This window comes from Brienomyrus brachyistius, unplaced genomic scaffold (assembly GCF_023856365.1).
Source record: "Brienomyrus brachyistius isolate T26 unplaced genomic scaffold, BBRACH_0.4 scaffold72, whole genome shotgun sequence".
Classification (NCBI taxonomy): Eukaryota; Metazoa; Chordata; class Actinopteri; order Osteoglossiformes; family Mormyridae; genus Brienomyrus; species Brienomyrus brachyistius.
Window position 1 is genome coordinate 1,206,425 of NW_026042347.1, and position 121,076 is coordinate 1,327,500.

Below are 121,076 nucleotides of genomic sequence, written 5' to 3' on the forward strand. Positions count from 1 at the left end.
CTGAATGCCAGGCATTCGTCCAGCAGTGAGATCGTAGAGATAATGAATAAAGATAGAAAGTGTGAATAAAGATAAAACATTTTGATTGTATTTGCGAAGCGATGCTGGATGCGCTGAGCTCGCCGGGAAGGTCATGTGGTCCGCATTCCCTCCCCATGCACACGTGATCAGCTCAATCACACCGAAATTGTCGGTTTGCTGCCCTTCAGGGAAACAATCTAAAGGGTGTTACGGGAAAAGTAATCGATGCAAGAGCCAATCGTTACTGACACAAACAATGATGAACGATAATAAGCATTTATAAGCCATGATGACCGCACCATTAACGTGGAGTTGCACTAACGTCTGTTTTTATAGCTAACCAACAAGTCAACGTCTCACCCTGGTAATGCAACAGCGCCGTTTAAACAATACGTTTACACCGATCAGTGGCCTGTACTACGAATCAGGGTTATCGGGGTAACTTGACGGATTTAAGGTACCACAGTTTAAATGAATTTCATATTTGTTCATCGGGATGCCTGAATCGGTGCTAATCAGTACTACGATGCCAGTTATGCAATGTAGTTTTGATAAAAACTTTTCTGTCATTTAACATAAGAGGAAAAAAATAATTATACTGTAGTCAAATTGGCTAATATAAAATGGTTTAAAACTGTGACAAATTTTGCCTTTTTTTTACAGTGTATACTTCCAGTCACAAGGTAGCAGATACGGATTTCTGAAATAGCAAAGATAAAGGTCAATAATACTGACACTGAACAAATAACCCGGTGCAAAAGACTTTGGGAGTGACCACAACTATCAAGTGCGACCCACAGCTAATCTCACCTAAGTGCAAAAGAAAAGGAAACCAAAAGACAAACACTCCACCTCACTCCCTGACCAAATAAACAGAGTCCAACACACACTTGCAAAACAAAATAGCAGTCACTCCCTATGCAGCAATACAATCACACATACATAACTTACACACAAGTCAAAGCAACAAGGGGGCTAGTGAAGACGTAAACCAAAGGAAACCAAGGGGGGAGACAGCAAGCCAAACTGAGGTCGCGGGGGGGACCGGAGCCTGTCCTTGGAACAACAGGCGTAGGCAGGAACCAACCCTGGGCAGGAGTCAACACTCTGCAGGGCGCAAACACTCTCAACTCAGATTTGCCAATTAACCTACCCTGCACACTTTTGGACTGTGGGAGGAAACCGGAGCCCCTGCTGGAAGTCTTTCCCCATTCACCAGATTATATTGCCAGAAGACTGAAAATTAGATATCAAATACTAGAGTGACATAAAAACAAAAAACAAGTTTGCTTGTAATGAGACGCAAAACAGAAGATTATCTCTTTTTATATTTTGAGAAAACATTTTAACATTTATCCAACCGGTCAAATGGTTTAATACTTCATACAGCAGCATTTCTAAACTCATTCCTCAGCCCACCAGACAGCTCCACGTTTTTGCTCTGTCCCAGATCCCTGCATGCATGAACCAAACAGTCACCTTTTACTGCTGTGCTGAGAGCTTGGACAGAGCAAAACTGTGGATCTTTGCAGTGGGGTCCAAGGACTGGGTTGAGAAACCCTGGCATAGAGGAGACTGCAGTGAGAGCCAAGAAAAAAAGAGATTAGAGAGGAAGGTAAAATGCTTCTATTAGCATGGCAAATAAGCTGCAAGTACAGACCCTGTGCTTCCATTACAAACAAAAAGCCTGTATGACCCTCCTAAACACACAAGTCAGATTAACTTAACCAGGGGAAATAAGCATAAAACTTGGCAAAGACTAGACTATGAAAAGGGAAGGTGAACATCATACTTACACAAACTTCTGCTAAAGAAAATGGACAAACCCCTTTTAACTGAATCAAGTTACTTAAGAAAATTAATAATTAAAAAATGAATAATACAAAAATAAATCAATAAAAATTAAGAAAAACACAATCATGCTTTGAACTAATACTGCAGTCAGTCCTAAATATTCCCATGACATTCTTTTCGTCACGATGCACACTCGGTACATACTGGTTGAAAACCATTTATAATCCTTCATGTACCAGTCTATGATGGAGCACCCCAACCTGGGCCGCCCATCCAACATGGCAGATTTCTGCCTCCTGGCCCCGGAGACTAACAGACCAACCTCTGGAAACAGGGAACCAGGGGGACATGGGCCGCTGACTGGATGGGCGACCAGAATCAGGTGAAGCAGAAGGTAGACTCCACAGTAGAGGACCGAGGAATGTAGACCAAAACCAGGGAACCTGAAGTGGCAAGAACACAAACCAGGACAGACATATAAAACCCAAGCAAAGGCATCAGTGGCACAGCCCACCAGCTTGTGAAAGATGGCTACCTGGCATCATGAATCCCTTAATCAAAAACCTTTGTGATGGCAACTTTGCCACCCAGGACTGATCCCTTCTAAAGACCTCAAGTTTCAATGCAAGGTTTCCGAAATGTTTTGAAACATTAGTCCATGTGACTGCTGTGGTATTGTTCCAGGCAGGGAAAACAACTTAGGAGAACATTTCCGTGCATGTTGGGTGTTTGTGGTACTGTTGGGCTGAGGGGGTAATTGAGTGACTATTAACCTTTGAAATCCAATTATATTATTTAAACAGATTAGTAGTTAGACAGTGTGATTTAGATGAGGATAAGGATGTTTTATTGTCATTACAAAACGTGTTCTATATGAAGGGAACAAAATGAGGCACTCAGATCCGGTGTATTAGCAATAATAAAATAGAAATAAAATTGAAAGAACAATACAATGAATAATATGGTATAATAAATAAAATAAAATAGAATAAAGACATTAAGATAGATTCCATTAGGAGAATTTAACCATGGATGTAAAGTAAGCAGGTGTGAGTGTAGCAGAGATTACTGAGGTCTGTGTGTAATAAAGTATATGTGACACTGGCTGAGGAAGCAGCAACGTGTGTGTGTGCAAAGTCACAGTAATAACCTGCAGCACTGAGGGATCTATTGCAGCGAAGCCCTGACATGTAACACTGGTGATGAATAGCAGTGTTAGATATAGGTATAGTGAGGTACTTATAATTATAGTAGGTGTAGGATCAAGGTCTGGATTAGATTTACATACTGGGCAAATCTAGGTTACACATACACACACAGGTTACATATAAATTTAAATTTAGGGGCAGTGTGTAGCTCGGTGGGCTTTAAGGAAACACAGACTACACATGGAACAGCAATGACTGAGCTGGGGAACGCAGTGAGGGCAGGCATATTTATACACAGCACACTAATCAGCAACAAAACAGGGGTACAGGGTTAGGATGGAGAACTATAATGGGATACAGGAGAATTAGGAGGGTTACAAAGGGCCAGCAGCGACCTCTGCTGGCATGAGTTGGAGGAGACATGAAAAAATAAGAGATTACAGATCATGACAGGAGCAGCAAGCACAGCAACAGTGGGGTCATGCTCAATTATCACACCACATATATAAGAACATAACATAAGAACATAAGAACTATACAAACGAGAGGAGGCCATTCGGCCCATCAAGCTCGCTTGGGGAGAACTAAACTAATAGCTCAGAGTCGTTAAAATCTTATCTAGCTCTGATTTAAAGGAACCCAAGGATTCAGCTTGCACTACATTATCAGGAAGGGTATTCCATACTCTGACTACACGCTGTGTAAAGAAGTGCTTCCTTAAATCCAGCTTGAAGTGTTCTCCCGCTAATTTCCACCTATGGCCACGAGTTCGTGTATTTAAACTAATGCTGAAGTAACTATTTGCTTGAATAGCATCCAAACCTGTTAGAATCTTATATACCTGGATCATGTCCCCCCTCAGTCTCCTTTGCTTGAGACTGAACAGATTTAGCTCAAGTAACCGTTCCTCGTATGACATTCCTCTAAGACCAGGAATCATTTTTGTGGCCCTACGCTGCACCTTTTCTAAGGCCACAATGTCCTTTTTAAGATATGGTGACCAAACCTGCACACAATATTCTAGGTGAGGTCTCACCAAGGAATTGTATAATCTTAGCATTACCTCCCTTGACTTAAACTCCACACACCTGCCCCAACATCCTATTGGCCTTTTTTATTGCTTCCCCACACTGGCGAGAATGGGACATGGAAGCATCAACATACACACCAAGGTCTTTCTCATGATCAGCTACCTTTATTTCAGTGACACCCATGAAATACCTGTACTTTATATTTCTGCTCCCTAGATGGAGTACCTTACATTTATCGATGTTAAATTTCATCTGCCAGGTATCGGCCCAGTCACTAATTAAATCAAGATCCCGCTGTAGCTGCTGAGCCACTAATTCAGTATCTGCTACACCACCCACCTTGGTGTCATCTGCAAATTTCACCAGTTTACTGTATATATTGGTATCCATATCATTTATGTAAATTAGGAACAATAGTGGTCCTAAAATCGAACCCTGCGGTACCCCACTATGAACGCAAGCCCACTTTGACATTGTGCCTCTTATAACTACTCGCTGTTTCCTATCTGTTAACCAGTTATCAATCCAGGTCGCTACGGTACCTAAAATACCTGTCGCTTTGAGTTTAAGTAGGAGCCTCTTGTGGGGGACAACATCAAAAGCCTTTTGGAAATCTAAGTAGATGACATCATAGGCCTTCTTATCATCAACTTCCTGAGTAGCTTCCTCAAAAAACTCCAACAGATTTGTTAAACAGGATCTACCTCTCCTAAATCCATGCTGGCTATCCCGCAAAATGTTATTAGAGTCCAGGTAATCTACCATTTTCTCTTTGATTATAGCCTCCATAACTTTACCAGTTATACAAGTTAGACTGATTGGCCTATAGTTAGACAAATTACTTCTATCCCCTTTTTTAAAAATAGGCGTTATGAAGGCGTGCTTCCAATCAGAAGGTACCACACCTTCAGATAAGGATTTTTGAAACAGTAAAGTTAAGGGTCGGCAAATAATATCCCTCATCTCTTTTAACACTATAGGTAAGATGCCATCAGGACCCTGTGATTTATTTATTTTGAGCTTAGCTAGGCTTTGCAAAACATCTGCTTCAGTTATATATATATTAGCTATAGACAATGCTGGATAGGTAATAACTGGTAAATTACTAAGGTCCTCAACAGTGAATACCCGTGCAAAACTATCATTGAACTCATTTACTATATCAATGTCGTTTACTATTATAAGACCCTTACTATCCTGCAGATTAGTAATTTCAGGTTTTAGAGCTCTTTTAGAGTTAAAATACTGGAAGAAACTTTTAACATCATCCTTAGCTTCCAATGCAACCATCCTTTCGACATTTCTTTTAGCTCGTCTAATATCATTTTTTAACTCAGCCTGTAGACTTAGATATTCCTGCTTAATTCTGTCAACGTCAGTTATTTTCCATTGCTGGAACAAAGCCCTTTTCCTCCTTACTTTATGCTTTATTTCCCTAGTAAACCACCTAGGTTTCAATTTCCTAGATTTATTCTTGCTGGAAACAGGTATGAAGTCCTCTTGCACTTGCAATAATGTGCTTTTAAAAAATTCCCAGGCCTCTTCAACAGTTTTGTTATTTAACTCCATCCAGTTCACAGTTTCTAGTTTTAGTCTCATACACTTAAAGTCAGCCTTCCTAACATTATATATTTTTGATTTGGACTTAGCTCTTCGAACACTAAACTTAACCTCAAATTTGACCATGTTATGATCGCTACTGTCAAGTGGTTCTAAAACGTCTAATTTACCAATCCTGTCCTGGTTATTAGAGAGAACAAGATCAAGAATGGCATCTCCCCTGGTAGGGGTGTTAACAAACTGAGTAAAAAAACAATCCTGTACTAATTCCACCATCTCCAGTTCATTTTCTGAAGAGCCAGTGACAATGTCCCACTGCATTCCTGGTAGATTAAAATCACCCATAACTACCACATCATTTTTATTGCTCATAGTCCTAATATCACTGTATAACAATCTGCTTTCCTCAGCAGCTATATTAGGTGTTCTGTAACAAACACCGACAATTAGGCTATTTGAGTTTTTAGCATCTAATTTTACCCATATTGCTTCCGTAGTTTTATTTATATCAGTAAGTTCCCTTGCCTGCAAGTTTTCCTTTACATATACTGCAACACCACCTCCCTTTTTTCCTATACGATCCTTACGGAACAACGTGTAACCATCCATATTATATTCTTGTCCATCCTTTTCACTCAACCACGTTTCAGTTACTCCTATAATATCATAAGAGTCCGATGAGATAAAAGCCTCTAAATCATGAATTTTATTCCTAATACTTCTGGCGTTTAAATACAGACAACAAAGGGTAGGCCTATTACGGTGCCCACTTACAATATGATTATTTGGGGCTTTCCGTTTCCCCCCACTGACATAGTTAACTAACCTCCCTGCCCCCCCAGTCCCTAGTTTAAACATTCCTCAACTACTCTACACATACGCCTCCCCAATACACTGGTTCCCCTCTGGTTCAGGTGCAACCCATCCGGCTTGAACAGGTCCCACCTGTTCCAGAAGGTCCTCCAATGCCCCATAAACCTAAACCCCTCTTTCCTACACCATCCTTTTAGCCACGCATTTAATTTCCTTATCTCAGCTAACTTAGCCTGACTTGCACGTGGCACGGGGAGTATTTCGGAGAATACCACCGTGGACGTTCTGCTTCTAAGCTTATTGGCAACTTCTATAAATTTATCCTGCAGAACAGCCCTTCTACCCTTGCCTATGTCGTTGGTGCCAACATGCACCACGACAACTGGATCCACCCCAGCTGGGGCCAAAAACTTATCCACACGATCTGGAAGGTCTCCTACCTGGGCACCAGGCAGGCAAGACACCGTACGGGACCCTCTATCACGCGTGCACACATAACTGTCTACTCCCCTAATAATGGAATCCCCCACTACCACAACCTCCCTCTTCCTGGGGGGAGGGGGCTCCTCAGTGCCCAAGGGCCCACCTGCCTCCCCAGTCCGTTCCGGCTCTAAAGCTGGAAGAACCTGAAACCTGTTCGACACAGTCACCTCAGGTGATGCCGCCTCTGCAACGTGTGTACGCCCCTTCCTGCGTCTACGACCTACGGTCACCCAGCTCTCTCGACCTCTCTGCTCTTCATTCTCCCCCCTCCCGGCTAGTGGCGTACACACCTTCTCCCTAAAAGGCGTATTAACTTGCTCCTCTAACTCACTGTTGCATTGGATGAGAGCCAGTTGCTCCTCAAGGCCGCGAACCTTGACCATGAGCGAGTCCACTAGCTTACATCGCTCGCAGATGAAGTCCGACTGGACACTAACGTCCAGAAGGGCAAACATGTTGCAAACGCAACACTGAGCCGGCCCCATAATTAACTAACTCACTATGACCCCGTACTCCCAGCCCAGTAAATTTATATAGCGTATTTAACTTTAAAGATTAATTCGCGTACCGTTAAATGCAATAAAGTGCCGAGTACGCTAAAATAAGTTACTTGGGTTGAAACGGAACTTAATTCTTATTTTTATTTAAAATTTTAAATCCGATAAATTTACTACTACTTACCAAAAGAACTTCTGCCTGAACCAAGTATGAACTAAAAACAAAACGAAATCGAAGTTGCTCTTGGGAGGTCGAAAAACCACAAAAACCCCCTCACAGCAGGCTACTGCCGGAGCGGGGAAAAAAGTGGAAAATGTCCTCCCGGCCCCGACTGGCGACCGGGCAAAGCTCAGGAGCAACTGTCCTTTTCTGGCGCTGAGTAACGTTACCGACGTTAGATATTATTAGCTATTTCGCCCCGCCGGTGTTTTTTACGGAGTTAAACGCGAACAGAAAACGCAGCTCACTGCCCGTAACAATCGCGCTGTTAATAAACAGACAGGACAGACAAGCACTCACGCCGACCAAAATAAGAACAATAAATAGAAATAACACAGCCACCCACTAAACAATTAAAGCACACAAACACTCAGAAAATACGTTCCAAACACCCCAAAAACAATCACAAACAATCCCAAAACAATCGCTGCAGCTCAACACCACTCTCTCACAGTATCCCAGCAATCTCTCGCAGCAATCCCAGGATGCCCAGGGTCAGCCTCCTATGAGAAAACATTATGAAAATCTGTTCCCAAAAATTGTTCAAACATCAGCTTGACTGAAACATATGACTGGTTGTATCTAGGCTACACTGGCACTGACAGCAGAGTGTAACAAATTACCAGCTACGACATATATCTGATGATTCAGAAGAAAGACAAATTGAAGAAACAAAGTGGTTAATTGTATAATAATCAAATCATTTCATAATCATGTAATACATAATATGTCACGATGGGAAGAGGGACAATCAAAGAGCAGCCTTGTGGGTTTTATTGCTGAACCAAAAGACATGAATAGAACCCAAGAGGAGGAGGAGAGCACAAATAGGAGGGAGGGAGGAAGGAATAAGCAGGAGGAGTTGGGGAGAATCTACTAACACGGGGAGCAGAGAGGGGTCCTCCTCCTTTTTGGGTGAAACTAATTGCTTGTGACATGGTAAGAGGCAACTTCTTTCTTGAGAGAATTTCTTTAAAGGGCAAGACAACCAAAGCTGTAAATCTAACAGGAAAAAATACCCTTTGTAGAATTCTAGAAGACCCTCTGGGCCAGGTGCCCTGCCGCTCTGCATTGTTTTCTTTGTATGTACAACTTTGTACTCCATAATTTTAATATTTTATCACGAAGCCTGAAGAGCAATATGAACTATATCATGCTTTAAGTAAATTGTCTCATCCTTTATTAGATTTAAACACAAACACAATCCACAGCAAACTGTACTTACAGCCTTCATCCTGCTCTTCAGTCTCTGACGTGCTGCATCTAAATGGGGACTCGTCAAAAAGCCAAGTGGAGCTGTCATGAATGAAGGCCTTATTGAAGCTTCCCCTGCCTGACAGCAGGTTAGTCTCTCATTTGACTAAAGTATATTTAACTTCTACAGAACTTTGCAGGCTCATCTAGGATGGAGAATTTCTGCTGCTGAGCGCATTTTGACCTTGAGGAGCAACTGGCTCTCATCCAATGCAACAGTGAGTTAGAGGAGCAAGTTAATACGCCTTTTAGGGAGAAGGTGTGTACGCCACACCTAGAGACGGCTAGGAGCACTGTGAGAGTCATGTTCTTTGACTTCTCAAGTGCCTTCAATACAATCCGGCCCTCAGTGCTGAGGGGGAAGTTAGAGGGAGCGGGAGTGGACCATCAGTTGTCTGCGTGGATTACGGACTACCTCACCAGGAGACCCCAGTATGTGAGACTCCGGGACTGTGTGTCTGAGGTGGTAGTCTGTAGCACGGGGGCCCCACAAGGAACAGTACTCGCCCCTTTTCTCTTCACCCTATACACTGCGGACTTCAATTACAACACGGACACTTGCCATCTACAGAAGTTTTCAGACGACACTGCCATTGTTGGTCGGGTGTCAGAGGGGAACGAGCTGGAATACAGGGGGGTCATCGATCGCTTTGTCAGCTGGTGTGAACTGAACCATCTTCATATTAATGCCAGCAAGACGAAGGAACTGGTGATTGACTTCAGCAAGAAGTCTTCTCCTACTACACCGGTGAACATGCAGGGTCTGGACATTGAAACGGTGAAGGAGTACAAATTCCTGGGTGTTCACCTAAACAACAAACTGGACTGGTCTACAAACACTGAGGCAGTTTACAAAAAGGGTCTAAGTCGTCTTCACCTGCTTAGGCGGCTAAGATCCTTTGGGGTGAACAGGACTCTCTTAAGGTCCTTCTATGACACTGTGGTAGCATCTGCTATCTTTTATGCTGTGGTCTGCTGGTGTGGTGGAATTGCAGAGAGGAACAGGGGGAAATTGGACAAACTGGTGAAGAGGGCCAGCTCTGTCCTGGGCTGCCCACTGAAATCCATTGAGCAGGTTGGGGATGAGAGGATGCGGTCTAAGCTAACATCCATTATGGACAACACCTCCCACCCCCTGCATGAGACTGTACGAGCTCTGAGCAGCTCATTCAGCAATAGACTTCTACACCCACAGTGTAGGAAGGAGCGCTACCGCAGGTCATTCTTACCAGCGGCTGTCAGACATTATAACAGTTTAGCGTGAGTATTTTTTACTCATATATGTTTAACTGACATATCACATGCTGTAACCAGGATCATTCACACCCCACCCCACCCCCGCACTTGTGTACATATCTCTGTACATTTTGTACATATCTCTGTACATCTTTATTTATTTCCAAAACTTTTGTACATTTGTATTTATATCTTTGTGTATCTACCTGCTCCTATTGTGCTATATTACGTTTTTGTGCAAGAGCTCTGTAACACCTAAATTTCTCATTCGTGGGATAATAAAGGTTTATTCTATTCTATTCTATTCTATAGATTGTACTTGCTCCCTGAGTGGTGTGCTGATTAGTGCACCATGAGGGGAATCCATCGTTTTGCTGGGGGACTTCAACGCTCATGTGGGCAACGACAGTGTGGCCTGAAGGGGAGGGTGATTGGGAGGAACGGACTCCCTGATCGGAACCTTGTTGGTGTTCAGTTGTTGGACTTCTGTGTAATGCATGGTTTTTCCATAACGGACACCATGTTCAAGCATAAGGGTGTCCATAAGTGGACATGGTATGAACATGCGCGGGGCTACAGGTCGATGATCGATTTTATAATCGTTTCATCTGAACTTAGGACTTCTGTATTGGACACTCAGGTGAAGAGAGGGGCAGAGCTGTCAACTGATCACCATCTGGTAGTGAGTTGGCTCAAGTTGTAGGGGAGGACAGTCAGACCTGGTAGGCCCAAGCATACAGAAAGAGTCTGCTGGGAACGTATGGCTCCTGTACGCCAGATCTTTAGCTCGCATCTCCGGCAGAACTCCAACTGGATGCTGGGGGAGGTTGGGAACATTGAGTCTGAATGGACACTGTTCTGCACCTCCATTGTGAAAGCAGCCATATGGAGCTGTGGCTAGCAGGGTTGTCGATGCCAGTCGTGGCGGAAACCTCGTACCCGATGCTGGATACCAGAGGTGAGGGGGACTGTCAAGCTGAAGAAGGCCTACTGGGAATTAATAGCCTGGGGGTCTCCGGAGGCAGCTGACAGGTTCTGGCAAACCATCCGGAATATCAGAAAGGGGAGGCAGCTCCTGGTTCCTACTGTTTACATTGGAGAGGGGGTGCTGTTGACCTCACCTGGGGACATCACCCACAGGTGGAAGGAATACTCTGAGGACCTCATGAACCCTGCCTCGGATACATCTATGAGCACTGCCTTTGAGACATCTGAGGACACGAGGCCCGAGGGGGCTGGAGTGGACTTGCCCATCACTGGGGCTGGGGTGGGCAGGGTGGTTGAAGAGCTCTGTGGTGGCCGGACCCCAGGGGTGGAAGAGATTTGCCCAGAGTTCCTAAAGGCTCTGGATGTTGTGGGGTTGTCATGGCTGACATGCCTTCTCAACAGCGCGTGGAGGTCAGAGACAGTGCCGCTGGATTAGCAGACCAGCATGGTGGTCCCCTTATTTAAGAATGGAAACCTGATTGTACGTTCCAACTATAAGGGTATTACACTTTTCAGTCTTCCTGGGAAAGCTTGGCAGGCCGAGGCATCACAGCAGCAGAGAAAAGATGAGATGAGATGATTTTACACACAGCTGCTCTTATATATAGCAGCAGCAACAACATTCTGACAAACATGGCAGGGAAACCTGGGGTAGTTACGCAATAGATGATAAAGCACACGCGGTTAAAATAAAACAATTCACATAAATCAACACAGTAAAGTTGGTTTTATGTTGTTTATGTTGGCTGGATATTTGCTTTTGCCATCTCTATACTTTAGAAACAACATGTGATGCCACCAGTCCCTTAGATACAGATGCTACTATGCAGCATTTTCCACGGAACCGGCAAACCAGCATTACAAGTACAGCCTTTTGCTAGGGACCGTCTACAAAGTGCATTCATTACAAATGAGGGAACCAAGCATCGATACTGGAGCACATCTGCTATGATTTTCTAACAGTCAAATCTGCTCATCAGAAGAAATCATAAAAACGATGCAATAATTTCACATATATAATATGTAATAAGATATAATTGCACTTTTTATTCATCAGAATTTAATCCATTGCATGTTATAAACCCTATAATTGTCTCTTTTTTACATTTCAAACTGATATTCTGATGGGTGGGTGAAGTAACAATGACATTACTTTAACAGTATGCAAACCATTACAGGTGTGTTGTGCATCTCATCAAAATGCATTGTGTAAGCCACTGACTTTGTGTCACTCCAAAATTATAACACTTTAGTAATCAAACCACCTGAGATTTCTGAATTTTTCAGTCACCTATGTGAAGCCAACCCCTATGTCTATAAGCTCCAGAGCTCAAAGTCTTGGCTAGAAACATTTTTAATGTGTTGATTTCCATTTTCTCAGCAGCTCTGAGAATAGGTTTTTGAAACGTGTATTTTTAAAGTTGATTTAAATAAAAATAGAAGAATGCCATACTGAATTGTCTCAGATTATTTGTTCTGAGTTTGTGTTGGATGAAAACATTTGCAGCACTTTGGGGTAAATGTTTTTTAGATAGGTGAAATACTTTAAAAGGCATTTCAGACTTGATATGAAAAATGGCTGAGAGGCCTTAGACTCCAGAGGGTTAACGAGCAATGCCTGGTGCTCATTTAGTCTTACCTCTCATTCCTGCCCCGTGTTAATCGCTCCCATCGCTCTGCAGTGTTCCGCAGGTCTGTCATTGATGTTGGTGGCTGCTTCAGTTAGTCTGTTTGAGACTCATTGCAGTCCTCTTTGTTTTATGCTTTTGTATTTATCCTTTATAAAGCCCCTTTTGTTTGGGACCTTGGCTGCTCCCACTTGCTCCATTTCTGCCCATATGACACATTTTGTGCTTGAGAGTTCAACAGCTAATGATGAAGTCACTGTGTGATATTACTTAGAATTCAGTTTATTTGGTGGTAAATCAATTACTGCAGGAAGGAAGAGTGAATTAACGTTGCATAACTGATGGTCTAGTGAGTGTGAAGTAATCACATGAAGTCCTGGTGGTTTCATCATTGGTTCATGTTGAGCAACAGGAATTCGTGTATTAAATAATGAGTAACTAGTTTTAGCATTACTTAAATAAGCAGTATTCATCTAGCTATCCAATTAGATATTGATACACATGGACATTTGCTTTGCAGGGACTGCCATGTTATTCAGTGTAAAAATAATCACCATCAGTCATTTTTATATGTCTGGGGTTGATCCTAATTAACTTCTCCCTGCTCACAAATCCAGTTTCTTCAGCTAGTGCAAGGCAGGTCATTCCAGTTCCTCAGTATGTCTTGTACTATGCATATCTCAATGCAGTCCTCATTTCCTCCAGCATCACTGGTCTGCCCAGTCATCCATTAACTATCGAACAAGAGACTGAAAGACGGGAGGCACTAAATACTCATTTACATGCGCATTTACTTGTAACTGCTTATCACTTCTCCCCAAAACAGTTGGTGCTTATTGTGCATCTACATTTGGTAGTGTCCATTCAAAGTTTTCTAAATATTGCGATCAGCATGTGCCTGAGTGTGTCGTTACTGGATTGTAATTGTCCGTTGACTATTGACATGACCTGCAATGTGTCTCTGACCACAGAGTATGTGATGGGGAGGCATCCATGTCCTTCTGGAGACTGCATTTTACGCTTTCCGGAAAGCCTGCTTGGACTGTGCTGCCCATCTAGAGGAGCAGCAGCAGTGGTCCAGAGCCTCAAGACTGAATTAGGAAATCTACTACGGCCTCAGACTGTGTCAGTGAAGGACTTGGAGATTCTGAGAGTGCTGCTGGACATTATCCCGGTGTTTTATAGTTCTGAAAGACTCTCGGTAAATGAAGGACATGGGACTTTTGTATCCTCAAGATGCCTTCTTTCTTCCAATAAAAATGCTTTTCATTGCTGCAGCGTCTGCCAGTGTCTGACAGAGGGAAGGGGGAAGTGTGCAAGCTGGCCTCTTTCTCTAATCACTGTGTCTGAAACTTTTCTTGAAGTGGATGAGCAGCTTCCCTCCAAAAAATTAAGCTGTCTGACATCCAGACTGAAATCAACAGTTTGCAGGTGGTACTGGCCGTTGGTTCGGGGTCATCCAGGCTAACTCTGAAGTATGCGGTAACGCCATACAATTTTTTAAATTGACATGTCTTTGCATAAAACTTCTGGAGGGGGGGGGGACCTTACCATACATCAAATTGACATTATGTCTCTGCATAAATAAGAAAAGTTACACATACAAGAAATCGGTGGAAAACTACACGTGTGTGTGCATGTGTATGTGAGCTGAAAATTGCTCTCCTGGTATACTTTTCCCTGCTCTTTCAGAATCTGGCAAGACTTGAAAATGTCATATTTGACCCTGGGATTTTATATTGAAGGAGTTGAGTCATATTTTCAGCATTTATAGTTCAGATATGCTTCTTTCAACTGGTATAACGGGTTTCATTCCCGTCACTAACTATCTACAGTCAACCATGACCCCGAAGTAGGGGGTCCTGTGGGGGATTTCTCACCTGCGACCATTTTCAGATGGCAATATGTCAAAGAATAAATGGTTATTTTAGAATGAATTTGCATCTGCTTACAGTATCTTCCTCAAATAACAAAACTATAGAAGAATATTGGATGTAGGTGTGGTGGTGACCCCACAGCAAGTGAACCAAAAACTGATGTTTGCAGGTCCATAATTTTGAAGTGCTTCCCCAGAGCTGAAAGAGCAGGGAAAACTATACCAGGAGAGCAATTTTCAGCTCTCTAGCATGCTTAGAAGCGAAGGTATGGTCTCCTGAAAACCCTTACAAATTATATGCATGATTCATAAGTGCAAAAAAGGGGCGTGGCACCCAACTTTGAAAGGGCCGTAACTTTGGACTGCATCAGAATTTTTCAATAAAACTTGGGGAATTTTCATTGTTCTCTATAAGGATCAACATATCAAGTTATCAAAATCAGGAATGATGCCCATGGAGCCCCTGCTTGATTTGGCATGGACTGACCCTCCTGTCAGGTGCCTGTCATGGTAATCACAGACTTACCTCTTCCAGCGACAAACTTCCTCGTCTTCCCTTCAATGCCCATACATACAAGAAAATCGCGCATAGGAGAAAATGGGGGGGGGGAAATTCAGCAGCGGTCTTCCTTGGATGTGGTAGCCGTTTCTCAGGCTCCCTGTCCAGAATTGAGCCCTGATTCCCCATGTACAGTGCATGTTTGTGTAATGTTGCTGCTATTTTCCCTGATGGCATTGCTTTGACCTCTGTGATGCTTTTTTTTTTTGTTCATTTCTATAGAATGAAAGCACAGTTCTTTGAGCACAAGTTGTTTTGTGATTAAGCTAAAATAAAGGGAAATGCAGATCTGCTCAAGGTGTGACGTCTGGCTTTCGCAGCGTGTTGTGGGATGGGTAGCTGTCTGTGTACCACAGAGGTGTGAAACTGCCATCAAACAAAAGCCCTGGCAGCAACAGGAGGACAGAAACGACCTATAATGATCATAATATTTTGTTGCATTACTCATAATCATAATCAGTTATTTTAAAGGTTATTTTTCCCAGCACCTGGCCGTTGCTTAACAAAATGTTACTTTGCTGCAGTTTCCTCAACTGCTTTTTTATGACCCTGAGTAGGACTAAATTGTATGTGGCCCGATGTCTCTAGGAATATTATTGTACGTTTCCTACCTTCACCGGGCATAAACCGTTGGAAAGGCAAAGTGATTCAAAGATATTACAAGGCATTAAACACTACTAAAAAATGAGCATACCTGTGTTTTTATAGAAAGGTGTAACTTTATTGCACATTCATAAACATAAAACAGGGCAAACTGGGGTGCAGGGTTTCACAGGCAGGAGAGCTCCAACCCCTCTCCCCTGAATGATGTCCTCTGCACCCCATAATCAAAGTTCCTCCCCAACATTTATTTTTCTTGTTTTATTTTTATCATGTCCTGTCCCTCTGGTGTGCTGTACAACCTTGGCCGGAGGTTAGCTTTTTTTCCGGAAGTGGTTAACCAGCCGGCCAAAGGTCTGTATGCCTGGGTGACAGGCACACTCAGGGGAATGAGCATCCACACACATGTGGATGCCCTGGCTGTTCCTGAAAAAAAACATGTAGCCGGATTCTTCTTCCTTTGTGCTCTCATGAATCCGCTGGCCCTCAGTGGCTGTGACTACCGGCCCGTGGTGGTCACATACCACCTCACCAGCCTGGAACTGCCAGGTGGCGCAGACTCCCTTCCCCGCAATGTCCACCGCAAGTCCCTTCCACTTCTGCTTGTGGATGAGCTCCTGGATGTGGCTGGAATCAATGGCGGTGTCCACCGAACCCACTGGTCTCCAGTCCTTGAGGACGCTGGCTGCGCTTTGGAATGTTGCTTCTCCAGCCTTGGTTCCTGATCCAAGCGTCGACCCGGGACTCGGTGGGCTGCTGTCTGCCAAAGTGTACTGTCAAGAACAAAGCAAATTGTTGTTAGGAAGACTATGTAGATAGGATTGCTTATCAGTAAAGTGCTTTAAAAATTAGTGCTACAAACAATACTCACAGAGGACATGCTGGACACGCATCCTCATCTTCAGCCAGCACTCAGAGCTGTCGCTGAAACTGGCCCGACCTGTGTCCCTACAGTCTTGTCTGGGATGTCGCCATCCAGGGTCACGGGGTGGATTCGAAGGAGCTGATGGAATGCTGCCTGGACATCATCTGCTGGTTGGACGCCAGGGCAGCATCCCATGCGGCGCCATGGGCAGAACAGCTGGATCCTTCCTCTGTGGAGTCGGCGCTGGGATTAAAAAAAACACACAAAGTTTTACGGTTATTGTTCAGTGGTGAGGGCTTTGGTTTTGTGTCTTGATGTTGGTAAGTGTGTTGACAAACGGAAAACATGCCTACCTTGAGTCACCTGCCAGCTTCTTCAGCAGCTTATTGGCCAGCACCACATTCCATGACTTTTATCCGGTAGTGCTTGTCAGCCGTTGCAGTGGAATGCGTGAGGTAATCGGCTACCAAGGACGACTTCTGGTCACTCAAGTCCTTGGTGGCCGTCTCAAAGATGCGCCGGGCCGTTTGGCTGGTGACTGGATCCAGCTTGTATCTAAAATACAAAACGAATAAGATTTATTAATACATCTCGCACAACACATGACAACATGTATCTAGAACAAATTATAGGGGAATGAATCATGATTAGCTCACTTTTGGTGCAGCCGGTTCAGGTCTCCTCCCAGGTCATCAGTCGTCGTCCCGGTTCTCTTGGAGCTCAGAAGCTGTAGCCCTTCCCATGTGAAGATGTCAAACTACTGTTGACAGAGGAAGAGATTTAATTTCTGCTTTTGAAATAAATGACAATAAATCTTTTCAAGCTTGATATGCTTACTGCCTCCTCCTCAGAGGACAATGCAAATGTGGCCACTCGCCGTGCCGACATCTTGTTCCTTCACCTCAATCACCGCATGGTCGGATTCGGTCCTGCTCCTGGACCTGCACAAGACAATGATGTCCCACTGATTAATAAGCGAATTGGCAAAAAGGAAAAGTGAAGACAAAAAGAATACAATACTTGCGGTCATGTGCTCCATCATGCCTGGTCGCTGTAGATGCTTCAGAATGACCGTGACCTCCAGGTAGTAGAGGACAAGAGAGATGTTGGGTGATACATTGGGCGGAGCTTAATTTGGTTCTGCTTCTGATGTCATAAGCGGGAGGGGGCGTATCCCTTATTCTGATTGGTCGAGGGGTTATGTCCATATATGGTATACATGCTTATGCCACGTGTTGCGCCATATGGTTTGGGAGGTAAGGGTTGCCATTAAACTTTAATAGAATAAAAATACATTAGATGTGTTTTAATTATAGTTTTTAAGGAATAATGAAACGTATAGCAGGATTAATGCAAGCTAAGATGCACGTCTAGCAGGGGGGGTCCGTCTGGCCATAGCCACGTGTTAGTAGGCACAAGCGCCACGGTGTATTTTTTGAAAGAAAAGCAGGCGGGATTTAAACAAGTACAAACATGCCCAAAAGAATCAGAAGAGCAAATGCTGAATTTAAACAAGCACAAGAGCGATATTATGTGGTACCTTGGGCGGAGCTTAATTTTGCTCCGCTTCTGACGTCATAAGTGGGAGGGGGGCGTATCCTTTATTCTGATTGGTCGATGGCTTATCTCTATACACCATACATGCTTATGCCACGTGTTGCCGATAGGGGGCCATTTGGATTGGGATATTGCCGTTAAACTTGTAATGTATTTTTATTCTATTAATGTATTTTATTGTGTTTTTTTAAATTACGTTTTTAAAGAATAATAAAACATCGAGCAGGATGATGGCAAGTTAGCGCATACACGTTAAGCGGGGGGTCCGTCCACCTCGTAGCCGCGTGTTGGTAAGCGCCACGGCGTATTTTAAGAAGAAAGCACCAAAAGAAGAAAAACTTTAGTGTTATTTTAAAATAAAAGCAGGGTGATTTTAAACAAACATGCCCGAAAGAAGCAGAAGAACAAATTTAAACAAGCGCAAGCGAAGTCAATAAACATACCGCACGTCGTTTTAAAAGAAGAGAGCACACGTTACATTTAACCACCACGAAAGACTTTAGTGATATTTACCAGGTTGGAGAAAGCATGTAAGCGGCAAAATTTTAGAAATATGACGAAACGAACCCGGAGCTCCGTCACATGCGGCTTGTCTGTTTGAACAACGCAGGGCGGAATGGCCGATCGCTAGTCCGGCGCATGCGCACCCACGCCAACACCCCTTTCAAAATGGCGACGCCGGCGGAGCGCCTGTTTTAGCAAATAAAACCCCTATAACCGTAATGTTTTTAAGGAATGAAGCACTTTTCTGCCAATGTGAATAATAAAGTAAAGCGCTCTGAGCATTTTCGACAACAATAATCAAAGAACGCGGTTAATTCTTGTTTAAACGAGCGCATGCGCATAGATCCACACAGCATTTCCTTTATTGAGCCAGCTCCTTGCGTCAAGCAACTGTCAAATGGCGAACAATTGTCGCTGGACCAAGAATTCATGCATCTACCTTTGCAATGCAACTACCTTTTTTTTCGGGTCGACAGGCAATACTTGGCAATGCCGTTAGGCAGGGGTTAGCTCATCAGAACAGCAGGATGTTGTGTAGGAACGGCTGAAATTTAGGCAGCAACAAATTCTTTCGTTATAGCGTTATTTTAAATTTGTATGGGTGTGATATGCCATTTATGCAATGAGGTGGAATTAAACAACAGGGTATCCGACTGGTTCCACAAACAGCCGTATCACTAATGTGTTAAACAAAGAATAAAAAACCATTAATTACACATGCTTACGTATAAAATATATAAAAGTTTAAGGACTAAAGCACTCGACAAACAGCCGCAACACTAAACAAGGTGTAAAAACCGATCATTACCACAAATTATAATATTTAAGTATAAAAATAAATAAGTTGAGGACTAAAGCACTCGACAAACTACCCCGTAATAAATTAATGAATAAAATTATTTCAATGTGGCTAAAGTAGACGTACGCGATTATTTAATAGGGGTGCAAAAGCGCATTTTAAAACTGGTAATAACTCGAACGGCGGTAAAGACGGGTCGCTAGCGCCACCCTGTGTCCACAGCATGTGGCCCCCACAGCGAGGAAGGGGGCGGTCCAGCCCCAACCCCTCCCCCCAAAAAAAAAAAAAAAAAAAAAAAAGTTTCCCCTATATTAAGGGCGACGTTGTCGACCAAAAATACAGAAGAACTTGAAACGCTATCGATGATCAGCTCACTACGACAAAGATGGAAATGACAAACTGGAGGTATGTTAAATTTCTTTCGTCCATACTTTAAAATTGTTTGAATTGTCACTATTGTGAAAACATTTGCGATTACTTTTGACCAAGAATTTTCCACGGTGTCAAGCCCGAGTAAGCCCCGTGAAGTAGAGGATTGGAATAGCGGTAAGTTAATATCAATGATAAGCAAATCAATGGATTTACTGTTTTTAAAATTGTGGAAAGACTGAAAGTTTATGTTCACTGTCGCAGATAAGGACGCCGACCTGTTAAGCACGCCGACGGTTATTTTCAGAGATAATCGGGAAGGGAATGTCCACGGACAACATAAGCGGAAAAGAACGGATAGTTTTAACGGTACGTGGAACAATACCTGCATCGTGGATTTTTCTGTATGAAATGCTTAAAGACTGATTTTGTCCTTCTCCCCCCAAGACACTGCCGATGATGAATTGTTGATCGCTGAGGCTGAAAAAATTGAAGCGGGTCTAGCGACGGCCGAAACCTCAACCGACGGCGCACAGAGCGAACCTGAAGAACAGTTGGAATCTACGCCGCCGGGTACTCCTACTACAGGGGTCGTGACACCGGACCAAGGGGGCCCAGCAAGCGGTGATCCAGCGACCACATCCCGGGCCTTATCGGGACCCCTGCAGAGGACGCAAGATTGGGATATTGACCAATTAACACCTTGGCAGTGGCCGGTTGCGAGCGCCCTGGACGGCGCTGTATCCCGGGCCGAGAGGCTGAAGGGGCTCAAGGTAGCTTTTTTCCTTTTTCAGGATCAAATGAGAACGTGTGCAAATTAAGAGTAACACAATAAAAACTAGTAATAATTTCTTCTGTGTTCTAAAAAGTTACTGATATCTAGTTGGATGGCTAGATGAACACCACATCAGTTCCCAAACTTCTCCTCAGGGGCACCTCAGCCGTTCCATGATTTTGCTAAATTTCCACCAACAGCTCAATTAAATTATTAAATATATTGGTTAAAAAAGTCAGTGCGAGATTGACTAGCTGTATGAGGTCTGCTAGTGGCCAAGTCAAAAAATACATGGCTGCACTGGACGGTCGCTGCAAATACTAGGATGATTTTAGCAGAGGTTCTGAAATGGCGAAGATGACACACTTTCAGAGTGAAAAGGATTATAAAGGTTAAAAAGCAGAGATTTCACCTTTTTGCCAGGAGAACCAGCAACATGTCACAGTGACACTGAGGAGTCACTATAAACCCAAAACCCTGGATAGAGGGACTGAGTGAATGAGGAGGTGAATCTGTGCAGGGGGGTCAGTCCATCAGAGAAGACTCTGTAGAAGGACAGAGCACCAGCCCCCCAGTCCAGATACACTCCTACTCTGCGGGAGCCTGAGGGCCGTATGGGTATGAGAGTCTCTTTATTATTGTGCCAGACAGAGTAACTGTCAGTATAACAGCACAGAATCCATGACTTGTCATTGTATCCAAGGAGACAGTCCCTCCCTCCTTTCCTCCTGATGACTCCTTTATAAGTCACTCCTATCCAGGCTTCATATCCATCCCACTCAGCCTCCCAGTAACAGCGGCCAGTCAGACTCTCTCTGCACAGAACTTGGGGGCGGCTGTCAAATCTCTCTGGATGATCAGGATATGGCTGCCGCTCTGCCCCCTCTGTCACCTTCCTGTTCCCCCCTGACAGAGACAGGCGTCTGTTTGCTGTGTTGGGGTCCAGTCTGTAGGCAGGAGGAAGAATTATTAATCCCATCAGGCCGCCTGTTTCTGTACGATATAAAAACAGCACAGCTTCCCCTAACGAAGCGGGAACTGAAGCTTATGAAACAGCTCAGGAAATGTCGGAGGGAAGCGAGCTAAACTAACAGCTTAATTAGTGAAATTACGGGGAAGTAAAATTACAAAGCAGCGATATTCATCAGACATATTCATCACAAGCATATTTACCACAAAACGGCACCAGAGATCAATACTAAAGTCAGTGTCTTTCCTTCTAACTGCTAATTCCGGCGCGTGCGGCATGAAAATGGCCATCAATAACAGAATATTTAAGTAATATTATTACATATTTAAAGTGACATTTAATAAAAGTTTGGACCTGGATTCTGATACAAAAGCTGTTTCCGGCGCCGGAGTTGCGCTCCATGAGGATTCAGTATTTACAGCGATTGCTAAAGATGGTCTTTAGTCACAGCAAAGCCGGTCTGAATGCATTTCAAATGCATCGGCTTATTTCCATGAAGCATATGTCATACTGTATCTACTGATCCGGGAGAAACGCTGCAGTGTGGAGCGGGGCGGAATAGGTGCCGCGCAAAGCCGGCAAACTAATGATAATACCGTCTACAAACCATCAAAAAAAGCGGATTAAACTACACAGTGAGACGTGCATCATGAAAAACAGAAAGGTTCTCATTACCTCATTAAACAGAAAAATATTGCTCAGAAAAACGGGATTATTATTTTATTAATTCGAAAAAACAGACTTGATTTTTTTCCCAGATGAATGCAATACGCTTCCATAGCGAACCGCTTACCACGCGCGTGACTCTAGATACGGCGCCGCTACCGCGAGGCGTGAGCCCCGCATCTCGCGCACGTGGCCGCTCTAATCTGTTAACATGGGCGCCGAAATGAAATTTGATATTTTCCGCCGCACATGATGCACATCCAGTGTGTCCTGGGCGCTAATTTCTTTTAGCACCGTGGATCAGGAGAACTTTTTAATATTCATGAGTGAAGCCCTACACGATTGGCTGGCTGATTAATATTTATGAGAGGGGCACTACCTCATTGGCCAGTTAACATCGACTTGTGCTGCCTGTTTCTTCTACCTAAGCAGGGGTGTCCAAATCCAGTCCTGGGGGGCCGGTGCCCTGTGTAGCTCAGCTCTTTCCCTGTTCCACCATAAATAATTCAGCACAAGGAGATGAATCAGGTGTGTTAAATGAGGGGAAACCCAAAAATGTGCAGGACTCTGGCCCTCCAGGACTGGATTTGGGCTCCCCTGGTTTAAGGCATTCAGTGACCAATCAGTAATATTCTCTCATGAATATTAATGAGTGTTACAGAACCACCCTGTAAAAATGCAAATTCACATTTCGCACATTTGCACGGAAAAGATGGCGGCAGGTGCAGTATTTATCAGAACAGTTTTGGTCACGTTGGAAAAAGGAGTATCTGTCTAACATCGCAACAAGACAGAAATGGCACTCTCCAAGGAGAAACTTGAAGGTTGGAGATGTTGTGATGGAGAAAATGGATGACTTGCCACGCAATGAATGGAGATTAGCACGTGTAATGGACACAACAACTGACAAAGATGGACTTGTAAGAAAGGTAAAGCTTCGTTTTGGAGAAAGGAAGATGGACAAAGGACAATGTTACAGTAAACCTTCTGTAGTGGAACGCCCAGTGCAGAAACTGGTTTTGCTATTGGAGACTGTTTAATTACATTCTGAAGTTTAAGGTTTATTCTGTCATGTAAACTGTGTTTTCATACAATGTAATGTTTACAGGTCAACGGTTACAGGTCATTTCTTCATTAGGAAATCATTATCACTCCGTTTGGTTCCCATTTGAGCTCTAATGATTTGGTGGGAGTTTAAATGACCGTATTAATATTTCGTTTATTCCATTTATTAGTTACAAATGTTATTCCTTGTTTAACTGTATAAGACGAGTGATGCCTTTTATTGTGAAAGAACGGCTTTTATTTTGAAGGAACATAGAACAACAAGCTGCCGTAAACCAGTGTTGCAAACCGCACAGTAGCGGGAAAACTTCATGGAAGTCGAAGCAAGGTGTGTTCCGTGAAAAAGGAATAGTTATATTACGATTCTTTTTTGGTTAATTTCTTAAATACCAGTGATGGTTTTAGCTCCTGGTTGATGAGGAACAAGGTGGGTTTTGAAGGTTGATTTGTAAATGTATATATGTTTAATATTTCTGTTGTAAGGTGTTTTGCCGAGTAAAATGGACTACGTTTTTGCTCACTACAAGGTGCTAAAGAGCACGGATAAATTAAGCGTGTTAAAGGGTTATAATTTACAAGCTGCTTTGTTTTATTTGTCATGTAAGGTCACGGACAATTTGATAATGATTTACTTTAGTTTATTTCGTGATTCAAAGGTGTTTAAAAGCAAGTGTGACGGTGCGTCACGACGTAACGTGGCTGCGTATAGCAGGGCAGTGGAGTTGGCGGGAGAGAGAGGGGGAAAGGAGGTTTTTTTTTGGTTCGTTCGGGTGATGTAGAGTAAGTAGGGAGAATTCCTTAATGTAGTCACACAGGACCAGATTAGTCTGAAGGCAGGTTCGAGCCACGTTGGTGCTCCGGAGAAGGGAAATTGCTGTGTGTTACCAGAACGACAGAGGAGAGCTGCTCCCGGTGCCGCGCAGTGGGAACCGGAGCTTGGAGGAATCGCGGTAGCTTCCCTGCTATACAGAGACGACTCATCAGCTCCAGTACCAAGGACGACGCAGGTGATATTTAATAAAGTTTATTTCGGCGAATGTACATCAGGGTGATCAGCAACTTGGCCAAGAAGTAGAAGACTTCTGCTAACGTGACGGACACTAAGCGGAGTTTTAAAAGATCGCTGCTGCACACCCCATTTTCTGCGCACGCTACCACCTGGCAGGGCAGGCCCGCTATGTTCTAACTGCATGCCCGGATGCCTGATTTCTCTGGCGGTCATTTTTGGAAGTAAATGTACTGAACAGACTTTCGCATGGGAGTGTTGATGTTATCGGACGGATTATTACAATGTGCCGGTGGTATAAAGTGCTAAATGAATAAGGTTCATTTCTGTTATGAGGTTGTTGTGCATGTTTAATATGAATGTGTCCTGTTGTAAGGTTACTACGAACGTGTTATATGAAGGGTAAAAAATATCCCGTCGGAGGTAAACGGGAGTTCTTGCTTGAAGCCTCCACCGTTAGACACTGAGCGCTCAGTAGGGTGACTGGGGCTGGGGTTTCATTAATAGAGGGGAGTCAGGTGGTTGGTGAAACTCAATTTGGTAATTGCAGTCCTTTGTTTTATGTGAGCTTTGGTTCTTTCCATCTAATAATTTAGTAATCTTACAGAGAATAAACTGCCTATGTGTTCAATTTACCCTATCCTGGTGTACAGTGGTTACCCTGCTTCTATTATTTAGGCTCTCTCCAGAGTAGGGGCGTCTCACCTGCTACTGCTGGGTACTTCGGTCGGGGGGTGGGGGTACGGTGTGGGTACTTAAACATCACGCTATCCCCAACAGTACTACACTCCAGGTTGGCACCGTGACGCTGATAGGGAAGTGCTGGAGCCTTAGCCGATCTGCTCACGTAGTGCATGTAGCAGACTAGGGAGGCGATTGGTGAGGGTACAGGGACCTGAGGATCTTTGTTTCTAATCTCTAGGGCATTCCTAGGCTGGTGAGATGCCGACTTCTGGTTGTGATGCTAATATGTTAACATGATTGTAGTTTTTTGTACATTTTGATGCTAGTTTTATGTCTTTTCTCATCATGTCTAATCTGAGGAACTTTGTTTCTAGTCTCTACGAGATTCCTAGGCGGAGATACGCCCACACATCTGGTTTTGATGCTAATATGCTAACATGCTAAGTTTTGAGATTACTCCATATTCTGAATCTGGGTGTTGCTATACGCCTAGATCAAACCTTTCAGCCTGATCTGAGCATGCCAAGGCATTTTACATGCTAACAGGCTAGCATGCTAACTTTTGAAATAATTAAAATGCTTGTAGCTTTTTTATACAGTGCCTATTTTGACGCTAGTTTCATCACCTGATTCTACTCAACTCTGATCTGAGGAACTTTGTTTCTAGTGTCGACGACATTAAACAGCCATAAACGCTTTTCCTTTAATGATCTGAATGTGGGTGTTGCAGTCATAACAGAGATGTGTAAGGAGTAGATTATTCAGATGCCACCTCTGCACTTGACAGGTTCCCCAGCGAACCCAGTTAGCACCTTTTAATGACAATTAAACACAGCATGTTATTTGTAATAAGCTTGTTCAGGGATTCGTCAGGCATGTTCGTAATAATAGGAAAGCAGTTCACATTAATTACAGACTTTTGCATCACTGGTAAAAGGCTCAGGGCTCCGGCTGTTGATTTAATTACTCCAGTAATTAAATGAGTCACAGCTCACAAGTGACATTGCAGGCTGTGTTCGACGGGAGCTAGATTATGAAACATTTTGTACGTTAATGGTGGTTTCTTGGTGGGAACCCCCCCTCCCCCCCCCACAGTTTTCAGGTCGTTCAGCTTGAAGCTCATATTCCCCTCGCCATTTTTCTACCTTGCAGGTGTGCAGGTCAGGAACGTTCTGGCCTCATCCCAGCTCATTCAGACTCAGCTAGCCACTGTTTGGTGAGTGTCCACTGAATTCTTCACGGCCGCAGTGGTGCGCTTGGTTTATTTGCCCCTCTTAAATTACGTAGCTCAATCCTTTCAGCATCCACTCTATGCGGGCAGTGTGTGGCTCCACAGGTGAGGACCATATGTCTGTAACCTCAAGGTCGACAGTTCAAGTCCCCGGATTGGCAGTGATTTCTCTGCTGGTCCCCTGAACAACCTCTAATTGCTCCAATTGACCCTGCGCTGATTTCAGAAGCCATCATGATATTTCCAGGGCTGGTTGCTTTTCTTAAGTGGTCTGTTCCTGTTAGCACGCGTCAGGCAGCTGGTGCGACGGCTCGAGGCAGGAGGTCTGTACTTCTGAGTTGTGACTCATGGGATCCTACTGATAGGAAGCGTGTCGCAGGTTTTTAATGTGCTGCAATAATCACTGCTTTAAAAAAAAATAAAAAAATTTAAAGGCATTTTGTTTTTTATATGTCTGTCTCTCAAAATACTGCTAAAAAATATATTGTTAGGTGAGAATACATTTTATTATTACAGCTCACCTAACAAACTTCATAGCCTAGCCTAGCATACCTTAAACATGCTTGGAACACTTGCATTAGCCTACAGTTGGACAAAACTCAGGGTAAGTTGTCATTTTTTTGTAGGTTAGTTTGGTTTTTAAATTGGACCCCTCATGGTCTGGGTGAAGTTATGCTGGTCTTCGCCATCTGTGCACCCGGTTCGATTACTGACCTTCCCACATGTTCTCCCAAGGAACCTGGCAGATGTGGACAAGGACGGCCAGCTGACAGGGGAGGAGTTCATCCTGGCTATGCACCTGGTGGACATGGCGAAGGCCGGACAGCCGCTGCCCCTCACGCTTCCCGGGGACCTGGTGCCCCCCTCCGTCAGGTAGACAGCCGCCGCCGGTGGCCAATCGGTGAACCCGGCAGAGCAGTAAATAGAGCTCTGGAAAAAAATTGAGACCACTCTATACTGGAAAAAAAATCTGCTTGTTTAAAGCTGGTTTTGCTGGCAGAAAGGTACGCTGAGCGTCAGGTTGCTTCCAGGTTCTAAGTACGCAAGTGTACAAGAATATGGTGAAACGGGAGACACTGAGAAAGGCCAGAAAGCAGCCAGGTAAAGGGTGGAAACGACTTCCCAATGCTTGAGATGCCCGTTCACTTATCCGACAGTGCCTCATGAATCATGACCTCAAGTGACCTGTACTTGGTGGAAACGTTAAGTGCAGGTGTGAGGTGCACTGCTAGGACAGTTCATAACAGGCTCATAGAAGCAGGGCTGAAGTCCCATAAAGCAAGGAAGAAGCCCTTCATTAATGAGAAGCAGGAAAGAACCAGGCTGCAGTTTGCAAAAGAAAAAAAAACATTATTCACAGATCCATACCCATAAAGGAGAACTGAGTGAAACAAAAATTGGTGCTATGGTCTCTAACTTTTTTCCATAGTTATATGTAATGAATGGGGAAAGGCGGGGGGGTTGAATATGCTGTGTCAGGCTGGACATTGACCCATCTGGAATCACAGGCTAGGAGGCTTTGTTACAGAAAGGGAGAGTGTCCCCATACACTGAGATACTTCGACTGAGCCCAGCTAAGGGACTCCTGATGAGTGAGCACGGGAAGCTGTATGGTGGTTGTTCCTGTGTAGCCTGACTCAGAGTCTCAGGTTCTAGCACCTTCTACCTACACGGAGGCATGTTGTATTTTGCAGAACGGGGAAGCAGGGGGAATTGCTTCCTTTGAATCGCACCATCGTCCCTGAAGAAATTCAAGTTGAACCACCCCAGAAGACAAAGAGTAATGGTAGCATTAGTAGAACGGACAGACGGATTTACACACACACACACACACACACACACACACACAAAGACAGGCACCTTCAGCTAGTGAATGTTTTTGGTGACACAAGTGTTAGTGATGTGCCGTTCTTAGTATCTTTACAAAGAATCACCTGATTCACATTGAATTGCAGGAGGTCAAAGGTCACTGCCCCTATTGCCATGGTTACCACGTGTGCGTGTGCATGGCCCTCCTTGCAGTTTCGTTCGAGGACAAGCTAAAGGAGAACTTCCAGCGGGGAAACGCTGAGCTGGAGAGGCGGCGGCAGGTCTTACAGGAGCAGGAGCGGCGCGAGCAAGAGAGGCGGGCCCAGAAGGCCCGAGAGGAGCAGGAGCGGCGTGAGCAGGAGGCGCGGGAGCAGGAGAGGAGGCGGCAACAGGAGCAGGAGCGGCGGCTGGAGAGGCAACGCGAGCTGGAATGGCAGAAGGAGGAAGAGCGCTTAAAGGAGCTGGAACGCAAGGAGGTCAGTCTTTCTAGTATGGAATGCTAGCATTGTACTTGGGGTTAGGCAGTCGCTCTTTGGTCATTGGTCCAGTCCCAGCCAATCACATTTGGGTTTAGCAAATTAATGTTGTTGGCGATTCACCAGCACTGTTGCCTCATACCTTTCAGAGCTGGGGGTTGGAATCCCACCTCCACTCTTTGAGAGTTTCCATGTTCTCCCAGTGTTGTGTGGCCTTCCTCCAAAAACATGCCCTTAGGTGGTCTGGTGCCTTTAAATTCTCTGCAGTGCGAGGTTCTAGTGTAAGTGCATGTTTTGTGCCCTGCGATGGGCTGACATCCCGTCCAGGGTGTACCCCCCCAGCCTGGTGCCCTGTGCTGTCCTGGATAGACTCCAGGCCCCCCTGTGATAATTGGCTGGAAGTTAATAAAACTTCATTATTGTAACCCTGTGTTGGGCAAATACAGCATTATAACTAATTAAACTAGTTTACTGGTGAAACTCCGTTTATGTACATCTCTGAATGGCTGGGAAGGTTTGACAGCATGTATTTGGTTATTGGTTTAGCTTGTGTGTGAACGTGTGCGACCTGTGATTAGCGCGTGTGTGTGTGTGTGTGTGTGTGTGTGTGTGTGTGTTTGGTCGTGATCATGTGTGTGTCCCTGCAGGCTGCTAAGCAGGAGCTGGAGCGTCAGAGGAAGATGGAGTGGGAGCGGAGGAGGCGACAGGAGCTGCTGAATCAGAGGAACCAAGAACAAGAGGACATCATCAAGCTTAAGGCCAAGAAGAGGAGCTTGGAGGCTGTGGTGAGGACCAGGCCGTCCTGCACCTGTTTGCCCCGACCGACTGCATTCCCCTTCAGGAACGAGGAACAGCCAGCTGTTGAAATCGCACTATCAGAGACGCACGTTTTCCTTTCAGATGTCAATGGTACACATGCTTGTGTCCACAGCGACAATATTCCCGCCCTCAGGACTCATAAGACCACTGTTTAATTTCAGAGAGACAAGCACAAGCAGATCTCTGACCGACTCAGGGACGTCCAGAGCAAGAGGAGCATCCAGAAGGGAGAGCTGGAACTGATCAGTCAGAAGCAGGACAGCTGCCTGCTGGAGGTCAACGCCCTGCAGCGGCAGCTTGAGGTCTGCGGCCTTCCTCCGCTGCCGTCCAAGATCCCAGCAGCTATGGGACGAGCACCAGCTGCAACACTGATAAATAGATTCAACACGGTTCTTTTTCCATGTGATCTGGCGTTATGTCTGCTGTGCCACTCCTGTCTGATTAGCAGTCTTCAGATTTTGGCAACCAAGGGAGAGACTGTTCTTCACACCTTTCCTGGAGAATGTGCAGTTTTTTTGGGGGGGAATTTACTATAAAAGCAATAGATAGATAGGGTGAAGTTTCCAGGGAGGGTTTATTTCAGGATTCTCCAGCTTTCTGAGGGAGTTTGGCCTGTTTTTGTGCAGGAGGGGCAGAGGAAACATTCTCAGCTGATTGTGGAGCAGCAGAGATGCAAGGAGATCCTATGCAACATGGGGCTGAACAGTAGGTCTGGTGAGTCTGATCTCCCTGCTTCTCCCTGCGTTACCTGGCGCCCCCCCCCCCCCCCTGCAGTCATTCTTGAAGTACTTAAATGTCATGGTGGCACATGGGTGGTACATGCTTCTTGTGCTTCTAAAATGTAGGTGTACACTACCAGACAAAAGTTTGGATGCACCCACTTGTAATACATCTTTATATTTTAGCTACATTATTCACCTTAGAGTAAAAGGCTTGGAGGCAGTCGACAGTTTTGCTTCGATGACAGCAATGCAGAATCTTGGCGTTCTTTCAGCCAGCTTTCAGATGTAACCCCCCCTGGAAGGCTTTTCCAGCAGTACAGGAGTTTCCAGAAGTTCTGGGCACAAGTCGGCTACCAACTCATCTCGGCTCTGTAGGGTTTGGGTGGAGTGGGGGATTGTGGGGGCCAGGTTATCTGTCACAGCCCTCCCTCTCACATGTCAACAAGAAAATACTTACCATATAACCTCGAGGTGCACTTAGGGTTGTTAATGTAAGGGCCCCCTGCTGATACAGCGCGTTGCTGCACCCTCCACACGAACCACCTCAGGGATGAGAACCTGAGTGTAGTCGTGCAGCGGGTGACACCTCAGCATCACACTAGTCCGAATGGAATGGAACAGTGTACATTTTTTTCCGGTGGCTGGAGTGCCAACCCTGCCACCAACCCCCTTGCAGTTTTCCCTGCAAGTTGGAGGACTTCCTTGCCGGGCTTAGATGTAGATTGTCAGTCCCAGGATGAAGCAATTGCAGGTGAAGGGTCTTGCTTAGAGGTAGTGTTTCTGTATACAGGTCCGACACTTTCCTCCGTAAAGAGGGGCGTGACTGAGAAGGACATCGTCTGTCGGAAACTCAAGGAGCAGCTGGATGTGCTGGAGAAGGATACCGTGGCAAAACTGTCGGAGATGGACCAGTACAACGTGGACATCAAGGTGAGGAGGCATTACTGGTGGTAGAAAGGCATCAATGTTGTGGCTTGCCTCTAGTTAGCCCAGTGTGCTGTACAGGGGCCAGTAGCATTTGTAAATAGAATAAAGTGGAGAAGTGAAGCCTCAAAACATCCATAATCTATGGCCCAGAATCCCGTGTGTTCTGAATTGGATCTGGTGTCTGTACCTTGTATAGCGAGTGGTGGTTGGCGGTGTGGCTTGGTGCTCTGCGCTAATGGTGGTGCGGGCCCGGTCCCTTCCCACAGGAGCTCCGGGAAAGCCAGACCAAGCAGCAGCAGGTCCTGGACAGACTGCGGCAGGTCAAGGCCGACAAGCTATGTGACCTGCAGCGGAGGCGAGAACTGGAGTTGGAGAGGAGGAAGAGAGAGGAGGAGGAGGCGGTCAGGTGAGCTAGGCCTCCTGCAAGGCCTGCATGCTCTGTTGTCGTTTTTGCATTTCTGTTGGCTGTCATGGTGCCAGGTTTGGTTTCCCTGCAATGGTGACTGACCTGTCCTAAATCGCTTTTTAATATCACTTTAACACTGTGCTTCCCAAGCTGGTCCTTGGGGATCCAGAGCTCCCTTTTACTTATTTTTTGTTTGTTTTTCTATTTTTAAGTGGGTCAACACATCACCTACATAATGTCAGAACATGTCAGATGGCTAAGAGCAATTTTAATGTCAATTACAGACCCAGTGTGACAAAGTTCAGTTAAAGCATTAAATTTGAATGGATGACGTGACCTTGATGGTTTGTTTAAAGAAAATATAGCTGCATCACGTGATTGAAGGGCCATGATGTGGTGCTGGGCCAAATTCAGCTTCAATGTGATGCATCATGTCATTCACAGGCAAGCCAAGCTGGAGAAAGAGCGGCAGTGGCGTGTGAAGTTGGAGCGGGAGGAGGAGGAGCGGCGGAGGAGGATCCAGGAGGAGCGGGAGGCCAAGCTGAAGGAGGAGGAAGAACGTGAGCGTGAACTCCGGGCCAAACTGCGCGCCGCTCAGGAGCAGGCTGAGCGGAACCGCCGGGCCGCTGGAGAGGAGGAGGCAGGAGGAAGCCCAGAAGAGGGAGGAGGAGAAGAGGATAGAGGAGGAGAGGCGGCGAGAGGAACATAAAAGGGCGGAGGAGGAGAGGAGGCAGAAGGAAGAGGAGAGGAGGCGGCAAGAGGAGGAGCGGAGAAAGGTGGAGGCAGAGAGAAGGAAGCTAGAGCTGGAGAGGAAAAGACTGGAAGAAGAGAAAAAGAGATTTGAGGAAGAGAGGAGGAGGCAGGAGGAAGAGAGAAGGAGGCAAGAGGAAGAGAACAGAAGGAAGAAGGAGGAGGAGCAGGAGCTGGAGAGGGAGGAGGAGGAGAGAAGACGTCAGCGGGCTCAGATAGCTGCTGTCAGGGATGCAGAGGAGCGGAGGAGACAGGAAGAGGAGCGGAGGAGACAGGAAGAGGAGCGGAGGAGACAGGAGGAGGAGCGGAGGAGGCTGGAGGAGGAGAAGAAGAGACAGGAAGAGGAGAGACGGCGAGAGGAGGACAGGAGGAGAAAGCAACAGGAGGAGGAGGCCGTGGCCAGACAGCGGGAGGAAGAGGCCCGGCAGCAAAAGCAGCAGCAGCAGCACAATTTAGGCAAGACAGACATTCATGAGAAGCTGTCGGCCCTGATCAGGGGCCTAGAGGAGCGAAAAGGTAAGGATTATGGCCTCGATGCAGCCCCCTTCGGGAGGTGTGGAAACGCAGTGACAAATCACAATCTCAGACACGTAAAGCTACCATTAGCGGTGGGGTTTGTACAGTTTCTTCATCAGCCTCCAAATGCAAGTGTCCCATCAGCAGACCCGAGGTGTCGTGTGCTGGTTCAATAGCTGCAGTGCGTCATTAGTGACACAGCGTTCTGAAGAACAGTCACACAAGGAGGTGACTGACTCACTGTCGTTGCAGGGAATTTGAGACCCGTCAAGTCAACACACAGGAAATCGGCCTCCCTGACAACCTACAGAGCCCTGTACCCCTTCACAGCACGGAACGCGGACGAGCTCACCTTTGACACGGACAGCTTGATTGAGGTATACAGAGTGCACCCCCATATGTTAATCTGTTTGTACCATAAATTAAATGTGCTGAATCATTGCCCTGGTGCCTGATTAGCTCTTTTTTTCTGAATCCTTTTCGGGTGTTTTACAGTTAGATCTAGAATCCTTTTGTTCACCATAAAGTGCAACAAGGAGCAGTTTTTTGGGGGGGGGAGGACAGAGGGGTACAAGTGCCCCTGTGACAAAATAAATAAACATGTAGACATATTTAATTTATTAATGGCACATTTCTCCTTTCATATGTTTTAGGGTGTTTTCTGGCCAGTCGTGACCTGGTTTTGGATAGTACGCCCATGTGTGTCATGTGGTAGCCCTTAACCAATCGCCTTGAGTCCGCAGGTGGACGAGAAGACGGAAGGCGAGCAGGGCTGGCTGTATGGCAGCTACCAGGGCAAGATGGGCTGGTTCCCTGAGAGCTACGTCGAGAAGCACAGCCAACCGGAATCTGCGGCCAGCACCAAGCAGGCTCTGATGCCCACAACTGCATCTACCTCAGTCTCTGCAAGGTAATGTTGCCCCTTGGTGTCCAGCATCTAAACTGGTCCTGTGTCATATCTGAATGCTTATGTGGGTCTCACTGACCGTTTTCTCCTGGTCTGTCCCTACTTCAGCAAGGCGGAGGCTAATTCCAGTACCTTCCCAGCAGGACAGAGCACTCCTGGGGGGGCAGGGCAGAACTCTGCCTTCACTCCCACCCACCCTCCAGGCTCTGCCTCTATGGAGTATGGACAGGTAGTTATCCTGGGAGCGCCCCCTACCTGAAGAATACCGTAACTGTCTCGAGTGAGAATTCAGAACTGGCCCCACCCGATCGGTCGTGTTCTTTTTCTGTATTTCCACTGCATGCCTATGCGTATTTATGTGCCAGTGAGTCTGTGGCCTGTTTGCATGGCTGCATCTGAACCATGTCTGTTCAGAAGCCTTCAACTGCTTCTGCGACTGTCTTGCACGTTACTGCAGTATTTTGTTCTGTACTATGCTTTTTCTTTATTTATATATAACAATCAGAAGCAGGTTTGCTGTTTCTGGGGACCCATTTAAAAAGCCACTTTGGGGCCCCTCCACAAGGTGGTGACTTTGTGGCCAGCAAGGGGCCCCCAACACAAATGCATGATTTTATCGCCATAAACAAGTCAACTATGTTTGCTAATAGTGTAGTTTGTATATATGTTGTTTTTTTGGTCATATTTGTGCATGTGTTTGCACATATATAACAATACACTGAGATGTACCATGTATGCACGAGAGTGTTAACTTTCTAGGTATATTCATAAGTTGGTAAACTTTCATGTTAACATTTATCAAAATGTCCATTTTTGGGGGGATTTTTAAGGTAGTTTCAAGTACGTCTAGATCAGATCTTGTTTCCTGAGTGGTGTCCCGGCTGACAGACATGTTTTCTGCGTTGTCAGGTGGCAAGTGGCCTCCAGGTGCAAGCGCTGTGCTCCTGGACGGCCAAGACGGACAACCACCTGAACTTCTCCAAGGATGACATCATCACGGTGCTGGAGCAGCAGGAAAACTGGTGGCTGGGGGAGCTGAATGGGGTGCAGGGCTGAGCCGGAATGAGTAAGTGACACTCTTGGCGGTTCCTCGGGAGGTTGCAGAAGGGTTCTGGTTCTGCTCAGACCAAAGCCTGTCAGCTGGTGGTCATTTACTGAGCCATTTCCTTATTCTAATTCCATATTTCTACGTATTTATTACTGAAGTGGTATTTGATTTGCATTTTTCGGGGCAGGCATCTAGGAGTGATTTTAAATAATCCCTGCCTTTTCTTTGTGACATGTTTGAGAAAATGTGCTAGATTTAGTATGGTAAATTTGGTTTGACTGATTGACTCAACACTTATGAATGCTATTGTGATGTTTTTGTGCTTATATTATTGGTTGAGATAAGCGAGATCAATTTGTAAGGGATTTTTTTCTTTTTCTATTGAAAAATGCGTATGAGCAGAATCGCCGATCCATTTTTTTTCACTTTATTTTGCCAGACCCCTATATTCTTCTGTGGATGAGTTCAATAACCCTGACAATACTCTACAAGAAGGTAAGTTTCTTTTCCAGGGAAGAATTTGAATGAAAAGAAGTTAAATTAAGCTAAGCAGAAGCGCATTTTGCATACATTGTGTCTTTCTTTGATACCCAACATTCCATTTTAGCCAGTCACTACTCTTCACTTTGTTTGGCCATCTGTAATCTAGCATATTGTCATCTTGACTTCTCTTGCGTACCTTTTAATCATCTTGATATTAATGGTATTGCTGCTAGCATGTCAGAAGTAACCTTGAAACAGGGTCTGGTGTGAGAGGCCATTGTCGAAAAGGAGAAAGCCGGATTTTGTCACTGGCTGTTGACCGTTGATTTTCTGTCTAATCAGAAGGCAGGTTTTGTGGCAGTTAAAAATCATTTGGCCATTCTGTCTCTCATCCAATCAGAGTATGTAGCCTTATATACCTATGAAAGCCCAGAGTCAGGAGACCTCACTTTCAACGAAGGAGACACCGTCGTTGTGACGGAAAGAGAAGGGGACTGGTGGAAAGGGTACATCGGAGACAGGAGTGGAGTCTTCCCCTCCAACTACGTAACGCCAAAGGAATCTGAAGTAAATTGTCATGAACGACTTTTCTCAGAGATACTTAAACTGCAGAGTTTATTGTCTATAAATAATAAATCATGACAGGCTAACTTTTGCTACTCTGACCTCTACCAATATGTGTGTCTGTCTACAGACATATAGCACCACTGGAAAGTCAGGTGGAGTCGGCAAAAAGCCAGGTAAGGATGCGGGATCCCACAGTCACCACTCAGTAAAGAGCCAAGAAATTCACTGGCAGCCACCACACACCTTTATCTTTGCCTTTCCGTTGATGCTGGTGCATCTGCAGCTAGGCTGTGTCCTGTATACAGATGAAACACAGCTGTGTTCAATAGTCTTTGCGAGTGCCGACTGTTGCGAAGCTCTATCTACCTTGAACACGTGTGCTTGTTTGCGTTCGCATTCATTTGTGAATGTGTATGACAGAGGTTGCCCAAGTGACGACTGCGTACACGGCCACCGGAGCGGAGCAGCTGAGCCTGGCCCCGGGACAGCTTATCCTCATCCAGGGCAAGAACCCATCTGGGTGGTGGCAAGGGGTTCTGCAGGTCTGTGGACCCGTGTTGTCATGATAGTGACGTTAATCAAATGTGGAGGCCGCCCATAATGAGGTCTAATCCTGGGCTGTTTTTGGGAGGAGGCATTGAAGTTGAGTTGCGGGTCTCTCTCAGGTCAGATGCATTTGTCCTAAATTAGGTTGGCATGTATGTCCTGATGAGGAACCTCTTGTCTTGTATCTGTCCAGGCTAGGGGTAAAAAACGCCAGAACGGATGGTTCCCCGCCTCCCACGTCAAGCTCTTGGGCCCCACCAGTGGGAAGTCCACACCAGCTCCAGTTCCAAGTAAGATCAACAGCATCACATGCCAAGATCTGCGATGATCTCCGTCTGCATCTTCCGTAACAGCCTTTCCTACATGTTGGCTGTTCCTTCAGTTTGCCAGGTCATCACCATGTACGACTACAAGGCGGGCAACGAGGATGAGATGAGCTTCTCCAAAAGTCAACTGATCAATGTGCTGAACAAGGACGATGCTGATTGGTGGAAAGGGGAGCTGAATGGCGTCGTCGGCTTGTTCCCCACCAATTACGTCAAGATGACCACGGAGTCCGATCCCAGTCAACAATGTAAGTTTAATTTTTTTCCCCCCCCAAGTAATATTTGTTTGTCTTGTTGATAGTTGCAAATGTCTTAAGATACAAAGTTTGCAGCCTAGTGTTTCATGCTGTTGGCAATAAATGAGAGAGCGGTAGTTCCAAAATCTAAGGTGGAAAGTGACCTTCGGGTAAAAGTTGACCCACGTTACAGTGCCCACCTGCATTGTATGGGTCTCTCAAAGGGCTGTTCTCCTGCTGACTGCAGCTCTACCAAGGCTACGGTTTGGCTTCCTGCTTGGGTCTGACTTTCTGAACAGAAATGGTTTGTGTCCAAAGATGAATCGAGAGAGTTTGCAGTAGCTGTGTGCTGCAGGGGAAACCTAAACACAGATAAGAAATGATTCATTGGTGACCTCATGGGAGGCCTGGTGATGTGAAGTAGGGCAGTTTGAAAGATACTACCTGGTATTGGCAAATGTCTTCATAAAAAACCATGATGAGAGGGTCGATGAGTTTCCACATCATGGCGTGCATACTCTCTCTTCTGCCATCCGCCTATTAGGACTGGGTTTCTTCTCAGAGTTGTGCTTCAGAGAAGCACTCCTCTCCTTCCATCCATCCGTCCACCCTCCTTACACTCTTCTCCTGCCATCTTTCCCTTCTTTCCCCCCCACCTTTCCCTCCATCTTTCCCTCTATCTGTGTTGTTCTTGTAGGACGGCATCGTTGCCTCTTCCTCCACAGCTTCTCAGAGCTGTTCAGATACCCTTTAGGTGCTCCATATCAGTCAATGCTTCCTCGCTGGATAGGGCCTGCCTTCTCATCAAATTCACTTTCTTTTACTTCTGCTTTAATATTATTATTATTATTATTATTTAAATTTTTTTCCTCATGTGTTGAAGCAGGTCCCACACACCTACCAGTCCAACAGCAAGTGCCCCCCTCTGTAATTTTTATATTCATGTTTTTAGTCTTTAAAATTGTTCTTGCTTATGATGCAAAGCAATTACAATGCCAGTGATAGATGCTGATGCCATATTTAAAGTATAAAGCATATCATTTAAACAGCTTTTTGGGAGAGCGTGAAGGTATGTAGAGTCATAGTCATTAACTATTTAAAACATATTTTTCTTTCAAAAATGGCTTTTTACCCTAAGTGCAATTGAGTATCCTAACTTTTTTTTGTTTGTTTGTTAAAACGTCTCTCACTGACAGTTATATCTGAATGTTACTGCGCAGATGGAAAATCTGGGATAATCTGTGCAGGCAACGGTGCGTTTACGCTTAGCTTGTAGTTCAGTTATGGGCTACGTACCGTTGGGTAATTGCATAAGTGTGTGTGCGTGTGTTCACAGTATGAATTCACATGTACACAGACACATGCTTTCCATTGGTAGGTTTTTTTTGCCAACCCCATGAGTGCAAACCTAACCCTAACCCTAACCCTAACCCTGCTAACCCTAACCCTAACCCTAACCCTAATCCTCTCCCTCTACGAAATCCCATGGCTTTAGCTATAGTACTGTGCTCAGTGCTGGTCAACCCATTAGGTGACATAGGCAGCCACCTGGGGTGCCATCTTTTGGTGAGGCGCTGCCTTAGCCAGCCAATATCACTTTGTCGCAGACAGGGGGCCCTGGTGGTGTAGCTTGCCTACGGCGACACATGAGCTTCAACGATTACTGGCTGTTTACGTACTTCTTTAAGTACTGTGTTTTGCCTATGGGTATAGTGTGTAGAATATTCGTCATACATACCTAGACTAAGGGGAAACCTTTGTTGCCTTACATGTAGTTGTGTATTTTGAGGGTGTTATTTGTTATAATGTATGGAGTGGAAGGGTATTCAAGCAGGCAGTCATACACTGGTTGCAGCCTTCATCTTTTCCCTATGTGGGGGTCGGTGAGCCATTCGAGGGTCAAAGTTCTGGGTCCTTGCTTCACTGTTTGCTGTTTTTTCCGAACACTCGCGGCGGGCTTTGGTGGACTTTGGTTTGCCCTGTTAGTGCCCCGGTGCAGTGTCTGCCGCTTTCCCGCCTGAGGGGGTTTGGACCAGGATGCTGTGAGTTTTCAGCTGATCTGCCATAATACTGGAAATGTTTTAGAATATATTTTTTTTTGCTTTAAGTGACCTTAGGGAGGTAACGTCAATGTAAATGCCCCCCCCCCCACCAAGATGGAGTGGTTAATTCAGGTAATTATATGCATAACCTTTAACGAAACAAGGCCTGCTGGTGTTTAACAGTACATGTTTTGCGGTTTCTGGGTTCTAACAAGTTTAAAAACTAGTTATAACTAAGATACATGTCTTTATTTAATAATAATTGATACTTTATTGAGCCCTATGGGGAAATTCTCTTTACGCCACCCCCAGTTTGCTTTCTGTAAGTGACAGCAAGCTGGCCGCAAAGGGTAGCCACCCATAGCAGCATCCAGGGAGCTGGGGGTTAAGGGCCTTGCTGAAGGACCCGCAGATGTACTGAGGCTGGGCGAAAAACGAGGCTTTAGCCCACTGAGCCTCACACTTTGCTTTTTCATGCAACTTAAAATGAAAATCTGCCTTGCAGTTAGATACCATTGATTATTTGGTTATTGATAAAATTCAGATGTTAGATGGGCTAATTCTTTTTTTGGTCACTAAGGTTTAGACTCTGAAGATTATCCTTCTGCATGGTGCCTGCTGACTATTTGGTCCATGCCAGTGTAACTATTAGCCAGAGGTAAATTCATGTGTTGACAATGTCCTTGGAACAAATGCTAAAGAATCGTATTACTCGGTTAAGGATAAAAATGGCAGATTTGGTGGTTTATAAAGTGTGGTCTTTTGCTCTCACATCAGGGTGAAACTCTCTGTGCCTCAGTGTTCAAGAAATCATCACTGCTGCGGCACTTTGTAGTAAAACTACAAGCATTTTGAATGTAACCTGGTTTGCCCAGATTTTACTCTTAGTTGTATTGACTTATTTTATTTTATATGAAAGTGCAGTTTAATGAAAAAAAAATGGATGACTGTGATATTGTGTGCTCAGTCTACAATATGTGTGATTACTTGCAGTAAGGCATAGAAATGTCTGAATAAGGTATTTAACAGCTGAAAAATATCCTCTACTTGGAAAACATTTTGCAAGCAATTAAAGGTTTGCTCTGTTTATGCAAATTTGCAATCTGTTTATGCTGCTGGCAAGAGAGATGCATTTTGAATGAATCCCTTGCATTAATTGTTAAACAGTCTATGCAGTTTGAGGTTTCATTTGGCCCCACTGGGAATTTACCCACAGTGCATTGGCAGTAGTCAAGTCAGTTTGTCTGTGTTAAAGTTCCCAAGCTGTGTTACTTTGAAAATGTGCCTCAAATTATACATATGTACATTTATCGTGAAAATAAAGGATTTGCTTAAAAAGCACCTGCTTTTTTTTGGCAAGTCATTGTCTTACACAAGGATGGTGTGAGGTTTGGTTATTAGCGTCTAATATATATATATATCCAGGACCAGGTTATTCAAGAAGCTAAGCACTAGGATGGTTACAGTCCCAGGCAAAATGGGTTCGAGAGAGGAAACCTGGCTGCGGTTTTTAAGGCTTGGGGATGAGGCTCATGCAAAAAGGCGTATTGAAAGTTACCCAATGGAGTTTCAGCGTCTGCGCGCATCTGAATTTTCAGCAAAAGGTAAGACGGACGGGAGGGTTGTTCTCGCGCAGTGACTTAGCGACAGCTCCGGGTAGCGGCTTCTCAAGCCAGTGGTTTAGCCACATGTTTGGGGCCACGCAAGACAGCTGCTGACCGCGGCTGCCCCCCCCCCCACTCCCACCCCCACCCCCGTCATCCCCGACCCTGCAGGGTGTGCTGACCTGACCAGCCTGGACACCATGAGTCCGCAGGAGAGGAAGCGACAGGGTTACATCCACGAGCTCATTGAGACGGAGGAGCGATACATGGCTGACCTTCAGCTGGTCCTGGAGGTATGATCTGCAGTGGGGCCCCCGTGAGGTCTTTGCACTTCAGTCTGCTTTAAGCATTTGCAGTTTTGAGTTTTTATATTCTTGTCATGGATCTCATGTATAGGGCTTTGAGTGTAGGTTTTTGTGCCAGAACATGTTTAACTTATTTTCCCTAACATTTTGTTATCCCTCTTAACCTTTACTAACCCTTTCCAACTTTGCCCGTCTCTCATTTTTTTTTCTCCAGGTGTTTTACAAGCCCATGTCTGAGTCGGGACGCCTGACAGATGTTGAAATGGCCATGATCTTCGTCAACTGGAAGGACCTGATTATGTCCAACACCAAACTTCACAAGTGTGTCTTTCCACAAGCTTGTTTCTTCTTGGTAGCTGAAATTCTTGGGAATGAAACGTGATCCGATGCTGCCACCTTGCTCTAGGAATACGAACTGCGAGTATCGTGTCCCACAACAGCAAATGTCATAGGCAGAGTGAAGTCCCAGAAATAGAGAAGTGCCAGGAAAAGGAATTATCTATGCAGTCGATGGATAATAACAAAACAGGCTGCACAGTTTTTGCACTTAAAGAACTGACTGGAATGTTTGTTGAGAATGGCACTGGCCAGCATTCTGTTTTTGAAACTCACCTGAACTTTTACGAAGAAATTGCTTGGTACTGGACTTGGCGGCCTTTGCGGTTTTGGTGATTGTGTTTGTGAATGGCAGGGCACTGAGGGTGAGGAAGAAAACGGGTGGCGAGAAGATGCCGGTGCAGATGATTGGGGACATCCTGGCCTCGGAGCTCTCGCACATGCAGGCCTACATCCGCTTCTGCAGCTGCCAGCTTAACGGTGCAGCCCTGCTGCAACAAAAGACTGACAAGGAACCCGAGTTCAAGGACTTCCTCAAGGTGAGGAATGGTGGGCAGCAGCCCTGGAACAAATGGGAGGGGTAGATAGTTCATTGTTAAAGGCTGTTCCAGAGCGATCGGTAAGCGGGAGAATTGCAGCCGTCCAAATGTCCTCAGTGAAAAAGCGGTAGCGGGTTAAATGGATGTTGAACTGTTCTTTATTTTCTTCTGAAATGAATTACAAAGATATCTTGCGGGCCAATACTATGTTCTATGAGACCTCTGGACTCAACTCTTCTAAAGCACCTAGACTGAAATTTAGAGTGGTGCTTTAGATAAGGACGTAGGCTAGGGTTTCTGACTCCTAAGTGTGTGTGTGTCTCTCTCTCAGAAAATCGCTACAGATCACCGGTGTAAAGGTATGCCACTGTCCAGCTTCCTGCTGAAGCCTATGCAGAGAATCACCCGCTATCCACTCATCATAAAGAACGTAAGTCCTGCACATTGTCACCCGTGGTCCCTCCTTCAGTGTGCGATGTGGGAGGCATGACGAATTAGCCTCATCCAATTTGCCTTGGATTTAGCTCAATTTGGGTTGCTGCTACGTATGACTTTGCCCTGCCAAAGATGCAGTTCGTGTCAATTCCTTTGGGGACCAAATGATAATGGTTGTGACCATCATCATGGTCAGCAAATACAAGAAAGAATGTGCTGTTTTGCTGGAGTTAAATACCAATGAAATGCAAAAACTTCAGGCAGAAGAGTGAGTGTTGGGGAAAGCGCCCGGCGTTTCCACCCCAACTCCACATTTACGAGACACACACAGGTTACAGTTTTACTTGCAAGGGTACCCACACTCTCTGCAATGCAAACTACAGCAGAATGTGTTACAAAGGGTGGTTCCCCTTGGCTTCTTTATTTATAGTCAATGGGGGGCGCAAGAGAGGGAAGTGAGATTCTTATCTAAGTAGGCAGCTGTTAACCACCTACTTAGAGTACAATAGCTAAGAGTATGTGGCTAGAAGATAAGAAATAACGTATACATATATATTTACACTCATTGCTGATCATACAGAAATGATTAACAACTGTTTCTTCAACCTAACAGTCCCTCCTGTTTATCATGACAGTATGATCAGAAGCATCAACATTGTAGAAGTTGCAAAAGCACTTTAGGTACAACCTTCATTTAGACCACATTGTCATTATCCTGGAAAACATTTAATTCCGTTTCTTCAGGTCCGAGCCCTGCACGGGTGCTTTCGGCTCGGCCGTCATTATGAATTATATGTCTTCTTCATCGCCATCGCTGGAAACAGGCTCTGTCTCTATAGTTTGGGTAAGGGAGAGAAACATTGTACTGCGTGTCCGAAAAGCAGCATTAAGAGCTTGATTAATAAACATTTTCAAACATGGTATAACAGTAATAAAACAACAGAAAAATAAAATGAAAAACAAAAGAAGAGGTAGGCATGTTTTCATCAGTATTGACCACCATGTTCCTGTAATAAACCAGTCTAACCAGGATGAGGAGGACTGCGGTCGACTGTCCATGGTCATCACTTTTTGTAAGTTTCGGAGGCGGTCTAAGGCAGATGTCATATTGGGTGAGTGCACATTGTCAGGAATGTAAGTGCAGCACGTTTGGTTCAGGAGGACACATACTCCTCCTTGTGCGGCTGTCAGTAGGTCTAATGCCATACGATTCTGGATTACCATCTGTCTGGTTATGTCTAATTGTTCATTTTGTTTTTGGTTAATCAGTATCGAATCATTCATAAATAGACCTAGTCTATAATTTAGAGTTTCTACGCATAGCATGAGTTTTCCAATTCCTAGCCCAGGGAACAGGGCCAGCATAACTTTACTGCCTGTTCCCCACAATTTATGTTCAGCGGGCACGTCGGTTCCCCACACACTATCATGGGGTTGTATTGATATCGAACGCCTTCTCCTGCTTCTGAAGAAAGTTTTACTTTCCTGTGCTATCAGGAAGGTGTGATCTGAAACAAAAATAAGAGCGCACACTCCAAACCAGTTCGGTGGTAAGACAAAGTATGCACGAGGTCCACACAACCATGCTACTCCGTCCACCCAATATGTTCCATTACTGGGGCGAAGCATCGAAATTGGAGATCCATACATGCTGTCTACATATGTTAGGTTACAGTTCGTGGTGTTTCCTCCTATCCATCGCGTACCATTATCTTGCTTAAAACAAATGGCATGCTGATATGTCAGTGGGTCTCGGTCCATCAAGACAGAAAAAGGAAGTGAGACATTAGTTTTAGCAACAGCGAAGTCTACCCAGAAATCCTGTATACAGGTACCATTTTGAAACCCAACGTCATCTGGGTAGTTTCCTGTAGCCTCCTGATACTTAATTCGGACCACTGTCATTCTATTAGTCCCAGGTATAGTTATGTTCACATCTTCCCCTGCTAGCGAAAATATAAGGGAAAGACGGCTCTGGTATCCTATTCCTGCGAAAGAAGCAGCGCACTTGGCTTGGGATATGTTCATAGCTTTACCATACACCGTAGGTCCTTCACTATGAGTGGGCATTACTGAACAAACATAGCAATTTGTCACATTTTTCGCTGTTACAGTATCATGTACATATCGGTACCAGTAGTTTTGCATAAATGGATGTGAGTGGTCAGCGGGCAACGGGCGTAGATGGAAGTCATCATGGGTCCATCGCCGTAGGTGCTGTAATGGAGCTGGTGAGAGCCAGGACAACCATACAAGTCCTACAACAAGAATGACCCCTAGAGTCACTTTACCACATCCCCACCCTATCAGGGCCATCCTAAATAGAGTGCAGCTCAGTTGTTTTCTTCACCGGGTTGAGACAACAGCACCCTATTGGTTACTGTGCCTTTGTAGCGGACTTCCACTGCTACTCTGTTGCTGAGGCCTCTGATAAGGGCTTGATGGGTTTACAGTGACTTTTGTGTATCCAGGAAGGTCGTTCTGCGATCTTTACTGCTGTTGGTGTTGTGAGGAGGACTTGATAAGGACCGTCCCACCGAGGTGTGCTCCAATCTTTCCGCAACAGGACCTTGACCAGGACCCAATCTCCCGGCTGCAAGTTATCCTGTTGAGTAGAAACAGAATTTACCGGCAGACTACTGGGGCTATGTTTTTGTTGTGATGTTAGTAGTTTACGCATCCAATCAGCCAGCGTATTTTCTCGGTCTGCTTTTTCTATGTCATTCATTTCAGTTGCTAGGGGAAATGGTCTACCATACACTATTTCAAAAGGTGTTAATCCTGCAGGAGTGGGAGTTATTCTCATCCATAATTTTACTAGAGACAAACATTCTGGCCACGGCCTTTTTGTCTCTTCCATTGTCTTTTTTAGCCTTGTTTTAATAGTGCCGTTGGTCCTTTCCACTAAGCCTGCGCTCTGGGGGTGATACGCACAATGATTCTTAAGCGTAAAACCTAATGCTTGTGAGCAAAGGGACATAGTCTGATTTACAAAATGAGTCCCATTGTCTGATCTTATAATATGAGGTATGCCATAGGTAGGGAAATAATGGCTTACCAAACATTTTGCAACGGTCATTGCATCACAATGCTTTACAGGGTATATTTCTACCCACTTAGAAAAGGTGTCTATAATAACTAGACAGTATTTCTTTCCTTGTGACCAAGATAATTCAATAAAATCCATATGTACAACTTGAAACGGATACTCAGCTGTGGGGAACTGGCCACGTTTTGGTCTGATGTTTCCTTGTGCATTGTGTTTACAACAAATTAAGCATGTCCTACAAAATTGTTTTGCATAATCAGAAAAATTTATAGCATAGAAATATTGTTGTATGATATGTACCATCCCTCCTGTTGAGACATGAGTATTTCCATGGCTCACCAAAGCAGCTGTTTTGTATAAATTTTTTGGTAGGATGGGCTTGTCATTCATATAGTAAACTTTCTCTCGTTGTATTGCTCCTCTTTTGATCCAACTTTGTACTTCTATTTTAGGAGCATGAATCTGTGCATCACATAGCACATCGCTATCTATAAAAAGAATGTCTGCCACTGATAAGGTAGGTTGTTTCAGTGCCGCTTCTTTGGCGGTTTTATCTGCAAAACTATTTCCTGCGGTTTCTGCAGAGTCATCAGTCTGGTGTGCTTTGCATTTGCACAGTGCAAAGTGAGTCGGTAAATGCACAACGTCTAATAATCTAAGTAGCAAATTCGTATGAGTAAGAGATGTGCCCTGTGATGTTCTAAAACCTCTATTTTTCCAGACTCTTGCATGGTGATGGACAGCTGCAAACACATATTGACTATCAGTGTAGATAGTAAGTGACTTTTTCTTGAACAGTTCACATGCCCTGATCACAGCATAAAGTTCAGCCGCTTGTGCTGAACAAGTAGAAGGGAGTGCATTGGCTTCTAACACTTCAGTAGATGTAACTACAGCATACCCAACTTTATTTTTTTCCATATCATTTTTTGATGCTGAGCCATCTACATAAACAACTTCTGATCCTGGTATAAAAGTTTGCAGAATATCTGCTCTTGGTTTTGTTTGTTCTTCTATTGTTGCTTTGCAAGAATGTGGCTCCCCATCCTCTGCGGTAGGGAGAAGCGTACTAGGGTTCAATAGGCCACACCGCTGAAGTTCAATGTTACGTTGTGAGAGCAAAAGTGACACTAAGGTAAGATGTCTTGTATGTGTTAAGAATGGAAGCGGTGTCTGCAACAAGATTAGAGACACAGAATGAGGAACTTTAAGTATGAGGGGGTGACAAAGTACCAATTCTGCTGATACCTTTACTGCTTCTGCAGCAGCTGCACAGGCCTGTAAACACTGTGGAAAGCCAGCTGCTACTGCATCTAATCGTTTTGAATAGAATGCTAACGGTCTCTCTTTTGCTCCGAATGGCTGTGTTAATACTGCTTTCATATAACCTTGATTAGCATCTACACATAGGGTGAATGGTTGTTGATAATCTGGTAGAGCAAGGGTCACATTGGTTTGCAACATTCTTTTTAAATTTGTAAAAGCATTTTCTCCGTCCTCAGTCCATTGTATTTTGTCCTTTAGAGTCATCTCCTTCCCGTATATTAAATTTTGCAAAGGTTGAACTAGAAAAGCATAATCTGGTAACCATTCTCTACAATAATTGCATCTGTTGTTTAGTCTGTGGTTTAGGTGCTTCCTGTATAGCTTGTTTCCTTATCTCTAGCAGCGAGCGACCTTTTTGTGAAAGGTTATGCCCTAAATAGACAACTGTCTTTTTGCAGTACTGCAACTTCTGTTTAGAAGCTTTATGTCCAGTATTGTATAAATGCTGAAGCACAGTTAGGGTAGTTTCTTTGCAATGTTGTTCTGAATCTGCTGCTATTAAGATATCATCCACGTATAGTAATACCTGACTATGTGATGGTATTTCACAGGTACTCATAGAGTATCTAAGGGCCATGGTATATACATGTGGGCTTTCAGAAAATCCCTGAGGGAGTCTAGTATATGTATATTTTTTCCCTTTATAGGTAAATCCAAATAAATGTTGAGAATCAGGGTGCAATGGTACTGAGAAAAATGCATTACTAAGATCCACTACTGAGAAGTAGCTTTTATCAGGAGTCAATGAGTTGAGCAATAAGTGTGGGTTAGGCACGTCTGGTGCTGCATGTTGCACTATGTTATTAACAGGTCTTAAATCCTGCACCATGCGCCATTTCCCTGTATGTCCCTTCTGGACTGGAAAGATAGGAGTGTTGCAAGTGGCTTCAGGAGCCTCTCGCAATATTCCTGATGCTAACATGTCTTGCACTACAGGGGCTATACCTTTCTCTGCTTCAGGTTTTAATGGGTATTGCCGGACGGTGTTCTGATTTCACAGTTACTTTGTAAGGTGGGAATCCCTTTACCAGCCCTACATCAGTGGGGGAGGACGACCACAACCCTTCTGGAAGGCGATCTAGATCTGGACATGATCCCTCCTCCAGGGTTGAAAAAATTTGTCAGGTTGGGTCCTTTAAGTGTGTGGTGGGAGTGGTTTGAACTCTCCATCCCAAAGGAAACCGCCACACATTGTGTTTCTCATCATAGCTCCAACAGGAGCCAGATACGGGTTGGTAGTCATTGTAACTGTGCATAGAATCTCGTAAGAACATCTCTACATCTCTCCACTGCATCTGGGGTGGTTTTGAAAGAGATACGTGTGGTGTTCTCTCTCTAAATACAGCTTGTTGCTTGTTAGATAAAATGACTGAGGCTGCTGAAAACCCAGTGGTGGGGTTAACATACATATATTATACAAGTGTCTTGGAGGGCATGAAACGTTTTGTCATAGACATAATCTGGTCCAAGGGTGTCTTTGTACCACATAGTGACGTGTAAGGCATCGTCAGGCATGAACTGGGCCTGTCTAGGGGACTGCTTTTCTCTAGTTTTCCGCAATAATTCTCGTGTCTGTGCAGTTCCCCCTAGGTCCAGAGACCAGTAATATTGTGGTGTTGTGGTTCCTTGCACAACATAAGCTTCCTCATTTACGATTGCTTTCATGCCAGTGGCTGTGGCAACCACGCTAATGCCCATTTGTACCATAAGGTCTCGACCTAACAAGTTAACAGGACAAGAAGGGCTTATTAACACCTGTGCTTGACATTCAAGTCCAGTTTCCTTATCTTTTACTGCAACTGGGTTTGTTAACTGATGTCTGTCTGTCTGACCTCCTGCCGTTTTTATATTTATGACTGATGAAGAATATGTGACTCCGGGAGGACTGGAGGTTAGGACAGTCCTACATGCTCCAGTGTCACACAGACACTGTTTATGACTAACTTCCGACTTGGCAAGGTTTCCCACTGCCTTTCTGCTAATAACTGACACACTGCTTGTAAATCTATTTCCTTATCTAAAAGGTCTTGTAAAGTGACCTCCGTTTCCTTTCTTAAAATCACCTCTGTTTTGCCTCGGATGGTGTCGGTAACAGGGGCCTCCGAGGGGGGTCATTGATCATTGTTTTCAATGGAGTTTGGGTTATATGGTTGTTTCCCTACTCTACAATTCCTAGCTAAGTGTCCAGGTTTCCTGCATGTCCAGCAAATGTTATCTTGCTGAGACGAATTCCTGTAATTGTTTCTGAAAACACCTCTCCCCCTTCCTCGGCCTCTTGACCTTCCTCTGAATCCTCCCCTCCCCGGAGGATTCATTTGCACTAACGCTACTACATCTGAGGCGCTGAATATTGTGTCTGTCTTTTCCTGTTTCTGCGCTCTCTGCGCGTGTTGGGCATATTCTAGTGCTTGTTGGACTGAACCAGTATTCTGATGTACCCAATGTTTGTCAAGATATTTTCGCAATTCGGGCTTTAGGCCTGCGACAAAAGCTCGTTTTAGCTGTTGTTGGTACACTCCTACTGCCTCTTCATCAAATGGGATCCCTGAGTTTCCTCTAAATACAACTCTCATTCTATCCATAAAATCCTCAGGTTCCTCTCCATCTTTTTGTTTACATTGCGCTATTCTGCCATAATCTGCTCGTCTCATAAACACTATCTCTATCCTTCCATGTAATTGTTGCATACTCTGTTTTCTACGTACATCTCTTAACTTACTTTGTTCCAACCATGCATCAGAAAAAACATATTCTTTTTTTCTGTCTTTACCTTCTTTCTTATTGGTAGTCTGTAACATCTCCAGTTTTAAGTTTAGCTTTTATACAAAAGTCTGTGAGCTTTTATATATATCTGGAGTGTGGAGTTTTCCTTCAAACCCATGTTTTTTCCTCCATCTACTTATTTGTCCTGATCCTGGCTTATATCCTTCCATAAACTTCTCATCTCCCTCTAGTTCCATTTGTTTACTTTGATTCTTCCCCATTGTTACCTTTTAATGGATACACTACAAAAAATAAAAAATCCTAAAAGCAAGTATCTGGCATGAGACCTCAGGAGGACACTAACACGGCCTTCTACTGCTCCCTATTAGAGCAGCGGTGTTAGTTTTCAGGGATGAAACCCGTCCTTGATCCTTCAGTCACCAGTATGTTGTTGCTTTTAGGGTGGATCGTGTAGGTTAATCTAAAACCTATAAAAACACATCCACATACATCAATATATATATTTCCAACAACGCCTACTTTCTCTCCCGGTTAATTTCGGCTAACCTCAACCACATGCATGTCTTGGCCACCTACTTATTTAGGTGCCGTATCTCTCACTTGGCCACCTACTCACTTAGGTGCCGTATCTCTCACCTGTATAGTGTGCTCTCTGATCCGTCACCGAGGTCCTTCAGACATCACCAGACGTCGAGCGCAGTTCTAACCACCGGCCTGATGACGAATTCACATCACAGGTCTTTCTTGCACCCGACTTCGAGTGGCTGTCGACAGACTTCGGTGTCGCTTCTCTCGGCGTACTGGAGACGTCTTCGGGGTTCCTCGGATCCGGCTCGAAGGACCAAATTCTATGTTGGGGAAAGCGCCCGGCGTTTCCACCCCAACTCCACATTTACGAGACACACACAGGTTACAGTTTTACTTGCAAGGGTACCCACACTCTCTGCAATGCAAACTACAGCAGAATGTGTTACAAAGGGTGGTTCCCCTTGGCTTCTTTATTTATAGTCAATGGGGGGCGCAAGAGAGGGAAGTGAGATTCTTATCTAAGTAGGCAGCTGTTAACCACCTACTTAGAGTACAATAGCTAAGAGTATGTGGCTAGAAGATAAGAAATAACGTATACATATATATTTACACTCATTGCTGATCATACAGAAATGATTAACAACTGTTTCTTCAACCTAACAGTGAGTATGGGTATTGTGAAATGTTGGATGTCAACTGTTACAAAACGTGCTGCACCAGTTTATTTATGGATGGATGGATGGATGGATGGATCTGATTAACATCAAACCGCCAGTAACTTCACTCTACCCTGAACTCCACAGTCCTTGTCCAAAGACAGAGTTCATTCTTAGGCAGGTCCCAGACCTATTTCCAAATCTCCTGCTCCCCAGATTCTCGAGAACACTCCAGAGAATCACTTGGACCATGGACACTTGCGGGAGGCTCTGGACAGGGCCGAGGAGCTCTGTCTGCAGGTCAACGAGGGGGTCCGGGAGAAGGAGAACTCCGACAGGTTAGAGTGGATTCAGAGCCATGTCCAGTGTGAAGGCATCACTGAGGTGAGCACATCTAATGCAACTATATCACGAAGCTCTTGTCTATAGCCTGGGTTTTATATAATCTACAATATTCCCTCCTGAAGTTCTTAACAAATGTTTGTTTACATGCACAGCCTCTAACAAAGTCGTCTACAGAGTTAATCCTACTACAAGTTAGGGTCTGGATTTTTGCAGCTTTCCTACAGTTTACTGGACACTTCCAATTGTTCCATTTCCCTACAGAACTTGATATTCAACTCCTTGACCAACTGCCTGGGTCCCCGAAAGCTGCTACACAGCGGCAAGGTCTATAAAACTAAGAGCAACAAGGAGTTATACACCTTCCTCTTCAATGACTTCCTGCTGCTCACCCAAGCAGTGAAGCAGTTCACCTCATCAGGGACGGATAAGCTCTTCAGTCCCAAGTGCAACATGCAGTTCAAGATGTACAAGAACGTGAGACTCTTTTTCATGCTGGGGAGTAATGGAGGGGGCTAGCAATACCAGACAGTTACATTTACGGCACAAAATCATACATTGCGTTTTAAATGAACTTTTCATATCCATACAATTCGGAGTAGAACTTTCTAGAAAGAGGTGCCATTTCCTTAGTTGTATGTTTAGCCCATTTTTACGGGCTTTCTCTACTGTGTGTACTTCCAATTTAATGCGAGTCTATGACCCGATTTTGGTCTTCTATCCAACCAGCCCGTGTTTCTAAATGAAGTTCTGGTGAAGATGCCCTCCGATCCGTCTAGCGATGAGCCAATCTTCCACATCTCCCACATCGACCGTGTTTATACTCTCAGGACAGAGAACATCAATGAGTGGGGAAGGAAGGGAGTTAGAGAAGAGACTAAGGAGAATTGAACAAGGAAGCTGTGGCTTCAGTCCACAAGGAGGCTCCCTCGGTGTCCTGTTCTGGTAACAAATCAGGTGTTTCTTCTTATTTAATCAATCAGGACTGCCTGGGCGCAGAAAATCAAAGCTGCTTCAGAACATTTCATAGAGACTGAGAAGAAGAAGCGAGAGAAAGCTTACCAAGGTGAACTATTTTATTTGCATTTAATCCTTTTCAGTGTCTTAGCATAACCCTTCAGTCCAGTTTGATTATGTAATGGTTTTATTCATCTGTCTACAAAATTGCTTGTCCTTTTCCTATTTAATTTAGTTATATGTATGTGTGTGTGTGTATATTTATGTATCTGTAATATAAAATCCTCTAAGTCACCAGTATATATTCATTACCCTATTCAGTGTTTCAGAACCCTGACCCCATGTTTTAGTCCATGTTGGACGTTTCACAGCCAGAACCTACAAACCCCATGAGCAAGAATTTGTTTCTTCCAACCAGTTGAGCATAGAGAGTCAGTCAAAGGCTACTCAACTGGTTTGTAAAAACAAAATCTTGGTCTGAGTTTGTAGCTGAGCACTGGTTTTTCCTGAATTTGAGTTTCCCTCTTTTACACAGCCTGTCCTTCCAGTGAACACATCCGTTGCAGTTTAAGAACCTACTACTTTCCCTTTTGGTTGCTGTACAGTCTATTTATGCAGACCTTCATTACTGAACCCTTGATAACCCTATCATAGACTGCAGTGCCCCATTAACTACAGTTTTTTTTTCCAGTTGCTGTATCTTATTTCTGCCAATTCCTTGGGAGTTCCTTGCATCTTAACTTCTTTATTATGAATCTTATTTATTGTTCCTTGGTCTTTCGACTCATGCATCACTTGCTGTATGCATTTCCAGCTCGTTCCCTGAAAACCAGTGGCATTGGCCGCCTGCTGGTCACTATTTTGGAGGCCACAGAGCTCAAGCCCTGCAAGCCCAATGGTGAGGGTCAAAGGTCAAGTCCTATCTCCCGAAACTCCAGCCGCTAACCCCCTAATGCCTTGTACCTCATGTATGGCTTGATGGTTGGGTTTAATGGTTTTTTTTGATGGCCTACACCCTCCAGGAAAGAGTAATCCATATTGCGAGGTGACCATGGGGGCACAGTGTTTCACCTCCCGGACAATAAATGACACAATCAACCCCAAGTGGAACTTCAACTGTCAGTTCTTCATTAAGGACCTGTACCAGGATGTTCTATGTGTCACCATCTTCAAGAGGGACCAGTTCTCTCCCGATGGTTAGTCCTTTCTTCAGATGTTTATTTCTCCTCTTTTTACACGTTGACACTTCCTGAAATTCGTCTTGGGAACAGTTCTGATGTTAAATGTGCTGATGTTAAATTTCCCTTAGAAAAATTTGGGTGTCATATTTGAAGTTTCGTCTTGTTTTTTTTTTTTTTAATTTAACTTTTAATTTATTTTTAATTTATTTATTTATTACACGTCATTTTAAGTTTCTCCATGGGGTATCACTGTGGTTTCATGCTTCAGGGTTCTGGTTCCATATCCTCCCCCTGGTTCTGTGTGTGTGAGTTTGAACATTCTCTTTGTATTTGTACGGGTTACTCCTACAGCCCAAGAACACATACAGATGAACTACGTTCTCTACTTTATGCCCTGGTATATTCTGCAGTCTCACTGCAACCCTTCTACTAGATAATTTCTTTTGTGTTTGACCGTTTATTTCTTTCCCCCCCCTATTGCTTAATTTCTTTCATTGTGCCACAATGGCCTGTGTTCTATTACTAGCGTTTGATGGTGGCCGCTTTCATCATGGCTGCTTGTATCATTGTTAGACTTCCTGGGCCGCACTGAAGTTCCTGTGGCCACCATCAAGAAGGAGCTGGAAAACAAGGGAGCAGCGACAAGGCGCCTGCTGCTGCACGAGGTGCCGACAGGCGAGGTGTGGGTGCGCCTGGACCTGCAGCTGTTCGACCAAAAATCTCTCAAATGAGGCGACGCGGATTGGTGCCATGCCATACGCCCCCCGCCCCGCCCCCGCCTCCACCCCGCTTCCCAAGACAAACGGACAGAGCTGAGGCTTCCTGACGAGATGCTCATTCCGATCCCCGGAACCAGCGGCAAGCATCAGCAGAGCAGGTTCTAGGCTGATGCCACGGGCAGTCCGGCTCCAGCACAGACAGGGTTCTGCCACGTTCACTCGCCAGGTGGCGTCTGTGAGCTGAGAGCTGTATGCCAGTGCTGCTGGAGACCGTCTGGACTCCTGAGTACTTCTGATAATGTGGACGTTTGACACAAATGCAAAATATAGGAAAGCCCTTTTGGGACTGATTATTGTTTACCACTGGATATGGTAATATCTCAGGTTTTTGTTTTTCCTGTCAGTTGTTTATAAAACCAAAAATATATTATGTCAATATCTTATCTTATTTTAATTATACAAATTCGGTACCTGTGAGACAAACCAACTTTACCAAGGAACAAATTTTTTTTTTTTTTTTAAAGAAAAATCTTCCCTCACTGAAAGCAAGATGGATGTATGCAGTGTATGTTGTACTGAATACTAACACAGGACTTTGGTAAAACTAAGTTTATTACAAGAATCACACTACCCTGTAACTGTCAATAGGTCGTTTTTTTGTTTCCCCTAACATTATTTAGTGTCAGCAAACCACAGCACATACAAATGTTTGGAAACATATTGTCACTCCTAGATACATCACATTTTACTACTAAAGACGTTATGTTGCTTCATGTGGATTTAACTAACAGTTCCTTAATTGCTTATGCATTCATTCCACTGTTAAAATATTGTTATATGATTTTAACATTTCCACTCAGAAAATCTTAATTCATAAAGGTATGAATGGAAACTAAAACAGGTAATTCTGAACCTTATATGTAAGACACACATCAGGTCAGGTTCAGGGTGCTGCTTTGTCAGGCTGGTGGTTTGTCAGGGTGCTGGTTTGTCAGGCTGGTGGTTTGTCAGGCTGGTGGTTTGTCAGGCTGCTGGTTTGTCAGGGTCAGGCTGCTGGTTTGTCAGGGTCAGGCTGCTGGTTTGTCAGGGTCAGGCTGCTGGTTTGTCAGGGTCAGGCTGCTGGTTTGTCAGGGTCAGGCTGCTGGTTTGTCAGGGTCAGGCTGCTGGTTTGTCAGGGTCAGGCTGCTGGTTTGTCAGGGTCAGGCTGCTGGTTTGTCAGGGTCAGGCTGCTGGTTTGTCAGGGTCAGGCTGCTGGTTTGTCAGGGTCAGGCTGCTGGTTTGTCAGGGTCAGGCTGCTGGTTTGTCAGGGTCAGGCTGCTGGTTTGTCAGGGTCAGGCTGCTGGTTTGTCAGGGTCAGGCTGCTGGTTTGTCAGGCTGCTGCTGGTTTGTCAGGCTGCTGCTGGTTTGTCAGGCTGCTGCTGGTTTGTCAGGCTGCTGCTGGTTTGTCAGGCTGCTGCTGGTTTGTCAGGCTGCTGCTGGTTTGTCAGGCTGCTGCTGGTTTGTCAGGCTGCTGCTGGTTTGTCAGGCTGCTGCTGGTTTGTCAGGGTCAGGCTGCTGCTGGTTTGTCAGGGTCAGGCTGCTGCTGGTTTGTCAGGGTCAGGCTGCTGCTGGTTTGTCAGGGTCAGGCTGCTGCTGGTTTGTCAGGGTCAGGCTGCTGCTGGTTTGTCAGGGTCAGGCTGCTGCTGGTTTGTCAGGGTCAGGCTGCTGCTGGTTTGTCAGGGTCAGGCTGCTGCTGGTTTGTCAGGGTCAGGCTGCTGCTGGTTTGTCAGGGTCAGGCTGCTGCTGGTTTGTCAGGGTCAGGCTGCTGCTGGTTTGTCAGGGTCAGGCTGCTGCTGGTTTGTCAGGGTCAGGCTGCTGCTGGTTTGTCAGGGTCAGGCTGCTGCTGGTTTGTCAGGGTCAGGCTGCTGCTGGTTTGTCAGTGTCAGGGTGCTGCTGGTTTGTCAGTGTCAGGGTGCTGCTGGTTTGTCAGTGTCAGGGTGCTGCTGGTTTGTCAGTGTCAGGCTGCTGCTGGTTTGTCAGTGTCAGGCTGCTGCTGGTTTGTCAGTGTCAGGCTGCTGCTGCTGGTTTGTCAGTGTCAGGCTGCTGCTGCTGGTTTGTCAGTGTCAGGCTGCTGCTGCTGGTTTGTCAGGCTGCTGCTGGTTTGTCAGGCTGCTGCTGGTTTGTCAGGCTGCTGCTGGTTTGTCAGGCTGCTGCTGGTTTGTCAGGCTGCTGCTGGTTTGTCAGGCTGCTGCTGGTTTATCAGGCTGCTGCTGGTTTGTCAGGCTGCTGCTGGTTTGTCTGTCAGTGTCAGGCTGCTGCTGGTTTGTCTGTCAGTGTCAGGCTGCTGCTGGTTTGTCTGTCAGTGTCAGGCTGCTGCTGGTTTGTCTGTCAGTGTCAGGCTGCTGCTGGTTTGTCAGTGTCAGGCTGCTGCTGGTTTGTCAGTGTCAGGCTGGTGCTGGTTTGTCAGTGTCAGGCTGGTGCTGGTTTGTCAGTGTCAGGCTGGTGCTGGTTTGTCAGTGTCAGGCTGGTGCTGGTTTGTCAGTGTCAGGCTGGTGCTGGTTTGTCAGTGTCAGGCTGGTGCTGGTTTGTCAGTGTCAGGCTGGTGCTGGTTTGTCAGGCTCAGGCTGGTGCTGGTTTGTCAGGCTGGTGCTGGTTTGTCAGGCTGGTGCTGGTTTGTCAGGCTGCTGCTGGTTTGTCAGGCTGCTGCTGGTTTGTCAGGCTGCTGCTGGTTTGTCAGGCTGCTGCTGGTTTGTCTGTCAGTGTCAGGCTGCTGCTGGTTTGTCTGTCAGTGTCAGGCTGCTGCTGCTTTGTCTGTCAGTGTCAGGCTGCTGCTGCTTTGTCTGTCAGTGTCAGGCTGCTGCTGCTTTGTCTGTCAGTGTCAGGCTGCTGCTGCTTTGTCTGTCAGTGTCAGGCTGCTGCTGCTTTGTCTGTCAGTGTCAGGCTGCTGCTGCTTTGTCTGTCAGTGTCAGGCTGCTGCTGCTTTGTCTGTCAGTGTCAGGCTGCTGCTGCTTTGTCTGTCAGTGTCAGGCTGCTGCTGCTTTGTCTGTCAGTGTCAGGCTGCTGCTGCTTTGTCTGTCAGTGTCAGGCTGCTGCTGCTTTGTCTGTCAGTGTCAGGCTGCTGCTGCTGTGTCTGTCAGTGTCAGGCTGCTGCTGCTGTGTCAGGCTGCTGCTGCTTTGTCAGGCTGCTGCTGCTTTGTCAGGCTGCTGCTGCTTTGTCAGGGTGCTGCTGCTTTGTCAGGGTGCTGCTGCTTTGTCAGGGTGCTGCTTGTTTGTCAGGGTGCTGCTTGTTTGTCAGGGTGCTGCTTGTTTGTCAGTGTCAGGCTGCTGCTTTGTCAGTGTCAGGCTGCTGCTTTGTCAGTGTCAGGCTGCTGCTTTGTCAGTGTCAGGCTGCTGCTTTGTCAGTGTCAGGCTGCTGCTTTGTCAGTGTCAGGCTGCTGCTTTGTCAGTGTCAGGCTGCTGCTTTGTCAGTGTCAGGCTGCTGCTTTGTCAGTGTCAGGCTGCTGCTTTGTCAGTGTCAGGCTGCTGCTTTGTCAGTGTCAGGCTGCTGCTGCTTTGTCAGGCTGCTGCTGCTTTGTCAGGCTGCTGCTGGTTTGTCAGGCTGCTGCTGGTTTGTCAGGCTGCTGCTGGTTTGTCAGGCTGCTGCTGGTTTGTCAGGCTGCTGCTGGTTTGTCAGGCTGCTGCTGGTTTGTCAGGCTGCTGCTGGTTTGTCAGTGTCAGGCTGCTGCTTGTTTGTCAGTGTCAGGCTGCTGCTTGTTTGTCAGTGTCAGGCTGCTGCTTGTTTGTCAGTGTCAGGCTGCTGCTTGTTTGTCAGTGTCAGGCTGCTGCTTGTTTGTCAGTGTCAGGCTGCTGCTTGTTTGTCAGTGTCAGGCTGCTGCTTGTTTGTCAGTGTCAGGCTGCTGCTTGTTTGTCAGTGTCAGGCTGCTGCTTGTTTGTCTTTGTCAGGCTGCTGCTTTGTCTTTGTCAGGCTGCTGCTTTGTCAGGGTCAGGCTGCTGCTTTGTCAGGGTCAGGCTGCTGCTTTGTCAGTGTCAGGCTGCTGCTGGTTTGTCAGTGTCAGGCTGCTGCTGGTTTGTCAGTGTCAGGCTGCTGCTGGTTTGTCAGTGTCAGGCTGCTGCTGGTTTGTCAGTGTCAGGCTGCTGCTGGTTTGTCAGTGTCAGGCTGCTGCTGGTTTGTCAGTGTCAGGCTGCTGCTGGTTTGTCAGTGTCAGGCTGCTGCTTTGTCAGGGTCAGGCTGCTGCTGGTTTGTCAGTGTCAGGGTGCTGCTGGTTTGTCAGTGTCAGGCTGCTGCTGGTTTGTCAGGCTGCTGCTGGTTTGTCAGGGTGCTGCTGGTTTGTCAGGCTGCTGCTGGTTTGTCAGGCTGCTGCTGGTTTGTCAGGCTGGTGCTGGTTTGTCAGTGTCAGGCTGGTGCTGGTTTGTCAGTGTCAGGCTGGTGCTGGTTTGTCAGGGTCAGGCTGCTGCTGGTTTGTCAGGGTCAGGCTGCTGCTGGTTTGTCAGGGTCAGGCTGCTGCTGGTTTGTCAGGGTCAGGCTGCTGCTGGTTTGTCAGGGTCAGGCTGCTGCTGGTTTGTCAGGGTCAGGCTGCTGCTGGTTTGTCAGGGTCAGGCTGCTGCTGGTTTGTCAGGGTCAGGCTGCTGCTGGTTTGTCAGGGTCAGGCTGCTGCTGGTTTGTCAGGGTCAGGCTGCTGCTGGTTTGTCAGGGTCAGGCTGCTGCTGGTTTGTCAGGGTCAGGCTGCTGCTGGTTTGTCAGGGTCAGGCTGCTGCTGGTTTGTCAGGGTCAGGCTGCTGCTGGTTTGTCAGGGTCAGGCTGCTGCTGGTTTGTCAGGGTCAGGCTGCTGCTGGTTTGTCAGGGTCAGGCTGCTGCTGGTTTGTCAGGGTCAGGCGGGTGCTGGTTTGTCAGGGTCAGGCGGGTGCTGGTTTGTCAGGGTCAGGCGGGTGCTGGTTTGTCAGGGTCAGGCGGGTGCTGGTTTGTCAGGGTCAGGCGGGTGCTGGTTTGTCAGGGTCAGGCGGGTGCTGGTTTGTCAGGGTCAGGCGGGTGCTGGTTTGTCAGGCGGGTGCTGGTTTGTCAGGGTCGTGCTGCTTTGTCAGTGTCGTGCTGCTTTGTCAGTGTCGTGCTGCTTTGTCAGTGTCGTGCTGCTTTGTCAGTGTCGTGCTGCTTTGTCAGTGTCGTGCTGCTGCTTTGTCAGTGTCGTGCTGCTGCTTTGTCAGTGTCGTGCTGCTGCTTTGTCAGTGTCGTGCTGCTGCTTTGTCAGTGTCGTGCTGCTGCTTTGTCAGTGTGGTGCTGGTTTGTCAGGGTGGTGCTGGTTTGTCAGGGTGGTGCTGGTTTGTCAGGGTGGTGCTGGTTTGTCAGGCTGCTGCTTTGTCAGGCTGCTGCTGCTTTGTCAGGCTGCTGCTGCTTTGTCAGGCTGCTGCTGCTTTGTCAGTGTCAGGCTGCTGCTGCTTTGTCAGTGTCAGGCTGCTGCTGCTTTGTCAGTGTCAGGCTGCTGCTGCTTTGTCAGTGTCAGGCTGCTGCTGCTTTGTCAGTGTCAGGGTGCTGCTTGTTTGTCAGTGTCGTGCTGCTTGTTTGTCAGTGTCAGGCTGCTGCTTTGTCAGTGTCAGGCTGCTGCTTTGTCAGTGTCAGGCTGCTGCTTTGTCAGTGTCAGGCTGCTGCTTTGTCAGTGTCAGGCTGCTGCTTTGTCAGTGTCAGGCTGCTGCTTTGTCAGGCTGCTGCTTTGTCAGGCTGCTGCTTTGTCAGGCTGCTGCTGGTGGTTTGTCAGGCTGCTGCTGGTGGTTTGTCAGGCTGCTGCTGGTGGTTTGTCAGGCTGCTGCTGGTGGTTTGTCAGGCTGCTGGTGGTTTGTCAGGCTGCTGGTGGTTTGTCAGGCTGCTGGTGGTTTGTCAGGCTGCTGCTGGTTTGTCAGGCTGCTGCTGGTTTGTCAGGGTCAGGCTGCTGCTGGTTTGTCAGGGTCAGGCTGCTGCTGGTTTGTCAGGGTCAGGCTGCTGCTGGTTTGTCAGGGTCAGGCTGCTGGTTTGTCAGGGTCAGGCTGCTGCTGGTTTGTCAGTGTCAGGCTGCTGCTGGTTTGTCAGTGTCAGGCTGCTGCTGGTTTGTCAGTGTCAGGCTGCTGCTGGTTTGTCAGTGTCAGGCTGCTGCTGCTTTGTCAGTGTCAGGCTGCTGCTGCTTTGTCAGTGTCAGGGTGCTGCTTGTTTGTCGTGCTGCTTGTTTGTCAGGGTGCTGCTTGTTTGTCAGGCTGCTGGTTTGTCAGGGTGCTGCTTTGTCAGGGTGCTGCTTTGTCAGGGTGCTGCTTGTTTGTCAGGCTGCTGGTTTGTCAGGGTGCTGCTTTGTCAGGGTGCTGCTTTGTCAGGGTGCTGCTTTGTCAGGGTGCTGCTTTGTCAGGGTGCTGCTTTGTCAGGGTGCTGCTTTGTCAGGGTCAGGCTGCTGCTTTGTCAGGGTCAGGCTGCTGGTTTGTCAGGGTCAGGCTGCTGGTTTGTCAGTGTCAGGCTGCTGCTGCTTTGTCAGGCTGCTGCTGCTTTGTCAGGCTGCTGCTGCTTTGTCAGGCTGCTGCTGCTTTGTCAGGGTCAGGCGGCTGCTGGTTTGTCAGGCTGCTGGTTTGTCAGGCTGCTGGTTTGTCAGGCTGCTGGTTTGTCAGGCTGCTGGTTTGTCAGGCTGCTGGTTTGTCAGTGTCAGGGTGCTGGTTTGTCAGTGTCAGGGTGCTGCTTTGTCAGTGTCAGGCTGCTGCTGCTTTGTCAGTGTCAGGCTGCTGCTGCTTTGTCAGGGTCAGGCTGCTGCTGCTTTGTCAGGGTCAGGCTGCTGCTGCTTTGTCAGGGTCAGGCTGCTGCTGCTTTGTCAGGGTCAGGCTGCTGCTGGTTTGTCAGGGTCAGGCTGCTGCTGGTTTGTCAGTGTCAGGCTGCTGCTGGTTTGTCAGTGTCAGGCTGCTGCTGGTTTGTCAGTGTCAGGCTGCTGCTGGTTTGTCAGTGTCAGGCTGCTGCTGGTTTGTCAGTGTCAGGCTGCTGCTGGTTTGTCAGTGTCAGGCTGCTGCTGGTTTGTCAGTGTCAGGCTGCTGCTGGTTTGTCAGTGTCAGGCTGCTGCTGGTTTGTCAGTGTCAGGCTGCTGCTGGTTTGTCAGTGTCAGGCTGCTGCTGGTTTGTCAGTGTCAGGCTGCTGCTGGTTTGTCAGTGTCAGGCTGCTGCTGGTTTGTCAGTGTCAGGCTGCTGCTGGTTTGTCAGTGTCAGGCTGCTGCTGGTTTGTCAGTGTCAGGCTGCTGCTGGTTTGTCAGTGTCAGGCTGCTGCTGGTTTGTCAGTGTCAGGCTGCTGCTGGTTTGTCAGTGTCAGGCTGCTGCTGGTTTGTCAGTGTCAGGCTGCTGCTGGTTTGTCAGTGTCAGGCTGCTGCTGGTTTGTCAGTGTCAGGCTGCTGCTGGTTTGTCAGTGTCAGGCTGCTGCTGGTTTGTCAGTGTCAGGCTGCTGCTGGTTTGTCAGTGTCAGGCTGCTGCTGGTTTGTCAGTGTCAGGCTGCTGCTGGTTTGTCAGTGTCAGGCTGCTGCTGGTTTGTCAGGCTGCTGCTGGTTTGTCAGGCTGCTGCTGGTTTGTCAGGCTGCTGCTGCTTTGTCAGGCTGCTGCTGCTTTGTCAGGCTGCTGCTGCTTTGTCAGGCTGCTGCTGCTTTGTCAGGCTGCTGCTGCTTTGTCAGTGTCAGGCTGCTGCTGCTTTGTCAGTGTCAGGCTGCTGCTGCTTTGTCAGTGTCAGGCTGCTGCTGCTTTGTCAGTGTCAGGCTGCTGCTGCTTGTTTGTCAGTGTCAGGGTGCTGCTGCTTGTTTGTCAGTGTCAGGCTGCTGCTGCTTTGTCAGTGTCAGGGTGCTGCTGCTTGTTTGTCAGGGTGCTGCTGCTTGTTTGTCAGGGTGCTGCTTGTTTGTCAGGGTGCTGCTTGTTTGTCAGGGTGCTGCTGGTTTGTCAGGGTGCTGCTGGTTTGTCAGGGTGCTGCTGGTTTGTCAGGGTGCTGCTGGTTTGTCAGGGTGCTGCTGGTTTGTCAGGGTGCTGCTGGTTTGTCAGGGTGCTGCTGGTTTGTCAGGGTGCTGTTGGTTTGTCAGGGTGCTGCTGGTTTGTCAGGGTGCTGCTGGTTTGTCAGGCTGCTGGTTTGTCAGGCTGCTGGTTTGTCAGGCTGCTGGTTTGTCAGGCTGCTGCTTTGTCAGGGTCAGGCTGCTGCTTTGTCAGTGTCAGGCTGCTGCTTTGTCAGGGTCAGGCTGCTGCTGCTTTGTCAGTGTCAGGCTGCTGCTGCTTTGTCAGTGTCAGGCTGCTGCTGCTTTGTCAGGGTGCTGCTTTGTCAGGGTGCTGCTTTGTCAGGCTGCTGCTTTGTCAGGCTGCTGCTTTGTCAGGCTGCTGCTTTGTCAGGCTGCTGCTTTGTCAGGCTGCTGCTTTGTCAGGCTGCTGCTTTGTCAGTGTCAGGCTGCTGCTTTGTCAGGGTGCTGGTTTGTCAGGGTCAGGCTGCTGCTTTGTCAGGGTGCTGCTTGTTTGTCAGGGTGCTGCTTGTTTGTCAGTGTCAGGCTGCTGGTTTGTCAGTGTCAGGCTGCTGGTTTGTCAGTGTCAGGCTGCTGCTTTGTCAGTGTCAGGCTGCTGCTTTGTCAGGCTGCTGCTTTGTCAGGCTGCTGCTTTGTCAGGCTGCTGCTTTGTCAGGCTGCTGCTTTGTCAGGCTGCTGCTTTGTCAGTGTCAGGCTGCTGCTTTGTCAGTGTCAGGCTGCTGCTTTGTCAGTGTCAGGCTGCTGCTTTGTCAGTGTCAGGCTGCTGCTTTGTCAGTGTCAGGCTGCTGCTGTGTCAGGCTGCTGCTTTGTCAGGCTGCTGCTTTGTCAGGCTGCTGCTTTGTCAGGCTGCTGCTTTGTCAGGCTGCTGGTTTGTCAGGCTGCTGGTTTGTCAGGGTGCTGGTTTGTCAGGGTGCTGGTTTGTCAGTGTCAGGCTGCTGCTTTGTCAGGGTCAGGCTGCTGCTTTGTCAGGGTCAGGCTGCTGCTTTGTCAGGGTCAGGCTGCTGCTTTGTCAGGGTCAGGCTGCTGCTTTGTCAGTGTCAGGCTGCTGCTGGTTTGTCAGGCTGCTGCTGGTTTGTCAGTGTCAGGCTGCTGCTGGTTTGTCAGTGTCAGGCTGCTGCTGGTTTGTCAGTGTCAGGCTGCTGCTGGTTTGTCAGTGTCAGGCTGCTGCTGGTTTGTCAGTGTCAGGCTGCTGCTGGTTTGTCAGTGTCAGGCTGCTGCTGGTTTGTCAGTGTCAGGCTGCTGCTTGTTTGTCAGGCTGCTGCTTGTTTGTCAGTGTCAGGCTGCTGCTTGTTTGTCAGTGTCAGGCTGCTGCTTGTTTGTCAGTGTCAGGCTGCTGCTGGTTTGTCAGTGTCAGGCTGCTGGTTTGTCAGGCTGCTGCTTTGTCAGGCTGCTGCTTTGTCAGGCTGCTGCTTTGTCAGTGTCAGGCTGCTGCTTTGTCAGTGTCAGGCTGCTGCTTTGTCAGTGTCAGGCTGCTGCTTTGTCAGTGTCAGGCTGCTGCTTTGTCAGTGTCAGGCGGCTGCTGCTTTGTCAGTGTCAGGCTGCTGCTGCTTTGTCAGTGTCAGGCTGCTGCTGCTTTGTCAGTGTCAGGCTGCTGCTGGTTTGTCAGTGTCAGGCTGCTGCTGGTTTGTCAGTGTCAGGCTGCTGCTGGTTTGTCAGTGTCAGGCTGCTGCTGGTTTGTCAGGGTGCTGCTGGTTTGTCAGGGTGCTGCTGGTTTGTCAGTGTCAGGCTGCTGCTGGTTTGTCAGGGTGCTGCTTGTTTGTCAGGGTGCTGCTTGTTTGTCAGGGTGCTGCTTGTTTGTCAGGGTGCTGCTTGTTTGTCAGGGTGCTGCTTGTTTGTCAGGGTGCTGCTGGTTTGTCAGGCTGCTGCTTTGTCAGGCTGCTGCTTTGTCAGTGTCAGGCTGCTGCTTTGTCAGGCTGCTGCTTTGTCAGGGTCAGGCTGCTGCTTTGTCAGGGTGCTGGTTTGTCAGGGTCAGGCTGCTGCTTTGTCAGGGTGCTGGTTTGTCAGGGTCAGGCTGCTGCTTTGTCAGTGTCAGGCTGCTGCTTTGTCAGTGTCAGGCTGCTGCTTTGTCAGTGTCAGGCTGCTGCTGGTTTGTCAGTGTCAGGCTGCTGCTGCTTTGTCAGGGTGCTGCTTTGTCAGGGTGCTGCTTTGTCAGGGTGCTGCTTTGTCAGGCTGCTTTGTCAGGCTGCTGCTTTGTCAGGCTGCTGCTTTGTCAGGGTCAGGCTGCTGCTTTGTCAGGGTCAGGCTGCTGCTTTGTCAGGGTCAGGCTGCTGCTTTGTCAGGGTGCTGCTGGTTTGTCAGGCTGCTGCTGGTTTGTCAGGCTGCTGCTGGTTTGTCAGGCTGCTGCTGGTTTGTCAGGCTGCTGCTGGTTTGTCAGTGTCAGGCTGCTGCTGGTTTGTCAGTGTCAGGCTGCTGCTGGTTTGTCAGTGTCAGGGTGCTGCTTGTTTGTCAGGGTGCTGCTTGTTTGTCTGGGTGCTGCTTGTTTGTCAGGGTGCTGCTTGTTTGTCAGGGTGCTGCTGGTTTGTCAGGGTGCTGCTGGTTTGTCAGGGTGCTGCTGGTTTGTCAGGGTGCTGCTGGTTTGTCAGGGTGCTGCTGGTTTGTCAGGGTGCTGCTGGTTTGTCAGGGTGCTGCTGGTTTGTCAGGGTGCTGCTGGTTTGTCAGGGTGCTGCTGGTTTGTCAGGGTGCTGCTGGTTTGTCAGGGTGCTGCTGGTTTGTCAGGCTGCTGCTGGTTTGTCAGGGTCAGGCTGCTGCTGGTTTGTCAGGGTCAGGCTGCTGCTGGTTTGTCAGGGTCAGGCTGCTGCTGGTTTGTCAGGGTCAGGCTGCTGCTGGTTTGTCAGGGTCAGGCTGCTGCTGGTTTGTCAGGGTCAGGCTGCTGCTGGTTTGTCAGGCTGCTGCTGGTTTGTCAGGGTCAGGCTGCTGCTGGTTTGTCAGGCTGCTGCTGGTTTGTCAGGGTCAGGCTGCTGCTGGTTTGTCAGGCTGCTGCTGCTTTGTCTGTCAGTGTCAGGCTGCTGCTGCTTTGTCTGTCAGTGTCAGGCTGCTGCTGCTTTGTTTGTCAGTGTCAGGGTGCTGCTTGTTTGTCAGTGTCAGGGTGCTGCTTGTTTGTCAGGGTGCTGCTTGTTTGTCAGGCTGCTGCTTGTTTGTCAGGCTGCTGCTTGTTTGTCAGGCTGCTGCTTGTTTGTCAGGCTGCTGGTTTGTCAGGCTGCTGGTTTGTCAGGGTGCTGCTTTGTCAGGGTGCTGCTTTGTCAGGGTGCTGCTTTGTCAGGGTGCTGCTTTGTCAGTGTCAGGGTGCTGCTTTGTCAGTGTCAGGGTGCTGCTTTGTCAGTGTCAGGGTGCTGCTTTGTCAGTGTCAGGGTGCTGCTTTGTCAGGGTGCTGCTTTGTCAGGCTGCTGCTTTGTCAGGCTGCTGGTTTGTCAGGCTGCTGGTTTGTCAGGCTGCTGGTTTGTCAGGCTGCTGGTTTGTCAGGGTCAGGCTGCTGCTTTGTCAGTGTCAGGCTGCTGCTTTGTCAGTGTCAGGCTGCTGCTGGTTTGTCAGTGTCAGGCTGCTGCTGGTTTGTCAGTGTCAGGCTGCTGCTGGTTTGTCAGGGTCAGGCTGCTGCTGGTTTGTCAGGGTGCTGGTTTGTCAGGGTCAGGCTGCTGCTTTGTCAGGGTCAGGCTGCTGGTTTGTCAGGGTGCTGCTGGTTTGTCAGTGTCAGGGTGCTGCTGCTTTGTCAGGGTGCTGCTTTGTCAGGGTGCTGCTTTGTCAGGGTGCTGCTTTGTCAGGCTGCTGCTTTGTCAGTGTCAGGCTGCTGCTGGTTTGTCAGGGTCAGGCTGCTGCTGGTTTGTCAGGGTCAGGCTGCTGCTGGTTTGTCAGTGTCAGGCTGGTTTGTCAGGGTCAGGCTGGTTTGTCAGTGTCAGGCTGCTGCTTTGTCAGTGTCAGGCTGCTGCTTTGTCAGGGTGCTGCTGGTTTGTCATTGTCAGGCTGCTGCTTTGTCAGGCTGCTGCTTTGTCAGGCTGCTGCTTTGTCAGGCTGCTGCTTTGTCAGTGTCAGGCTGCTGCTTTGTCAGTGTCAGGCTGCTGCTTTGTCAGGGTCAGGCTGCTGCTTTGTCAGGGTCAGGCTGCTGCTTTGTCAGGGTCAGGCTGCTGGTTTGTCAGGGTGCTGCTGGTTTGTCAGGGTGCTGCTGGTTTGTCAGGGTGCTGCTGGTTTGTCAGGGTGCTGCTGGTTTGTCAGGGTGCTGCTGGTTTGTCAGGGTGCTGCTGGTTTGTCAGGGTGCTGCTGCTTTGTCAGGGTGCTGCTGCTTTGTCAGGGTGCTGCTGCTTTGTCAGGGTGCTGCTGCTTTGTCAGGGTCAGGCTGCTGCTGCTTTGTCAGGGTCAGGCTGCTGCTGCTTTGTCAGGGTCAGGCTGCTGCTGCTTTGTCAGTGTCAGGCTGCTGCTGGTTTGTCAGGCTGCTGCTGGTTTGTCAGGGTGCTGCTGGTTTGTCAGGGTGCTGCTGGTTTGTCAGGCTGCTGCTGGTTTGTCAGGCTGCTGCTGGTTTGTCAGGCTGCTGCTGGTTTGTCAGGCTGCTGCTGGTTTGTCAGGCTGCTGCTGGTTTGTCAGGCTGCTGCTGGTTTGTCAGGCTGCTGCTGGTTTGTCAGGCTGCTGCTGGTTTGTCAGGCTGCTACTGGTTTGTCAGGCTGCTGCTGGTTTGTCAGTGTCAGGCTGCTGCTGGTTTGTCAGTGTCAGGCTGCTGCTGGTTTGTCAGTGTCAGGCTGCTGCTGGTTTGTCAGGCTGCTGCTGGTTTGTCAGGCTGCTGCTGGTTTGTCAGGCTGCTGCTGGTTTGTCAGGCTGCTGCTGGTTTGTCAGGCTGCTGCTGGTTTGTCAGGCTGCTGCTGGTTTGTCAGGCTGCTGCTGGTTTGTCAGGCTGCTGCTGGTTTGTCAGGCTGCTGGTTTGTCAGGCTGCTGCTTTGTCAGGCTGCTGCTTTGTCAGGCTGCTGCTTTGTCAGGCTGCTGCTTTGTCAGGCTGCTGCTTTGTCAGGCTGCTGCTTTGTCAGGCTGCTGCTTTGTCAGGGTCAGGCTGCTGCTGGTTTGTCAGGCTGCTGCTGGTTTGTCAGGCTGCTGCTGGTTTGTCAGGCTGCTGCTGGTTTGTCAGGCTGCTGCTGGTTTGTCAGGCTGCTGCTGGTTTGTCAGGCTGCTGCTGCTTTGTCAGGCTGCTGCTGCTTTGTCAGGCTGCTGCTGCTTTGTCAGGCTGCTGCTGCTTTGTCAGGCTGCTGCTGCTTTGTCAGGGGGCTGCTGCTTTGTCAGGGGGCTGCTGCTTTGTCAGGGGGCTGCTGCTTTGTCAGGGGGCTGCTGCTTTGTCAGGGGGCTGCTGCTTTGTCAGGGTGCTGCTGCTTTGTCAGGGTGCTGCTTTGTCAGGCTGCTGCTTTGTCAGGCTGCTGCTTTGTCAGTGTCAGGCTGCTGCTTTGTCAGTGTCAGGCTGCTGCTTTGTCAGTGTCAGGCTGGTTTGTCAGGCTGCTGCTTTGTCAGTGTCAGGCTGCTGCTTTGTCAGTGTCAGGCTGGTTTGTCAGGCTGGTTTGTCAGGCTGCTGCTGGTTTGTCAGGCTGCTGCTGGTTTGTCAGGCTGCTGCTGCTTTGTCAGGCTGCTGCTGCTTTGTCAGGCTGCTGCTGCTTTGTCAGGCTGCTGCTGCTTTGTCAGGCTGCTGCTGCTTTGTCAGGCTGCTGCTGCTTTGTCAGGCTGCTGCTGCTTTGTCAGGGTCAGGCTGCTGCTGCTTTGTCAGGGTCAGGCTGCTGCTTTGTCAGGGTCAGGCTGCTTCTTTGTCAGGCTGCTGCTGGTTTGTCAGTGTCAGGCTGCTGCTGGTTTGTCAGTGTCAGGCTGCTGCTGGTTTGTCAGTGTCAGGCTGCTGCTGGTTTGTCAGTGTCAGGCTGCTGCTGGTTTGTCAGTGTCAGGCTGCTGCTGGTTTGTCAGGCTGCTGCTTTGTCAGGCTGCTGCTGGTTTGTCAGGCTGCTGCTTTGTCAGGCTGCTGCTTTGTCAGGCTGCTGCTTTGTCAGGCTGCTGCTTTGTCAGGCTGCTGCTTTGTCAGGCTGCTGCTTTGTCAGGCTGCTGCTTTGTCAGGGTCGTGCTGCTGGTTTGTCAGGCTGCTGGTTTGTCAGGGTCGTGCTGCTGGTTTGTCAGGGTGCTGCTGGTTTGTCAGGGTGCTGCTGGTTTGTCAGGCTGCTGCTGGTTTGTCAGGCTGCTGCTGGTTTGTCAGGGTCAGGCTGCTGCTGGTTTGTCAGGGTCAGGCTGCTGCTGGTTTGTCAGGGTCAGGCTGCTGCTGGTTTGTCAGGGTCAGGCTGCTGCTGGTTTGTCAGGGTCAGGCTGCTGCTGGTTTGTCAGGGTCAGGCTGCTGCTGGTTTGTCAGGGTCAGGCTGCTGCTGGTTTGTCAGGGTGCTGCTGTTTTGTCAGGGTCAGGCTGCTGCTGGTTTGTCAGGCTGCTGCTGGTTTGTCAGGCTGCTGCTGCTTTGTCTGTCAGTGTCAGGCTGCTGCTGCTTTGTCTGTCAGTGTCAGGGTGCTGCTTGTTTGTCAGTGTCAGGGTGCTGCTTGTTTGTCAGTGTCAGGGTGCTGCTTGTTTGTCAGGGTGCTGCTTGTTTGTCAGGCTGCTGCTTGTTTGTCAGGCTGCTGCTTGTTTGTCAGGCTGCTGGTTTGTCAGGCTGCTGGTTTGTCAGGCTGCTGGTTTGTCAGGGTGCTGCTTTGTCAGGGTGCTGCTTTGTCAGGGTGCTGCTTTGTCAGGGTGCTGCTTTGTCAGGGTGCTGCTTTGTCAGTGTCAGGGTGCTGCTTTGTCAGTGTCAGGGTGCTGCTTTGTCAGTGTCAGGGTGCTGCTTTGTCAGTGTCAGGGTGCTGCTTTGTCAGGCTGCTGCTTTGTCAGGCTGCTGCTTTGTCAGGCTGCTGGTTTGTCAGGCTGCTGGTTTGTCAGGCTGCTGGTTTGTCAGGCTGCTGGTTTGTCAGGCTGCTGGTTTGTCAGGCTGCTGGTTTGTCAGGCTGCTGGTTTGTCAGGCTGCTGGTTTGTCAGGCTGCTGCTTTGTCAGTGTCAGGCTGCTGCTTTGTCAGTGTCAGGCTGGTTTGTCAGGCTGGTTTGTCAGGCTGGTTTGTCAGGCTGCTGCTGGTTTGTCAGGCTGCTGCTGGTTTGTCAGGCTGCTGCTGCTTTGTCAGGCTGCTGCTGCTTTGTCAGGCTGCTGCTGCTTTGTCAGGCTGCTGCTGCTTTGTCAGGGTCAGGCTGCTGCTGCTTTGTCAGGGTCAGGCTGCTGCTTTGTCAGGGTCAGGCTGCTTCTTTGTCAGGCTGCTGCTGGTTTGTCAGTGTCAGGCTGCTGCTGGTTTGTCAGTGTCAGGCTGCTGCTGGTTTGTCAGTGTCAGGCTGCTGCTGGTTTGTCTGTGTCAGGGTGCTGCTTGTTTGTCAGGGTGCTGCTTGTTTGTCAGGGTGCTGCTTGTTTGTCAGGCTGCTGCTTGTTTGTCAGGCTGCTGCTTGTTTGTCAGGCTGCTGGTTTGTCAGGGTGCTGCTTTGTCAGGGTGCTGCTTTGTCAGGGTGCTGCTTTGTCAGGGTGCTGCTTTGTCAGGGTGCTGCTTTGTCAGGGTGCTGCTTTGTCAGTGTCAGGGTGCTGCTTTGTCAGTGTCAGGGTGCTGCTTTGTCAGTGTCAGGGTGCTGCTTTGTCAGTGTCAGGGTGCTGCTTTGTCAGGCTGCTGCTTTGTCAGGCTGCTGCTTTGTCAGGCTGCTGGTTTGTCAGGCTGCTGGTTTGTCAGGCTGCTGGTTTGTCAGGCTGCTGGTTTGTCAGGGTCAGGCTGGTTTGTCAGGGTCAGGCTGGTTTGTCAGGCTGCTGCTTTGTCAGTGTCAGGCTGCTGCTTTGTCAGTGTCAGGCTGGTTTGTCAGGCTGGTTTGTCAGGCTGGTTTGTCAGGCTGCTGCTGGTTTGTCAGGCTGCTGCTGGTTTGTCAGGCTGCTGCTGGTTTGTCAGGCTGCTGCTGCTTTGTCAGGCTGCTGCTGCTTTGTCAGGCTGCTGCTGCTTTGTCAGGCTGCTGCTGCTTTGTCAGGCTGCTGCTGCTTTGTCAGGCTGCTGCTGCTTTGTCAGGCTGCTGCTGCTTTGTCAGGGTCAGGCTGCTGCTGCTTTGTCAGGGTCAGGCTGCTGCTTTGTCAGGGTCAGGCTGCTTCTTTGTCAGGCTGCTGCTGGTTTGTCAGTGTCAGGCTGCTGCTGGTTTGTCAGTGTCAGGCTGCTGCTGGTTTGTCAGTGTCAGGCTGCTGCTGGTTTGTCAGTGTCAGGCTGCTGCTGGTTTGTCAGTGTCAGGCTGCTGCTGGTTTGTCAGTGTCAGGCTGCTGCTGGTTTGTCAGGCTGCTGCTTTGTCAGGCTGCTGCTGGTTTGTCAGGCTGCTGCTTTGTCAGGCTGCTGCTGGTTTGTCAGGCTGCTGCTGGTTTGTCAGGCTGCTGCTTTGTCAGGCTGCTGCTTTGTCAGGCTGCTGCTTTGTCAGGCTGCTGCTTTGTCAGGGTCGTGCTGCTGGTTTGTCAGGGTGCTGCTGGTTTGTCAGGGTGCTGCTGGTTTGTCAGGCTGCTGCTGGTTTGTCAGGCTGCTGCTGGTTTGTCAGGGTCAGGCTGCTGCTGGTTTGTCAGGGTCAGGCTGCTGCTGGTTTGTCAGGGTCAGGCTGCTGCTGGTTTGTCAGGGTCAGGCTGCTGCTGGTTTGTCAGGGTGCTGGTTTGTCAGGGTCAGGCTGCTGCTTTGTCAGGGTCAGGCTGCTGCTTTGTCAGGGTGCTGCTTTGTCAGGGTGCTGCTTTGTCAGGGTGCTGCTTTGTCAGGGTGCTGCTTTGTCAGGGTCAGGCTGCTGCTTTGTCAGTGTCAGGCTGCTGCTTTGTCAGGGTGCTGCTGGTTTGTCAGTGTCAGGCTGCTGCTGCTTTGTCAGTGTCAGGCTGCTGCTGGTTTGTCAGGGTGCTGCTGGTTTGTCAGGGTGCTGCTGGTTTGTCAGGGTGCTGCTGGTTTGTCAGGGTGCTGCTGGTTTGTCAGGGTGCTGCTGGTTTGTCAGGGTGCTGCTGGTTTGTCAGGCTGCTGCTGGTTTGTCAGGCTGCTGCTGGTTTGTCAGGGTGCTGCTGGTTTGTCAGGGGGCTGCTGGTTTGTCAGTGTCAGGCTGCTGCTGGTTTGTCAGTGTCAGGCTGCTGCTGGTTTGTCAGTGTCAGGCTGCTGCTGGTTTGTCAGGGTCAGGCTGCTGCTGGTTTGTCAGGGTCAGGCTGCTGCTGGTTTGTCAGGCTGCTGCTGGTTTGTCAGTGTCAGGCTGCTGCTGGTTTGTCAGTGTCAGGCTGCTGCTGGTTTGTCAGTGTCAGGCTGCTGCTGGTTTGTCAGGGTCAGGCTGCTGCTGGTTTGTCAGGGTCAGGCTGCTGCTGGTTTGTCAGGGTCAGGCTGCTGCTGGTTTGTCAGGCTGCTGCTGGTTTGTCAGGCTGCTGCTGGTTTGTCAGTCTGCTGCTTGTTTGTCAGGCTGCTGCTGGTTTGTCAGGCTGCTGCTGGTTTGTCAGGCTGCTGCTGGTTTGTCAGGCTGCTGCTGGTTTGTCAGGCTGCTGCTGGTTTGTCAGGCTGCTGCTGGTTTGTCAGGCTGCTGCTGGTTTGTCAGGGTCAGGCTGGTTTGTCAGGGTCAGGCTGGTTTGTCAGGGTCAGGCTGGTTTGTCAGGGTCAGGCTGGTTTGTCAGGGTCAGGCTGGTTTGTCAGGGTCAGGCTGGTTTGTCAGGGTCAGGCTGGTTTGTCAGGGTCAGGCTGGTTTGTCAGTGTCAGGCTGCTGCTGGTTTGTCAGTGTCAGGCTGCTGCTGGTTTGTCAGTGTCAGGCTGCTGCTGGTTTGTCAGGGTCAGGCTGCTGCTGGTTTGTCAGGGTCAGGCTGCTGCTGGTTTGTCAGGGTCAGGCTGCTGCTGGTTTGTCAGGGTCAGGCTGCTGCTGGTTTGTCAGGGTCAGGCTGCTGCTGGTTTGTCAGGGTCAGGCTGCTGCTGGTTTGTCAGGGTCAGGCTGCTGCTGGTTTGTCAGGGTCAGGCTGCTGCTGGTTTGTCAGGGTCAGGCTGCTGCTGGTTTGTCAGGGTCAGGCTGCTGCTGGTTTGTCAGGGTCAGGCTGCTGCTGGTTTGTCAGGGTCAGGCTGCTGCTGGTTTGTCAGGCTGCTGCTGGTTTGTCAGGGTCAGGCTGCTGCTGGTTTGTCAGGCTGCTGCTGCTTTGTCTGTCAGTGTCAGGCTGCTGCTGCTTTGTCTGTCAGTGTCAGGCTGCTGCTGCTTTGTCTGTCAGTGTCAGGGTGCTGCTTGTTTGTCAGGGTGCTGCTTGTTTGTCAGGGTGCTGCTTGTTTGTCAGGGTGCTGCTTGTTTGTCAGGCTGCTGCTTGTTTGTCAGGCTGCTGCTTGTTTGTCAGGCTGCTGGTTTGTCAGGGTGCTGCTTTGTCAGGGTGCTGCTTTGTCAGGGTGCTGCTTTGTCAGGGTGCTGCTTTGTCAGGGTGCTGCTTTGTCAGGGTGCTGCTTTGTCAGTGTCAGGGTGCTGCTTTGTCAGTGTCAGGGTGCTGCTTTGTCAGTGTCAGGGTGCTGCTTTGTCAGTGTCAGGGTGCTGCTTTGTCAGTGTCAGGGTGCTGCTTTGTCAGGCTGCTGCTTTGTCAGGCTGCTGCTTTGTCAGGCTGCTGGTTTGTCAGGCTGCTGCTTTGTCAGGCTGCTGGTTTGTCAGGCTGCTGGTTTGTCAGGCTGCTGGTTTGTCAGGCTGCTGGTTTGTCAGGGTCAGGCTGCTGCTTTGTCAGTGTCAGGCTGCTGCTTTGTCAGTGTCAGGCTGCTGCTGGTTTGTCAGTGTCAGGCTGCTGCTGGTTTGTCAGTGTCAGGCTGCTGCTGGTTTGTCAGTGTCAGGCTGCTGCTGGTTTGTCAGGGTGCTGGTTTGTCAGGGTCAGGCTGCTGCTTTGTCAGGGTCAGGCTGCTGGTTTGTCAGGGTCAGGCTGCTGCTTTGTCAGGGTGCTGCTGGTTTGTCAGTGTCAGGGTGCTGCTGCTTTGTCAGGGTGCTGCTTTGTCAGGGTGCTGCTTTGTCAGGCTGCTGCTTTGTCAGTGTCAGGCTGCTGCTGGTTTGTCAGGGTCAGGCTGCTGCTGGTTTGTCAGGGTCAGGCTGCTGCTGGTTTGTCAGTGTCAGGCTGGTTTGTCAGGGTCAGGCTGGTTTGTCAGTGTCAGGCTGCTGCTTTGTCAGGGTCAGGCTGCTGCTGGTTTGTCAGTGTCAGGCTGGTTTGTCAGGGTCAGGCTGGTTTGTCAGTGTCAGGCTGCTGCTTTGTCAGTGTCAGGCTGCTGCTTTGTCAGGGTGCTGCTGGTTTGTCATTGTCAGGCTGCTGCTTTGTCAGGCTGCTGCTTTGTCAGGCTGCTGCTTTGTCAGTGTCAGGCTGCTGCTTTGTCAGTGTCAGGCTGCTGCTTTGTCAGTGTCAGGCTGCTGCTTTGTCAGGGTCAGGCTGCTGCTTTGTCAGGGTCAGGCTGCTGCTTTGTCAGGGTCAGGCTGCTGCTTTGTCAGGGTGCTGCTGGTTTGTCAGTGTCAGGCTGCTGCTGCTTTGTCAGGGTGCTGCTGGTTTGTCAGGCTGCTGCTGGTTTGTCAGGCTGCTGCTGGTTTGTCAGGCTGCTGCTGGTTTGTCAGGCTGCTGCTGGTTTGTCAGGCTGCTGCTGGTTTGTCAGGCTGCTGCTGGTTTGTCAGTGTCAGGCTGCTGCTGGTTTGTCAGTGTCAGGGTGCTGCTTGTTTGTCAGGGTGCTGCTTGTTTGTCAGGGTGCTGCTTGTTTGTCAGGGTGCTGCTTGTTTGTCAGGGTGCTGCTGGTTTGTCAGGGTGCTGCTGGTTTGTCAGGGTGCTGCTGGTTTGTCAGGGTGCTGCTGGTTTGTCAGGGTGCTGCTGGTTTGTCAGGGTGCTGCTGGTTTGTCAGGGTGCTGCTGGTTTGTCAGGGTGCTGCTGGTTTGTCAGGGTGCTGCTGGTTTGTCAGGGTGCTGCTGGTTTGTCAGGGTCAGGCGGCTGCTGGTTTGTCAGGGTCAGGCGGCTGCTGGTTTGTCAGGCTGCTGCTTGTTTGTCAGGGTCTTGCTTGTTTGTCAGGGTGCTGCTTGTTTGTCAGGGTGCTGCTGGTTTGTCAGGGTGCTGCTGGTTTGTCAGGGTGCTGCTGGTTTGTCAGGGTGCTGCTGGTTTGTCAGGGTGCTGCTGCTTTGTCAGGGTGCTGCTGCTTTGTCAGGGTGCTGCTGCTTTGTCAGGGTGCTGCTGCTTTGTCAGGGTGCTGCTGCTTTGTCAGGGTGCTGCTGCTTTGTCAGGCTGCTGCTGCTTTGTCAGGGTCAGGCTGCTGCTGGTTTGTCAGGGTCAGGCTGCTGCTGCTTTGTCAGTGTCAGGCTGCTGCTGCTTTGTCAGGCTGCTGCTGCTTTGTCAGGCTGCTGCTGGTTTGTCAGGGTGCTGCTGGTTTGTCAGGCTGCTGCTGGTTTGTCAGGCTGCTGCTGGTTTGTCAGGCTGCTGCTGGTTTGTCAGGCTGCTGCTGGTTTGTCAGGCTGCTGCTGGTTTGTCAGGCTGCTGCTGGTTTGTCAGGCTGCTGCTGGTTTGTCAGGCTGCTGCTGGTTTGTCAGGCTGCTGCTGGTTTGTCAGTGTCAGGCTGCTGCTGGTTTGTCAGGCTGCTGCTGGTTTGTCAGGCTGCTGCTGGTTTGTCAGGCTGCTGCTGGTTTGTCAGGCTGCTGCTGGTTTGTCAGGCTGCTGCTGGTTTGTCAGGCTGCTGCTGGTTTGTCAGGCTGCTGCTGGTTTGTCAGGCTGCTGCTGGTTTGTCAGGCTGCTGCTGGTTTGTCAGGCTGCTGCTTTGTCAGGCTGCTGGTTTGTCAGGCTGCTGGTTTGTCAGGGTCAGGCTGCTGGTTTGTCAGGGTCAGGCTGCTGGTTTGTCAGGGTCAGGCTGCTGGTTTGTCAGGGTCAGGCTGCTGGTTTGTCAGGGTCAGGCTGCTGGTTTGTCAGGGTCAGGCTGCTGCTGGTTTGTCAGGCTGCTGCTGGTTTGTCAGGCTGCTGCTGGTTTGTCAGGCTGCTGCTGCTTTGTCAGGCTGCTGCTGCTTTGTCAGGCTGCTGCTGCTTTGTCAGGGTGCTGCTGCTTTGTCAGGGTGCTGCTTTGTCAGTGTCAGGGTGCTGCTTTGTCAGGCTGCTGCTTTGTCAGGCTGCTGCTTTGTCAGGCTGCTGCTTTGTCAGTGTCAGGCTGCTGCTTTGTCAGTGTCAGGCTGGTTTGTCAGGCTGCTGCTTTGTCAGTGTCAGGCTGGTTTGTCAGGCTGGTTTGTCAGGCTGCTGCTGGTTTGTCAGGCTGCTGCTGGTTTGTCAGGCTGCTGCTGCTTTGTCAGGCTGCTGCTGCTTTGTCAGGCTGCTGCTGCTTTGTCAGGCTGCTGCTGCTTTGTCAGGCTGCTGCTGCTTTGTCAGGCTGCTGCTGCTTTGTCAGGGTCAGGCTGCTGCTGCTTTGTCAGGGTCAGGCTGCTGCTTTGTCAGGGTCAGGCTGCTTCTTTGTCAGGCTGCTGCTGGTTTGTCAGTGTCAGGCTGCTGCTGGTTTGTCAGTGTCAGGCTGCTGCTGGTTTGTCAGTGTCAGGCTGCTGCTGGTTTGTCAGTGTCAGGCTGCTGCTGGTTTGTCAGTGTCAGGCTGCTGCTGGTTTGTCAGTGTCAGGCTGCTGCTGGTTTGTCAGTGTCAGGCTGCTGCTGGTTTGTCAGTGTCAGGCTGCTGCTGGTTTGTCAGGCTGCTGCTTTGTCAGGCTGCTGCTTTGTCAGGCTGCTGCTTTGTCAGGCTGCTGCTTTGTCAGGCTGCTGCTTTGTCAGGCTGCTGCTTTGTCAGGCTGCTGCTTTGTCAGGGTCAGGCTGCTGCTTGTTTGTCAGGCTGCTGCTTGTTTGTCAGGCTGCTGCTTGTTTGTCAGGCTGCTGCTTGTTTGTCAGGCTGCTGCTGGTTTGTCAGGCTGCTGCTGGTTTGTCAGGCTGCTGCTGGTTTGTCAGGCTGCTGCTGGTTTGTCAGGCTGCTGCTGGTTTGTCAGGCTGCTGCTGGTTTGTCAGGGTCAGGCTGGTTTGTCAGGGTCAGGCTGGTTTGTCAGGGTCAGGCTGGTTTGTCAGGGTCAGGCTGGTTTGTCAGGGTCAGGCTGGTTTGTCAGGGTCAGGCTGGTTTGTCAGGGTCAGGCTGGTTTGTCAGGGTCAGGCTGGTTTGTCAGGGTGCTGCTGGTTTGTCAGTGTCAGGCTGCTGCTGGTTTGTCAGTGTCAGGCTGCTGCTGGTTTGTCAGTGTCAGGCTGCTGCTGGTTTGTCAGGGTCAGGCTGCTGCTGGTTTGTCAGGGTCAGGCTGCTGCTGGTTTGTCAGGGTCAGGCTGCTGCTGGTTTGTCAGGGTCAGGCTGCTGCTGGTTTGTCAGGGTCAGGCTGCTGCTGGTTTGTCAGGGTCAGGCTGCTGCTGGTTTGTCAGGGTCAGGCTGCTGCTGGTTTGTCAGGCTGCTGCTGGTTTGTCAGGCTGCAGCTGGTTTGTCAGGGTCAGGCTGCTGCTGGTTTGTCAGGCTGCAGCTGGTTTGTCAGGGTCAGGCTGCTGCTGGTTTGTCAGGCTGCTGCTGGTTTGTCAGGCTGCTGCTGCTTTGTCTGTCAGTGTCAGGCTGCTGCTGCTTTGTCTGTCAGTGTCAGGGTGCTGCTTGTTTGTCAGTGTCAGGGTGCTGCTTGTTTGTCAGGGTGCTGCTTGTTTGTCAGGGTGCTGCTTGTTTGTCAGGGTGCTGCTTGTTTGTCAGGCTGCTGCTTGTTTGTCAGGCTGCTGCTTGTTTGTCAGGCTGCTGCTTGTTTGTCAGGCTGCTGCTTGTTTGTCAGGCTGCTGCTTGTTTGTCAGGCTGCTGCTTGTTTGTCAGGCTGCTGCTTGTTTGTCAGGCTGCTGCTTGTTTGTCAGGCTGCTGGTTTGTCAGGGTGCTGCTTTGTCAGGGTGCTGCTTTGTCAGTGTCAGGGTGCTGCTTTGTCAGGGTGCTGCTTTGTCAGTGTCAGGGTGCTGCTTTGTCAGTGTCAGGGTGCTGCTTTGTCAGTGTCAGGGTGCTGCTTTGTCAGTGTCAGGGTGCTGCTTTGTCAGTGTCAGGGTGCTGCTTTGTCAGTGTCAGGGTGCTGCTTTGTCAGTGTCAGGGTGCTGCTTTGTCAGTGTCAGGGTGCTGCTTTGTCAGGGTGCTGCTTTGTCAGGCTGCTGGTTTGTCAGGCTGCTGGTTTGTCAGGCTGCTGGTTTGTCAGGCTGCTGGTTTGTCAGGCTGCTGGTTTGTCAGGCTGCTGGTTTGTCAGGCTGCTGGTTTGTCAGGCTGCTGGTTTGTCAGGGTCAGGCTGCTGGTTTGTCAGGGTGCTGCTGGTTTGTCAGGGTGCTGCTGGTTTGTCAGGGTGCTGCTGGTTTGTCAGGCTGCTGCTGGTTTGTCAGGCTGCTGCTGGTTTGTCAGGCTGCTGCTGGTTTGTCAGGCTGCTGCTGGTTTGTCAGGCTGCTGCTGGTTTGTCAGGCTGCTGCTGGTTTGTCAGGCTGCTGCTGGTTTGTCAGGCTGCTGCTTTGTCAGGCTGCTGCTTTGTCAGGCTGCTGCTTTGTCAGGCTGCTGCTTTGTCAGGCTGCTGGTTTGTCAGGGTCAGGCTGCTGGTTTGTCAGGGTCAGGCTGCTGGTTTGTCAGGGTCAGGCTGCTGGTTTGTCAGGCTGCTGCTGGTTTGTCAGGCTGCTGCTGGTTTGTCAGGCTGCTGCTGGTTTGTCAGGCTGCTGCTGGTTTGTCAGGCTGCTGCTGGTTTGTCAGGCTGCTGCTGGTTTGTCAGGCTGCTGCTGGTTTGTCAGGCTGCTGCTGCTTTGTCAGGCTGCTGCTGCTTTGTCAGGCTGCTGCTGCTTTGTCAGGGGGCTGCTGCTTTGTCAGGGTGCTGCTGCTTTGTCAGTGTCAGGGTGCTGCTTTGTCAGTGTCAGGGTGCTGCTTTGTCAGGCTGCTGCTTTGTCAGGCTGCTGCTTTGTCAGGCTGCTGCTTTGTCAGTGTCAGGCTGCTGCTTTGTCAGTGTCAGGCTGGTTTGTCAGGCTGCTGCTTTGTCAGTGTCAGGCTGGTTTGTCAGGCTGGTTTGTCAGGCTGCTGCTGGTTTGTCAGGCTGCTGCTGGTTTGTCAGGCTGCTGCTGGTTTGTCAGGCTGCTGCTGCTTTGTCAGGCTGCTGCTGCTTTGTCAGGCTGCTGCTGCTTTGTCAGGCTGCTGCTGCTTTGTCAGGGTCAGGCTGCTGCTGCTTTGTCAGGGTCAGGCTGCTGCTTTGTCAGGGTCAGGCTGCTTCTTTGTCAGGCTGCTGCTGGTTTGTCAGTGTCAGGCTGCTGCTGGTTTGTCAGTGTCAGGCTGCTGCTGGTTTGTCAGTGTCAGGCTGCTGCTGGTTTGTCAGTGTCAGGCTGCTGCTGGTTTGTCAGTGTCAGGCTGCTGCTGGTTTGTCAGTGTCAGGCTGCTGCTGGTTTGTCAGTGTCAGGCTGCTGCTGGTTTGTCAGGCTGCTGGTTTGTCAGGCTGCTGCTGGTTTGTCAGGCTGCTGCTTTGTCAGGCTGCTGCTTTGTCAGGCTGCTGCTTTGTCAGGCTGCTGCTTTGTCAGGCTGCTGCTTTGTCAGGGTCAGGCTGCTGCTGGTTTGTCAGGCTGCTGCTTGTTTGTCAGGCTGCTGCTTGTTTGTCAGGCTGCTGCTTGTTTGTCAGGCTGCTGCTGGTTTGTCAGGCTGCTGCTGGTTTGTCAGGCTGCTGCTGGTTTGTCAGGCTGCTGCTGGTTTGTCAGGCTGCTGCTGGTTTGTCAGGGTCAGGCTGGTTTGTCAGGGTCAGGCTGGTTTGTCAGGGTCAGGCTGGTTTGTCAGGGTCAGGCTGGTTTGTCAGGGTCAGGCTGGTTTGTCAGGGTCAGGCTGGTTTGTCAGGGTCAGGCTGGTTTGTCAGGGTCAGGCTGGTTTGTCAGGGTCAGGCTGGTTTGTCAGGGTCAGGCTGGTTTGTCAGGGTCAGGCTGGTTTGTCAGTGTCAGGCTGCTGCTGGTTTGTCAGTGTCAGGCTGCTGCTGGTTTGTCAGTGTCAGGCTGCTGCTGGTTTGTCAGGGTCAGGCTGCTGCTGGTTTGTCAGGGTCAGGCTGCTGCTGGTTTGTCAGGGTCAGGCTGCTGCTGGTTTGTCAGGGTGCTGGTTTGTCAGGGTCAGGCTGCTGCTTTGTCAGGGTCAGGCTGCTGGTTTGTCAGGGTCAGGCTGCTGCTTTGTCAGGGTGCTGCTGGTTTGTCAGTGTCAGGGTGCTGCTGGTTTGTCAGTGTCAGGGTGCTGCTTTGTCAGGGTGCTGCTTTGTCAGGCTGCTGCTTTGTCAGTGTCAGGCTGCTGCTGCTTTGTCAGGGTCAGGCTGCTGCTGGTTTGTCAGGGTCAGGCTGCTGCTGGTTTGTCAGGGTCAGGCTGCTGCTGGTTTGTCAGTGTCAGGCTGGTTTGTCAGGGTCAGGCTGGTTTGTCAGTGTCAGGCTGCTGCTTTGTCAGTGTCAGGCTGCTGCTTTGTCAGGGTGCTGCTGGTTTGTCAGGCTGCTGCTGGTTTGTCAGGCTGCTGCTGGTTTGTCAGGCTGCTGCTGGTTTGTCAGTGTCAGTGTCAGGCTGCTGCTGGTTTGTCAGTGTCAGGCTGCTGCTTTGTCAGTGTCAGGCTGGTTTGTCAGGCTGCTGGTTTGTCAGTGTCAGGCTGCTGCTGGTTTGTCAGTGTCAGGCTGCTGCTGGTTTGTCAGTGTCAGGCTGCTGCTGGTTTGTCAGGCTGCTGCTGGTTTGTCAGGCTGCTGCTGGTTTGTCAGGCTGCTGCTGGTTTGTCAGTGTCAGGCTGCTGCTGGTTTGTCAGGCTGCTGCTGGTTTGTCAGGCTGCTGCTGTTTTGTCAGGGTCAGGCTGCTGCTGCTTTGTCAGGGTCAGGCTGCTTCTGCTTTGTCAGGGTCAGGCTGCTTCTGCTTTGTCAGGGTCAGGCTGCTTCTTTGTCAGGCTGCTTCTTTGTCAGGGTGCTGCTTTGTCAGGCTGCTGCTGGTTTGTCAGTGTCAGGCTGCTGCTGGTTTGTCAGGCTGCTGGTTTGTCAGTGTCAGGCTGCTGGTTTGTCAGTGTCAGGCTGCTGGTTTGTCAGTGTCAGGCTGCTGGTTTGTCAGTGTCAGGCTGCTGGTTTGTCAGTGTCAGGCTGCTGGTTTGTCAGTGTCAGGCTGCTGGTTTGTCAGGCTGCTGGTTTGTCAGGCTGCTGGTTTGTCAGGCTGCTGGTTTGTCAGGCTGCTGCTGGTTTGTCAGGCTGCTGCTGGTTTGTCAGGCTGCTGCTGGTTTGTCAGGCTGCTGCTGGTTTGTCAGGCTGCTGCTGGTTTGTCAGGCTGCTGCTGGTTTGTCAGGCTGCTGCTGTTTTGTCAGTGTCAGGCTGCTGCTGTTTTGTCAGGCTGCTGGTTTGTCAGGCTGCTGGTTTGTCAGGCTGCTGGTTTGTCAGGCTGCTGGTTTGTCAGGCTGCTGGTTTGTCAGGCTGCTGGTTTGTCAGGCTGCTGGTTTGTCAGGCTGCTGGTTTGTCAGGCTGCTGGTTTGTCAGGCTGCTGGTTTGTCAGGCTGCTGGTTTGTCAGGCTGCTGGTTTGTCAGGCTGCTGGTTTGTCAGGCTGCTGCTGGTTTGTCAGTGTGCTGCTGCTTTGTCAGGGTGCTGCTGCTTTGTCAGTGTCAGGGTGCTGCTTTGTCAGTGTCAGGCTGCTGCTTTGTCAGTGTCAGGCTGCTGTGCACATGCTGTGGCAGTGCTCTCAGGTATATCCATTTTGGGGTAGAGTTCTTGGTCTCCTGGACAAATGGCTAGGCTTTACTTTACCCCGCAAACCCGACTCTCTCTGCTAGGAGATAGAGTGGAATTGCCAAAGGTGAATAATAAACAGTTTAAGGCTGTGATGGTGGGACTCAACTGCCATGAGGGTAATATTAAGGCATTTGAAATCCTCAACAATCCCCAATATAAAGGAATGGACCGATGAGATGATTAAGGCAGTCTTTCTCATGATGGTGGGTAAATCTGGGGTGGCTCTTGTGGTTCTCATATGAGGTCTTTGGTGCACATTAAGTGAGGCAGATACAGGCCACCCATTGTGTACCTCTGTGCCATTTAAATGGGCTTGCAATCTGAAGAGGTGTGAGGTCACAGTGATTTAACACTGGTCCACTTTTTCTTATGGCCTTGAGCCAGGTCATGACAATATCTTGTGTAGCACTAATGACGTAATGGCATCTGCTCATGTTATCTCATAACTTGAAGCTGTTTGTGCAGCACAACCCACACGGCACCAACAAGACATTGAGAACAATCCCAGCAGCCCTCGGCTCTCTTACCCAATGCTGTTATAAGGGGACCAAACTTCTTTAAATTTCGCTTTCACAGTGGCTTTTGAAAAAATTAAGCAAATCACGCAATGCTATTGAAATTATTAAAACATAGAGATTAACAGTCAAATATGTTTTGTGATTTTAAATGATGAAGTAATATATTGGATATAACATGAATGTATTTCTTATTTCTTTTTTTTTGGGTTTTCTGTGGTGAGAAATGAAAGCTACAGGCATGTAAATATTGCTTCCTGTAGTAACTTGTAAAATTTTCCTCATTGTTAACAATCACATTACATGTCAGTCAGTCAGTGGAAACACATAGTGAGGCACGCTGGCCAGCCATTGTATTCGTTCAGGACCAGCCCATCAAGTAAAGGTTTCAGCACCACGGACAGTGACCTGTGTTAAACTGACCTCAGGTTCCTACATTGGCTCTATGGAATTTTCTGTAAATAATTAAATGCCACTGGCCCCCTACATGCGGAAATGTTTCCCCCTCCCCCAGACTTCTTCAGAGAGCTTTGGAGGACATTGTCTGCACGCTACCAGAGGCAACTAAGAATGTGCTTGAGTTGGGAGGAGGCAGTAGTCCCCATTTTTCCCTCCTGCTGTAGAGGGTCATCGGGAGGAGGTGGGTTTGCTGCTCTCTTTCGTGTCTCTTCAGCAGGTGGCTCTTAGAGATTTGTCTAAGAAAGGTCTGTACCAGGCTTGTGTTAAAGTGCTGCATTTTCGGGCACTGAGTGGACTGGCGGATTCTAGGTGGTCAGGTTTGTTGAGGCCTGGATCTTCCCCGCGGGGATGTTGGAGGTCCCTGTACAAGCCCCCCATTGAGAAGCACACGGTGGATCTTCAGTGGCAGATTGTGCACGGGGCAGTGGCCACAAACAGCTGATGCACATTGATTCCACAGGGTGGGAATTGGTTTTCTTAGCTAATCTGTTTCTTTAAAACAAAGAAATGGATTGTTTACTTGTGTCTTTTATTCTACATCATAGATAATGCGAACCTTCATATAAGTAAGAGGTAATATTTTGCTCAGTATCAGTTCAAGTTCAAATACTTCAGGTTTTTTATTTGGCAAAACACATAAAATTGTTCAGATACTTCAGGTTTTTTATTTGACAAAACACATAAAATTGTCATGCAAAGTCATTGATTTATTTTTAAAACTATTGCACTGTGATACATTTAACATCATATTTTCAGTTCTGCCAAATCTCATATTGACATCTTAGTGGTTTTCCAACGGCTTGTGGTGTCACATGGTGGTCGAAAATGATATTACAGGCTTTTGTTGAAATTACCTTAAAATTCATCTGGAATGTATTGATTTATGCCATAATTAATGATGCAAATTAACACAGATGGGGCCATTTTGACCCCATTTTGATGTTTTTGAAGAGGTAGACGGTCCAGTTGGCTGTATTAGTCAGTCTGCTAAGAAACATGGCGCCAACAAGCCCATGGCCCCTTTTCATGTAAAACTTCGTACAGGAGGCTGTTTGTGCAGATTAGTGCCTTTGTTAGCCTCGGCTCCTGTAAATCATATAAGCACACCCACCACACCCCCAGGAGCATTCCGCGTGCCCCCACCGGCCAACCTGCTTGTCCCCCCCAACCCACAGACCGTCTGTAGTTCTGAAATTTATCCACATGGCTGCTGACCAAGTCTAAGGTAAAATTTCATAAATGAAATTTTCAGTAAAATACATTTTTTTCCTCTAATCTGGGAGACAGTGCAGAATTATTGGAGTCGGTCCTAACTCTGTCTTGAATATGTACCCAGCAGGCACCTAGGACTCGTATCTCCCTCTGAGAATCTCTTCTAATGCGCTCAGCAGCAGAAATTCTCCATCCTAGATGAGCCTGCAAAGTTCTGTAGAAGTTAAATATACTTTAGTCAAATAAAGGATGAGACAATTTACTTAAAGCATGATACAGTTCATATTGCTCTTCAGGCTTCGTGATAAAATATTAAAATTATGGAGTACAAAGTTGTACAACCCAAATAATACGGATTATTTTCCATCTTAACCCATATTCTAAGCATATTGATTTCTCTTGTAAATTTTACTTTTACAGCAGTATGATTTAAGACACTAACAGCAATTCATTTTTCAACCAGTAATTGTTAATGTGATAGCCTCTGGATCTCCAGCAGAAGGGCTCCTTTCCTCAGCCGGATGTCCTCAAGTTCAGAGTGCTTCTCTGGACTCAGGTCCATGGAGACTGCAGCAGACAGGAAAAGGAGATCGTCAGCGGGTGTGGAGCTCAGCAGGTTGGCCATCTCTGCCAGTTTGGTTGTTGGTTCAACTCCCATGGCAGAGTAATCGTAACATTGTTAAGCCCTTGAGCAAGTCCCTTAGACCCAAGTGCTCTGACCCCAAACTCTCCTCACTTCGGACAAAAGCATATGCTGAATATATGTAATCCCAAAGGGCAGTTACAGAAGACCCCAGGACCGGAGTAACATGGGAAGCAATTACTGATGCCTGGAAGCTTTGGGGCATGCAAATAAACTGCATCCAAAGGCAAATGGCTAATAAAGAATGCTCTGAATGCCAGGCATTCGTCCAGCAGTGAGATCGTAGAGATAATGAATAAAGATAGAAAGTGTGAATAAAGATAAAACATTTTGATTGTATTTGCGAAGCGATGCTGGATGCGCTGAGCTCGCCGGGAAGGTCATGTGGTCCGCATTCCCTCCCCATGCACACGTGATCAGCTCAATCACACCGAAATTGTCGGTTTGCTGCCCTTCAGGGAAACAATCTAAAGGGTGTTACGGGAAAAGTAATCGATGCAAGAGCCAATCGTTACTGACACAAACAATGATGAACGATAATAAGCATTTATAAGCCATGATGACCGCACCATTAACGTGGAGTTGCACTAACGTCTGTTTTTATAGCTAACCAACAAGTCAACGTCTCACCCTGGTAATGCAACAGCGCCGTTTAAACAATACGTTTACACCGATCAGTGGCCTGTACTACGAATCAGGGTTATCGGGGTAACTTGACGGATTTAAGGTACCACAGTTTAAATGAATTTCATATTTGTTCATCGGGATGCCTGAATCGGTGCTAATCAGTACTACGATGCCAGTTATGCAATGTAGTTTTGATAAAAACTTTTCTGTCATTTAACATAAGAGGAAAAAAATAATTATACTGTAGTCAAATTGGCTAATATAAAATGGTTTAAAACTGTGACAAATTTTGCCTTTTTTTTACAGTGTATACTTCCAGTCACAAGGTAGCAGATACGGATTTCTGAAATAGCAAAGATAAAGGTCAATAATACTGACACTGAACAAATAACCCGGTGCAAAAGACTTTGGGAGTGACCACAACTATCAAGTGCGACCCACAGCTAATCTCACCTAAGTGCAAAAGAAAAGGAAACCAAAAGACAAACACTCCACCTCACTCCCTGACCAAATAAACAGAGTCCAACACACACTTGCAAAACAAAATAGCAGTCACTCCCTATGCAGCAATACAATCACACATACATAACTTACACACAAGTCAAAGCAACAAGGGGGCTAGTGAAGACGTAAACCAAAGGAAACCAAGGGGGGAGACAGCAAGCCAAACTGAGGTCGCGGGGGGGACCGGAGCCTGTCCTTGGAACAACAGGCGTAGGCAGGAACCAACCCTGGGCAGGAGTCAACACTCTGCAGGGCGCAAACACTCTCAACTCAGATTTGCCAATTAACCTACCCTGCACACTTTTGGACTGTGGGAGGAAACCGGAGCCCCTGCTGGAAGTCTTTCCCCATTCACCAGATTATATTGCCAGAAGACTGAAAATTAGATATCAAATACTAGAGTGACATAAAAACAAAAAACAAGTTTGCTTGTAATGAGACGCAAAACAGAAGATTATCTCTTTTTATATTTTGAGAAAACATTTTAACATTTATCCAACCGGTCAAATGGTTTAATACTTCATACAGCAGCATTTCTAAACTCATTCCTCAGCCCACCAGACAGCTCCACGTTTTTGCTCTGTCCCAGATCCCTGCATGCATGAACCAAACAGTCACCTTTTACTGCTGTGCTGAGAGCTTGGACAGAGCAAAACTGTGGATCTTTGCAGTGGGGTCCAAGGACTGGGTTGAGAAACCCTGGCATAGAGGAGACTGCAGTGAGAGCCAAGAAAAAAAGAGATTAGAGAGGAAGGTAAAATGCTTCTATTAGCATGGCAAATAAGCTGCAAGTACAGACCCTGTGCTTCCATTACAAACAAAAAGCCTGTATGACCCTCCTAAACACACAAGTCAGATTAACTTAACCAGGGGAAATAAGCATAAAACTTGGCAAAGACTAGACTATGAAAAGGGAAGGTGAACATCATACTTACACAAACTTCTGCTAAAGAAAATGGACAAACCCCTTTTAACTGAATCAAGTTACTTAAGAAAATTAATAATTAAAAAATGAATAATACAAAAATAAATCAATAAAAATTAAGAAAAACACAATCATGCTTTGAACTAATACTGCAGTCAGTCCTAAATATTCCCATGACATTCTTTTCGTCACGATGCACACTCGGTACATACTGGTTGAAAACCATTTATAATCCTTCATGTACCAGTCTATGATGGAGCACCCCAACCTGGGCCGCCCATCCAACATGGCAGATTTCTGCCTCCTGGCCCCGGAGACTAACAGACCAACCTCTGGAAACAGGGAACCAGGGGGACATGGGCCGCTGACTGGATGGGCGACCAGAATCAGGTGAAGCAGAAGGTAGACTCCACAGTAGAGGACCGAGGAATGTAGACCAAAACCAGGGAACCTGAAGTGGCAAGAACACAAACCAGGACAGACATATAAAACCCAAGCAAAGGCATCAGTGGCACAGCCCACCAGCTTGTGAAAGATGGCTACCTGGCATCATGAATCCCTTAATCAAAAACCTTTGTGATGGCAACTTTGCCACCCAGGACTGATCCCTTCTAAAGACCTCAAGTTTCAATGCAAGGTTTCCGAAATGTTTTGAAACATTAGTCCATGTGACTGCTGTGGTATTGTTCCAGGCAGGGAAAACAACTTAGGAGAACATTTCCGTGCATGTTGGGTGTTTGTGGTACTGTTGGGCTGAGGGGGTAATTGAGTGACTATTAACCTTTGAAATCCAATTATATTATTTAAACAGATTAGTAGTTAGACAGTGTGATTTAGATGAGGATAAGGATGTTTTATTGTCATTACAAAACGTGTTCTATATGAAGGGAACAAAATGAGGCACTCAGATCCGGTGTATTAGCAATAATAAAATAGAAATAAAATTGAAAGAACAATACAATGAATAATATGGTATAATAAATAAAATAAAATAGAATAAAGACATTAAGATAGATTCCATTAGGAGAATTTAACCATGGATGTAAAGTAAGCAGGTGTGAGTGTAGCAGAGATTACTGAGGTCTGTGTGTAATAAAGTATATGTGACACTGGCTGAGGAAGCAGCAACGTGTGTGTGTGCAAAGTCACAGTAATAACCTGCAGCACTGAGGGATCTATTGCAGCGAAGCCCTGACATGTAACACTGGTGATGAATAGCAGTGTTAGATATAGGTATAGTGAGGTACTTATAATTATAGTAGGTGTAGGATCAAGGTCTGGATTAGATTTACATACTGGGCAAATCTAGGTTACACATACACACACAGGTTACATATAAATTTAAATTTAGGGGCAGTGTGTAGCTCGGTGGGCTTTAAGGAAACACAGACTACACATGGAACAGCAATGACTGAGCTGGGGAACGCAGTGAGGGCAGGCATATTTATACACAGCACACTAATCAGCAACAAAACAGGGGTACAGGGTTAGGATGGAGAACTATAATGGGATACAGGAGAATTAGGAGGGTTACAAAGGGCCAGCAGCGACCTCTGCTGGCATGAGTTGGAGGAGACATGAAAAAATAAGAGATTACAGATCATGACAGGAGCAGCAAGCACAGCAACAGTGGGGTCATGCTCAATTATCACACCACATATATAAGAACATAACATAAGAACATAAGAACTATACAAACGAGAGGAGGCCATTCGGCCCATCAAGCTCGCTTGGGGAGAACTAAACTAATAGCTCAGAGTCGTTAAAATCTTATCTAGCTCTGATTTAAAGGAACCCAAGGATTCAGCTTGCACTACATTATCAGGAAGGGTATTCCATACTCTGACTACACGCTGTGTAAAGAAGTGCTTCCTTAAATCCAGCTTGAAGTGTTCTCCCGCTAATTTCCACCTATGGCCACGAGTTCGTGTATTTAAACTAATGCTGAAGTAACTATTTGCTTGAACAGCATCCAAACCTGTTAGAATCTTATATACCTGGATCATGTCCCCCCTCAGTCTCCTTTGCTTGAGACTGAACAGATTTAGCTCAAGTAACCGTTCCTCGTATGACATTCCTCTAAGACCAGGAATCATTTTTGTGGCCCTACGCTGCACCTTTTCTAAGGCCACAATGTCCTTTTTAAGATATGGTGACCAAACCTGCACACAATATTCTAGGTGAGGTCTCACCAAGGAATTGTATAATCTTAGCATTACCTCCCTTGACTTAAACTCCACACACCTGCCCCAACATCCTATTGGCCTTTTTTATTGCTTCCCCACACTGGCGAGAATGGGACATGGAAGCATCAACATACACACCAAGGTCTTTCTCATGATCAGCTACCTTTATTTCAGTGACACCCATGAAATACCTGTACTTTATATTTCTGCTCCCTAGATGGAGTACCTTACATTTATCGATGTTAAATTTCATCTGCCAGGTATCGGCCCAGTCACTAATTAAATCAAGATCCCGCTGTAGCTGCTGAGCCACTAATTCAGTATCTGCTACACCACCCACCTTGGTGTCATCTGCAAATTTCACCAGTTTACTGTATATATTGGTATCCATATCATTTATGTAAATTAGGAACAATAGTGGTCCTAAAATCGAACCCTGCGGTACCCCACTATGAACGCAAGCCCACTTTGACATTGTGCCTCTTATAACTACTCGCTGTTTCCTATCTGTTAACCAGTTATCAATCCAGGTCGCTACGGTACCTAAAATACCTGTCGCTTTGAGTTTAAGTAGGAGCCTCTTGTGGGGGACAACATCAAAAGCCTTTTGGAAATCTAAGTAGATGACATCATAGGCCTTCTTATCATCAACTTCCTGAGTAGCTTCCTCAAAAAACTCCAACAGATTTGTTAAACAGGATCTACCTCTCCTAAATCCATGCTGGCTATCCCGCAAAATGTTATTAGAGTCCAGGTAATCTACCATTTTCTCTTTGATTATAGCCTCCATAACTTTACCAGTTATACAAGTTAGACTGATTGGCCTATAGTTAGACAAATTACTTCTATCCCCTTTTTTAAAAATAGGCGTTATGAAGGCGTGCTTCCAATCAGAAGGTACCACACCTTCAGATAAGGATTTTTGAAACAGTAAAGTTAAGGGTCGGCAAATAATATCCCTCATCTCTTTTAACACTATAGGTAAGATGCCATCAGGACCCTGTGATTTATTTATTTTGAGCTTAGCTAGGCTTTGCAAAACATCTGCTTCAGTTATATATATATTAGCTATAGATAATGCTGGATAGGTAATAACTGGTAAATTACTAAGGTCCTCAACAGTGAATACCCGTGCAAAACTATCATTGAACTCATTTACTATATCAATGTCGTTTACTATTATAAGACCCTTACTATCCTGCAGATTAGTAATTTCAGGTTTTAGAGCTCTTTTAGAGTTAAAATACTGGAAGAAACTTTTAACATCATCCTTAGCTTCCAATGCAACCATCCTTTCGACATTTCTTTTAGCTCGTCTAATATCATTTTTTAACTCAGCCTGTAGACTTAGATATTCCTGCTTAATTCTGTCAACGTCAGTTATTTTCCATTGCTGGAACAAAGCCCTTTTCCTCCTTACTTTATGCTTTATTTCCCTAGTAAACCACCTAGGTTTCAATTTCCTAGATTTATTCTTGCTGGAAACAGGTATGAAGTCCTCTTGCACTTGCAATAATGTGCTTTTAAAAAATTCCCAGGCCTCTTCAACAGTTTTGTTATTTAACTCCATCCAGTTCACAGTTTCTAGTTTTAGTCTCATACACTTAAAGTCAGCCTTCCTAACATTATATATTTTTGATTTGGACTTAGCTCTTCGAACACTAAACTTAACCTCAAATTTGACCATGTTATGATCGCTACTGTCAAGTGGTTCTAAAACGTCTAATTTACCAATCCTGTCCTGGTTATTAGAGAGAACAAGATCAAGAATGGCATCTCCCCTGGTAGGGGTGTTAACAAACTGAGTAAAAAAACAATCCTGTACTAATTCCACCATCTCCAGTTCATTTTCTGAAGAGCCAGTGACAATGTCCCACTGCATTCCTGGTAGATTAAAATCACCCATAACTACCACATCATTTTTATTGCTCATAGTCCTAATATCACTGTATAACAATCTGCTTTCCTCAGCAGCTATATTAGGTGTTCTGTAACAAACACCGACAATTAGGCTATTTGAGTTTTTAGCATCTAATTTTACCCATATTGCTTCCGTAGTTTTATTTATATCAGTAAGTTCCCTTGCCTGCAAGTTTTCCTTTACATATACTGCAACACCACCTCCCTTTTTTCCTATACGATCCTTACGGAACAACGTGTAACCATCCATATTATATTCTTGTCCATCCTTTTCACTCAACCACGTTTCAGTTACTCCTATAATATCATAAGAGTCCGATGAGATAAAAGCCTCTAAATCATGAATTTTATTCCTAATACTTCTGGCGTTTAAATACAGACAACAAAGGGTAGGCCTATTACGGTGCCCACTTACAATATGATTATTTGGGGCTTTCCGTTTCCCCCCACTGACATAGTTAACTAACCTCCCTGCCCCCCCAGTCCCTAGTTTAAACATTCCTCAACTACTCTACACATACGCCTCCCCAATACACTGGTTCCCCTCTGGTTCAGGTGCAACCCATCCGGCTTGAACAGGTCCCACCTGTTCCAGAAGGTCCTCCAATGCCCCATAAACCTAAACCCCTCTTTCCTACACCATCCTTTTAGCCACGCATTTAATTTCCTTATCTCAGCTAACTTAGCCTGACTTGCACGTGGCACGGGGAGTATTTCGGAGAATACCACCGTGGACGTTCTGCTTCTAAGCTTATTGGCAACTTCTATAAATTTATCCTGCAGAACAGCCCTTCTACCCTTGCCTATGTCGTTGGTGCCAACATGCACCACGACAACTGGATCCACCCCAGCTGGGGCCAAAAACTTATCCACACGATCTGGAAGGTCTCCTACCTGGGCACCAGGCAGGCAAGACACCGTACGGGACCCTCTATCACGCGTGCACACATAACTGTCTACTCCCCTAATAATGGAATCCCCCACTACCACAACCTCCCTCTTCCTGGGGGGAGGGGGCTCCTCAGTGCCCAAGGGCCCACCTGCCTCCCCAGTCCGTTCCGGCTCTAAAGCTGGAAGAACCTGAAACCTGTTCGACACAGTCACCTCAGGTGATGCCGCCTCTGCAACGTGTGTACGCCCCTTCCTGCGTCTACGACCTACGGTCACCCAGCTCTCTCGACCTCTCTGCTCTTCATTCTCCCCCCTCCCGGCTAGTGGCGTACACACCTTCTCCCTAAAAGGCGTATTAACTTGCTCCTCTAACTCACTGTTGCATTGGATGAGAGCCAGTTGCTCCTCAAGGCCGCGAACCTTGACCATGAGCGAGTCCACTAGCTTACATCGCTCGCAGATGAAGTCCGACTGGACACTAACGTCCAGAAGGGCAAACATGTTGCAAACGCAACACTGAGCCGGCCCCATAATTAACTAACTCACTATGACCCCGTACTCCCAGCCCAGTAAATTTATATAGCGTATTTAACTTTAAAGATTAATTCGCGTACCGTTAAATGCAATAAAGTGCCGAGTACGCTAAAATAAGTTACTTGGGTTGAAACGGAACTTAATTCTTATTTTTATTTAAAATTTTAAATCCGATAAATTTACTACTACTTACCAAAAGAACTTCTGCCTGAACCAAGTATGAACTAAAAACAAAACGAAATCGAAGTTGCTCTTGGGAGGTCGAAAAACCACAAAAACCCCCTCACAGCAGGCTACTGCCGGAGCGGGGAAAAAAGTGGAAAATGTCCTCCCGGCCCCGACTGGCGACCGGGCAAAGCTCAGGAGCAACTGTCCTTTTCTGGCGCTGAGTAACGTTACCGACGTTAGATATTATTAGCTATTTCGCCCCGCCGGTGTTTTTTACGGAGTTAAACGCGAACAGAAAACGCAGCTCACTGCCCGTAACAATCGCGCTGTTAATAAACAGACAGGACAGACAAGCACTCACGCCGACCAAAATAAGAACAATAAATAGAAATAACACAGCCACCCACTAAACAATTAAAGCACACAAACACTCAGAAAATACGTTCCAAACACCCCAAAAACAATCACAAACAATCCCAAAACAATCGCTGCAGCTCAACACCACTCTCTCACAGTATCCCAGCAATCTCTCGCAGCAATCCCAGGATGCCCAGGGTCAGCCTCCTATGAGAAAACATTATGAAAATCTGTTCCCAAAAATTGTTCAAACATCAGCTTGACTGAAACATATGACTGGTTGTATCTAGGCTACACTGGCACTGACAGCAGAGTGTAACAAATTACCAGCTACGACATATATCTGATGATTCAGAAGAAAGACAAATTGAAGAAACAAAGTGGTTAATTGTATAATAATCAAATCATTTCATAATCATGTAATACATAATATGTCACGATGGGAAGAGGGACAATCAAAGAGCAGCCTTGTGGGTTTTATTGCTGAACCAAAAGACATGAATAGAACCCAAGAGGAGGAGGAGAGCACAAATAGGAGGGAGGGAGGAAGGAATAAGCAGGAGGAGTTGGGGAGAATCTACTAACACGGGGAGCAGAGAGGGGTCCTCCTCCTTTTTGGGTGAAACTAATTGCTTGTGACATGGTAAGAGGCAACTTCTTTCTTGAGAGAATTTCTTTAAAGGGCAAGACAACCAAAGCTGTAAATCTAACAGGAAAAAATACCCTTTGTAGAATTCTAGAAGACCCTCTGGGCCAGGTGCCCTGCCGCTCTGCATTGTTTTCTTTGTATGTACAACTTTGTACTCCATAATTTTAATATTTTATCACGAAGCCTGAAGAGCAATATGAACTATATCATGCTTTAAGTAAATTGTCTCATCCTTTATTAGATTTAAACACAAACACAATCCACAGCAAACTGTACTTACAGCCTTCATCCTGCTCTTCAGTCTCTGACGTGCTGCATCTAAATGGGGACTCGTCAAAAAGCCAAGTGGAGCTGTCATGAATGAAGGCCTTATTGAAGCTTCCCCTGCCTGACAGCAGGTTAGTCTCTCATTTGACTAAAGTATATTTAACTTCTACAGAACTTTGCAGGCTCATCTAGGATGGAGAATTTCTGCTGCTGAGCGCATTTTGACCTTGAGGAGCAACTGGCTCTCATCCAATGCAACAGTGAGTTAGAGGAGCAAGTTAATACGCCTTTTAGGGAGAAGGTGTGTACGCCACACCTAGAGACGGCTAGGAGCACTGTGAGAGTCATGTTCTTTGACTTCTCAAGTGCCTTCAATACAATCCGGCCCTCAGTGCTGAGGGGGAAGTTAGAGGGAGCGGGAGTGGACCATCAGTTGTCTGCGTGGATTACGGACTACCTCACCAGGAGACCCCAGTATGTGAGACTCCGGGACTGTGTGTCTGAGGTGGTAGTCTGTAGCACGGGGGCCCCACAAGGAACAGTACTCGCCCCTTTTCTCTTCACCCTATACACTGCGGACTTCAATTACAACACGGACACTTGCCATCTACAGAAGTTTTCAGACGACACTGCCATTGTTGGTCGGGTGTCAGAGGGGAACGAGCTGGAATACAGGGGGGTCATCGATCGCTTTGTCAGCTGGTGTGAACTGAACCATCTTCATATTAATGCCAGCAAGACGAAGGAACTGGTGATTGACTTCAGCAAGAAGTCTTCTCCTACTACACCGGTGAACATCCAGGGTCTGGACATTGAAACGGTGAAGGAGTACAAATTCCTGGGTGTTCACCTAAACAACAAACTGGACTGGTCTACAAACACTGAGGCAGTTTACAAAAAGGGTCTAAGTCGTCTTCACCTGCTTAGGCGGCTAAGATCCTTTGGGGTGAACAGGACTCTCTTAAGGTCCTTCTATGACACTGTGGTAGCATCTGCTATCTTTTATGCTGTGGTCTGCTGGTGTGGTGGAATTGCAGAGAGGAACAGGGGGAAATTGGACAAACTGGTGAAGAGGGCCAGCTCTGTCCTGGGCTGCCCACTGAAATCCATTGAGCAGGTTGGGGATGAGAGGATGCGGTCTAAGCTAACATCCATTATGGACAACACCTCCCACCCCCTGCATGAGACTGTACGAGCTCTGAGCAGCTCATTCAGCAATAGACTTCTACACCCACAGTGTAGGAAGGAGCGCTACCGCAGGTCATTCTTACCAGCGGCTGTCAGACATTATAACAGTTTAGCGTGAGTATTTTTTACTCATATATGTTTAACTGACATATCACATGCTGTAACCAGGATCATTCACACCCCACCCCACCCCCGCACTTGTGTACATATCTCTGTACATTTTGTACATATCTCTGTACATCTTTATTTATTTCCAAAACTTTTGTACATTTGTATTTATATCTTTGTGTATCTACCTGCTCCTATTGTGCTATATTACGTTTTTGTGCAAGAGCTCTGTAACACCTAAATTTCTCATTCGTGGGATAATAAAGGTTTATTCTATTCTATTCTATTCTATAGATTGTACTTGCTCCCTGAGTGGTGTGCTGATTAGTGCACCATGAGGGGAATCCATCGTTTTGCTGGGGGACTTCAACGCTCATGTGGGCAACGACAGTGTGGCCTGAAGGGGAGGGTGATTGGGAGGAACGGACTCCCTGATCGGAACCTTGTTGGTGTTCAGTTGTTGGACTTCTGTGTAATGCATGGTTTTTCCATAACGGACACCATGTTCAAGCATAAGGGTGTCCATAAGTGGACATGGTATGAACATGCGCGGGGCTACAGGTCGATGATCGATTTTATAATCGTTTCATCTGAACTTAGGACTTCTGTATTGGACACTCAGGTGAAGAGAGGGGCAGAGCTGTCAACTGATCACCATCTGGTAGTGAGTTGGCTCAAGTTGTAGGGGAGGACAGTCAGACCTGGTAGGCCCAAGCATACAGAAAGAGTCTGCTGGGAACGTATGGCTCCTGTACGCCAGATCTTTAGCTCGCATCTCCGGCAGAACTCCAACTGGATGCTGGGGGAGGTTGGGAACATTGAGTCTGAATGGACACTGTTCTGCACCTCCATTGTGAAAGCAGCCATATGGAGCTGTGGCTAGCAGGGTTGTCGATGCCAGTCGTGGCGGAAACCTCGTACCCGATGCTGGATACCAGAGGTGAGGGGGACTGTCAAGCTGAAGAAGGCCTACTGGGAATTAATAGCCTGGGGGTCTCCGGAGGCAGCTGACAGGTTCTGGCAAACCATCCGGAATATCAGAAAGGGGAGGCAGCTCCTGGTTCCTACTGTTTACATTGGAGAGGGGGTGCTGTTGACCTCACCTGGGGACATCACCCACAGGTGGAAGGAATACTCTGAGGACCTCATGAACCCTGCCTCGGATACATCTATGAGCACTGCCTTTGAGACATCTGAGGACACGAGGCCCGAGGGGGCTGGAGTGGACTTGCCCATCACTGGGGCTGGGGTGGGCAGGGTGGTTGAAGAGCTCTGTGGTGGCCGGACCCCAGGGGTGGAAGAGATTTGCCCAGAGTTCCTAAAGGCTCTGGATGTTGTGGGGTTGTCATGGCTGACATGCCTTCTCAACAGCGCGTGGAGGTCAGAGACAGTGCCGCTGGATTAGCAGACCAGCATGGTGGTCCCCTTATTTAAGAATGGAAACCTGATTGTACGTTCCAACTATAAGGGTATTACACTTTTCAGTCTTCCTGGGAAAGCTTGGCAGGCCGAGGCATCACAGCAGCAGAGAAAAGATGAGATGAGATGATTTTACACACAGCTGCTCTTATATATAGCAGCAGCAACAACATTCTGACAAACATGGCAGGGAAACCTGGGGTAGTTACGCAATAGATGATAAAGCACACGCGGTTAAAATAAAACAATTCACATAAATCAACACAGTAAAGTTGGTTTTATGTTGTTTATGTTGGCTGGATATTTGCTTTTGCCATCTCTATACTTTAGAAACAACATGTGATGCCACCAGTCCCTTAGATACAGATGCTACTATGCAGCATTTTCCACGGAACCGGCAAACCAGCATTACAAGTACAGCCTTTTGCTAGGGACCGTCTACAAAGTGCATTCATTACAAATGAGGGAACCAAGCATCGATACTGGAGCACATCTGCTATGATTTTCTAACAGTCAAATCTGCTCATCAGAAGAAATCATAAAAACGATGCAATAATTTCACATATATAATATGTAATAAGATATAATTGCACTTTTTATTCATCAGAATTTAATCCATTGCATGTTATAAACCCTATAATTGTCTCTTTTTTACATTTCAAACTGATATTCTGATGGGTGGGTGAAGTAACAATGACATTACTTTAACAGTATGCAAACCATTACAGGTGTGTTGTGCATCTCATCAAAATGCATTGTGTAAGCCACTGACTTTGTGTCACTCCAAAATTATAACACTTTAGTAATCAAACCACCTGAGATTTCTGAATTTTTCAGTCACCTATGTGAAGCCAACCCCTATGTCTATAAGCTCCAGAGCTCAAAGTCTTGGCTAGAAACATTTTTAATGTGTTGATTTCCATTTTCTCAGCAGCTCTGAGAATAGGTTTTTGAAACGTGTATTTTTAAAGTTGATTTAAATAAAAATAGAAGAATGCCATACTGAATTGTCTCAGATTATTTGTTCTGAGTTTGTGTTGGATGAAAACATTTGCAGCACTTTGGGGTAAATGTTTTTTAGATAGGTGAAATACTTTAAAAGGCATTTCAGACTTGATATGAAAAATGGCTGAGAGGCCTTAGACTCCAGAGGGTTAACGAGCAATGCCTGGTGCTCATTTAGTCTTACCTCTCATTCCTGCCCCGTGTTAATCGCTCCCATCGCTCTGCAGTGTTCCGCAGGTCTGTCATTGATGTTGGTGGCTGCTTCAGTTAGTCTGTTTGAGACTCATTGCAGTCCTCTTTGTTTTATGCTTTTGTATTTATCCTTTATAAAGCCCCTTTTGTTTGGGACCTTGGCTGCTCCCACTTGCTCCATTTCTGCCCATATGACACATTTTGTGCTTGAGAGTTCAACAGCTAATGATGAAGTCACTGTGTGATATTACTTAGAATTCAGTTTATTTGGTGGTAAATCAATTACTGCAGGAAGGAAGAGTGAATTAACGTTGCATAACTGATGGTCTAGTGAGTGTGAAGTAATCACATGAAGTCCTGGTGGTTTCATCATTGGTTCATGTTGAGCAACAGGAATTCGTGTATTAAATAATGAGTAACTAGTTTTAGCATTACTTAAATAAGCAGTATTCATCTAGCTATCCAATTAGATATTGATACACATGGACATTTGCTTTGCAGGGACTGCCATGTTATTCAGTGTAAAAATAATCACCATCAGTCATTTTTATATGTCTGGGGTTGATCCTAATTAACTTCTCCCTGCTCACAAATCCAGTTTCTTCAGCTAGTGCAAGGCAGGTCATTCCAGTTCCTCAGTATGTCTTGTACTATGCATATCTCAATGCAGTCCTCATTTCCTCCAGCATCACTGGTCTGCCCAGTCATCCATTAACTATCGAACAAGAGACTGAAAGACGGGAGGCACTAAATACTCATTTACATGCGCATTTACTTGTAACTGCTTATCACTTCTCCCCAAAACAGTTGGTGCTTATTGTGCATCTACATTTGGTAGTGTCCATTCAAAGTTTTCTAAATATTGCGATCAGCATGTGCCTGAGTGTGTCGTTACTGGATTGTAATTGTCCGTTGACTATTGACATGACCTGCAATGTGTCTCTGACCACAGAGTATGTGATGGGGAGGCATCCATGTCCTTCTGGAGACTGCATTTTACGCTTTCCGGAAAGCCTGCTTGGACTGTGCTGCCCATCTAGAGGAGCAGCAGCAGTGGTCCAGAGCCTCAAGACTGAATTAGGAAATCTACTACGGCCTCAGACTGTGTCAGTGAAGGACTTGGAGATTCTGAGAGTGCTGCTGGACATTATCCCGGTGTTTTATAGTTCTGAAAGACTCTCGGTAAATGAAGGACATGGGACTTTTGTATCCTCAAGATGCCTTCTTTCTTCCAATAAAAATGCTTTTCATTGCTGCAGCGTCTGCCTGTGTCTGACAGAGGGAAGGGGGAAGTGTGCAAGCTGGCCTCTTTCTCTAATCACTGTGTCTGAAACTTTTCTTGAAGTGGATGAGCAGCTTCCCTCCAAAAAATTAAGCTGTCTGACATCCAGACTGAAATCAACAGTTTGCAGGTGGTACTGGCCGTTGGTTCGGGGTCATCCAGGCTAACTCTGAAGTATGCGGTAACGCCATACAATTTTTTAAATTGACATGTCTTTGCATAAAACTTCTGGAGGGGGGGGGGACCTTACCATACATCAAATTGACATTATGTCTCTGCATAAATAAGAAAAGTTACACATACAAGAAATCGGTGGAAAACTACACGTGTGTGTGCATGTGTATGTGAGCTGAAAATTGCTCTCCTGGTATACTTTTCCCTGCTCTTTCAGAATCTGGCAAGACTTGAAAATGTCATATTTGACCCTGGGATTTTATATTGAAGGAGTTGAGTCATATTTTCAGCATTTATAGTTCAGATATGCTTCTTTCAACTGGTATAACGGGTTTCATTCCCGTCACTAACTATCTACAGTCAACCATGACCCCGAAGTAGGGGGTCCTGTGGGGGATTTCTCACCTGCGACCATTTTCAGATGGCAATATGTCAAAGAATAAATGGTTATTTTAGAATGAATTTGCATCTGCTTACAGTATCTTCCTCAAATAACAAAACTATAGAAGAATATTGGATGTAGGTGTGGTGGTGACCCCACAGCAAGTGAACCAAAAACTGATGTTTGCAGGTCCATAATTTTGAAGTGCTTCCCCAGAGCTGAAAGAGCAGGGAAAACTATACCAGGAGAGCAATTTTCAGCTCTCTAGCATGCTTAGAAGCGAAGGTATGGTCTCCTGAAAACCCTTACAAATTATATGCATGATTCATAAGTGCAAAAAAGGGGCGTGGCACCCAACTTTGAAAGGGCCGTAACTTTGGACTGCATCAGAATTTTTCAATAAAACTTGGGGAATTTTCATTGTTCTCTATAAGGATCAACATATCAAGTTATCAAAATCAGGAATGATGCCCATGGAGCCCCTGCTTGATTTGGCATGGACTGACCCTCCTGTCAGGTGCCTGTCATGGTAATCACAGACTTACCTCTTCCAGCGACAAACTTCCTCGTCTTCCCTTCAATGCCCATACATACAAGAAAATCGCGCATAGGAGAAAATGGGGGGGGGGAAATTCAGCAGCGGTCTTCCTTGGATGTGGTAGCCGTTTCTCAGGATCCCTGTCCAGAATTGAGCCCTGATTCCCCATGTACAGTGCATGTTTGTGTAATGTTGCTGCTATTTTCCCTGATGGCATTGCTTTGACCTCTGTGATGCTTTTTTTTTTTGTTCATTTCTATAGAATGAAAGCACAGTTCTTTGAGCACAAGTTGTTTTGTGATTAAGCTAAAATAAAGGGAAATGCAGATCTGCTCAAGGTGTGACGTCTGGCTTTCGCAGCGTGTTGTGGGATGGGTAGCTGTCTGTGTACCACAGAGGTGTGAAACTGCCATCAAACAAAAGCCCTGGCAGCAACAGGAGGACAGAAACGACCTATAATGATCATAATATTTTGTTGCATTACTCATAATCATAATCAGTTATTTTAAAGGTTATTTTTCCCAGCACCTGGCCGTTGCTTAACAAAATGTTACTTTGCTGCAGTTTCCTCAACTGCTTTTTTATGACCCTGAGTAGGACTAAATTGTATGTGGCCCGATGTCTCTAGGAATATTATTGTACGTTTCCTACCTTCACCGGGCATAAACCGTTGGAAAGGCAAAGTGATTCAAAGATATTACAAGGCATTAAACACTACTAAAAAATGAGCATACCTGTGTTTTTATAGAAAGGTGTAACTTTATTGCACATTCATAAACATAAAACAGGGCAAACTGGGGTGCAGGGTTTCACAGGCAGGAGAGCTCCAACCCCTCTCCCCTGAATGATGTCCTCTGCACCCCATAATCAAAGTTCCTCCCCAACATTTATTTTTCTTGTTTTATTTTTATCATGTCCTGTCCCTCTGGTGTGCTGTACAACCTTGGCCGGAGGTTAGCTTTTTTTCCGGAAGTGGTTAACCAGCCGGCCAAAGGTCTGTATGCCTGGGTGACAGGCACACTCAGGGGAATGAGCATCCACACACATGTGGATGCCCTGGCTGTTCCTGAAAAAAAACATGTAGCCGGATTCTTCTTCCTTTGTGCTCTCATGAATCCGCTGGCCCTCAGTGGCTGTGACTACCGGCCCGTGGTGGTCACATACCACCTCACCAGCCTGGAACTGCCAGGTGGCGCAGACTCCCTTCCCCGCAATGTCCACCGCAAGTCCCTTCCACTTCTGCTTGTGGATGAGCTCCTGGATGTGGCTGGAATCAATGGCGGTGTCCACCGAACCCACTGGTCTCCAGTCCTTGAGGACGCTGGCTGCGCTTTGGAATGTTGCTTCTCCAGCCTTGGTTCCTGATCCAAGCGTCGACCCGGGACTCGGTGGGCTGCTGTCTGCCAAAGTGTACTGTCAAGAACAAAGCAAATTGTTGTTAGGAAGACTATGTAGATAGGATTGCTTATCAGTAAAGTGCTTTAAAAATTAGTGCTACAAACAATACTCACAGAGGACATGCTGGACACGCATCCTCATCTTCAGCCAGCACTCAGAGCTGTCGCTGAAACTGGCCCGACCTGTGTCCCTACAGTCTTGTCTGGGATGTCGCCATCCAGGGTCACGGGGTGGATTCGAAGGAGCTGATGGAATGCTGCCTGGACATCATCTGCTGGTTGGACGCCAGGGCAGCATCCCATGCGGCGCCATGGGCAGAACAGCTGGATCCTTCCTCTGTGGAGTCGGCGCTGGGATTAAAAAAAACACACAAAGTTTTACGGTTATTGTTCAGTGGTGAGGGCTTTGGTTTTGTGTCTTGATGTTGGTAAGTGTGTTGACAAACGGAAAACATGCCTACCTTGAGTCACCTGCCAGCTTCTTCAGCAGCTTATTGGCCAGCACCACATTCCATGACTTTTATCCGGTAGTGCTTGTCAGCCGTTGCAGTGGAATGCGTGAGGTAATCGGCTACCAAGGACGACTTCTGGTCACTCAAGTCCTTGGTGGCCGTCTCAAAGATGCGCCGGGCCGTTTGGCTGGTGACTGGATCCAGCTTGTATCTAAAATACAAAACGAATAAGATTTATTAATACATCTCGCACAACACATGACAACATGTATCTAGAACAAATTATAGGGGAATGAATCATGATTAGCTCACTTTTGGTGCAGCCGGTTCAGGTCTCCTCCCAGGTCATCAGTCGTCGTCCCGGTTCTCTTGGAGCTCAGAAGCTGTAGCCCTTCCCATGTGAAGATGTCAAACTACTGTTGACAGAGGAAGAGATTTAATTTCTGCTTTTGAAATAAATGACAATAAATCTTTTCAAGCTTGATATGCTTACTGCCTCCTCCTCAGAGGACAATGCAAATGTGGCCACTCGCCGTGCCGACATCTTGTTCCTTCACCTCAATCACCGCATGGTCGGATTCGGTCCTGCTCCTGGACCTGCACAAGACAATGATGTCCCACTGATTAATAAGCGAATTGGCAAAAAGGAAAAGTGAAGACAAAAAGAATACAATACTTGCGGTCATGTGCTCCATCATGCCTGGTCGCTGTAGATGCTTCAGAATGACCGTGACCTCCAGGTAGTAGAGGACAAGAGAGATGTTGGGTGATACATTGGGCGGAGCTTAATTTGGTTCTGCTTCTGATGTCATAAGCGGGAGGGGGCGTATCCCTTATTCTGATTGGTCGAGGGGTTATGTCCATATATGGTATACATGCTTATGCCACGTGTTGCGCCATATGGTTTGGGAGGTAAGGGTTGCCATTAAACTTTAATAGAATAAAAATACATTAGATGTGTTTTAATTATAGTTTTTAAGGAATAATGAAACGTATAGCAGGATTAATGCAAGCTAAGATGCACGTCTAGCAGGGGGGGTCCGTCTGGCCATAGCCACGTGTTAGTAGGCACAAGCGCCACGGTGTATTTTTTGAAAGAAAAGCAGGCGGGATTTAAACAAGTACAAACATGCCCAAAAGAATCAGAAGAGCAAATGCTGAATTTAAACAAGCACAAGAGCGATATTATGTGGTACCTTGGGCGGAGCTTAATTTTGCTCCGCTTCTGACGTCATAAGTGGGAGGGGGGCGTATCCTTTATTCTGATTGGTCGATGGCTTATCTCTATACACCATACATGCTTATGCCACGTGTTGCCGATAGGGGGCCATTTGGATTGGGATATTGCCGTTAAACTTGTAATGTATTTTTATTCTATTAATGTATTTTATTGTGTTTTTTTAAATTACGTTTTTAAAGAATAATAAAACATCGAGCAGGATGATGGCAAGTTAGCGCATACACGTTAAGCGGGGGGTCCGTCCACCTCGTAGCCGCGTGTTGGTAAGCGCCACGGCGTATTTTAAGAAGAAAGCACCAAAAGAAGAAAAACTTTAGTGTTATTTTAAAATAAAAGCAGGGTGATTTTAAACAAACATGCCCGAAAGAAGCAGAAGAACAAATTTAAACAAGCGCAAGCGAAGTCAATAAACATACCGCACGTCGTTTTAAAAGAAGAGAGCACACGTTACATTTAACCACCACGAAAGACTTTAGTGATATTTACCAGGTTGGAGAAAGCATGTAAGCGGCAAAATTTTAGAAATATGACGAAACGAACCCGGAGCTCCGTCACATGCGGCTTGTCTGTTTGAACAACGCAGGGCGGAATGGCCGATCGCTAGTCCGGCGCATGCGCACCCACGCCAACACCCCTTTCAAAATGGCGACGCCGGCGGAGCGCCTGTTTTAGCAAATAAAACCCCTATAACCGTAATGTTTTTAAGGAATGAAGCACTTTTCTGCCAATGTGAATAATAAAGTAAAGCGCTCTGAGCATTTTCGACAACAATAATCAAAGAACGCGGTTAATTCTTGTTTAAACGAGCGCATGCGCATAGATCCACACAGCATTTCCTTTATTGAGCCAGCTCCTTGCGTCAAGCAACTGTCAAATGGCGAACAATTGTCGCTGGACCAAGAATTCATGCATCTACCTTTGCAATGCAACTACCTTTTTTTTCGGGTCGACAGGCAATACTTGGCAATGCCGTTAGGCAGGGGTTAGCTCATCAGAACAGCAGGATGTTGTGTAGGAACGGCTGAAATTTAGGCAGCAACAAATTCTTTCGTTATAGCGTTATTTTAAATTTGTATGGGTGTGATATGCCATTTATGCAATGAGGTGGAATTAAACAACAGGGTATCCGACTGGTTCCACAAACAGCCGTATCACTAATGTGTTAAACAAAGAATAAAAAACCATTAATTACACATGCTTACGTATAAAATATATAAAAGTTTAAGGACTAAAGCACTCGACAAACAGCCGCAACACTAAACAAGGTGTAAAAACCGATCATTACCACAAATTATAATATTTAAGTATAAAAATAAATAAGTTGAGGACTAAAGCACTCGACAAACTACCCCGTAATAAATTAATGAATAAAATTATTTCAATGTGGCTAAAGTAGACGTACGCGATTATTTAATAGGGGTGCAAAAGCGCATTTTAAAACTGGTAATAACTCGAACGGCGGTAAAGACGGGTCGCTAGCGCCACCCTGTGTCCACAGCATGTGGCCCCCACAGCGAGGAAGGGGGCGGTCCAGCCCCAACCCCTCCCCCCAAAAAAAAAAAAAAAAAAAAAAAAGTTTCCCCTATATTAAGGGCGACGTTGTCGACCAAAAATACAGAAGAACTTGAAACGCTATCGATGATCAGCTCACTACGACAAAGATGGAAATGACAAACTGGAGGTATGTTAAATTTCTTTCGTCCATACTTTAAAATTGTTTGAATTGTCACTATTGTGAAAACATTTGCGATTACTTTTGACCAAGAATTTTCCACGGTGTCAAGCCCGAGTAAGCCCCGTGAAGTAGAGGATTGGAATAGCGGTAAGTTAATATCAATGATAAGCAAATCAATGGATTTACTGTTTTTAAAATTGTGGAAAGACTGAAAGTTTATGTTCACTGTCGCAGATAAGGACGCCGACCTGTTAAGCACGCCGACGGTTATTTTCAGAGATAATCGGGAAGGGAATGTCCACGGACAACATAAGCGGAAAAGAACGGATAGTTTTAACGGTACGTGGAACAATACCTGCATCGTGGATTTTTCTGTATGAAATGCTTAAAGACTGATTTTGTCCTTCTCCCCCCAAGACACTGCCGATGATGAATTGTTGATCGCTGAGGCTGAAAAAATTGAAGCGGGTCTAGCGACGGCCGAAACCTCAACCGACGGCGCACAGAGCGAACCTGAAGAACAGTTGGAATCTACGCCGCCGGGTACTCCTACTACAGGGGTCGTGACACCGGACCAAGGGGGCCCAGCAAGCGGTGATCCAGCGACCACATCCCGGGCCTTATCGGGACCCCTGCAGAGGACGCAAGATTGGGATATTGACCAATTAACACCTTGGCAGTGGCCGGTTGCGAGCGCCCTGGACGGCGCTGTATCCCGGGCCGAGAGGCTGAAGGGGCTCAAGGTAGCTTTTTTCCTTTTTCAGGATCAAATGAGAACGTGTGCAAATTAAGAGTAACACAATAAAAACTAGTAATAATTTCTTCTGTGTTCTAAAAAGTTACTGATATCTAGTTGGATGGCTAGATGAACACCACATCAGTTCCCAAACTTCTCCTCAGGGGCACCTCAGCCGTTCCATGATTTTGCTAAATTTCCACCAACAGCTCAATTAAATTATTAAATATATTGGTTAAAAAAGTCAGTGCGAGATTGACTAGCTGTATGAGGTCTGCTAGTGGCCAAGTCAAAAAATACATGGCTGCACTGGACGGTCGCTGCAAATACTAGGATGATTTTAGCAGAGGTTCTGAAATGGCGAAGATGACACACTTTCAGAGTGAAAAGGATTATAAAGGTTAAAAAGCAGAGATTTCACCTTTTTGCCAGGAGAACCAGCAACATGTCACAGTGACACTGAGGAGTCACTATAAACCCAAAACCCTGGATAGAGGGACTGAGTGAATGAGGAGGTGAATCTGTGCAGGGGGGTCAGTCCATCAGAGAAGACTCTGTAGAAGGACAGAGCACCAGCCCCCCAGTCCAGATACACTCCTACTCTGCGGGAGCCTGAGGGCCGTATGGGTATGAGAGTCTCTTTATTATTGTGCCAGACAGAGTAACTGTCAGTATAACAGCACAGAATCCATGACTTGTCATTGTATCCAAGGAGACAGTCCCTCCCTCCTTTCCTCCTGATGACTCCTTTATAAGTCACTCCTATCCAGGCTTCATATCCATCCCACTCAGCCTCCCAGTAACAGCGGCCAGTCAGACTCTCTCTGCACAGAACTTGGGGGCGGCTGTCAAATCTCTCTGGATGATCAGGATATGGCTGCCGCTCTGCCCCCTCTGTCACCTTCCTGTTCCCCCCTGACAGAGACAGGCGTCTGTTTGCTGTGTTGGGGTCCAGTCTGTAGGCAGGAGGAAGAATTATTAATCCCATCAGGCCGCCTGTTTCTGTACGATATAAAAACAGCACAGCTTCCCCTAACGAAGCGGGAACTGAAGCTTATGAAACAGCTCAGGAAATGTCGGAGGGAAGCGAGCTAAACTAACAGCTTAATTAGTGAAATTACGGGGAAGTAAAATTACAAAGCAGCGATATTCATCAGACATATTCATCACAAGCATATTTACCACAAAACGGCACCAGAGATCAATACTAAAGTCAGTGTCTTTCCTTCTAACTGCTAATTCCGGCGAGTGCGGCATGAAAATGGCCATCAATAACAGAATATTTAAGTAATATTATTACATATTTAAAGTGACATTTAATAAAAGTTTGGACCTGGATTCTGATACAAAAGCTGTTTCCGGCGCCGGAGTTGCGCTCCATGAGGATTCAGTATTTACAGCGATTAGTCACAGCAAAGCCGGTCTGAATGCATTTCAAATGCATCGGCTTATTTCCATGAAGCATATGTCATACTGTATCTACTGATCCGGGAGAAACGCTGCAGTGTGGAGCGGGGCGGAATAGGTGCCGCGCAAAGCCGGCAAACTAATGATAATACCGTCTACAAACCATCAAAAAAAGCGGATTAAACTACACAGTGAGACGTGCATCATGAAAAACAGAAAGGTTCTCATTACCTCATTAAACAGAAAAATATTGCTCAGAAAAACGGGATTATTATTTTATTAATTCGAAAAAACAGACTTGATTTTTTTCCCAGATGAATGCAATACGCTTCCATAGCGAACCGCTTACCACGCGCGTGACTCTAGATACGGCGCCGCTACCGCGAGGCGTGAGCCCCGCATCTCGCGCACGTGGCCGCTCTAATCTGTTAACATGGGCGCCGAAATGAAATTTGATATTTTCCGCCGCACATGATGCACATCCAGTGTGTCCTGGGCGCTAATTTCTTTTAGCACCGTGGATCAGGAGAACTTTTTAATATTCATGAGTGAAGCCCTACACGATTGGCTGGCTGATTAATATTTATGAGAGGGGCACTACCTCATTGGCCAGTTAACATCGACTTGTGCTGCCTGTTTCTTCTACCTAAGCAGGGGTGTCCAAATCCAGTCCTGGGGGGCCGGTGCCCTGTGTAGCTCAGCTCTTTCCCTGTTCCACCATAAATAATTCAGCACAAGGAGATGAATCAGGTGTGTTAAATGAGGGGAAACCCAAAAATGTGCAGGACTCTGGCCCTCCAGGACTGGATTTGGGCTCCCCTGGTTTAAGGCATTCAGTGACCAATCAGTAATATTCTCTCATGAATATTAATGAGTGTTACAGAACCACCCTGTAAAAATGCAAATTCACATTTCGCACATTTGCACGGAAAAGATGGCGGCAGGTGCAGTATTTATCAGAACAGTTTTGGTCACGTTGGAAAAAGGAGTATCTGTCTAACATCGCAACAAGACAGAAATGGCACTCTCCAAGGAGAAACTTGAAGGTTGGAGATGTTGTGATGGAGAAAATGGATGACTTGCCACGCAATGAATGGAGATTAGCACGTGTAATGGACACAACAACTGACAAAGATGGACTTGTAAGAAAGGTAAAGCTTCGTTTTGGAGAAAGGAAGATGGACAAAGGACAATGTTACAGTAAACCTTCTGTAGTGGAACGCCCAGTGCAGAAACTGGTTTTGCTATTGGAGACTGTTTAATTACATTCTGAAGTTTAAGGTTTATTCTGTCATGTAAACTGTGTTTTCATACAATGTAATGTTTACAGGTCAACGGTTACAGGTCATTTCTTCATTAGGAAATCATTATCACTCCGTTTGGTTCCCATTTGAGCTCTAATGATTTGGTGGGAGTTTAAATGACCGTATTAATATTTCGTTTATTCCATTTATTAGTTACACTGTATAAGACGAGTGATGCCTTTTATTGTGAAAGAACGGCTTTTATTTTGAAGGAACATAGAACAACAAGCTGCCGTAAACCAGTGTTGCAAACCGCACAGTAGCGGGAAAACTTCATGGAAGTCGAAGCAAGGTGTGTTCCGTGAAAAAGGAATAGTTATATTACGATTCTTTTTTGGTTAATTTCTTAAATACCAGTGATGGTTTTAGCTCCTGGTTGATGAGGAACAAGGTGGGTTTTGAAGGTTGATTTGTAAATGTATATATGTTTAATATTTCTGTTGTAAGGTGTTTTGCCGAGTAAAATGGACTACGTTTTTGCTCACTACAAGGTGCTAAAGAGCACGGATAAATTAAGCGTGTTAAAGGGTTATAATTTACAAGCTGCTTTGTTTTATTTGTCATGTAAGGTCACGGACAATTTGATAATGATTTACTTTAGTTTATTTCGTGATTCAAAGGTGTTTAAAAGCAAGTGTGACGGTGCGTCACGACGTAACGTGGCTGCGTATAGCAGGGCAGTGGAGTTGGCGGGAGAGAGAGGGGGAAAGGAGGTTTTTTTTTGGTTCGTTCGGGTGATGTAGAGTAAGTAGGGAGAATTCCTTAATGTAGTCACCCAGATTCAGAATATGGAGTAATCTCAAAAACCCAGTTAGCACCTTTTAATGACAATTAAACGCAGCATGTTATTTGTAATAAGCTTGTTCAGGGATTCGTCAGGCATGTTCGTAATAATAGGAAAGCAGTTCACATTAATTACAGACTTTTGCATCACTGGTAAAAGGCTCAGGGCTCCGGCTGTTGATTTAATTACTCCAGTAATTAAATGAGTCACAGCTCACAAGTGACATTGCAGGCTGTGTTCGACGGGAGCTAGATTATGAAACATTTTGTACGTTAATGGTGGTTTCTTGGTGGGAACCCCCCCTCCCCCCCCCCACAGTTTTCAGGTCGTTCAGCTTGAAGCTCATATTCCCCTCGCCATTTTTCTACCTTGCAGGTGTGCAGGTCAGGAACGTTCTGGCCTCATCCCAGCTCATTCAGACTCAGCTAGCCACTGTTTGGTGAGTGTCCACTGAATTCTTCACGGCCGCAGTGGTGCGCTTGGTTTATTTGCCCCTCTTAAATTACGTAGCTCAATCCTTTCAGCATCCACTCTATGCGGGCAGTGTGTGGCTCCACAGGTGAGGACCATATGTCTGTAACCTCAAGGTCGACAGTTCAAGTCCCCGGATTGGCAGTGATTTCTCTGCTGGTCCCCTGAACAACCTCTAATTGCTCCAATTGACCCTGCGCTGATTTCAGAAGCCATCATGATATTTCCAGGGCTGGTTGCTTTTCTTAAGTGGTCTGTTCCTGTTAGCACGCGTCAGGCAGCTGGTGCGACGGCTCGAGGCAGGAGGTCTGTACTTCTGAGTTGTGACTCATGGGATCCTACTGATAATCAACTAATAGGAAGCGTGTCGCAGGTTTTTAATGTGCTGCAATAATCACTGCTTTAAAAAAAAATAAAAAAATTTAAAGGCATTTTGTTTTTTATATGTCTGTCTCTCAAAATACTGCTAAAAAATATATTGTTAGGTGAGAATACATTTTATTATTACAGCTCACCTAACAAACTTCATAGCCTAGCCTAGCATACCTTAAACATGCTTGGAACACTTGCATTAGCCTACAGTTGGACAAAACTCAGGGTAAGTTGTCATTTTTTTGTAGGTTAGTTTGGTTTTTAAATTGGACCCCTCATGGTCTGGGTGAAGTTATGCTGGTCTTCGCCATCTGTGCACCCGGTTCGATTACTGACCTTCCCACATGTTCTCCCAAGGAACCTGGCAGATGTGGACAAGGACGGCCAGCTGACAGGGGAGGAGTTCATCCTGGCTATGCACCTGGTGGACATGGCGAAGGCCGGACAGCCGCTGCCCCTCACGCTTCCCGGGGACCTGGTGCCCCCCTCCGTCAGGTAGACAGCCGCCGCCGGTGGCCAATCGGTGAACCCGGCAGAGCAGTAAATAGAGCTCTGGAAAAAAATTGAGACCACTCTATACTGGAAAAAAAATCTGCTTGTTTAAAGCTGGTTTTGCTGGCAGAAAGGTACGCTGAGCGTCAGGTTGCTTCCAGGTTCTAAGTACGCAAGTGTACAAGAATATGGTGAAACGGGAGACACTGAGAAAGGCCAGAAAGCAGCCAGGTAAAGGGTGGAAACGACTTCCCAATGCTTGAGATGCCCGTTCACTTATCCGACAGTGCCTCATGAATCATGACCTCAAGTGACCTGTACTTGGTGGAAACGTTAAGTGCAGGTGTGAGGTGCACTGCTAGGACAGTTCATAACAGGCTCATAGAAGCAGGGCTGAAGTCCCATAAAGCAAGGAAGAAGCCCTTCATTAATGAGAAGCAGGAAAGAACCAGGCTGCAGTTTGCAAAAGAAAAAAAAACATTATTCACAGATCCATAATCCATAAAGGAGAACTGAGTGAAACAAAAATTGGTGCTATGGTCTCTAACTTTTTTCCATAGTTATATGTAATGAATGGGGAAAGGCGGGGGGGTTGAATATGCTGTGTCAGGCTGGACATTGACCCATCTGGAATCACAGGCTAGGAGGCTTTGTTACAGAAAGGGAGAGTGTCCCCATACACTGAGATACTTCGACTGAGCCCAGCTAAGGGACTCCTGATGAGTGAGCACGGGAAGCTGTATGGTGGTTGTTCCTGTGTAGCCTGACTCAGAGTCTCAGGTTCTAGCACCTTCTACCTACACGGAGGCATGTTGTATTTTGCAGAACGGGGAAGCAGGGGGAATTGCTTCCTTTGAATCGCACCATCGTCCCTGAAGAAATTCAAGTTGAACCACCCCAGAAGCATTAGTAGAACGGACAGACGGATTTACACACACACACACACACACACACACACACACACACAAAGACAGGCACCTTCAGCTAGTGAATGTTTTTGGTGACACAAGTGTGTATTAGTGATGTGCCGTTCTTAGTATCTTTACAAAGAATCACCTGATTCACATTGAATTGCAGGAGGTCAAAGGTCACTGCCCCTATTGCCATGGTTACCACGTGTGCGTGTGCATGGCCCTCCTTGCAGTTTCGTTCGAGGACAAGCTAAAGGAGAACTTCCAGCGGGGAAACGCTGAGCTGGAGAGGCGGCGGCAGGTCTTACAGGAGCAGGAGCGGCGCGAGCAAGAGAGGCGGGCCCAGAAGGCCCGGGAGGAGCAGGAGCGGCGTGAGCAGGAGGCGCGGGAGCAGGAGAGGAGGCGGCAACAGGAGCAGGAGCGGCGGCTGGAGAGGCAACGCGAGCTGGAATGGCAGAAGGAGGAAGAGCGCTTAAAGGAGCTGGAACGCAAGGAGGTCAGTCTTTCTAGTATGGAAATGGGGTTAGGCAGTCGCTCTTTGGTCATTGGTCCAGTCCCAGCCAATCACATTTGGGTTTAGCAAATTAATGTTGTTGGCGATTCACCAGCACTGTTGCCTCATACCTTTCAGAGCTGGGGGTTGGAATCCCACCTCCACTCTTTGAGAGTTTCCATGTTCTCCCAGTGTTGTGTGGCCTTCCTCCAAAAACATGCCCTTAGGTGGTCTGGTGCCTTTAAATTCTCTGCAGTGCGAGGTTCTAGTGTAAGTGCATGTTTTGTGCCCTGCGATGGGCTGACATCCCGTCCAGGGTGTACCCCCCCAGCCTGGTGCCCTGTGCTGTCCTGGATAGACTCCAGGCCCCCCTGTGATAATTGGCTGGAAGTTAATAAAACTTCATTATTGTAACCCTGTGTTGGGCAAATACAGCATTATAACTAATTAAACTAGTTTACTGGTGAAACTCCGTTTATGTACATCTCTGAATGGCTGGGAAGGTTTGACAGCATGTATTTGGTTATTGGTTTAGCTTGTGTGTGAACGTGTGCGACCTGTGATTAGCGCGTGTGTGTGTGTGTGTGTGTGTGTGTGTGTGTGTGTGTTTGGTCGTGATCATGTGTGTGTCCCTGCAGGCTGCTAAGCAGGAGCTGGAGCGTCAGAGGAAGATGGAGTGGGAGCGGAGGAGGCGACAGGAGCTGCTGAATCAGAGGAACCAAGAACAAGAGGACATCATCAAGCTTAAGGCCAAGAAGAGGAGCTTGGAGCTGGAGCTGGAGGCTGTGGTGAGGACCAGGCCGTCCTGCACCTGTTTGCCCCGACCGACTGCATTCCCCTTCAGGAACGAGGAACAGCCAGCTGTTGAAATCGCACTATCAGAGACGCACGTTTTCCTTTCAGATGTCAATGGTACACATGCTTGTGTCCACAGCGACAATATTCCCGCCCTCAGGACTCATAAGACCACTGTTTAATTTCAGAGAGACAAGCACAAGCAGATCTCTGACCGACTCAGGGACGTCCAGAGCAAGAGGAGCATCCAGAAGGGAGAGCTGGAACTGATCAGTCAGAAGCAGGACAGCTGCCTGCTGGAGGTCAACGCCCTGCAGCGGCAGCTTGAGGTCTGCGGCCTTCCTCCGCTGCCGTCCAAGATCCCAGCAGCTATGGGACGAGCACCAGCTGCAACACTGATAAATAGATTCAACACGGTTCTTTTTCCATGTGATCTGGCGTTATGTCTGCTGTGCGTTATACAACAGCTGTGCCACTCCTGTCTGATTAGCAGTCTTCAGATTTTGGCAACCAAGGGAGAGACTGTTCTTCACACCTTTCCTGGAGAATGTGCAGTTTTTTTGGGGGGGAATTTACTATAAAAGCAATAGATAGATAGGGTGAAGTTTCCAGGGAGGGTTTATTTCAGGATTCTCCAGCTTTCTGAGGGAGTTTGGCCTGTTTTTGTGCAGGAGGGGCAGAGGAAACATTCTCAGCTGATTGTGGAGCAGCAGAGATGCAAGGAGATCCTATGCAACATGGGGCTGAACAGTAGGTCTGGTGAGTCTGATCTCCCTGCTTCTCCCTGCGTTACCTGGCGCCCCCCCCCCCCCCCTGCAGTCATTCTTGAAGTACTTAAATGTCATGGTGGCACATGGGTGGTACATGCTTCTTGTGCTTCTAAAATGTAGGTGTACACTACCAGACAAAAGTTTGGATGCACCCACTTGTAATACATCTATCTGTATTTTAGCTACATTATTCACCTTAGAGTAAAAGGCTTGGAGGCAGTCGACAGTTTTGCTTCGATGACAGCAATGCAGAATCTTGGCGTTCTTTCAGCCAGCTTTCAGATGTAACCCCCCCTGGAAGGCTTTTCCAGCAGTACAGGAGTTTCCAGAAGTTCTGGGCACAAGTCGGCTACCAACTCATCTCGGCTCTGTAGGGTTTGGGTGGAGTGGGGGATTGTGGGGGCCAGGTTATCTGTCACAGCCCTCCCTCTCACATGTCAACAAGAAAATACTTACCATATAACCTCGAGGTGCACTTAGGGTTGTTAATGTAAGGGCCCCCTGCTGATACAGCGCGTTGCTGCACCCTCCACACGAACCACCTCAGGGATGAGAACCTGAGTGTAGTCGTGCAGCGGGTGACACCTCAGCATCACACTAGTCCGAATGGAATGGAACAGTGTACATTTTTTTCCGGTGGCTGGAGTGCCAACCCTGCCACCAACCCCCTTGCAGTTTTCCCTGCAAGTTGGAGGACTTCCTTGCAGGGCTTAGATGTAGATTGTCAGTCCCAGGATGAAGCAATTGCAGGTGAAGGGTCTTGCTTAGAGGTAGTGTTTCTGTATACAGGTCCGACACTTTCCTCCGTAAAGAGGGGCGTGACTGAGAAGGACATCGTCTGTCGGAAACTCAAGGAGCAGCTGGATGTGCTGGAGAAGGATACCGTGGCAAAACTGTCGGAGATGGACCAGTACAACGTGGACATCAAGGTGAGGAGGCATTACTGGTGGTAGAAAGGCATCAATGTTGTGGCTTGCCTCTAGTTAGCCCAGTGTGCTGTACAGGGGCCAGTAGCATTTGTAAATAGAATAAAGTGGAGAAGTGAAGCCTCAAAATTGGCAGGAGGTGGGACTTATCGATTGCCCAGTTTACTAAACTAACTAGTGATGGACAAAAATGATGCCCCATGAGCCATTTGCTGTATTTGCTGATTTGATTGCATTCAATTCATAATTGGGCTCAAAGCGCTGCCCCAAAGCGCTGCCCCAAAGCGCTGTCCCACAGCGCTGCCCCACAGCGCTGCCCCACAGCGCTGCCCCACAGCAAATGCCAAGAGCACCATCTAGTGGGCTCAAAAAATACAACAAATGGTTCTTGAGGCAAAAACTCAAGAACATTACATGTTTTGATTTAATAAATATTTAAAATTAATAAATATTTCAAAAATACTTCAATATTTAAAATGGTTCATGATTTTCAGGAGCGGTACAGTGGTTAGCATTTCTTTGGGTCCCAGGTTCGAGTCTCCGCATGGGTCACATGTGTGCGGAGTTTGCATGTTCTCCCCATGTCGTCGTGAGGTTTCCTCTGGGTACTTTGGTTTCCCCCCACATTCCAAAGACATGCTGAGGCTAATTGGACTTGCTAAATTGCCCGTAGGAGAGCATGTGCGAGTGAATGGTGTGTGAGTGTGCCCTGCGATGGGCTGGCCCCCCATCCTGGGTTGATTGATGGATGATTTTCAGGTCACACTGCCCCCTCAGAGCCCACCAATCAGTGACTGTCTCATAGTGTGATGTAATACACAATGTCCGCACCACCCACTTTTCAGTGAGCAGTAAAAAGACACCAGCTTGTCTCAGCGGACAGCGGCTCTTATCAGATAAGGGGAAAAGGACGAGATATCAAAAGTAAAAATAAATATATCACATTTGGTTAACATCAAATGAAAACAGCCCTGCAATAATATATTGGATTCTAGGATATCACCTATCAAAAGGGTGAATCTATTCTAGCAGACCATAAAAATCCAATTATGAACAGTGAAAATGGGCATAATAGGTCCCTATAAACGACAGTGTCCATGGTGCTGAAAACCAGGATTGGCAGAATTCACATTACAGCGATTCCCCACTATATCGCGGATTTTCCTCCGACGCCTCACAATTCTCTGCGTATCCCGTACATTGTTTGTGGTCCGATTGTTTTCGTTTTGTTCTAAGCCCTACGATGGAAGACGTTGACCATTCAGGAGAAGGTAAAACTTCTGGATGTGCTTCGGGAAGGAAAGCGTTATGCGGACGGCGTTCGCCATTATGGTTTGAATGAATCAACAGTACGCTACATGAAGAAGGATGAAAAGAATGTGTAAGAGCCATATATGTTTTTATTTTTATATATTCCATTACATATATAGAGAGAAAGTTGTGTGTGTGTATACATATTAAAAATTATTATTTTATTATTATTATTATTATTATTATTATGTTACTCATATCCTTAGCCCGACATTTAACATAGCCCGATATATGTGTTTTAATGAGTTTACATATGTTTAAAGCATGTGGGAGGGGTATTTTAAGGCTTAAACTTAAAAAAAAAATTATATGATCCTTCTGTATCGTGGATTTTCACCTATCGCTGATGGGTCTGGAACGCATCTACTGCGATAGGCGGAGGATCAAATTTACCTTCATGTGGAGTCTTGGCTTTTCACAATGTTTCATTCCTGCTTATAGCTAAGGTTTTTTTTAGCCGTCGTCACTCTAAGGTTGCCCATTAATGGTTTGGAATTGGGAATGTAAAGCTGTTTTGTTAGCATGTCTGCCTTACAATTCCTTTACTGTAAGTCAAGGCCTGCTGGAACTCAATACTGCTTCATGGCGCTTGTATTTACTCTTTATTTTTTATTACATTATGTTTGAGACTAACCCCTTTATCTACCTCTTCCTCCTGTTGAGCTCCATACAGAACTAGTGGAGAAAAGGGGTGCTTGGAGGGGAGACGATATCTCTGGATGCCCACTTAAGAAATATCTACGTTACCTTCCAATACACCTTCCAAACTTAAGTGGATTGAACATGGGTGCTGTTGAATTAATAAAAAAAATGCACTGTATTAAAATTATTTTGTTTATATAACATAAAATTGAACTATAAACATGAAATTTAAACCTGTTTATATATTGACAAAATAATAATTCAGAATTTTGAACCCTCATTGAACAAAATTAAACCTAATATGGACAAATGGAAAGCATTGAAATTATCCTTATGGGGGGAAGGTTAATGTTACTAAAATGGTTGTGGTGCCTCAAGTTAATTATCTCTCTATGATGCTTCCATTTAATATTCCGGAAAGGATATTTGAACAGTACGAGAGTATAGTAAAAGATTTTTGTTGGGAAAGAATAAACCTAGGATTAAAATTACTTCGCCCAGAGACAAGGGAGGTCTAGGATTGCCAGATGTTAGATTATATAGCATGTCATTTGAAATAGCCAAACTCTACTATCACTGGAAGAATGTGAATTCTGATGTGGACTGGATAGCTATCGAGAGCAATTTGGCTTCACTATTTCAACCTCTGCACATTCTGTCACAATGGGGGGACAATATAAGAAACACAAACCCGATAATATCTTTTTCGAGAAATATATGGATCAAAATACATAAGAAGCTTAAAGTATCACATGACATGCAGCCATATTCCTCAATTTGGCACAATCCTCAAATACAAATAGTAAAAAGTATGGAAACAATGGCAACCCAAAGGGGTGAAAACTCTCTGGGATTTATTCGTAAATGGGATGTTTATGTCATAATCAGACTTAAAGAGTAAGTATGATGTAGGAGGAGGAGGGAGTTTTTGGAAGTTTTTGCAACTGAGGCATTGAGTCACGAGTGTTAAAATGCAGAAGATGAATGGTCAAGAATACTTTCTAGAGTGGGGAAATATTTTAGGGAAGTAAAAGGTAAATTTATTCAGTATAAAATTATACACAGATAGTACTGGACACTAGTTAGACTAAATAGAACTGGACTAATTAATACTGATCAGTGTTGGAATTTTAGAAGGCAGATGGGGGTTTATTTACACATGCTGTGGCAGTGCTCTCAGGTATATCCATTTTGGGGTAGAGTTCTTGGTCTCCTGGACAAATGGCTAGGCTTTACTTTACCCCGCAAACCCGACTCTCTCTGCTAGGAGATAGAGTGGAATTGCCAAAGGTGAATAATAAACAGTTTAAGGCTGTGATGGTGGGACTCAACTGCCATGAGGGTAATATTAAGGCATTTGAAATCCTCAACAATCCCCAATATAAAGGAATGGACCAATGAGATGATTAAGGCAGCTTCATATGAAAAAATGTTGGACAGACTAAATGGGAAACGAGGTATAATGAAAATGTGGGAATGTTTCTAGGGCCATGTTTTTGAAGGATAAATGGCTGGGAGGTTGAACTAGTGATTGGTCATATTGTTTTATAAATGTGAATGGCTGAAGTGTATTATATGAGAGTGCTGTAACTTTTTGGTTTGAAAAATAAGAAAAATTTGAATTACAAAATAAAATGTTCTTAGAAAGTAATTTCATGTAAGAGAGAGATGCAATACCGCTTTCGTCAAAATGACAGGTCGGGTCAAAGGTCACGTTCAAAAGTTCAGTGGGCGGAGCTTATGTTGTAGTGGGTTGAGCTTGGTTGTGTAACTGACGCAATAGCATGTGGATTTAATTATTTATTTAAATATTTTTTTTTGTCTTCTTCCCCGGGGGTTGGTTGTGTAACTGCTGCAATGGTATTTGTATTTAATTATTTATTTATTATTTTAAATGATTGTGGCTTAGGGGGCATGGGTTGGTTGTGTTAGTGATGCAATGGTATTTGGATTTAATTATTTATTATTTTAAATGCTTATTTTAAATGTTTATTATTTTAAAATGATATTGAGGAGAGTGCTTATGAGTGTGTATTATTTTAAAAATGATATTGATGAGAGTGCTTATGAGCGTGTGTTATTTGAATAAGTTATTATTATTATTATTTTGTGGTGCGCGGGCGGGAGTGAGCGTGGCTGGGTTACCTGATGGAGCGCGAGCGTACGGTGTGCGGTAGCGTGGTAAGGTCCCCGGGCTTCGGAGAATCAGCAAAGGACTTATTCACATACTGGTGCGGTAGCGCGGAAAGGTCCGCACGGCTTTGGATAATCCTCGGAGAGAGCGATGCGGGAGAGCTGAGAGGCGTGCTGCTGCGCGAGTCTGAGAGAAACTGTGAGAGACTGTGGGATAAAATGGTAAAGTTGGAGCAAAGAATGAGAGGAGGAGGTGCAGGGTCTATCGTCCAATAAAAACGCTCGGCGCTAGTTTTGACCGTGTGTTTTTTCCTCACGCGAGCGTTTGTATCACATCGGCGTATGGCGCCAATTTGTAAAGGTCATAAGTCGAGACATACATCGAGTCTGTCAATTTGTCCGCCAGTAAATTCTGCAGGGCCGTGCCACCTGGCCATCGAGGCGCCCCCCTACCCGGCCACGCGGGCCATACATCGAGTCTGACACTTTTGCCCTCCAGTAAATTCTGTTTAAAGTTTTGTTTTCACATACGTCCCAAATTACAGATAATTTTCTTACACAGGCACGAGTAGCATCATCAAGGCCGTACCACCTGGTCATACATCAAGTCTGACAATTTGCCCGCCAGTAAATTCTGTTTATAGTTTTGTTTGTCATACATGACCGTGCAGATATGGGGTGACAGAGACAATTAAATTGTATTACGTCGAGCGGGGGGCCTTTTCCTCCTCCTAGAGGCATCATCTTCATCCGTACCACGCCCCCACGAGCAGGCCGTGTAGAATATAGGGAGCTTCGCGCTGCAGGGCCAACTCTATCTTTTCAAAAAATACAGACATGTCTGGGACTTCCGAAATGAAAGATTCAACCTCACCTTCTAAGACTCAACAGGAGCAGGAGGCCATTATGCAGCCTCCGGGGGCTCCCAGGAAGATTCATACGGCACGTAGACGGGTACCTATGATGCGACCGTCGGAAGACCCGAGGGCTATCTGGGAGCTGCCCAACGGGAATAAACTGGTCTGCCTCTTTGACAACGTTGCGGAGGAACTGCGCGTCTTTCAGGTCACCGGAGACGGCCCAGACCCCCCGAAAGACGACCCGTATCTGGTGACTTTTTCCGAAACGGAATGGGGAAACTTGAAGACTGTCGTTACCCCGATGATGGAGGAGAGCACCGACCCCGACCTTGAGGTCGAGACTGGAAGAATGGAGATGCACTATAGAGATGCTCGTAAACAGCGTACCACCATTATGAAGTGGGACGTGACCGGGGAGCTGGACAAGAGAATGGTGAATATATGGCAGTGGCCTAAATGCGACTGTTTTGGCCTGAGAATACCGTTAGTGATTTGGATGCAGATGATTCAAGAAAAGTCTGGTTACTACCAAGCGATGTTTAAGGAGAGTCGGGGGCGTAAGCAGATGCAAGAGATGACAAAACCTACGCCGTAAGGACCCCCCTCACCCCCTCACCCACCGTCGCTATATAAAGTGGACTCTGTTACAACCCCTTTTCACAAACATCATGGCAGCAGCAGCAGCAGCAGCAAATTATAGCGACGGTGAAAGCGGGGACAATGAGGCTCCAGCAGCAACCCTGACCTCTGATCCCGGGGAGCTCCTTCCAACCCCCCCATCATCACCGGCCTCTGATCCTGGAGAGGACCCTCCGACGCCTGAGATCTGCACGCTTCTCTCCAGACCGGCTCTCTGCCGTGGGATGTTGGCTTGTATTAAGGCTATGATAGTGGGCCTTTTAACCTCAGTCATCAGGAAGCATCAAGAGAGAAACTGCTACGGTTGTGAAGTGGATCACCCCAGTCAGAGACAACACCCTTGTCTGTTTCCTCCAGGCAGAAATTACTTTTACATACACTTTGACTCTGTGTTGCGTGACCTCTGGACCGATCGGCTGACACCCGCCTTGACCCACGTTCTATCGACCCTGGGCATCCGAGCGGCCGCCGGCAGGTTGGAGGGGGCCGTGGAAGCTATCCTGTACGATCTGCGTGAGGCCCGCAACGGCATGGTGGAAATCACTCGACTGGAACAAGATCTGTTTGAACAGAACCCAGCGTTTAAGCAGATCCTGGAAGAAGAATTTCTGACTCGTTGGGAGGCCCGAGACTAAAACAAAAAGCATCTTGTGATGGGGAACGGTATCAGCAGACCCTTACGGCGGTTTATGTTAAATGTTTTTTTAGAAAAAGTTAGTCCACTATTGTTGCGTGCTATTGATAAAAGTGATTGTCGGGATGATTATGCTTGTTGCTGCTTTCATAGAGTGTTATTTGAGATTTCTCAAGTCGGAGAAAATTATCAGCGGGGGATGGATTTACTTACTCAACTGATGTCAGAGGGTGAAAGACATTCCCCCGAAAGTCTCATACGCGCTTGTCTATCTTGTATTCCTGACAATGAATTTGACTGTAATCACATTTTTGTATTTTACGCTTTAATAGTAGATGTAGTCACCTCTAAATTTCATGATAAGCAGCCTATCGATGTTAATCAGATGCTTTCTACTCTACATACATGTATCGTTGAAAAAGCCACTATATCCACTTTACTGCATGTGACATCGCTAATCTACCTCAACAACTGTCACGGCTGTAACTAAATGTATACCTGCATTTTGAAAATGTAACCTTCACAAATTGTATACCAGCTTTTTTAAAATATATCTTTCACTAATTGCAAAAATAAAAAAAAATTAAAACTTGAATACCGTTGTAATAGTCTTTGTAAAATAACGGGTAAAAATGCTGAGCAGGTTGGCCGAGTGGTTAAGGCGTTGGACTTAAGATCCAATGGACGTATGTCCGCGTGGGTTCGATCCCCACCCCAGCTAAACTCTTTTGTAAAATAATAATAATTAAAAAACAAACTACACAATATGGGTTAAATGTAGAAAAAACACACAAAATTTCACTGATGTTCACTCAGTCTCTTAACAACCCCCATCCACAGTCAGCTATAAAACGCCGCACCCCGCTCTCCCCCCACTCAGTGTGTGAAAAGCATGTCTGTTGCCAAGACTACAGCTCGCGTCTTGAGCAGTTCGTACTATACAGACATCGCTTGTCGCCCCCCTAAACGCGACGATACGTTAGTGCCGCGGGTCTTCGGTTGGGCCACGATAGCCGGTCGCCTCTCCTCGGGGGGGAGGCCGGTGCGGAGAGCCGCTCGTGACGGGACTGGAGCGCGGCAGGACGAAGGCCGCCTCTCTCCCGGCCGCGGAACACACGTTCGCGGGAGCCGGGTGCTAAATCACTCGCAGACGACCTGATTCTGGGTGAGGGTGTCGTACGTAGCAGAGCAGCTCCAATGCTGCGATCTATTGAAAGTCATCCCTCCATCCATGACTTTGTCGGTGGAAGAAGGCGAAGATGTCGCCCTCCCCCCTCATGTTGGTGGACCAGGCGGCCAGGGCCAGAGATGCGGCCGGGCCCACGCCCGAGACCCATGGGTCGGCCAGCTTTCTCTTTGGTTGACCAGGCGGCCAGCTTTCTCTTTGGTTGACCAGGCGGCCAGCTTTCTCTTTGGTTGACCAGGCGGCCGCATTTCACTTTGGTTGACCAGGCGGCCAGCTTTCTCTTTGGTTGACCAGGCGGCCAGCTTTCTCTTTGGTTGACCAGGCGGCCAGCTTTCTCTTTGGTTGACCAGGCGGCCGCATTTCACTTTGGTTGACCAGGCGGCCGCATTTCTCTTTGGTTGACCAGGCGGCCGCATTTCTCTTTGGTTGACCAGGCGGCCGCATTTCACTTTGGTTGACCAGGCGGCCAGCTTTCTCTTTGGTTGACCAGGCGGCCGCATTTCACTTTGGTTGACCAGGCGGCCAGCTTTCTCTTTGGTTGACCAGGCGGCCAGCTTTCTCTTTGGTTGACCAGGTGGCCGCACTTCCATCTCGCCCATTCAAAGGGGCTAACTTTTACTCGGATGCGCAGTTCAGGCTGTGGGGGGCAATCGTGGGGGGGTGAGCAGTCGGGGTGGGCGGGAACTCGGGGGGGGGGCTTAAGCCAGCTTAAAACCGCTACGGCCGTCATTCTCTTTGGTTGACCAGGCGGCCGCATTTCTCTTTGGTTGACCAGGCGGCCTCATTTCTGCTTAGTTGACCAGGCGGCCGCACTTTCATCTCACCCATTCAAGGGGGCTTACTTTTACTCAGTCTGTGGGGGTGCCACTTGGGGGGGGGGGCACTCTGGGTGGGGGGGGGGGAGCACCCGTGGGGAGAGAGCACTCGTGGGGGGGGGGGGCACTCTGGGGGGGGGTGCTTAAGCGTAACTTCACTAGCCTCTGCCGGGCCCCCAGACCAGGCATGGGAGAAACCTCCAAGGCAGGCCCAGTGGCCTGGGCTCAGCGGCAGCCCGTGTTGGGGCGCTGCAGTGGGGTACCATCGGGATACTGGTGGAAAGCTTGCTCGTCTCCTGGCTGCGGCACCAGACTCGGCCGCTCTCTGGGCAGGCTTTCCACCACATGACAGATAGGCATACGCGACCCACTCTGGG

General features: G+C 47.2%; 1 protein-coding gene, 1 non-coding gene and 1 pseudogene across 2 annotated transcripts; all 3 read left to right on the forward strand.

Annotated features, from left to right (window-relative positions):
* The first annotated feature begins 10,969 nt into the window (after positions 1-10,969).
* LOC125726469 (intersectin-2-like) lies at positions 10,970-53,525 on the forward strand (annotated as a pseudogene).
* Positions 53,526-109,712: 56,187 nt separating this feature from the next.
* On the forward strand, positions 109,713-112,482 carry LOC125726470 (intersectin-1-like; the record flags this gene model as incomplete). Its single annotated transcript, XM_049002834.1, has 3 exons — positions 109,713-109,991; positions 110,627-110,770; positions 112,366-112,482. Coding segments are annotated over exons 1-3 (540 nt in total), but the record flags the coding sequence as incomplete, so codon positions are not given.
* Positions 112,483-119,336: 6,854 nt separating this feature from the next.
* trnal-uaa (transfer RNA leucine (anticodon UAA)) lies at positions 119,337-119,419 on the forward strand. The gene has a single exon. It is a non-coding gene; the product is annotated as a tRNA-Leu (tRNA).
* Positions 119,420-121,076: the final 1,657 nt, after the last annotated feature.